At 36.8% G+C, this 144,179-nt stretch overlaps 6 protein-coding genes and 1 long non-coding RNA gene across 7 annotated transcripts; 4 read left to right on the forward strand and 3 right to left on the reverse strand.

The window, feature by feature from the left end:
* The first annotated feature begins 820 nt into the window (after positions 1–820).
* On the forward strand, positions 821–30,244 carry LOC140164694 (uncharacterized). The gene is made up of 5 exons (XM_072188048.1): positions 821–959; positions 7,437–7,596; positions 10,341–10,481; positions 27,703–27,746; positions 28,857–30,244. Exons 1-5 carry the CDS (start codon positions 845–847, stop codon positions 29,369–29,371), a joined length of 975 nt encoding a protein of 324 aa, XP_072044149.1. The 5' UTR covers positions 821–844; the 3' UTR covers positions 29,372–30,244.
* On the reverse strand, positions 18,086–21,236 carry LOC140164127 (uncharacterized). Its single transcript, XM_072187371.1, has 2 exons — positions 19,943–21,236; positions 18,086–19,410 (listed from the first exon to the last, which is right to left on the reverse strand). The coding sequence occupies exons 1-2, from the start codon at positions 21,234–21,236 to the stop codon at positions 18,086–18,088; spliced, it is 2,619 nt and encodes an 872-aa protein (XP_072043472.1).
* Positions 30,245–45,065: 14,821 nt separating the features above from the next.
* LOC140164695 (uncharacterized) lies at positions 45,066–88,756 on the forward strand. The gene is made up of 6 exons (XM_072188050.1): positions 45,066–45,366; positions 73,573–73,715; positions 80,820–80,936; positions 85,473–85,742; positions 86,680–86,894; positions 88,257–88,756. The coding sequence occupies exons 1-6, from the start codon at positions 45,224–45,226 to the stop codon at positions 88,680–88,682; spliced, it is 1,314 nt and encodes a 437-aa protein (XP_072044151.1). The 5' UTR covers positions 45,066–45,223; the 3' UTR covers positions 88,683–88,756.
* Positions 88,757–91,342: 2,586 nt separating this feature from the next.
* On the reverse strand, positions 91,343–95,061 carry LOC140164696 (uncharacterized). The gene is made up of 2 exons (XR_011860561.1): positions 93,647–95,061; positions 91,343–92,564 (listed from the first exon to the last, which is right to left on the reverse strand). It is a non-coding gene; the product is annotated as an uncharacterized lncRNA (long non-coding RNA).
* A 1,227-nt stretch (positions 95,062–96,288) lies between these two features.
* LOC140164697 (beta-1,3-N-acetylglucosaminyltransferase radical fringe-like) lies at positions 96,289–106,451 on the reverse strand. Its single transcript, XM_072188051.1, has 10 exons — positions 105,824–106,451; positions 105,025–105,076; positions 103,500–103,542; positions 102,558–102,617; positions 101,378–101,528; positions 100,390–100,475; positions 99,110–99,180; positions 98,440–98,534; positions 97,512–97,600; positions 96,289–96,604 (listed from the first exon to the last, which is right to left on the reverse strand). Exons 1-10 carry the CDS (start codon positions 106,403–106,405, stop codon positions 96,547–96,549), a joined length of 1,287 nt encoding a protein of 428 aa, XP_072044152.1. The 5' UTR covers positions 106,406–106,451; the 3' UTR covers positions 96,289–96,546.
* A 7,250-nt stretch (positions 106,452–113,701) lies between these two features.
* On the forward strand, positions 113,702–114,046 carry LOC140163619 (uncharacterized). The gene has a single exon (XM_072186934.1). The coding sequence runs from the start codon at positions 113,702–113,704 to the stop codon at positions 114,044–114,046; it is 345 nt and encodes a 114-aa protein (XP_072043035.1).
* A 7,185-nt stretch (positions 114,047–121,231) lies between these two features.
* LOC140164698 (transmembrane protein 11, mitochondrial-like) lies at positions 121,232–126,733 on the forward strand. Its single transcript, XM_072188052.1, has 2 exons — positions 121,232–121,265; positions 125,079–126,733. The coding sequence occupies exons 1-2, from the start codon at positions 121,249–121,251 to the stop codon at positions 125,584–125,586; spliced, it is 525 nt and encodes a 174-aa protein (XP_072044153.1). The 5' UTR covers positions 121,232–121,248; the 3' UTR covers positions 125,587–126,733.
* Positions 126,734–144,179: the final 17,446 nt, after the last annotated feature.

A 144,179-nucleotide genomic window follows, 5' to 3' on the forward strand; every position in this document is an offset into this window, starting at 1 on the left:
TGTTTGCTTTGTAATGGTGCATAAAACTGAAATTATAATACCTTAAGTTATATCTTCACAACCCATTGCAATATCGCACAGGTATAAAACATGGTAAATGAGAAACTTGGTTTGGAAATAAGCTCTTCAAATAACGTCCTCATTGTTCAAGTGTGTCAGTGTTAACTAAAATGAAATTGTCGGTGTAAATGGGATATTGGTCTTATAAATATTGCCTTTTTAAATATTCTGTTATGGCATTTACAAAGGTTAACTACGGCACACAACTATAGAATTTGAAAATGTTCTTACAAACCAAAACACATACACATCGGTTTGTTTTGTGTTTTCAAGTAATGCATTACTTTATAATTAAATTAATACTAGTGTAATGTTCAAAATAAGACACCTTCAAAAGTACTTTCGTTACAAAAATATTATCTTAATATCAAAGATTGCGGAAAAAAAAAGATTGTTACATTTTGGTCGAATTTATTTGTTTGAAAACATTTTACAAAACAACATTAATTAGAATTAGACCCCCTCGTCTCACTCACTTCTCAAGTATCATACATTTGGTTAGATCTTTAATTTGTAGAAAGGATATCATTTAACTCTTGTTTTTTTTGTTTTTTGTTTTCGTTTTTTTTCCTAGCTGTATACGAGACTGTAGACCTGGCGATATGGAACCAGAATCCATGTGTTTTTCCGCCTGTGACTGCTCAGCGCCTCCTGACATTTTGCTCAGCGTATCATACATTTGGTTAGATCTTTAATTTGTAGAAAGGATATCATTTAACTCTTGTTTTTTTGTTTTTGTTTTCGTTTTTTTCCTAGCTGTATACGAGACTGTAGACCTGGCGATATGGAACCAGAATCCATGTGTTTTTCCGCCTGTGACTGCTCAGCGCCTCCTGACAAAAAGAGAATGGCCATAGCCAAATGCACAACAGAAGATTGCACGTGTAAAAGCTCTCGTGGTAAGTGAACACACCCCTTCACATCACCCCACACACCCCACCCCTTCACAACACACCCGTCCACCCCACACCTGGACCCCGGGACTCGGACCCTAACACCTCTCAGACACAAACGACAAACGACCGTATGCACTAAAAACTTGTGGGATATATTGATAGAGGAAAAAGTTCCCCACAAATGTTGTATTAGGAATCCTAATTGGTGGGGTGGGTGGGGCATACACACCCACGAGGCGATCGAACCCAAACCCCACATCACCCACACACACCCCACCCCTACCTGCACCCCATCCCGCACATACACACACAACCCAAAATACTAGTAAGAGATAATTATGATTAAGGAAACAAAAAAATCATCAAAAAAATAGATTGCATTATTAACAGGTCAGTATTTCGAATGGTCATTAGTCCGAAAACAAAATAAGAGTCGTTATGAACCATGTTTACCCTTACCCAACCCCTTAACCTATAAACCTAATCCTTAATCGTGACCTTAGCCCTACCTATAATCCTTAACCTAACCTAATTCTAATTATAATCCTAACACTAACCCTAACACCAACCTATTAATCGCTATTCCTATAACACTAAACCCAACCCTGATCGTAACCTTAACCCTAATCCTAACCTAAAATATCATAAACCCTAACTTGAACCCTTTTAGCAAATGACCCATCTGGCCATGCTGACAAACCGGCTGTTCCCGTGCTAATTACCTTGCAAGCGATACAACCCAGCTGACAGTCTAAATCTATTTTAATATAAAGGATAGCATGTTGGAAGTCTGTAGTACTGACATTTACAGCATCTACGTTTGATTGGAAATATTTTTAATACATTTGGAGCATTTTGAAAAAAAAATGTACATTGTTATTAATATCATTTGAACTATTTTGTTCTATCCTCATTAATTAGGCATCCTGGATATACACGACCTTGACTTTTTTTATTCCTTGGAATTAGAGGAACAAAGAGGAACAACATGAGATATTAATAACTTAGAAAAAGCATTTTCAAAAATTTGATCCCCTTGTGTGACTTGACTTTTGACCTCAATAATTCTATTTGCTCAAGGGTGCTCGTGGCTCCCGGTGGAATTGAAAACTATAGGCTACATATCCTCTTCTACTACTTGAAGCTAAAAAATTGCACAGTACGCAACATCAAGATTACACTTAACGGTCATACTGTGTCGTCAATGATCTCGATCCTCGACTATAATGATATCATGTAACCATAGTGGCTGTGCAATATGTGTACCACCAGAGGAGCTCAGAGGGGTCAAAGTTACATTTTGATACTTCAGTTTCCTTTATGAATAAGGGGCTGTGCAATAATTATGTGTACCCCGGGGTGAATTTTCAAAATGGTCTGCCAAAATCGCTTGCCCCCCCTTTGGCCGTGCCAAAAAATCTTTGCCCCCCTTTGACGTGCCAAAAACCTTTTCCCCCCTTTTGATGTGCCAACAATTATTCCCCCCCTTACACATGCAAGATTTTGGGGAACCCAAATTTAAAACCTTAAATTGTCTTATCATATGTGATGCGATCAAGCAAAATCAGTCGGAACTCGGAAATATTGATTTTGAGATATAGCCAAACAAAGGAAACATTTCCTTTTGTTTCCTGTTGTTTCAATTTCATTGGGATTTTCTTCAAAATGCAGCTTTGTATATATTTTGAACTATCCTATAAGAAACTGAAAATTTAATATTTCCGAGTTCCGACTGATTTTGCTTGATCGCATCACATATATTGCGAGCGCAGCGAGTAGTAAATTTTGTATATTTGAATATGTTCCTGACGTTTTCCTACACCTTTTTAGGGCGTAATATAGAAATGGTGCCCAAAATATCTGTGCCCCTTTCGACCTGCCAAAATCGCTTGTCCCCCCCTTTCGACCTGCCAAAAATGCTTGCCCCCCTTTTTTTTGGCCCTTTTGAATCTTTGCCCCGCCCCCCTATAATTCACCAGACCAGGGGTACACATAATTATTGCACCACCCCTAACCAGCAAAGCTTGTTACCCATGCTATACCAGGCAATGTCAGACATGCACTAAACTTGAGATTGAGAAAAGGCCATTGGCAATTTATGGAATACCACAATTTCGATATGTGAAGTCTTCATCTAAGAGTAAATGATTTATTTTTCATACATTTGTTTATTTAAGGTTGAAATAATACAAAAACACGATGAAAATGAAAAAAAAAAAAAGTTCAAGAAAAGAAAAAAAAATTAGGCAGCTGATTTTCACATTTTTTGGGTAGGGTAAGTGGGCTCCTTTTTGCGGCCTGAGTAGGCTTACCTTGAATTATTTGAACCCCATTATACTCAGTGCTTTCAACGCATGGTTTCAGCTGGATGATCTAATTTTTTACAGATACTTTGAAATGATTAGGAAAGCTTTTATTATTATCTTAATTAGTTCCTGTATGAGATCAATCAATAAAGGTGATAATTCCGTATATTCCTGAATGGCTAAACCAAAATAAGACCAAGGATGATTACATTTATAAAATTTATTATAAACGTCCAGGAAATTAATAGAGTTAAACAAATCTAACCCAGCTAACGGGGTTATTAATTCCTAAAATATTTCCTGAATTAGTCAATCCATTATCTTTCATTTGCACATTGTTGTTAATAATTATTTATTTATTTATTTATTTATTTATTTATTTATTTATTTATTTATTTATTTATTTATTTATTTATTTATTTATTTATTTATTTATTTATTTATTTATTTATTTATTTATTTATTTATTTATTTATTTATTTATTTATTTATTTATTTATTAAATAAGTAGGTTTATCAACGGGAATTCATAATAACCCAGCAAACATAGAACGTTTTTCACATTATTCGCAAAAGGTTAGAAAAGGTTGACAGAAAACCTGTAAATGTCAGGTTATAACATTCCAAAACTTTTTTGAAAACTTGCTGCCAAATACTCTGTCATAATGTTATTTAAATGTTGACAGGATATTTGGCAAAATATTTTGCAAAAGTGTTTGCAAAAGTATTTTAAAATAGCATTTTTTTTCATACAAAACGTTTTAAAACGTTTTCATTAACCGACATTTTAATGTTTTTAACAATTTTAACCAAAAATGAAACCTTGTGTTTGCTGGAAATTTGTATCACGAGTAGTTTAAAAGCGCGTTGTACCGTAAAACCTCCGCTACAAGCATAAATAGTGTTTTGATGAAAGTTTAATTAATACGAAACAAGCGTAAACATACCAATACAATAGATTGGTCTTACAATAATACTTGTTTGTATATTCTTGGATCTATAATTTATTTGCTCAAACTTCATAATGGCGCCTGGAATAATTTAGCTTTCATCAGAAGCACTCTATATGCTTGTAGACGAGGTTTTACGGTATATTATGTGCCCTCCTTTCTGTTTAAGGTCTTGCTTTCCCACTTCTCCTTATCACCATGGCTTCTCGAAATTCTCTAGACCTTTTGTTATGCTCCCGCCCAAGGATCCTTCAATCATCCCAATGCATTACATGGTTGGCCGGGGTGACATTATCAGAAATTGCTGATATGGTCTGTTCTTGTTCTGATAACTTGCGTTCAGAGCGAGTGTACTTTTTGTTGACAGTTTTATTGACTTCAGCTTTGTGTTCTGCCATTATAGTCCCGAAAATACACAATGAAGATACAGCCACGGCCATGAAGCCCCACTAAATCATCAGACGGATTTTAGTCCACCCAAAAGACAAACGTGAGAAAAAAAACGGCCATTGCATCTACGAAATCGGATGCCAAAACTGTGATCTGACTTACGTTGGCGAAACAACTTCACGCATGTTCTGGACTACAATAGCAGAACACAAAGTGAATAGGCTACCAAAAAAAAAAAAAAAAAAAAAACTCGTTCTGAACGTAAGTTATTCAAATATATTAGGGGGGATTCCGAATTTCACCCGAATGAGTGCAGACTCCCCCCCCCTTACGGATCTCTGTCGATGACCTCTACCTCAGAACCAAAAGAATATTACACCGGAAACGGTAAAAAATGTTATAACATTACATTAAGGGCTGGGGTATGAACGTTTGGACAGTATTTATTGTGGGACATTAGAGCACATCAGACATATCGAATTGCATTCTGAATACGAAGAATGTCATTCTGATATCAATAATTTTGATTTTTGAAATTGCAATTTAATACACATTTTATGGCAAATCATTAAAATTGATATTTTTGATATTTAACAGTACTTGAAGTTAACTTTATAAATCTGATGATTTATACTTAAAGTGTATGTAGTGGGATGAAAAGCCGACGATCAATTGAAAATTTTGACCTTTCGTATTGAAGATATGGATTTTTTTCCCAAAACACCCAAAAAAATTAGGTCTTTTTGGGAAAAAATCCATATCTTCAATATGAAAGGTCAAAATTTTCAATTGACCGTCGGCTTTTCCTCCCTGCTACATACACTTTAAGAATATGTCATTAGATTTATATAATTTACTTCGAGGACTGTTATATATCAAAATTTTTATAATTTGTCATAAAATTTGTATTATATTGTGATTTTCAAAAATGAAAATTATTTGATATCAGAAAGACATGCTTCGTATTCAGAATGCAATTGATAGGTCTGAGGTGCTCTCGTGTCCCACAAAAAATACTGTCGAAACGCAATAAACGCTCATTTTAGATCCCTTATGAATATCCTTTCTCTTGACCCAAAAGCTGCCAGTAAAATTGTTCCTGATTGTTGGGAGTGGCCTTATTTTCCTTATTATTTATTTTCAAATCTGTTTCTCACTTTTCTTCCCATATAGCCCAGCATGCTTATGAGCATTTTAGTCTGTCTTGGGCATTTTGTATGAGCCTGTTCACGCCAGGGCCCAAGCGTATTGAAACAAGAAGTTCACCCGTTAAACTTGAATGCAATCAGACCATAATAGCCGGCCGACGGAGCTCAAAGTTTCACGGGGAATGAATATGTAAAGAGTAATAGACAGATAACAAGATATATCTTCGCTATAATATTTAATTTCACATATCAAATATAAACAAAGTCTCACAACCTAAATTATGATTTCCCGTACGCTTGCGATGTTTCCCCTTCGATAGCTGGCTGTCGACTACAAAGAATCGTAGGCAAGCGTGGTCAATGAGAGAAAGAATGTGGAGCGATATTTTTAAATAATTGATAAATTGATAGAAAATAGTGCCATAACACAAGCAATAACTGTATTCCCTCTTTAGTTCTATTATAAGTGATTTATTATGATAATTAGCAATACTTCTTGGCATAATTAGCAATACGTCTTAGCGTATATAGAAGCGATGCGTCGGTTGTGCGTCCTTGTAATTGGTTATAGCTTAGTGTTTCATTGAGCTACAAGAAGATCAGGTGTGGGTTCAGTAGATAAATAGGTCAATCAAAAACTAATAACAAGACTACTTAAAAATTAGTAAGTAGATCTAAAATATTGTCCCTGATTTGTTTTCCCATAATCCGGTAAATCCTTACTATCATTATTATAACAGTATAAGCCGTAAGGAAAGGAGACGCCTTGTACTTTAAATAGTTAAGAAATCCACGTGCATTATATCAATTAATTGAGTCACACGATCCATAAGCGAATAACGTCCTTGCCATTGCATACATAACATGGAATTGATTAAAACGGGAACAAATTATACCCGGAAAATATACCGACAGCAAAGGAATTAACGTACCAGGTATAACCCGTGTATCCTAAACAAGGATAAATAATGTTAAAATTGATTGAAACCAAAACAATTCTGTACCCTTTAGCTCTGATTTAAGACCTCATTTATTGAAATCGGTTGAGAATTAATGAAACGATGATCGAAAACCCATGGAAGGCACGAAATCAAAAGTTCCATTTTAATGTTAAAGCACTAGATTGGCGACTAGTAGCCACAGGTCTTTCGCTGGCCAGGCCAACGAAAACGTTGCATGCGCAGTGCATATGTCATGTAGTACTGGGAGTAAACAGTTGTCATGGTGGAAACATTCTTTGGACATATATATAATTGTTGTTATACCTCGTGTTTAGCTAAACGTTGGTAAAACTGTATTGCATTTTGATGTGACAGTCATAGTCATAACCACTGCGTGTAAATTGGCGGGAACCAATCACGCAGGGGCATTCCAAATCGTCCCTCTGAGCCACAACTAAAATGATTTTATTGTCAAATGCGCGCGAAAATTTGATTCAAAATTAGGACAATTGTGGCCCAAAACCATGAAAACCGGACCAAAGGAAGATGCACATTACAAATGTTGGTCAATTTTATTCCCCTATTTCCCCCTTCCCCGATCGGCACGCCTCTGCAATCATGTACATCAAGCCAGTATTAAATGATGATACTATTATGCATGATAAAAAACATCACTCACATGGTCCCAGCCATTTTGATTGAAAATATCATGATTTTTTTATTTGTATTTTGTCGTTTTTGTCAGACAAATTGTGCCCGATGAATGCAAGACAGATCTGCACTTTTGAAGATGGAGTTTTCTGTGAATACGGGCAGAAGTACTGTGTTAACCAGAAAGATATGCGTGTCGATCAATGCGAGTGTAAACCTGGATGGACAGGACCAGGTTGTGACATCTGTGATGGGTAAGTTGCTGAAAGACTAATGTTCAGAGTCCATATATCCCTCGAATATCCGTGGTAACGTTATGGGATATCTGTTTACAGATTACTTCACGCATATTACAAACAAGCACGAACTGTGGATCAAAATTTGTCCGGCACATGGTGAAATTATTCGGATCTCTGTTTCCCCATTCATGTGTGGCACGCAAACATAGCAGAGTTTGGACCATTGAGCTCAGTCTGAAAACATTGAAACAAACTCGAGAAGGTCGATAACCATTGTTATTAAGGGCTGGGGTATGAACGTTTGGACAGTATTTATTGTGGGACATTAGAGCACATCAGACATATCGAATTGCATTCTGAATACGAAGAATGTCATTCTGATATCAAATAATTTTGATTTTTGAAATTCGCAATTTAATACACATTTTATGGTAAATCATTAAAAATTGATATTTTTGATATTTAATAGTACTTGAAGTAAACTTTATAAATCTGATGATTTATACTTAAAGTGTATGTAGGTGGGATGAAAAGCCGACGATCAATTGAAAATTTTGACCTTTCGTATTACAGATATGGATTTTTTTTTCCCAAAACACCAAAAAAAATTAGGTCTTTTTGGGAAAAAAATCCATATCTTCAATATGAAATGTCAACATTTTCAATTGACTGTCGGCTTTTCCTCCCTGCTACATACACTTTAAGAATATGTCATTAGATTTATATAATTTACTTCGAGGACTGTTATATATCAAAAATTTGAAAAATATCAAATTTTTATAATTTGTCATAAAATTTGTATTATATTGTGATTTTCAAAAAATGAAAATTATTTGATATCAGAAAGACATGCTTCGTATTCAGAATGCAATTCGATAGGTCTGAGGTGCTCTCATGTCCCACAAAAAATACTGTCGAAACGCAATAAACGCTCATTTTAGAGCCCTTAACGTAGCATATCTTAAATGGGTCATATAGGCCATACCGGCTGTTCCACAAGCCTTTTATTGTAAATGAGTATATGTAAGTGTTTAATGTTGAAATATGTTGCTCTTCAAAATAGATTTACAGTGTTGCATTAGCACAGAAAACACTAATGAACAATGATTAGTACAAACACTGGCTAATTAAGTATTGTAACATCGTTGAACATTCAGCTATTTCACATTACGCACTAGATAGCAATTGCATGAAATAAGTAAGATCAGGCTAACCAATGGAATAGATGATGTCAAATGTGCCTATTCCATCCAGTCCTTACAGTTGCGGAATAATGGAAATCTGTTTGAACGCAGAGACGACGAAACATAGGCCTAATGGTCGTCATATGGTTAAATTAGTTTTAGGCTGACGTCTTGCAAGGTTGGTGGAGGAATTTCAGATACAACAATAAGGTCACGTGGTTACTTCTCCATAAAGGATATAATGACAATTAAATACAAAATGAACCCACAATGCAATGTTTCGGTGTGATTCAAGGCCAGCTGGTATCATATAGGGAAGCCAGGTGACCATTCATTGTTCTGAGTCCCTTTGTATTCCAGGCTGGTAGTTACTAACACCTGGTAGAATCTGTCTCCACCACCATTTTCCTGAGATCTTGCACATGTTCTAGAAACCAGTTAACATCTGGACATTTTCTGCGTTCAAACGGATTTACGTCTTTCCGCCATTGTAAGCGATGGAATAAACACATGATATCACAGCAGATGACGCCTTCCATCCTATTGGCCAGCTGTATCTTATCTATTTAAGGGTATACGAGGTATTGTTGGTCGAAGCAGCCAAAAAAAAAACCGATTTTCATTATCTGAATTAATATATTATTGAAAAATAACACTTTGGTGTTTTGCAAAAGTTCATTCTACAAATCATATACTTTTGAAAACTTGCTTAATTTATTGTTGTTAAGGGGGTACTACACCCCTGCCCAATTTTGTGCCTGTTTTTGCATTTTTCTCCAAAATTATAGCGCATTGGGGACAAGTAAGATATGTATATTATAGGGGCAAGGACTACAACTACTGCACTGGAAATATTATTTCAGCACAGACAACAGTTGTGGAGTTACAGTCAAAAATGAGGGGAAACCAATATTTGATCAATAAATCAATAACTACTTGCTTTGAGTTGCTGAATTGTCAGTACAGTAGTTGTAGTCCTTGCCCCTATAATATACATATCTTACTTGTCACCAATGTGCTTTAATTTTTGAGAAAAATGCAAAAATAGGCACAAAATTGGTCAGGGGTGTAGTACCCCCTTAATGAGTTATGTACGTTTTACAAAAGTGTTGTTGTTTCAGCCCTCTTAACAACATAACTCAAGAACCACAGGACCTACAAAAGTATATCTGTGATATTTGAATTCTTCTACACGCTCGCTATGAATTGAGCAATGCAATTTTGCTAAAGCTCACTACCATTCGCAAGATGCTGTGAACTACTTTTCTTCTGCTGCTTCGACCAACAATACATCGTATACCCTTCTTTTTTCAGCGATTTTGCTATACTTTTGGCCACTTTAGCCATGATGAGGATGATGATGATGAGGAGGATAAAGATGAAGATGAAGAAGATGAGAGTGATGATGGTGGTGGTATTGATGATGATTGTATTATTGTCTACATTATGTGTCGCATATTGATCCCATTTTGTGGCTAGTCCATGTTGCGTATGTCATGATCATTCTGAAATGATAATTCTGATTTATTGATAATTCTGATTTATTATTTATTTGTTTATTCTCCGTACACTCAGTTGCCACGATGGTGGTTCTCCGTCTAATAATAGAACAGCAATGGTCCTAGGATCTCTCCTGGTCATCGTCGTCTTAGTACTGATATTACTGATTATAATATACTGGCGGCTTGGAAGACTACCATGCCATAAAGAAAAACCGTAAGTAGTATACCTCATTTTCCCATTTCCAATTATATAGGCTACTAGTATCTACTCCAACTGCAGTGACACCTCATTTTGTGGCCGTACACTACAAATGAGCCGTAAAGTCGGCAAATTGTATTCGGAGTTACAGTGTAAAATGTGCGTGAAGGTCGTATTCATAGGTGCCTCAATTTGGCGCGACAAGTTTCTCATTTGATAGGGTTTAAACCAATCAATAATCCGATTGCTGATAATCGGAAGAGGATAATAATCTTCTACCTATTTCTATAGAATCCTTAAATATATTCTAGTCTTTGTTTGCTTTGGTTAAATTCTGTTCAAGTGGTGGGTTACAAAGCATTGTATTTTGTCTAGGTATGTATAACCAACAATTAACAATGAGAGGACATTCCTGAACCTCACTGACTTGGGGATGATTTGAAATGACCGCAAATTATGACTGTATGATATTTATTACCAGCAATGGAGGAAAAGAGACACGTGTAGAACCGAAAAGGTACCATTTTGTTGAAGGAGCAGAATTCAATAAACCATAACCCCACCCCGCTTCTGGATATCGTTTGAAGTCAAATGATATACCATTTTAAAGCTTATGATATCTATGTTCTAAACAAAATTACGGCTGATTCGTAGTGTCCGATCACATTTAAATTTTCCTTCGTAAAGCCTATTTTCTGTTCTACTAGAAGGCATGAACACCAGTCCCATAGTTATATGTGACACGATTAAGGGAAATGAGTCGGATGTCGCTAATATTGATTTTGGGATATTGGCAAAGAAAGTGTTAAAATTCAATCAGCGATTGATAAATTGACGTAACTTCACAACATGGGGTTTTCAGTTTCTGAAAGCTCTAAATGTCCTCTTTAGAAACATGTGTAAAACTTATTTTCGACCATGTGACTCATTCGCCTTGATCTATATTCTAAGTAAAAGGATAATACCTATACATCCAAAGGTCCATAGAAATCCATGAGGGGTCACTGAAGCTGGAATAGAAAATAGAGGTGCATTTTCATCCCAGCACACGAGTTTCAAAGCGACGCGATAAAACCCGACAGCATGGACATAAGAATATCGCCCGAGGAAGTGCTTCCTGCAGTAATGCATTGTGGGATATATGGAAAACAAAGTAACTCCCGAAAGCCTTTACGACTACTTTGCAAAGGGTTGTGGGAATTACCCAAAGGCGGTGAACACACAAAGAATAATTTGTCCTTTGCGCGTAATACATTTTGACATTATTATGTCACATGATGATACTTTTGCATGTGGTATGTCTTGTGTAAGAGATTGATGTTTACCTTGTCAATTTATCAGAATTTGTGCGCCAAAAATTACCCCGGGAAAATGACGAATATTTGCAAATAACATCCCATTTATACTGTCATATTGACAAATACTAAATAAAGGTGTTTGTTTATAGACAAACATATTTATTGATGTTGTTGATGACCCCATGTTGACATTAGCCAAATAAGATGTAGTTCAGCCCGTAAGAGTATTTAAAATTAGTTGCATTTCATGTCCGCTATCTTTATATGCGCGACATATTTAGAATTTAAAATCAATATACATTTTGGGCAAATGGTCTATTAATATCACAAACCTACTACAAATCTGAGTAAAAATACATATAATACTAGTATAGCTATTCCCAAAGGTCTGAAAGCATTACTTCTAACAAACTATTTTTAAATTTAGTAACATACTACCATACTACTATATACCTTTTCAATCCTTAACAGTATTACTAATCGTATTAACTCAATTTTAACTTCCGCCAAGGCAATTTATTGTATCAAAATCACAAGATAAAACGTATTACTTCATATTTCAATAGAACTCAAAGTTCAAAAGCAACTCTCTTCATGCGGGTGTCGACTGCAGACGACATGTTTAAATTTTTTTTTTTCTAAATTCAATAATTTCAGAAATGTAAATTTTCATGACCATATTTGGAATCAGCATGAAAAATGCATTTAAATGAGTACAAATAAGCCTAGTATTGGTTCAGTAGCTCTTAAGATAGTTCTTGATATTTTGAGTATTTCAAAACTTTTTCCGTTGAAGCGCATGGCTAGCACGCAGAGCATTCAATTAATTAAGAGGAAGCAATTAATGAACAAGGGATTAATCATAAAAGAAACAATGCGGTGATGTCCAAGTTTATGAATAACTCTCCTAAAATAGTTGCTAAGTTACAATAATATTGTTTGATATGTTTTGCATTGTTACTATAATTCCAATTGATTGATTGATGATAAAACAATTCATTATGCGGGCTTTATCCGCACAATATTGCCAAATTGGATCTTAATTTTGAGTCATGTTTAAACATCTTTGATATTCGTATCCATAACTGTACTGATTATTGCTAATTAAGTATTCTATATTATGAAGGAAGGCCATAAGCGTGACACCGACATTGTTTCTGTAACCTTATTAATACTGATTAATTAATTTTTAGTTAATTTAATCTGAACGTGGCGTACTAGCCAAAGTTGGGGGTGGGTGGGGGCAGGACAGGGTCCCCGGTTCCAGCGACCCGTCGGTACATTTTCCACATATTGTCACATGCTCTAGTCCGTACGCATTCCTAAAGGCAATAAAGTAAATTCAAATTTGTGATTTTCTCAACAACTGCTCATTTTTGCAGGACTCTGTTATTGTAGTTTGGATTCCTTGCGTCATTTCCTTTCTGAAAATGTATACTTTTATATACTTATCATCTTTACATTTATAGATACAATCTTATCTAAGTTACAGCCCCGAGGAAGCCGTACGCCGTGGATTATAAGTAAAATAACTTGATGCACAGGCTTTGATATTTGGTGTTCCAAAAATATTATGATGTCTAAGGCTATATTTAGATATGGAATACTTTTGTATTACTGCCATAAAGCTAATTATGGAATTAAGAGTAGGATGAAAATGTGTTCTTATACTATACCAAATCCTATTGAATGTAAATGTATCAGCCCTGTCACGTATATAACTCCCGAGTCATATTATTTACGATGTATACATAATTATCATTATGCGATTGTCCCTAACCACTGACGTTGTTTAGTAGACCTTGGCAACATGATGTAATTTAATAATGTTATTAGATGAATTTTGAAACATGCTAAACACGATCTGGTCGATGAGGGCAATTTTGAAACATACCTTTGGTGTTTTCGGTATATGATAGCATAATGTATGTATAAGGTAATAATAATATAGTAACTCATTTTTCACAAATGCCCCCTTTTGCTCCCATGGAGCAGATCGTCCCATCATATAATATGACATGTATGAGACGCCAAATTGTGCAAAACATTATTGGTCTGTTTCTGTATCGTCACTAAGCAGGTTAAATTCCTTTTTATATGTCAACTTGAAGAAAATGCCCTGACACATCTTCTTATACTTGTTCATACATTACATAAAGGTCTTCCCGCCCAACGACTTATTTTTAAAAGTTAGACAAATTTGACGCAGGCGTTATGGGATCTTATGTTCAAAGAAGGTCATGTTTATTGACTGACTCCACATCGCATTGTCCGCATTAATCCGCGTTCCAATGTGATCTCATCTTGTGTGAGCAGGTGGCATCGTGTCATGAGCGCCCTACACGCATACTACGCACTGTAACCCACTTCCCGGATGTGGATTCGAGTGCCGTGCAGTGCAGACACTTTCTACTACGGATGATCATCCCAGAAGACCGGATTGAAACGTTTAAATGCGGCCCCTCTAAAACCATTGAAATATTTAGGCTAAATATAGCAGAGGATAATGGTATGTGAACTATCGACTAGGCTAGTACGTACTTGCGCTAAATGCACACGTTTACTACGGCCATAAACTAATCACGGAATTAGGACTTGGCCAAAAGTGTGCTTTTATACCAAATCCTATTGAATGTAAATTTATCAGTCAGAATTGCCAAGTACAAGTCCTCGTATTATATAAGATTTCCTGACACTGACCTGGTTGTTTAACCTTAGGTTTTGTCAGTTTCTTACGAAAGAAGAACTTGTGAAGATTGAATAAGTTGCATCCGTCATCAAATAGGAATATTAGCCGACTAACAGCGAATTTTAGAAAGAAACCAAATATGATCCCGCCATCTATAGGCCGGTTAAACTAAAATCGGTTACAAGAAAACTTTTCAAGCACATAAGTGACGTGTCATGTCAAAAGGAGACACTTTTGGGAAGGTTATCAATTTTAAGGTTTTTACATATCTTAAATAAAGAGATATTTTGCTCCACAACGCCGTTTTCACCAATGAAATCGGAAATCCCTATAAGCGAAGATATTGAGTTCGTAAGTTATGGTATTATAAAATTGGAAATTGAGATATCGGCCTATTATTGACAATGTTGAGAGTACGAATTACCTCAAAAAATGTCTTCAAAATACAAGATGCCAATTTATTCCGGTCTGAAACTATAATCTCGTCTGTGCCATTAATAACATCACAAATTCGCAACTAACCTAAATTGTGACAAAATCACCCCCGGGCAGATGTTTAGCTATTTCTCCATTTACGATCCTGCCCAAACATGCCAAAAGTGTCTCCTTTTGATGACATGACACGTATTATTCCGCTACACAATGGACCATCTTTAAAATCACACCATCTTATCAAATATTTAGATAGCTTTTGCTCCCAAAATTCCTGCGAAGTTACAATAGAATATCTGGCAAGACATTACACCGGAACTATATACTCATACTTGACTTTTAGAAAGCATTTGATACTGTTCTGTTCCCCGCCAATGACTTATCCGGAAATTAAAACTGTACGGTATAAAAGGACCCACCTTGAATTGAATAAGTTTTTAGCTAACATCAAGACCACAAACGGTCATCGTTGATGAGAAAATATCTAACCAATTCATTTAAGTATGGAGTACCCCTGGACAAGAATCGGGACCACTAATATTTTGATTGTTGACAATATTCACCGTGAAACAAAAATAAGACTTTTTTGCTGGTGATTGTCCTCTCTTACTGAGTTATAAAATTATTAATGGATATTGATACTATTCAATTCGACTTAAATACCTTCGTAGAGTGGTCAAACATGTGGCAAATATCATTCAACACAAATAAATGCAAAACGTTAAAAGCAGTTACCAAGAAAAAGTCGAGTAGGCATATTGCATACCTACAATATATGGTATCTCATCAACTGGAATCCATTTAAACAATATCTATCTTGGAGCTGAATTAAGCATTGCGGTTCCTCCGCAGAAATCTATGAAAATGCATTTTCTTCAGTTAAGACCCTTAATTGCATGTGTACCCGAGATACAAAAATTTACCAGGTACAACGACAAACACATATAACAAAAGCTTCAAAAGACCCACCCTTGTGAGTAGTATAAGAGGTCCCTTTACGGTAGGTTTCAGGAGCGATTTTTCAGGAGCAACTCCTGTGACCTCAGAGGTCATCTATTGATCTATTTTTAGAAGTATGGTTCACCCGTGATTTCCCTTATGACGTAATCTATTTATAGCCCTATGACGCACTCTGGGAGGGTGGTATAATGGGTTACTTTGCGAGGTTTTATGGTATATATTTACGGTATTTTATACACGTATTTGATAGTATTTTATTCGGTTTCTTACGTAAGTTTTATTCTAAGAGTATAACAACCGCGAAATAAAGACAAATGGAAGCTTATATTTGCGTATATACATATTTTATTTATACATTTATTTATACACGTATTTACATATAGATACACATACAATAATCGTTACATAGTTGATATCGTATAATACAATGTACTCAATGCTTGTTAAAGTATAGAAGTTAGATTATTTAAAACATATTATACGCATAGCTAAATATTTGTTGATAATCCACGTAAAAGTACCTCGTTTACATTATACATAGTATGCGACTTAAATTTACGACAATTTGTTTGATACATTATTAGGTAAAGACCATTAAAAGACTGGTCAACAAAGGAATATCAAGAGTATCGATTTCGATATTTTAACAAAATTAATGGATAAACAGTATACAACATTATCATCTTTATAATGCTGCCCAATCGAGAGAAATAACAATATGGCAATCTATTCTAGATGTCTAAGTAAGTTGTGGTGAAACCATCTTCGGCCACCTTTCGTTTGGGATAGAAGTAAGTAAATGCGGAGCGTTCTTGTTGATAAGTGAGAACCCGATTGTTTTTGACGCGAAAGCCGCGGTTGATCGCAGAGTCGGCATTTTGTTCCAGAAGCACGCGCTTGTATTTCTCGGCGGTAATTTCGTTATTTCTCTTATTCACCCCTTTGCAACTAAATTTATCCTTGGAGCCAAACCCATACCAGGTCTTGCTACAAAGTGCTATGATACCATCGCCTTCCCATTCCAACTTGAATAAGCCAGGGGTTCGCTTGTCAAATCGTCTATTCTCTTCCGTATCAGTACGCGGTAGCCAGCTGTACTTTTCTCTTTCGAAGCTTGGACGAAGTTCAGGTGTGACAAGACTTTCAATACTGGAGCCAGAAAGGGCGAAATAGGCCGAATCGTATCCATTTGCACGTACTCAAAGTCTGATCTGTCCATGAATACATCGAGGAAGTCGAAATAGAACTGTAACATTTTGAGTTTGGCGTACTGATAGACGAAAAACCCGACTTGTACAGGCAAATCATGTTTAATTTTGGCTTTGGCCATCTCAACTTCATAGCATTCGTCAGTTATGGGGTTGAGATCACGAAATAGGAGTTCATTGACGAGTTGGTTCGCTTTTGGGGTGTTTGCAATTTTGACATTCTTGTGTTTTGACTTGTTAGTGATGGTTTTACCGTACGATGAATTTCCCATCAATTTCATCGTGTCAGCTATGATGGACTTAGAAGGGTCGATATCCCCAGCTCTGCGTGCATTGGAGACAGCATTGGCAAATTCTGAAAAACAGGCGATCGGTGTATATTGTACCACTTGATACACCCGAGTAATTTCCAAGCCATGGTTGAGATACCATTTCGCGAGAGGCGTGGCAAGAAAAATTCTCTTCCCGAACATACTTCCGATCAAACTTCTCCTTGGGGTATTCATGATATCATGTTCTTCTCCGTATGTTTTCATAAAAGGTCCTATATCATCGCGGGAAATGAGAGTATTTTTGAATATAGGGGTCATTTCGGCAAAGTATGGTTTCAATTCGTCAGGGACATGAATGTCGCATTCTATACATCCAAAGAGAAGGCCCGATTTGATTTCTTGTATGATTTCATTTAATGATAAGTTAAATTTGTGATCTAGGGGTTTCTTACGGGCATTGATGAATTGTTTTAGTTTTGGATCAGTCTTTTTCATAGAGTCAAAATTGCACTCCCACATTTCGACAAGTTCATAGCCTAGTTTTTCCAAATAAGCGCGCTTCTCTAAGGTTTTAGCGTACCGATCGCGCATTTCTTGTTCGCAGTGACGGGGATTCTTTTGGCAGGGATGGCCGTGGAAATAACAACCCTGAAACTCAAATACTTGTTTTGTTTCTGAGCACCAACCATCAACGGGCAACATGCGGGGACCTACACGCTTTTCGGTGTTATTACCCTCGTGTCTAATTTTAATTTCGCGGTCATGAGCCTCCCAATCTAACCATTCCTGCGCAACTATCGAAAATGGTTTCCTTTCTTTTTGAATCCGTTTCCTCGCGTCTGCGCGTTGGGTAGCCGGTGGGCATTTCTTGTTTCATCGCCCAGAGATACAAGGCATTGGCGTCATATCCTTGTATCTTTTCGCACAATTTGCCACCGCGTATTTTAGTTTTACCGGATTCGTGATATCTATTGAAAACTATGGAAGGACCACCGACCAGATTCTCTCGGAAAGTTTGGTAAAGATCGCTATCTTGATTTCCAAAAAGTGAGAAATTGGCAGAGGAGCTGACTTTAAAGAGATACTTCAATGTCAAGCCAGGGACGGATATTCCGTCTTTGAGAAGATCGATTCCCATGTCGCGGTAGGTATTTGCCATTTCCCCAATGACTTCTACAAATGGTTCTACATCTAAATTGTTATACCATATTAAGTAATCTCTCATGGTTTTCATGCCTTCTTGCATCCAAACATCTTGACAGTAGGCGTATTCTTCATCCGTTATCGAGGTGCCTTTGAGAGTACTGTCAAAAGCTTCTTTAGGCGGGAGTGATGTTTGGTCTAGTTCGTTTAGATGGATCCACTCATAAGGAAATATTCCTTTTTGCATAGAGCAGTCATACGCGCGAAGCAATTGATCATAACTAAATCCTGGGGCGAGAAAATTGGTAATATCTAGAAAGCGCAAGTGCTCAGTGTCAATCGACATATAATTGTTATTTCTCTTGATCAAGTTTTTGATAGGTTCGTTTTTAACGAGGAAGGGAAGTAAATATGTCTTAATCAAATTGATATCGTAATTGCCGCTATTAAAGCCGAATACCGGGAGCGTCTTCAAATGACTAAGGAGTTTAGACAGCAAGGTTTCCAAGTGTTTCATTTGTTTCGTGCTTTCATCAGCATCACCACCACTTAGTCTTTGAATCTTCCCCATCAATTCGGCTATGATAGCGTGAAAAGTTTCTCTTAAAATACTATCACTACGAGAACTGATCTCGATGAGATATCTAACCATATCTCCTACTATTTGATTTGGGTCACCTTCGCTGATGAAACAAGTAGGGCTGTGATATCCTGGAACATTACTACTGATACTAACACTGAGGGGAATGTGTTCATTCATCCAGCATAACTTATCTCCCCCAGATTCTACCGATGTCTTCTCTGTATACGACTCAAAATCAAAGGTAGCCCAATGAGGGAAAAAATCCAATTCTTTAGGAATGTCGATGTCCTCTTCTCGAATCTCATCGAAGATAGACGGTGAATTTACATACACGCCACGCGGATATACATCGGTAGTTCCTGTTATAAAAAAGAAAGAAGAAAGAACAAAAATAAAAATATTAATAATGTAATTATAATTGTGTTATACGAGTATGTTATACCGCATGCCTATGTGTGTAATCAATGTTACATCCCAATAAGGCCCATTCAGTGATTTGCTCATCCGGACGATCGTAAACATCATCAAATTCAGATTTTGGTACCTTTGTCATTGTCATGTAGATGTGCGAACATAGCATGCGAGTGGTTCAGCCGAAAGCCGCGTATTTAAGACAAAATAAGATATTTTACACGAATCTGTTATTAAGGTACTGACATGACATAGTATCTAAATTAGCTACATGTATTTGAATGGGGCTTCAACTTCGTTTTCTTCGTTTTGTGCTTAATTTGTCATTTCAAAAATACCAATTTGAATGACTTATCCTTCACTTTTAAGCAATTTATAAACATTTTTGTTAAACTTGCGCTGGGATCACTGAACATGCTGAATGGGTCTTTAACATAGTTAGTTTTACATAATATAATAATAAGATTATAACATTCTTACCTTGGTCCTCACAAGTAGCTTCATGGCGGTGTAGCTGCTTGCCAGTCTTCCATAACTTGTGACACTTGCGGCATGCGTAGGACTGGGTATACTTGTCTATGTTGCTGATGTAGCTGAAGTGTTCGTTATGAAGGTTGATATACATGGTAGATGAATGCTTCTCCAAACTTCGCCGAACAAGTCTAGCTACAACCATTCCATTCATATTCTTCTCTGTCTCTTCTGTATTATGATCATCAATGACATCTGCTCCGAGATCTACTAATTCATACACCATAATGTTTACACCAAAGACGTCTTCTACCTCGTGCAATTGATCTACCTTGATCCCTTTAAAATCTTGACTGGATTGATTTGAATATTCTTTAAACAAGGCTTTGGTTTGCTTTTCCAAACCGCACTTATGATGTCCTTTATGAAGCGCCATGCAGCGAAACATGCATAGGTTATCCTTGTAAGGTTTCTTAGTGTTATTGTTGATCATGAGAGAGACAACAGCTCTATTCTGCAAGATGTAATCGGGTAAATAAGAGCAAGCTCCAATGGGATGATCGCGTATTCGATACACGTAAAATGTCACGTTTGTGACGATCTCTACTATCCACTTTGAATCGGGCCGTTGCATCCGTGCATATTCCAAAGAGTCAATATCTTTAAGTGTGTTGTAAAACGTGTCAAATGTAGCCCGGTCTTTCACCAAGAATGGTTTTTCAAAGAGTTTTGTGTTCTTCGAAGAATAATAAAATCTGCGCTCATTCGTCTCATTATTCCTGAGAATGAAGCCAAAAGAAGCGTTGACTTTGAAGGCGGTCGTCTGCTGCGAAAATACCTCCTCGGCACAGTTTGCTAAGTTAACAGGATCCAACGTCGGAAGGTGACAGTTGTATTTTGATTGGATCTTGCCCTTCTTGACGGAAGATCTTATCCACCTCCAATGCTGGCGATAGTATTGAAGTAAATCAGGATCATCCGCTAATTCCTCAACCATCTCATTTGGAAGTTCAAAAGTTGTTCCTAGCATCTTCCGAGGACGCTCACATTCAAGATCATCATCTCGCTTGCGTTTTCTGTCATTGTTCACCCGGGATGAGTCGAGTTGATTCTCCTTATCACAATCATGATCCACATTAGAGTCATTTGGTTTGTCATGAATTTTACGATGCTGTCTCATGTTATCTAGCCGAGAAAATATTTTACCACAAACGTCGCATACAGCAATCACTCGCTCATTTTGCCAATGTTGAGTACGTCGATGCCTTCCAAGATTATACTTGCTTGGGAACTCCGTCCGCATGTTTCACACTCGTGCGTTTTAGCCATGATTAAAACTACACAGCAAATCAGTATCAGATGAGAGATCTCACTTCAGATGTTACTTCCACCACGATCAGAACTATTAAGACATGCACTTCGTTCAGTAACTCGTCGTAAAGTAGACAAAACAAGGAGTGATCTAAAAATAGATCATGGGTTTTCCCACCTGACATGTCAAGACATGTCCATTATTGCACAACCAATTGCAATAATATGGGATGTAAACAAACAAGTGGTCAGATGACTATACCTCATTAAATAGTCATTATTGACAAAACCTATTGTAGGTAGTTATATACAAGGATTCATTAATTGCACTTACTGGTTATTTGATCAATTATTAGTAGGCCTATTATTGGGGGGCTACTTGACAACAAGTTAGGACTTGTCTGTAATTGCACAATGCGATGTAATGTGTGATGATAGAGAAAACATGTGAGATAGGCCCATGAGGCGCATAGGTAAGAACCACTCTTAATCCACTTGTAGGTTAATTAAACTTTAGTCAACAGGAACCAGTTATAAAGTAGGCGTTGGCTGTCAGTGTTGAACAACTACTGTCATTCAAAAATGTTATGAAAGTTTACTAATATAATTATTCAAATATTACGTGAACATACGAGATGCTCTATTACGCTTATACATTATTTATTTCGATGCAAAGAATTTCATAATGTAATGGTGTAAGTAGAACAAGATAAAGAAAAGATATTAAAACAACCATTCTGAGAAGGAGAAAAAAAAAATCCACACCAACGCAGAATGTAATGTTGGAAATCAGATAGATATAATATTTGGTCTTAACAGAGAGGTTACATGGTCATGCACACCTTCTGTCATAGCTAAAGATATCATCAATAATCAATGTCAAGTATATCTCCTTTTCCATTAATGAATAGTACACCATCTAATGTCAAGATATCAATCAATAATCAATATAAAGTATTCCAGTAATGATGACAAGATAGTGATTCCACTGATGATTGACAGGAGATCGGCCTATTTGTTTGTAAACAGATCGGTCGACCATAAACAACATGTCCAGACTCGTTTGGAGGTCAGGCATACATCATGTACATGGTATGGTTTATTTGGGTCAATTAGGTTATTATTATTATAGATGTCCAATAACAAATGTTAAGTAAACTAGAGAAAACCACCTAAATTTAAAATGGCCTATATATTTAACATACTTTTATGATATCAGTTACGCAATCTTACGCATTTTGACGCATTCTTACGCATTTTGACGCATTTACTTACGCATTTTAACGCATTCTTACGCATTTAGACGCATTCTTACGCATTTTGACGCATTCTTACGCATTTTGATGCATTCTTACGCATTTTGACGCATTTGCTTACGCATTTTGACGCATTCTTACGCATTTTGACGCATTCTTACACATTTGCTTACGCATTTTGACGCATTCTTACGCATTTTGACGCATTTGCTTACGCATTCTTACGCATTTTGACGCATTCTTACGCATTTTGACGCATTCTTACGCATTTTGACGCATTCTTACACATTTGCTTACGCATTTTGACGCATTCCTGCGCATTTTGACGCATTCTTGCGCATTTGCTTACGCATTTTGACGCATTCTTGCGCATTTTGACGCATTCTTACGCATCAGCTCCTATTGGAGCTATGAAGTATTTAAACCCGGTTGACTCCGTTCTTGTTTCATTTCGTTGTAAACCAGCAAACGGTCAACATGTACTCCGCTCCGTTTCCCGTCCTCATACCTGTATCATTTGCAATAAAAGCTTCAGTAGAAATTACGATCTCGAAAGACACCTAAACACGATTCACTCCGAAGATACGGAAGACACTCGGCTGAAAGAAAGTTCAGATTCAGAAATGGATGACACCGAGCATTCGGATGAGAATTTGGCTCATTCTGAGCCGGAATCCTCAGATATGGAAGCGGAAGAGGAGGATGAGGAGGACGAGGGGGATTCGGACGATGCATCTAGTTCCGAGCTTGAAGATAATACCGCATTTCAAGAATGGTATCAGCAAGCATTGGATGAAACGAAAGAAACGAGGGATGAAAAATACCAGAAATATATCGACCGAGGCATGGATGGAGAACAAGCTCGTGATAAAGCCTACACGAAAACATTATGGGCTCTTCAACGGATCTTTTTTGATCAATACAGAACGCATCTGTGGAGTGGTGTTCATCTACAAGACGACGAAACACATCGGGAGATCATGGAGGATCTTGAACAGAGAATAGATGATGGAAAGGATGTAGACAAGGCTATAAAGAGGGTGCTAACGAAACATCGATATAAATTCGACGGTCTTTTCCTATACGAGGAGAGTGATGAAGACACGGACAATGAGAACAATGGTTGAACGATTCAAGACAATTAACAAAATAAAATTTTCGTAATGATCGAAGATTGAAGAGAAGCGAGAACTTTAACAAGCATTGAGTACATTGTATTATACGATATCAACTATGTAACGATTATTGTATGTGTATCTATATGTAAATACGTGTATAAATAAATGTATAAATAAAATATGTATATATACGCAAATATAAGCTTCCATTTGTCTTTATTTCGCGGTTGTTATACTCTTAGAATAAAACTTACGTAAGAAACCGAATAAAATACTATCAAATACGTGTATAAAATACCGTAAATATATACCATAAAACCTCGCAAAGTAACCCATTATACCACCCTCCCAGAGTGCGTCATAGGGCTATAAATAGATTACGTCATAAGGGAAATCACGGGTGAACCATACTTCTAAAAATAGATCAATAGATGACCTCTGAGGTCACAGGAGTTGCTCCTGAAAAATCGCTCCTGAAACCTACCGTAAAGGGACCTCTTATACTACTCTTGTGTAAATAAGATTGAATCACGTTTACCGTTATTGTCAAAACCAATATATGATTTCATTGCCATTGCCATACCCGTACCGGATTATGTTCAGAAACAGACAGTATCACACATCCGACAAAATATTCGAAGCAAGTTCAGAGTCATGGGTACAATAGTCAAAAAAAAAAAAGTCGTTCAAATGTTGTTTTATTCGCGCGCAATTCTGGACTGGGATTCATCGCCAACTTCAATAGACAATGTTCAAAATATCGATGGTTTCAAAAATGCAAGCGTATGAAGAGTATAAAAGACGATGTAACGTAACATTGTACTCTAGAGCACAGAAGGTAAACCTATAATAGGCTAAGAATGTAGATTTGAGTGTAGTAATACACAACACAAAAGGAAGTTCCCACTTACGTATGTAACCCGTCATATTTCTAAACTTGCGCATGTTATGACAATTTGATTGACATGGTTATGTGCATAATCCTGTTAGCTGCAATGTGATATCACATATTGATATTAAAAGCTTTAAGTTGACAAATTATTAAACAGTGTACTTCGGTTATGTATATAAATGCGCTTTTATAAATGCGCACGTGACCACCTCCGCGCTGCCATAACAGCTTATAGACAGCAAGTCTCGAAGTGACCTTCTGCATAGCGAGTGGTCTTTCTATACATTTGAATGCAAATGCGGAACAACATGAAACTGCTGTGCAGCAATGTCTATTTTGTTCAACATTGTGATGATATTTTTAACGTTTCCGTCGTCAAATACTTTTAAAATGTTGTTTTTGATAACATATTACAAATTCGGAATTGCAAAATGTGTAATAATTTAGCAATTCAGTTAATATTTAAATTTGATGATATTTATCTTCAGAGTTCCTATCCCTTTCTGTATAGTGGTCAATGCATGAGGATTTGGCCACGCTTGCTGGTCTTGGTATGTCGTGCCAATGGGTCACGTGCGTATTTATAAAAGCACATTTATAGATATATAAATGCAACTTATAAGGAGCACAGCTGCAGAAGTAAACTGCAGAACATGACCATCGCATAGTCCGGTCCGAAACGACCGCTAGGAAATGTCGATCGCACCATATCCGCGTGTACAGCAGTAAATTATTGCACATTTCCAGGATCTGTAATTATTGTAACAATTCATGCGTTTTAAATTTGCACCAAATTTTAAGCACCGGTATCAACCTTTGTCAATTTAAAGCTTTTGTTAGCAAATGCAGTATCATATCAAATTAGAGCAAACAAGATGCTGCACACGAATGTGTCAATTAAATTGTAATGACATGAGCAGATTTATATTGATATGATTCTAAGACAATATAACCAAATCGATGATCGATCTTTCGATCGACCATCGGTGCTTGGTCTATCCTTGTTATTTGTGTAATCAATTATTTGACTATTGTAAATTATGATACATAAATTTATGTATGTAATGATATTGACTAATGCAAATTTATCATTAATTGTGATTATTTAGTTAATAATTCAGTTAAAGCAGGAATCGAAGCAGCGTCGACTATCGATCGACAGATCGAACAAATTTGGTTTTGGTGCTATATTAGAGAGGACTTTTTATTTTGTTTTGTATAGAGGTTATCCACTTCACTCATGTGTGACTTCTAACAAAAGGCGCTGGTTCCCGTAGTATTCCTCATTCAAACCAATTTAATGCACGACCTCGGAGTTACCTGCATGACTTTGGCGGGCTATTTGGAAGCAGTTGCACATGCAGGTACTTCTTTTGAAAGTCCTAAACAAGGTATAGCAGTCGCTGATAGGATATACAACTTATAGAACACGGATAACCTCTATTCATATATTATCATTAATCCGTTTATCTAGTGGCATGTTATTTCTCACCGTACTATTGCTTATGCAACATTGCTGAGTAAGGTTGTAGAAATAGAAATAGGAGAAACAGATTGGACTGATCTTTATTATGTTTATAAGGTCAGGTAAAAATCATTTAACATGACATTACTCTGAAGGCAACCAATCTGTTGTTAATTGATGCGGCAGTGATGGACGAGGCTGATTAAGCGATAATAAACTGAAGGTTTTGTATTTAAAGGTTAATCCTCGAATTCCGGATGATTGGTATATTTTACATGTAATAAAACATCATTAATCAGCCTTAAAATATTAAATTACAGGATTCTTTTTTTTTTTCTTCAAATAAATGTTATTTCGACGTATTGTATGTCCTTTCTGTGTTTTTATACAGGGTGTTCTTGACAAAACTATGCCGTCAGAAACTTTAATGGGCCAATCCAGTTGAAATTCATACACCCCCTATGGAAGACATGATCTTAATCTGCAACACAGGGAGTGTGAATTTCAAATGGAGTCACTCATTCAATGTCGTCTGCTCCAAAATGGGCTATTCCAGTTGAAATCCATACACCCCCTATGGAAGACATGATCTTAATCTGCAACACAGGGAGTGTGAATTTCAAATGGAGTCACTCATTCAATGTCGTCTGCTCCAAAATGGGCTATTCCAGTTGAAATCCATACACCCCCTATGGAAGACATGATCTTAATCTGCAACACAGGGAGTGTGAATTTCAAATGGAGTCACTCATTCAATGTCGTCTGCTCCAAAATGGGCTATTCCAGTTGAAATCCATACACCCTCTATGGAAGATATGACCTCTCACATTTGGATTTCAAATGGGGTTACCAGAATGGGTGACTCCATATGAAATCTATGCCCCCTTTGTCAGTGTACTTCGGTTATATTTATAAATGTGCTTTTATAAATACGTACGTGACCACCTCCGCGCTGCCATAACAGCTTGTAGTAAGTCTCGAAGTAACCTTCTTCAAAGCTGGTGGTCTTCCTATTCATTTGAATATAAATGCGGAACATGAGACTACTGTGCAGCAAAATTGTTTATTTTGTTAAACTTTGTGATATGATATTGTAAACGTTCCCGTCGTTGAATATTTTTTCCGTCGCCAAATACTTTCAAAATGTTGTTTTTGATAACATAATTTTCCTATTCAATCAATACTTAAATTTGATGATATTTCTCTACAGACTTCCTATCATTTTCTGTATAGTGGTCAATGCATTAGGATTTGATCACGCTTGCTGGTCTTGGTATATCGTGCCCATGGGTCACGTGCGTATTTATAAAAGCGCATTTATAAATACAACCGAAGTACACTGTTTGTGGAAGGTTTAGGTCGTGTCTTCCATATATGGTGAATGGATTTCGACTGGAATAGCCCACTTTACGGGTATTTTAATGCCATTTTGTTCTTGAAATATAACACATTTTGCGAAAACTTCTCATTTTCAATGGAACGGATTGAAAATGAGGTGTAATTTTCAAGAACGAATCTGTGTATGATAACTGGCTTATTCGTCATCCAACAGTAACTATTTAGTTTGTTTGGTTCGGGGGGAATATGTATATCCAAAGCAGGTTTCCTACAGTGCTGTGGAATCAGTGACACCCTGTAGTCATGGTAGTACTGTGTGACATTGTATTTAATAAATCTTTCTACCATTAATGTTGTACTTTTTGCATATTTTACCTTTTTAATTGCAGACAATTAAAAACAAACAAAACAGGAAAGCCCCTTATTGGAAATGGTAAGATAAAAATGCAATAGGCTATTACGGTTAAAATCCGTACACCACCTGTGCAAGATGTGACTTTAATTTTGCATGTGTGTGTGTGTGTGGATTAAGATTATGTCTTCCAGGTGTATGTGGATTTCAACTGAAATAAGCCGATGTAATTAAAGAATAATTGGTAACCATGCTAACAAAAAGTTGGGAATGATGTTTTTTTTTTCTTTTTCCTGAGTTGTGTATCCATACAATAAATGCAACAAAAATGTTCACTAGCAAGTGGATATAAAAAATAATATTAATTGTACATTGTTGATAGATCATTTCTACATGTCTATTGTTTCTTAGAAACAATTATTTTGAAAGAAGTTTAAGAAAAATAGCAGCTTTGGGTACTCTGTAAATTACGTGCCTTGAATTCTTTCGATTCACAATACGATACGCCGCCAACGGTTTACCCCCGGAGAGGTGATGTGATCGCGATGCCTCATGGGAATAAGTCGACATCCAAAGCCCGCGTAATGCGAATAATTATTACACAGGATCATAGGCCACTGTTTGTGTAATTTGTCAGTATAGCCGTGTTGTTACGCGAGAAAGCAATACAAAATTATACTAAATTCTCCTGGGTGGGGGTACTTGCATAAAAATTATATAAGGTATACGGGAATGTGCTGCTTTGATGGGTTGCTTTTTTGCAAGAAAACCCTAAACATGAGTCCCGATCTGAGAAAAAACAAATTTGTCAAAAACTGTCAAATCAAGGAAACGTTCCAGCGGTACACCCCTGACAAAATCTAATCAGATTCTGGGTAAATTATATTTCTTTCTATCCTTGGTTGAGCTGTTAGCCCAATGGTATAGAGCATCGATGTCGACTCCGGAAGTTAACAAATGTCAAATGGACTGGCAAGAGCATCCGCTGCGGCGCATCGTATTGTGAATTGCGAGAAATATCTACTGCAACGGTTCCATAAATTTATAGCTATGCTTTATAACTTTCCGTAAGAATGGAAATTATTACGGTAATTTCAAGCAATTTTACTGCCAGTTTTGCGTGTTTATCTATTTGCTTGTTTACTTGTTAAAGTGAAGTTTAACCATTGTACATTTCCCCTTCATCCATAGCTTATTCCGTGTCTGCTCCAATGCCTATTACAAGACAAGACATGCCGCCTGGAAAATCTCCTGGAATCTCTCCACAAGACCGTGATACAGGTGAGATTGAGAATGAATATGCATATGCTGCAATCAATGAATATGCTACCGTAGGATCGCGAGACAACAACGGTAGACCAGCAGTGCCAACAGCACCAGTACCTTCCGTTTCAGCGGCGAAAGCAGCAGAAACCCCGCCTTATTATTTCAGACTAGCAGAAAATAGCACAGAACAAACATCGAATGAAATGGCCGCATCAACTACTTCCTCAGCAACTACCACAACGACCACCACTGCCGATTGCTACACAAAAGTAATTAAAAAACCAAAGGAGGAAAACCCTAAGCCGCCCATTTCACAATATGATCGCTTGGATCGTATAAACTTTAGACCACCACCAAGTGTTGATAATGCATCTCCAAGTGACAACAACTATGGCACTCTGTCGTCGTCATTGGCATCTGATGGATCACCGCCAGTCTGAGACTACAGTGCCTATCAGAATACCAAAATTCATGGGATATTTTGTATGAAGCCTTTTGGTGGTTATTGCAGATTCATACGTAGTGGTAACAAAATGAGAACAACGTAGAAATAAGACTTGCCGATGTTGTTAGCTCTGATGTTTCTTGGAAACGGTCAACCTGATCAGGTGACGTCACCGAAGTTGAAAAGCAAACCTGGCCCTGGTATTGCTGGGACTCTAATGTTGAAGTCTAATTTCTAAATTATTCTGTTTTGGAGATAGAGAAGATTTGTGATTAAGCGATTTATATGAATTCATTGTCTTTCTGATGTTTTACAATATTGAAGAGTGGCTTAATTTTAAAACTCACTAGGTCCACTTTGACCTGTTATGAGAAAATTACATTTTGAACGGAGTGAGTTTTGCATTACCAATGTAAGTCAATACCAGGGCATGACTGAGTGAGTTTTGGAAAATGAAGCAGATTTACACAGCTCGCGACAGATCAGAACTGAGTAGGTTTGGGTAAAATAGGATGGTATACCGTAAACGTTCGCCTAATGGCGCACCTGGGCTCCTTTGCTTTGGAGTAGATTCCGTGTACGAATAGAGAGCTCCCTTTATCCTTTAAAAATCCCAACAAAAATTAAGGGTATGTGCCCTTATTTGCTGGTGGAATGTTTATGGGAGGGCACTTCTAGTTTGTGTCTAAAATGTCAAGGGAGCCCATAGCGCCATTAGACGAACGTTTCCGGTATTTTCAAAACCTGTACTTGTGGCTCTTGAACATGTTTAAAACAAAACTGTCAAGCGGTTACCATGGTTGCATGGGTGGGTTTGATTTAAACATGTTCAGGGGCTAATGACACATTGTTTTTTCCTGCCTTTGATGTTGACCCGTTTCATTGAAAAATAATGTATCTTTATTTAAATATTTATGTAGAACTATGATTATTTGTAATAGTATAATGGGTTTTTTCGAGTTTACATCATCATTCTACAAGAATCTGAGATTCGTTTATATATTTAAGGAAAGATGTCAATTCTTAAATCATGTTTATTGGTTTATACAATCACGTATTACCTTAAAAGATTATGATGATTGCCAAATTGGTGTATTCAATTCGATCTATTATTGACGAAGATAAAGAAAGTCGATAAATGTACATTGTATTATAGATACAGCACCTGGGTTTTACACGGGTTCCTTTGTATAATTCATTTCTCAAATAGTTTAAAATATCACAATTTTTACTTTGGATTTCAAAATCTTTACTTATAAAATGCAGTTAAAGATATCCACAGCAAACAGCAAGGCCCCGCTAATTAGTGTATTGCTTTTCGAGTTAGTGTACTGGAAACAAAACCTGCGTTTTACCTGAAAACAAATCGAATTTTCTATAATAGTAACACCATATGTGGTACTGATCATGCGCAAATCGTAGAATAGAAACTAAGCGGCAGGCTCTATGGCATGGCTATGGTATCTCATATCATGTAAATGGTATGCTTAGCCTGAGTCGCTCGGCCTATCTCGAACAAAATCGCCATGCGTAGCTTTTGAAAAATGAGAGGATTCATGGTACTATCACGGCCATTTTTGACACGAGGATATAGGGATGATGACGCAGTGCGCCACGTGTCTTACGGCGGGACTCTCACCAAGGAGTATACATATATTGTCGTTGGGCAGGAAAAACTTTCTATATACTTGAGGCCCTTGAACATGTTTAAAAATGTCAATAGGTTACACAAGAAGGTTTTGCTTTAAACTTGTTCAGGGGCCAAAGACAAATAGGAAGCTTTTCCGTCAGAGTCGCGATGTTTGATGCATTGTGTTAAAGAAACATGATGATCACAAATTCTATAGTGAGTTGCATTCACTGTTATGTTTGTACGCAACGCAAAATTATACTACAAAGTAGTTGTAAACTTTGATATAATGGTGTGATCAAGCAAAATCAGTCTGAAGTTTGACATATACAATTTTCAGTTTCTTATAGGATTGTAAACAGCATTTTCAAAGCTATATTTTGCAGAAACCCCCATTGAATTTGGACAACCATTTCAAAAGATATGAGCAGTTAAATAGTTTCCAAAACAATTGAAAACAAAATGAAATACTTCCTTTGTTTGGCTATATCTCAAAATTAATATTTCCGACTTCCGACTGATTTTGCTTGATCACATCACATATTTGACCTGCTTCCACCAAATGAGCGTAAGGTCGCAGGTTGGAAATTTATACTAAGTTGGTATTCCTTGTTTCCACACGCACCTGTTCAAGCCAGATCAGATGTACGTCTGTATGTCCTTTGTGAATGTGGACACAATGGCCCATTCATGAAGGACGATCTACTGGCTTGTACAGGTGCGCGCCAAACAAAGAACATCAACTCAGTCAGCAGGATGTCTCGAAACTACCAACTTGCGAATTTATACTCATTTCGTTGCAGCAGATCACATATATTTCGATATAATCTATAAGCTACTTTTAACACATCCTGTTCGCCGATCGCACGGTCATCTCAAAACGAGGTTCTACCCGCAAAGTGCGTGCTGTGTGTGCGTACGCCTGTCAAACGCATGCTTATGCTTTATTACCGCGTACACTTTGCAAAAGCCTTCTGGCTCGTCGCTAGAAAACACAAGACACGAAAATGCACATTTTGCGCATGTGCTTGCAATTGCAGGAATTCCTCGTTAGCCGTGATAATGCAAAATGAAAAAATGATAATATGGAAGGGATTATTTTGAAGAAAGGAAATGATGCAAGGAATCCAACAAACATACAGATTCCTGCCAAAATTAATTGTTTTTCCTTTACTGACTCCAGGAAGGTATATACAGGGTGAGTCAAAAAAACTGCAATAGAGCAAAGAATCGATATTTATGTAAGAACCAAGTCGAACGTTCCCAAAAATATTCTATAAATGCCACACTCAATGGCCACCTTCTGTGAAAATATGAAGTGAATCGCGACTACCGTTTAATTTTTATGAGTCCTTTTGCTGCGATACCCAATTTCATTATTTGTCCACGAGGCACCATATATTTTGAATGAGAGCACACAGTGAGTGGTATAAAAGGCACCAGATCTGAAACTGACTTTAACTTAAATAAGGTTGATTGTGGGTTATTTTAATTTCTGTTCAAACAAACTTTCTAACATTACTTTAAGTCCTTAATACCTCACTCGACTCAACTTTTTTAATCCCAATATGTCCAACTTACTGGATATTTTGTAATTCACTCCACTTCAATTTGCGCGCTTACAAATTTGTATGTTTTTGATAGAGAATAAACATCTTTAAAGTAATGGTAAAATAACAAAAACAACAAATAATGTTTCTTCTCCTTAAAGGGGGGTAACCCTATTGGTTTTGGATATGGATTGTCTTTAAAATTACATAATAATATCAAATATCGCCCCCTTTATGCTGCTTTGTGAAAAAACGAGAGCATTTTCGGCGTAAATGTGAATAAATAGCCAAATTTGCAATCCAATACCTTGGTATACGTGAATTGCATTCTGGGTAGGCAAGCAACAACAACCATTTCCGTTCGTATGACGAATTTAATGCTGACATGCTGTACAATCAATGCCCGGCCCGTATTGAACGAAAAATATTTGTTTTTTTCGTACCGTTTCAGAAAAAAAGGAAACAAAATATATTTCCCTTGCAATATGTACATTTCAAATGAATATAAAAAAAGTTTGGGTTAAAAATGGAGAGGGAAAAAAAACATTCCGACACCGGATTTTGAACCGATTACCTCTCGGGTAGAAACATGAAGCGCGCGCTAACCGACTGAGCTAATCGGCCCGCTGCCTCCATCGTGGAAATTTTATAATTAAATACGGCACACAGTCTCCTCAGCAGTTAGTGTGGTTCGCTTTTTTCACAGAATGTGTATGACGCGAAACCAAAGTAGCTGTTGAGGCGACTGATATTACGAGCTATTTCGTTCATAATTCCCGGCCCAGAAATCAAAGTATTTACCATTGTTTACAAACTGGTATACCTGTAAAAGCCGCTGTGTTTCATGATTTCTCCGGAAATACATCGACTTGGAGCGTCAAATTTCAGGATAGTAATGAGAAAAATAGTATCTATTATGTGATACTAAAACCTCATCAACAATGAAAAAAATCGGGGGATGATGCTGTCGATCGGGTTACGGACCTTTAAACAAGACCAAGGGCAATAACACTTTGGGTGCTCCATGTTATTTCATTGCCAATGAGGTTAATAAAATGGCAGTTGTTCCAAATCTACCTTACACAGAGTGGGCTGACATTCAAATTTTAGATGTCTCTTGGACAAACATTAAAATTGGGTAGCGCTATCAAATGTGTCATAAAAACAAAACGGTAAATGCTAATTCCTTAATTTTTTCACACAAGGTCACTGATGGATATACCATATATAAAATGTTTTAAAACCTAAAAGGTTCAACTCGGTTCTTAAATAAAAATGGATTCCTTTCTCCATTGCACTTTTTTTACTCACCCTGTACGGACTATAGTGTAGTTGTGTGGTTTGAAACTGTTTGATATAATGTTTGAATTATTGTTTATTTTCTAAATGTCTATAATAAAGGCTTATGCCGGACAAGCTACTTGTAAAAAAAAGATGACCAATAATTAAGCGTATTCTATAAAAAAAAATCATGTTAACAATCCAGTTTATTGGTCAGACCTCGGTCGCTTTTTTCTAGCGACAGAAGTATTAATTCAGCTGTATACATGTAAATTAAATTGTACATTATCATTATTGTATGTAATATCATTGTATAATATCGTAAAATTTATAATTCAAAGTATATTTTACAATATGTTGTAAATAATAACATTATGTTTTTTTCTTCGATTTATTGTAAATATTAAATGTATTTGATTACGTCATTAAAATTGTTTTTGAATTGTGTGCATTAAAGTATGCAAACACAGATGGCAATGAATGAGTTTTATGTTTATAATTTTTTTGATCTTGAGCTAAATGAATGGATTGTATTCTGTGACTGACATCATCGTCGGAAAAGCATTACTGGACATAATAATTTTACCAAACTGTTATTTTGGTGGTAATTCAAGAGTACTTATGATTGTTTTGGACATTGCTTTATGTAGACATCCATTGCACTTCATAAGTGCCATGTTTCCGCTTCAAATAGACAATCTAAGATAAACAAGCTTGTATAACTGTTCCACTAATTGAATTTAATCTGTATTTATTAGAACAGCTTAGCAGTGATGTCAGTTTTCAGGCAATTGCCTGATTTCAGGCCTTTTGCTACTCAAAATTTCCGTACTTTTATTAATTTTCGGCCCGTTTTTAGGCTTTATAGCTCAAATTGGTGTGCCTTTTAAAGCTTTTCCAGCAAAGTCACTTCAGGCCACTGGCATCCATGCGCTGAGATATATTACGTCTCATTATCGTGATTTTTGAGACAACGAGCACACTTAATGCAACTTCTATCTTCACGATCTTGGCAATCAGTATTGGTTTGGATTCACAGGAACTGTTTAGAAAATACGTCCCATTGTTGTGCAAACACACCGGACACATGCCATTTTGATTTAGACAGGTATCTTCTATATTGACAATCTATACTGCGCCAATAAAGTATCCTTACACTTGGAAAAATAATCACAATTTCAAAACTGAACAATATTGGGGTAAATTTGTTTTGTTAATAGATGCATTATCTAATCCTGCACATGATGACACCACATTGAATCCAATGTGACCTCAAGAAGTAAAGTTACAAGCAATTGAATAGACGAAGGTCCAGTTTTAAAAGTGACAAACTGGCCTATACAAGGCGCAAAAGATTCCAACAAACGAAACAAAGAGACAACACAGTTTCTTCAATGAAGCGTTTAATATTTAAAGCAGTTTTTATTTCAGTTTTTGCTTCTCTGTCCTTTTCATAACTTTCATTTTATTTGTCAGTTCTTTTGTTTCAGTTTTCTTTTGTTCCTTTTGTTTTAAATTAAAGCCAAACGCATAAATTAGCCATTCACCACTCTCAAACCAGATGTCTTTTTAAAACTGGACCTTCGTCTAATCAAATGCTTGTAACTTTGCTTCTTGAAGTCACATTGGATTCATTGTGGTGTCATAATGTGCCGGATTACATAGTGCATCTATTAAAATAACAAATGTACCCCAATATTGTTCAGTTTGGAAATAATGATTATTTTTCCAAGTGTAAGGATACTTTATTGGCGCAGTATATGTTGATCGATTCATCAGAACCATTAAGAAAATACGTCCCATTAAGGCAATCAGATGGACACTTGACCATCTAGGCAATCTAAATTGGTCTGAATTTAGATGCCCCATTTAGATAATATCCTACGTCCTATTATCATTGTCATTATCGTGAGAAAACAAGGACACGTGGCAGGTATATTAGCGCAATGTCAGCATCGTAGACAAAAGGTGCTAGAAAGTGCCAATGGGTATGGTTAATAAGAGTGTCACGTCTTGGAAATATGTAAAGCAAGCAGGTCATCAAAACAAATGACATGTCTTCATCCACCATAAAGAAGACATTTGAAGTTGGTTATTAGGATTTCAGCATACTTTAATACAGTCAAAGTCATCCATGATATAAATGCATTTCTTGAAAGCCCTCATCATAATTTTTTTATCAGAAACAATTTAGCTGCCTGACTGAATACAACCATATCAATACTCGATCAATGGCTATTGCATTGCGAGGGAATTTGACCATCAAGCCCATCAAGGAGATTGGGCTGTTCCATTTACAATCTATGCTCCCCCTGTGGAAGATTTTGGAAATACATTCCACAGGGGGAATATAAATTTCAAACGGAATTAGCATTATAAACCAACTCTATATGAAACTCACCCACCCTCCCGGGCCCACCCTCTGTGGTAGATTCAGGTTGAATCTTTCTCAGACGGCGTATGACATTCAAATGTTCATTCAATTTGAATTCATGGTCCCCCTGTGGAAGATATTTTTAAAATCATTTTTAAAATCTTCCACAGGGGGAGTGTGGATTATAAATGGATTAAGCTATTCTGAGGGTGTATTGGACTATATCATCTTCGTTTTATCTCTTTCAATTACCCATCATAGCCTTAGCACATCACATTTTTCAAATGTACGCGAAGAAGAGTTCAAGGTCATTTAATGATTCCATCAATACTACCATAGTAGCTACAAGGTAAATGCGATAACTATACCACGATATACTATAATGTGAATAAACTGAAGATGAAATGAAATTAGGTGTCTGCGACAAATCCCTGCCAAATATGCAAATACACAAAACTTATAACACAACAAATATCGAAGCAAACATTTGTTGAACAAAGCATGGTTAGAAATATCTACTTTAAAAAATATTTTATGCACAATATCCAAATAAAAGCACTGAAGGGGCTGGAGTATTTGTATTGAGAATTTAAGATTTTACACGATTTCTTAATTGAAAGTTATTCATTGACAGTTTATGCGGTCTGTTGACCTTCCATCACGCTACTTTTGGACATAGATATTTATAAGAGACCGAGCTGAATCGGTTAATAAAGATTGGGTTATAAAATCTTCACTCATTCATGTAAGGTGGCACAAGTGTTGGGCTTTACCTTCACCACTCGCTAAGCCAATTGTATTTGGACATGCACTTGATCGTTTATTGTTACTTTGAAAAAATGAGCCAGGTCATTTGGCAATCTCTCCTCAGCAAACACAAAACGTTTTTAAAACGTTTTAAAGGGGCGGGTAAAGGGGTTATATCTTGGTTTGTTAAAAACGTTTTAATAACATTAAATCCCCGGGTTTTAAAACGTTTTATATAAAAACACACTCCAACCACATTTGTAAAATGTTATTGTAAAAATATGTTTTGAAAACATTTCTGCCAAATATTTCGTCAGCACCTAAATGTCATTATGTTAGAATATTTTGCAGTTTTCAAAAAATATTTTGGAATGTTATAAAAATGTTTTTTACCCTTTATATAACCAGACATTTAAACGTTTTCTAGCAACCTTTTCTAACCTTTTGCGAATAATGTCGAAAAAGTTTTGTGTTTGCTGGGTCATTTACTAGTGAGTAGAATATAGTTTACGCAAAAATTAATCTTGTTCATGTCTCAAAATCCCATCTGATTGATTAGCAGTTCAATATGACCTTGTATCTCACCGACTCATTTAATGTTAGTAAATACATCATTTCATACCCTGACCTTAACCATGTTTGTAATTACATACCTTTAATGAATTGATGAATTGGGAACATTGTGTACTTTATGAAGAGGTAATGTCATTAATATGAGCAGACCGTAAATGTTCAATATAACATTTTTATTAGACTTGATTCAAGTCCTTGGGCGTCCTTAGTGAACAAAAACCCGGATAAAACTAATGGAAGCTTTGCCAGAATTTTGAAGTTATTCTTTACCATCATAACTAAGACACACATATTTAAAATATCTAAATCATATAGTGGACTCTCTTATCATAAGCTATCATACTTAGTACCGCTACGCATACTGTGCACTGCAGGGATAGTCTAGTGTTTGAGCAAAATGTCCACTATGCTCACAGCCTACCTAGCTCATGGGCTAGCCAGAGCCCAGGCCACACAACAAATCTGACGTAATTAGGATTTACTATCAATAATACCAAGGAAATACAAGACAGGTATAACATATGAAATACAGGTGAGTATTTTGAAGTCACAAAAATATTTGACACCTCACGTGACATTTCATCATGGTTCTGTGTTTGCATACGTGTGTTCGTATTCGTGTCCTCGTGTGAAAAATATCAATTTACACTTATCTACAGAACAGAGACATCTATAAGTTCTGTGAAAGTAGCAATTATTTAATTATTTAAAATCTATTGTTTAGCGTGTAGGTTTCAGATAATGTATTGTTTAGCGTTCAGATTTCAGATAATATGGCTATGAAGGGTAGTCAGTGGTAGTTCGTAAAATATAAAATGCACAGGAGAAGAATACATAACAGTGAATAGAAATGGGCACTAATAGTATATATGAATGATGAAGTGTATTTACTATTGTACTGGGTACCTTGAACAATCAACAAAGACTAGAAGCAACAAAAAACGCTATTACTGTAACCAAAAATGAAAAAATAAAATGTAGATATTTTATAGTGCTTTAATACCGTAAACAGCCTCAAAGCCGTCATTAGAATATAATATATGTCGGAACCACGTTTGCAGCCTACAGATGGCGCAGGGTTCATCAGTACAACGACTGTGACTACCCCTAACAGCTTCCCATTGTACCTGGGTGGGGTGAGGCAAGCGAGGCAAACACGGTGGTGGGACAGGGACAGGGACAGATGGTGGGACAGGGACCCGAACCCACGCACGTCGAGCAAGCTCTCAGATTATGAGTCCAAGGCCGTAACCAGTGAGCCGCCGCGTCTTCCACATCGTTTATAATGAAATAAACTGGAGATTGGATAAAACTAGGTAATCAAACTAGGCAAAATCGATGTATTATCTGAATCTTTATACTACCTAATTTTATAACGTAGAAATACATATTACTAATGGTCGTTGAACACCAAAGACTGAGTAATCTGTGGAATTGAATACAAGTAAGGTATACACTTTTTCCATTAATTCCTTTTACGTTCAAATCGATTCAAACAAACGAACTGTCTCTGTTACTACATATAAATACACACATAAAACAGAAGCTTGGACAAGCTTACGATTTAAGAAAGTGTCAAATATCCCAAAGTGAATCACATTACCCGTGCCTATGAATTTCATCCCTGCTGTACAACCTCCAGTATTATATTTATTGAATAAAGCGAAGGATAAAATTTCATCAAACATGTCAGGACACAGGAGAAAATCTCCAATTATCGACTATATTAAAATCCCGAGATTTGAAACCGAAACTAAACCGGAAAACACAAACTTCATTGGAAATGAAAACGTGATAGTTTGAACAATTGTAAGCTGGAAAAAATTGAAAAGTATGAACGTTTTCGTTTTGTTTTAACGGGATTGTGAAATAACTTTAACTAGGATTGATTCCCGGGATTTATTTTAATAATAAAGTGGAAAGTGTGAAGCTTTCAACTATTTTTCGGAGCGTTTGTTTATAACATTTTGCTCGTATGTTGGTCCATTATTGTGGTCCATAAATTGTTGTGAAAAAGTGAGTTACCCCACTTTAGATATATGAAGAGCTTATTTTCAAACCGTGTTAAGTCCACAAACCTTTGTTTCTGATTTGCCTGTGCGATATTTCAATGGGTTGTGATGCTATAGGTATTATGATTTCAGTTGGATGCACTATTACAAAGCAAACAGTGGATGGATGCACAGTAACAATACTGTGTCAGGCCTTTGTTTCCCAAATGAGAACAATAGTCTGCATATTGTTATGCAGCATTGTTGCGGCAAATAATGGCTTGTTGAAGGTACAACTCGTTGTTGCTAATGTCACACTTGTCAAAGTAATTGTGATTGTATCACACAAGTAAATGAGACACATGTGGTTATGGACTTAACACGGTTTTGAAATAAGCTCTCCATGTTTTGGCTTATTTAATCCAAACAAAACTATGGGCCAGTGAGGAAAATATGAACTTTCCACTGATATCAAAATTACTATTACTTATAACTACATGAATTTGATTTAATGGTGGCTCATTATTGACACTGCTGTTTTCTTACTTTTTGCAAAGCTTTTTCATAACAAAATAGTTGTCTGACCTTCAAAAATACCTTATGAGAATTGTATTGACTAGTATTAGTGTATTTAATCGTGAATACTGAGTCAAACTGGCGGAATGTGTTTTGGTGCGTGTTATCTTGTCCTGTGTTAAATGATCAGATTCATTCGGTGGAACACGACTAGCTTTGTTTAATGAATCTTTATTAAATCAATTCTTTTCACTGTCAGTTTCTCTTATGATATTGGCGCATCGGATAGACATGAATACAAACACAGTTATTATTTCTGTCTCCAATGACACAGACTAAACACGTTACGCGTGTTTCTATATGTATCAAATAGCATGGCATAAGGACATACCAAAAATACCATGCTCTCTTATTTACCTTACACATTATAGGTGTTATTATAGAGATAACAATATTCAACACGAGACGTTTTAATCTGAATTAATGTGAATTACTGATCAATGCAAATTAACATCCTTATTTAGTAAACAGACAACGTTGGAAGTGTCGCACAATCACTACTTCCTCCGTTTAAAATCGGATCGGGATAGAAAAACGTGTGAGCTTTTAAGGTTGGTTGTTTTGGGGTTCCTGTTTTAGGCGTCCGCCCCCCTTGTTTCTTTTACCATACAGGTTTACGCAGAAAAGGACCCTAACGGGAATTCCGCTTGGACGTATTATTGACTATGGGCAATGATTTTGGGGTTCCCATTTTCTACATGCCTTTTTTCCCAGAATTATCATCTATGCACAAATATAAACTTTAAGGTAATTCCATCAAATAGTTTCTGACCACACAGAAACCTTAACCCAGTGTATATATGTGAAGTGAACATACATTACAAGGGAATGGTTAAGGGGTATATTTACGATAGCCACATTTGTGTGCTTTCATTGTAGATGCTGTGTTGAGTGCTAAGAGGGGATTTCTGAAAGTAATTAATCCATGAAAGGCGATTTACAATGGTATTTCTTTAATAATGATCTAATATTAAACTATAGTCACAAACAAATAATAATCATCGCGTTCAAAGTGACCTGCCGAATATCTCACAATTTTGGATGAAACTAATTTTACTTCTTCTTTTAAAACCAATTGGGAAACAATCGTGGTAATTAGCCCTTTCTATTTCTCTGATTAGCATTTTAAAAACAAGAAAAAGATAAACTGGATGCTTAAAGGGTACTTCACCCCTTGATAAATGTGTGACTATGTTTGCATTTTGTTCAAAAAATAATAACACGCTGGTAACAAAAGTAATGTGTATTATAGGGGCAAGGAATCCAGTTATTACACTGGAATATCAGTGACTCAAGACAAGTGGTACGTTATTTATGATACGAAAAGAGGTACCGCTAGAATGTACCTCATTTCTTAACATGTTATAATGAACCACTTGTCTTGAATCACTGAAATTTAAGTGAAGTAATTGAATTCCTTGCCCCTATAATATACATAACTTTTGTTACCAGTGTGTAGTAAATTTTTGAGAAAAATGCAAAAATTAGTCACACAATTTATCAGGGGGTGTAGTACCACCTTAATTTAACCATCTCCCGATAAATTATTAAATTATATAGAAATCAAAAAATAATCTATGAACATATTCTGACACACGATGGATGGATAGAAAGTCGCCTTCATTCTCCCAAACTTCAGTGTCCTCTAGGATGAAAAATACGCAAAACAAAAATACCACAAACGTTACCTGTGACCTTCATCCACCTACAAGGCATCCTCCAGGCCTTAAATCTAAGTATCTCAACATTATCATTAATTTATTTACTTTCCAAACACTGAAACCCTGGCTCCATTTGGCTGTGACCGGAAGAAGCATTTAAAAGACACTAAAAAGACCTAAATCGAATTGTCCTCACCTGAGGCGTCAAGGCCCGTTAAAATGACGTGCACAATTCGGATTTTAACAGGCAACCACGTGCTGCTGGGGGCTACGACAAGAAACCTATAGCCACTTTACGATTTGAATGCAAACCGTTACAGTTAGAACTAAATTAAATATCACAAATATGATTCAACCCCCTCCTTACATGAGTGGAGACACAATGATAATGTCACTACGGCTAATTCCAATCGCGTACAGGCTGTATCAAAATGTTTGCTACCCATCAGATCTTGGTGTTTATTGACAAGCCCGCTTCTTCAGTATGCAACATTGGATCCTCTTGAAATGCCCAGAACTTATAGTTTTATGACATTGTATAACATTTATCTATAAATAATTAAGGGCTGGGGTATGAGCGACCTTGAAGTTCCGGTATCTGGAGAGGGGAAGCAATGAGTTACCCCAAATCACAGCGGCAGGTAGTGACTGGGCCGCCGAGTGCTAATATATATTTATTTTGGAAGGTTCGTGTTTGTTTTAAATTTTGGGGCGTTTTTCCAAAATTTGATATTTTTGGTCATATTTCAAAAAAGCGACATGCCAAAGACAACTCTTTGGGCACATAGTTTGTTATTGTTATTGCAGTTATTTTCCACATACCTACGTTAACATTCGATTGGGTGAATTACTAATATTATATATTTTATGACTGCAATTTGGCGTTTTCAATGCGTTTTACACGTATCATGAAATTAACGCAAATATCTAGTCACGCTGCTTTTAGAATTTTTACCTGATCGTCGGCAACAGAATGCAGATTGGCTCACGATAGATGTCGTATTCCTCTATGTGGTTCACTCATTGATAAAATGAGTTTGCATTCCTTGTAACAACACACACATTGCCGTCTGGAAACCGGGTCTGGTACTGATTTTGGGACAGCCAATAGACTTCAGCGCCGTATCAAATCTCATAAAAACCACACGACTGACGACTATGTTTCCCGCACGAAAGCTTGTGTCTACATCTATTACTATACTTCTTTGGAAACGTTGACCTTTGACCATTCTTTGTATAACGCCCTGATATGACCTTGATATGTTCGCTTGATTGGGTACGTTATAGCATCCATTTCATTGAGGTGTTAGGACTTGGTCAGTAGATAATACTTGCAGGGATACAATAGTTTAACATGGTGTGTGAGCATGGTGAAAGACTCATTATTGATTAGGCGCGGACATATTAAAGGCACAGGTCCTTTGCGTGTATAGCAGAAAATTATAATAGAATGTGTGAATAGAATGTTTGAATTTTGCAACTAAAATACTAACTGCATTCTGCATTATGTATTTATTTATTTATTTAGGCCTATGCCTATTTATTTATTTACTGACTTATTTATTTATTTTATTTATTTGGTATATTAGTTAGTAGGCCTAGTTAGTAATATTCCATGATAGGCCTACGTCGGTTTATTATTGATTGTTGATAACTTGACAACTTGATTGATTGATCGATTGATAGTCATTTCACATTATATTCCTAGTTTATAGACCAATTTGAATAACATCGTACATTAGATAAATAGACCTACACTGAAAACAAAAGCTTGTTTTTCGTTGTGTTCTACTAATTTAAATTAGTAAATATAAACTGCTTGAGCGCATTCTACCAATTTTACGATGTCTTACGATATATGTAACTAAGCGGACGTATGCAAGACTCGTAAATGAAGGAATAATAGTTGTTGAGTGGGTCCTACCAATTGGATTTGGAAGTTCTACGACAATGCAACATTTAGTACAGCATCGATAATTCGTAAACCCTGTCATCGCAGCATTTACGAACTCGTTGTACCATTTGGTTTTACAAAGCTCTGGTGGTTTTACGATGTTTTAAACATTCCCGCTGTTTCGATCATGTGTTCTGCACTCGACCACGCTTGCAGACGACTGACCGAGTAGCGGTTGTGCAGCGACAAACTTGAAGGTGAAAAACTATGCTAACAGGTAATATTTCAAGGTATTTCTTTCAAAATGAGCACTAGATATTGTATTGATGGTGTAAGCTTCTTTTCTGTATGATCAGAAATGCTGTACATGTACATTGTGGTCGTAAAGACTAAAAGTCACGATGCTGTGTCACATCGCATGTAAGCTTAAAGCTACATGTATAAGCTTACATGCGATGTGACGCAGTTATGACTTTTAGTCTCTACGACCACAATGTACATGTGCACAGCATTTTGATCATACAGAAAAGAAGCTTACACCATCAATACAATATCTAGTGCTCATTTTGAGAGAAATAACTTGAAATATTACCTGTATGCATACTTTTCCACCTTCACAACCATCGTACATCACATTTGTACAACTGATTCGTTCCGCCAGTCAAACGAGTTCTAATCTTTGTTGAGCCTGTCCAACTAACCAATATTAGTTAGTTGAGCCTGTCCAACTAACCAATATTAGTAGGATGAGACATCGTTTTTACGATCCTATAGGTTAGTACGGCAGGTTTGAAATTCGTAAAACCCATGCCGTACTAATCATTTCGTTGGTAAGGCACGTTAGTTAAGCATGCCTAACCAATATATAGCATCGCTTGTCATGCCGTACAAATCATTGATTAGTAGAACGAGACATCGTTTTTACTAACTTTTACTTAGTAGAACTTACGACATTATGTTTTCAGTGTATCAGTATTGATTTATTCTATTCAGCAATATCAAGGATTACTATCAAACTTCTCATAGCTGATTGTCAGTTGGCTCAGTGGTAACGCAGTAGGTTTTACAACACCGAGCTCCCGGGTTCGATTCCCACCTCTGCCTATTTTTTGCAAGGCTGAGAAAAAATGAAATTTCTGGACTGCAAACTTATTTGGCGCGCGATCTGAGCTGGTCCTTTTCTGGTGGCTGTGTCTGTTACAGGCACACTCCCTCTGCATCCAAACCAGGTTCACGCTCATTACACCTCCCTTAAGGTAGCTCCTACAATATATGTTGCATGGTAGTCTTGTCCATAATCACTGAAAACTGATAGGTATCAATCATTTTGATACAGCCTGTATGAGATATTGTAAGATTGAGTGGTCAAACGAGCCAAGCGTAGATAACGTTATTCCATATTCGTTGCAAGCATGAGTCGGGAGTATTTTCACATAGCTGCAGGGACGTAGTAACGTTGCAGCCAATTACTGCTCTTATTCTCCTGATCCCCTGTGAAAAAGTTTAACTGACGCTAGATAAGACGCAATACTTCCGTAAGCACTTGATCAACATCAGTGATTGCACAAAGATGTCTTCGTCTCCGAACTCTGATTATCATTCGTTTGGACGTGTGATACTTCGTAAAGCATTTTGTTTGGATGAGGATAGTGCACATTGCAATCATGGTGGAATAGGTACTGTACCAAGGAGTATATTGACGGAGCAATTTAGGTAAGTAATGTATATTTAAATCTGTAAGGTAAAACAGTGTTTTCTTATGAATTTGGGAACTTTCACATAGCGACGTTTTCACAGTATTTTTGTGTGACCTTAGAGGTACATCCGGGGAGCACATCAGACATACCACATTTTTGTATTTTGGGGGAATGGATATCTTCAATGCGAAAGGTCCAAATTTTCAAATGGTGGTTGGCTATCCTTCCAGCTACATACACTTTAAGTACATATCATTAGATTTATAAAGTTTACTTTAATGACTGTTAAATTTCAAAAATATCAATTTTTATAATAAAATTTATATTAGACCACGAATTTCAAACAAATCTAAATGACGTGTCTGATGTACTCTCAAGTCCAACAACAAATATTGTGCAAATGTCACTATCCGATCCCTTTAATAATTTAAAAGTCAATGTGCTTCTTTTCCTGTCAGTATATCACAATAAAGGCTATAATTATATGAGGTGGGAAATTGAATACTAAATATTATCAAACATTGAACTCGATTCAATACTGATATTACGTAGCTCAATACTGATTTTACCACGCATTGTACCGTAGGGATGAAATCAAAACTCGACCGGCGGCTGACCAGCGATCCCGTCCGGTTTCGTCCGGTTGCTATTGTTCTAACCAATGGCAACCGGACGGAACCGCCGGTCAACCGCCGGTCGAGTTTTGATTTCATCCATTAGTAGCCTCTGGTCGGTTCGTGAAATCATTATATTCCACACCGATGTCCTTGTCAATAATTAGCTCTAAATCATTCAAAAGACCTAAAAATACAAGTTGTATACCTTGCCTTCTTGAGCAATACACTTTACGTTTCCCAATTTTTTTTTTTCTGATTTATTTTTTACCCAACTTTATTTTCTGGAGAGCATGTGTTTCATTTCTTTTATGAAGAAGGTCAAATTGGGTAATGCTGATGGCGAACCTGTTTCATTAGTTGCCAGTGGCTAATGAGACTTCCTTAAGTAACTTATAGCCCTTACATATAGCATTTGGAGGATCGCGTATGTATATAGTCCCCTGATGCAAACAAGCTTTATTTATATAAGCCATCGACAGTATAAGACCCAGTATACCTCCCATTGTTCAATTACTCTTAACCGAGCTAATCAATTCCCTTCCAGCTCTTTCCAAAACAAATTATGTTACGTTGATTCGTTGTAATGTTAAAACAAGTATATATGATGGCCTTGGAATATGTAGGCCAGACTGCCTGTAAGGTAAAAGAAAAGTAGCTTTTAAAACCCAAGCCTTTGTTTGGGAGCTCTAGTTTCATTGGTAGCGATTTTTAAAATAATGTCACGGCCAATTAGCATTAAGTATTATTGTACGAATACTTTGCTTAACCAGAAATCCATTTGGAGCTTCACACATACAACATACACAGGTCTCACCTTACTAGTCCCTTAAGAGATGTGTACAGAACTTGCCTTAGGGAAACGTAATTTTTTGCCTTCACTGAAGTACAGAAGCGACTGATCAGTTCTTACTCTTAGCGACAATATTCCCAGCAAACACAAAAACGTTTTTAAAACGTTTGAAATAAGTTATATTTTGGGTTTTGGTTTAGGTAAAAACGTTTTGATAACATTAAAATGTCGGTTTATATAAAGGTCATGAAATCGTTTTGAAACGTTTTGTATGAAAACACACTACAACAATATTTTTAAAATGTTTTATAAATGTCATTGTAAACTATTTTTGCAAACATTTTTGGCCAAATATTTTGTCAACACTTAAATTACATTATGTTAAAATATTTGCACCCAGCAAACACAGAAATGTTCTTAAAATGTTTTTTTACAAAACGTTTTAATAACATTTAAATGGCGGGTTATGTAAAGGACGTGAAAACATTTTAAAAACGTTGTTGTAAATATTTTGGGCAAACATTTTTTGCAAAATATTTTTTCAACCCCAAAATAACATTATGTTTAGAATGATTTATACCAAGTTTTCAAAAATGTTATTAAAACGTTTTTATACCCTTTATATAACCCGACATTTAAATGTTTTCTGTAAAACATTTGTATTTGATGTGCAGTAAATTACCAACAAATGTTATTTAATGTTATGAAAACGTTTTATACCATTAATGTAACCTTTATATAACCCGACATTTAAACGTTTTCTGACAACCTTTTTATAACCTTTTATGTTTGCTGGGTTGATTGTTGAAATCAGCCCTTACCTAATATTTTTGACTTATATAGTAGGAAAGATTTTACCATCACCATCTTTTACGACTGGCCCTCGAGGCCAATAATGTCCAGTGCTCACATAATCACATATACTCTTTATACAAAATCATGTTAAAGTTTCTTGACAAAACAGAAGGGAAACAGAGTGCTTAAAATCAAGAAAAATTACTTGATCTATCACATCTGTTATAGTCTTTAATCTTTCATTGAAAAACCTTTCTCTCAAATATTCAGTCATGCAATCAATATCATAGTAAACAACGCATACAAACATGTTGTTTATTTGTTTGTCAGTTAATCAGTCGGCTCGGACAGACACATCCTTGGATCCTGATGTGATCAGGTTCCAACACTTGCTTGAGCTACAAAACTGAAGTGTATTATAAGTATGATGGCCTATAATGAAAGAAAAAGAATTGAAGAACAAGGGAAAGAAAGGCCACTCCCAACGACATGTTCTGTGTTTAGAATCATTTGAGAATAATCCTTCTGTGTTAGAGAAAAACCCAACAATGATAACACTCAGCGAGATGCTGTACTACTAGTGGACGGAATAACCAACCTACCGTCTTTAATACTATGTACTATTACCTGCATTGAATTGTAGGTCAGGATTAATAATGGTTTATGAGGTTTCATATCCGCTAATCACCTTTACATTACAATACGGTCGGATGTAATTATGCGGCAGATACATCGCCGAGTGCTCGCTGATGTTTGTGATTTGTACTTCCGTAGCAATAAAAGTTTCATTAAAATAGAATATCGTATGAATGCCAATATTTATTGATGGTCTTCGTGTATCCCGTATATTACATCCTCACACTAACCCTAAACTAACTCCGTAACCCAAACCCTAAAATTAAACACATCCAAATAATATCCCTAAATCCTAACCTTAACTCTATAACCATTAACACTAAACCACAAGGTATGGTATAATTTAATGCCCGAACGAAATTAAAAATATTTTTGGCTTACCTATAAGCAATTTTTCAAATCTTTATTCGAAAACTGTGCCTGCCTAATTTTCCAAGGATTTCTTGTTCTGATTTCGAATCAAAACTAAAAAAACCGTGTAACTTGGTAACAATTCTTGGTGCAACAACTTGCTAATATGAAAATTATTTTAGAGAAGAGTCAAATTTCACTCTTCGTGTCCTTGTGATTAATCACTTCACTCAAATCACATACAAACTAAATTCATTGTCTTTCTTATTTATGCTTGAATCAAATAAATCAAAATTTGATATTAAAGTAATTCGATATTCTTTATTATGAAAACGCTCAACAACTGACTATTGTAGAATAACTGTCGGGCACCCCTTTTCATTAAGAAAACTCAGACACGTTCTTCTTTTGATCGCTACATTGTTCTTTCAAAAGTCAAAATATTATTTCATCTACCATGTTTGCATCTATTATTGCAATTTATATGTTTTAACAAACCATGATCACAAAGCTGTATAGATGAGATCCGCCAAAAACACCGACAGTTCGTGCTGTATTAACCAACTAACAGCTGTATCGATATAGCGCAGACGACGAAATACAATTTGAATTTCCGTATTTGCGCCAAAATTGAATAATGATGATTTTTTTTTTTTTAATGGCTATGAACATATTTATAATTTACGCAACGAATCAATTTAAAATGAGTACACACAGGCCTAGCATTGCTTCGGTGTTTCTTGAAGAGAGATTCTTGAGATGGTTTAATCTATATTCAAAGAAGTTAGGCTAAAACTGTCGTGTTCTAAGTTATAAGGCTAGCCGCTTCTATATAAAGTACAATATAAAATGTAACCACACGTTTTCTGTCACGTCCCTACAACAATAATCCTGCATTAAATGACGGTGACCACTTCAATCTGTTTATATTGAACATGATATGTATGTTCATTTTAATTGACAATGTTTAAAGGAACTTGCCACAATTGAGAAGGAACTACTCCCGATTCTAGATAAATACAGCACTAATTGTTAGTCGAATTTAAATATTTGGCCAATTTTCGGAAATTTGTAGAGCCAAAAACGTGCATTTTAAGGGTTTTTTCTAAATAGTTTGACAATTAAGACTATATGTACAAAGTATAGTATCAGATGCACTCTATTTTTAGCACACGCATTTTCTGTTTGTTTGATAATCAGTTATTAAACACTAGCATAAAATAGCGAAATTAATGATAATATCTTGAGCTTCTACACATTACACAATATTCTGAATGCTTAGTCATGTATCACATATCAAGTCGTTGAATTTTGTGACTGCAACTTGTAAGAAATCATGCAAATATTGCATGTTTTGATCCATATTTCCACAAAATGGCCGAATATAAAAAATGACTTTTATTGCCAGTTAGTTCCAACTTAATGATTAGGGTTGGGCTATGTTTCATTTGGCAAAACAAAATTAATATTTCTATAATCTCAAACAATTAGTACATTTTCCTGGATTTGGTGGGGGGAGGGATGCTCAGACCGATGACACTTACATGATCATGATAGTGTTAATAGCTTGCTCCTCAGACAGACGTAAGCAATACCGGGAAGCAATCATATCACCTCTGTTAATAAATTGGACTGGAATCCAACTATCCATCTTTAATTTAATCTAGATGAAGGCTTTGCTTAATCTGACAGATTATATACATAATTCGGTCACAAAACAACCCCAAATACGGAAGGTACGACCTTTGACCTTGGTTGTACAGCTGCACGTTGTGATCAAATGTACAAAACTGAACATGTTAAAAAAATACATTTCTATCAGATTTGCAACGGCCAATATAATATGGATCCCCATAAATAACTAGAATTGGTTCTCCTCTTGGATTTGCATAAAACGTTAGAATTTTGACGTATCCATTTGAAATTAAACCATAAAGCTATCTCCCTCAGTATAGGATAAGGCACACATACTGGGGATACATGTGCATACCGTAGCTGACCTTGTGGATGTCCTGATCCAGTGCAACTGTCTACATTATTATGTTTTGTTGAATCCAAGTGTGTAAAAATATTGGATCCAAAACATAATAATGATAAAATTGGATGCTTTACGCCCAATATTTATTGGTCTCGCTATGAGTTTTAAAATATATTTTAAAACTCATAGTTCGACCAATAAATATGAGCTCAATCGATCCAATTTTATATCATTGGGGAGCTACTCAGGCATAGTCCGAAGGTATAATTATGCAATACTCATGTTCCAAATTTGGCCATCTTTTGAACCGAATTACTGAATGGAAACAAAACCATGATATTCAATTTGGTGATAAAACATGGTGATTTCTGGTGCTATATATTTTATAAATTTAAATAATTGATTTCAATTGATATGAATACCAGTAACTACACTTTTTACACCTGCTTTGTGCACTTTACAAACTAAATGAATTGCAAAGTTTATGACGTGAGTATAACACGATGAGTTCGTGTGATGTTACTTGCTTATGCACAGTTTCCACCTCTATACACCTGAGCACACAATTTCGTCCAAGCAGCAGGATCTTGTTGAGAACACAGTCTGTGTTTACTCTACACGGTTGAGTGCCTAGCATCATAAGAGCTGCGTGAGTTTCTAACTGGAAAATAGGCATCTGTGACTGGTTTTTGTCAAACCTCAAGTGTTCCCTTCAGAATCAGAATTTTTTTTATACCGAACGAAAGCTAACACTTCCCGCTAAGGCGACGAAAAAAAGAAATCCTGTTCTACGGACCTGTCAAGTAGGGTCGATCGGTCGGTTTTTTTTTTTAATTACCAAAAAAATCACTAAAATCTGTAAATAATTTGCAATTTTAGAAAACACGTACACAAAAAAAAAATTGGGTCGGCATTCATTATTTTGTACAGGTACATGTTGTCCCCAATTTGTTCAAAATCTAGGTTGGTCGGGCAAACTTTTTTTTCATTAGGTCAACAGATGACGCAATTTAATGTTTATAGCAAGGCGATGTGGTAAATCTGTTGAAATCAACCTATTCACGTACAATATTTGACAAAAATGTAGGTTTTAAAAGTCAAAACCTCAAGTGATACTCACAATATTTTTAATAAATCTTATGTTATTAAACGAAAGAGCCGATATTGTCCGTATACTAGCTTCATTTTAATGAGCAATGGCCAATTCTCTTTAAATTGCAAATCTTGTGCAAAAAGTTACCATTTTCGCCTGTATTGTCATACGGTTGTAAATTCAATGAACTATAATTTTGCTAATGAACGCTTAAAAATTGATTTGAAAAGACAATCGTGTTCAAAGCCATGACCATCCAATCAAGTGGGCATTTTCTTTTTTTGAAGTGTCTTATAAACAGTAAGATTTCAAATAACTGGTCTTGTCGCGCATATAAGACTATTGATTGGGGCTAAATTGTATTGGGTTTAACTCAAGTCTGAATAATAATCGTACATAGAGCGTAATACTTATTAAATCAATTCCGCTCCCTAAAATTAGATTACTTTATTAATTATTGGTTATCAAATAAAGGAGGCCGGTCAGCATTTTGATATTTACGGTACATTGATTGAAAAGTGCATTCCAATATATACCTTCAGAATTTTGTTATATGGTGCGTCAAATTTATTGGCAAGTGCATTTCCATGCCAAAACAATTAACTAATAATGTATTAAAGCCATAATGTACGATCTTATAATATTAAATTGATAAAATAAATTTCAAACCTGATTTTTTTGTTGCAAATGTGTAATGTTTACACACGTCCCAACTTGCACCTAAATGGAATCGGCCAAATTTGTTGTCTTTGTACTTGTAGGTCAAGTCTTTGTACTTGTAGGTCAACAGAGCAAAGTCCGACATAAAGTCATAATTTTAAAAAAATTATGAATTTATCTCCCATAGAACTGCATGTTAAATGACCAAAATAACCAGTGTGGTTTCTGTCACTTTACCTTGTTATATCAACTTTAAATGGACAGCAACCCTTCCCGGCAGTTATTACTAATATTATATTAACATTTTGAATAAAGAATAACAAAATTAAAATTTGACTGAAATCGTACATTAAGGCTTTAATTAAAATCCTGATTGTGACATGTAATCGAACAATGAGAGCCGAAATGTTTTACAAATTGAATGGAATGCTCGCCTGTGTTAAAGTAAAATTCGTTTAAAGGGATTTACAGTCATTTTGAAAGAAAAACTGGTTATTTTGACATCCTTAAGGGGTGGGATATCAACATGTTTTAGGTGAGCCACAATTGAAATGTAGACAGGAACTACAGCAACTGACTTGAGTGATTATGCCACAGGTCATTACATGTCAAAATATGTACGTTTCATACGAACTTTTATATCTGGTTAGAATTATGGGGCAAATATCACTATTTTGCTCATTTTATAGTTATGTTAAATGTCACAAACAAACCCTGTTGGACGGGCGTTGTACAATACGTAGATAATCGTTTTACATATGCTTTTAGTACGATTTATTGTTAAAGTGTAATTTGTGTCCAGGTTTATACGTTGTCAGCAATTTTACACATGCCCTTATGCAAAATATGATCCTCTTTTCCCGATGCTGTTCTTCAAATTATTTATAAACATCTGACAATTGCGTAAAATTATTGTATACCTGGATTAAAAACGGCGGTGTGTGAGGGGGGAGTGCGTTTGTTAATATAACTTAAACGATTAAAGATTTTTTAAAAGTAAACTGGCGACTATAACGACTTCGAAACATTGAATTAAAACGAAAAACTGTATAGCTTAGAGGCGCATCTTTATAATAGTGGTCAGTCGCCACCCTGTAAACTAAAATTCATATAAAGGTATAATCATATTTAGTATTGGTCCAACGTTCCTGAAACACCATTGTATTAAAAATCTTAATATTGCTATATAATATTTTTTAATCATACGGTAATATTGCCGCGTTTGTAAGACCATTGAACCCGAGGGGTGTAGTGCCTGACATTTAATTCACACCGTCACATGTCTATTATCCTCATGAATGGGCATAAACGGCTAGGAAGCTTATACCTGCAGGAATCACTTCCCGTTTGCATTCACCATGTGCAGTATCTACGCCCAGGGGTAAACTACTTCACTAAGTTAATGTTCGGATAAAGTAAAGGTCATAACTCGTCAAGTCATCGACCAAAGAACACTTAATCAAAGTGAACATAAAGTGATTTGATCAGATATAACTGTCAGTTATATCTGATGATTAGCAGCACTTTAACACCGTGAAATAATACAATGCCTTTTACTTTCACAGATTTAAAATTACCCACAAATAAATGTCATTTTGTAGACATATTGTGAAATCGCATCCTCTAGAGGAAGACAACGGATTGAATTTGTAGCAATTTCACTCAAAGTTTAATGTATTTTCGTTCACTAATGCTGATTAGGAATATGTTGCTAAGCAATGGTGGTCGTATATTCATTGCACACTAACCTATGTACTCTCATTTTCATACCAATATTTCATACTTTAACATTTGTGTCTATACAGGGTGTCCCTAGAAAAAATTACCGAGTGAATAAAATTAACCGTAAGTCGAGAAACAGACATCGAGAATTGTGGGGCAAATTAGCGAATTTTATCCATTTTAAGGGTAGACGAGGTATTGTTGGTCGAAGCAACCTAAAAATCGATTTTCATTATCTAGATCAATATATTATTGAAAATTAACACCTTGATGTTTTGAAAAAGTCCATTCTCAAAATCGTATACTTTGCAAACTTGCTTAATTTATTGTTGTTAATGAGTTATGTACGTTTTACAAAAGTGTTGTTGTTTCAGCCCTCTTTACAACGTAACTCAAGAACCGCAGCACTTATAAAAGTATATCTGTGATATTTTAATTCTTCTACACGCTCGCTATGAATTGAGCAATGCAGTTTTTGCCAAAGCTCACTACCATTCGTAAGATGCTGTGAACTACCAAATCACAACAGTTTAAAATAATTACTAACCTTAATAGTTATGTTAAATTCCACAAACAAACCCTGTTGGATGGATGTTGTACAGTACGTATATAATCGTTTCTCCTATGCTTTTAGTACGATTTATTGTTAAAGTGTAATTTGTCTCTAAGCTTATACGTTGTCAGCAATTTTACACATGCCCTTATGCAAAATATGATCCTTTTTCCCGATATACACTTCAAAATAATGAATTAGACATTTATAAGCGTCTGACAATTGCGTAACATTATTGTATTATACCTGGATTAAAAACGGCGGTGTGTGAGTTAATGTTAATGCGTTTGTTAATATAACTTAAACGATTAAACGAAAAAAGTAAACTGGCGACTATAACGACTTCGAAACATATAATTAAAACGGAATACTGTATAGCTTAGAGGCGCAACTTTATAACAGTGTAGTGGTCAGTCGCCACCCGGCCCCGTAAACTAAAATTCAAATAAAGGTATAATCATATTTAGTATTGGTCCAACGTTCCCGAAACACCATTGTATTAATAATCTTAATATTGCTATACAATATTTTTTTAATCATACGGTAATATTGCCGCGTTTGTAAAACCATTGAACCCGAGGGGTGTAGTGGCTGATATTTAATTCACACCGTCACATGTCTATTATCCTCATGAATTGGCATAAACGGCTAGGAAGCTTATACCTGCAGGAATCACTTCCCGTTTGCATTCACCATGTGCAGTATCTACGCCCGGAGGTAAACTACTTCACTAAGTTAATGTTCGGATAAAGTAAAGGTCATAACTCGTCAAGTCATCGACCAAAGAACACTTAATCAAAGTGAACATAAAGTGATTTGATCAGATATATCTGTCAGTTATAGCTGATGATTAGCAGCACTAAAAGACAGTGAGACACTTTTTTGTTTTTGCTTTTAAGATTATATGTTTATGTAAATATTTATTTTCTTTTAACATGTAAAACTTTGTTTTATACGTTAAGCAGGGCCCTGCTGAAAATCAATTTTATTGAGCAGGTTACCCTGTTGAAATATTGTGAAATAAATAAATAAATAATAAATTATAGCAGCCAACATAGCCCAAGGAACATATTACTATGGTTGCAAATTAGTGAAAAAGGAACAATAACAAAATCAAAACAAAGTTTATAAACAAACAGATGAATGAATAAATAAATAAACAAATAACTTACAAACAGGAACTTCAAATAAGGTGTAGGAAAATCTTAATAAAATATTGTGTACAAAATAAATTATGATCATGCTTATTCAAGACATTTTTAACTATATGCTCACTACATCACCTGAGGTGTTAGTATTAGGTAAACATGGTTTCAATGAGACAATAAGGTCCCCTATAGCAAAAACATAATTTGCATAATAATTAATGGAGAAACACGAAAACAACAAATATAAGATGGCCTTTGGTGTTATAGCTGAAAATGAGCTATATTCAATCGTATGGTTTCTGCTACCGAATGTCACAACCATAAAAATACGCTCTTCCAATGTGAATTGGGGTTGAAGTTGTTGAGCTGCAGCCACGATTTGCTTAGTTGTGACTTTCAAAAACTCAAGGTGATATTCTATTATGTAATCATTTCTACCACTTCGAATACCCCATTGTTTAAAACTACCTATCACAAGAGCGCCGTCCATCTGGTCCATGGTACAACTCTATTCAGTCACTTTTGTAACACTTAGACAAAAGTGGCCCAAGCGGTTTTAAGACTAGGTTGCATAATTGGCCATATCTTTACTTGTATACCATCGATTTTATTGGAACAAAGCTTATCTGGTGGCTAAAGAAATTATCTTGATAGACATATAAATAAAACATAAGACATATAAACCAAAACATAAGCGGCATACCTGTGTCATTCTATTTTCAAAATTGTACAAATTTTATTGTTACACCCTGTATTAGGTAAACATGGTTTCAATGAGACAATAAGGTCCCCTATAGCAAAAACATAATTTGCATAATAATTAATGGAGAAACACGAAAACAAAAAATATAAGATAAGTTCAATGATCGTATAAGTTTAAAAGCGTCATGGACCGAGAGGAGCTGTTGTGTGCGAAGGAGACTCGACTATGAAGCCTTAATGCATGGTTTAGTACCTACCGCAGGGTTTCTGGTTTAACACTCCGATTTTGCTCACTTCCATTATCAAACATTACGTTACACTTAACACTGTATTTCGTTCCAGTAAAATGACACATTTAGGTTATCAACCTCATTTCAAGCATTGGTTTTCCAGATATATACGGATTATAAGGAATAATGCACGAAGTATGAAGATAAATCCAACAATGATGATTCAAAAGCAGATTAACTTCTTTGTGGTTCATGAAATAGCAAATTATCTTGGGACGGGAAGAACCACATTGATGATCTTCAGTTACGAGCCATAGTTACATGCATGCGGGTATGTGATGCGATCAAGCCAAATCAGTCGGAACTCGGAAATATTGATTTTGAGATACAGCCAAACAAAGGCAATATTTCCTGTTGTTTCCTTTTGTTTTGGAAACTCTTGAATTGCTCATATCTTTGGAACTGGTTGTTCAATTTTAATGAGGTTTTCTGCAAAATTCATCTTTGCAAATGCTTTTTACTATCCTATAAGAAACTGAAAATTTAATATTTCCGAGTTCCGACTGATTTTGTTTGATCGCATCACATATATCAATGTTTGAGCTTTTCTTATTTCTAGTAGTAGGCGTCTATGCTGTAGAATTAATGAGATAGTATTATCACAAACCCGCATTCTTCGATGATTCTGTTATTACAATATGAGACGCAAATTTGACAAATCACATGAAAAAAAATTTATTCTGTCATAATTAGAGGATAATGACGGAATATTATTTTGTTGTAGTGCAAATGTCAAAAAGCAATGCACGTGGCCTTTAATTTTTTTCCACCAGAAGAATGCATTGAGATGTGGAAGTATTGAAGTGCAAGTGTATTGATTTTCATCATTTGCACATCAACAAAACCATATCCGTGTATTAACCTCGTTCATGCATAAACATTATAAATGCACCTTTGTGATAGAGATACTTGGTTATTAAAGTATTAAACAATTGTCAAAAGTAAAATAAAAATCCATCATTGGCATGTCATAAATATTGATCACCCGTTATTAAGCTGACCAAGCTAGCGCTTCGTAGATGCGGGCGGGTTACGCAGGAATACGCGAATGCGAATTGACAAAAATACGGAACATAGTGTCGACAGTCTCTAAATAAATATTTTTCCCTGCAATGAATCACGTCCTAATACTCCGTTGGTGAGCGACGGGCGATTGGTATTTCACCAAAGATACCTCGCCTTTCCGAACGCAAGAACAGGAGTCCTCTCTGATTGGCTAGAAATCGATCGCTAGATCGCTCAGTGATATAGTACAAACTCAGATGTAGAGATGTATTCGATTCCATTTAAATCAATATTCTATTATTGACGCAGATAAAGAAAGTTGCATAGTGTCTCACCATGGTGCATTGTATTATAGACTTGTGATTTAATATTCTATAGCCATACTGACAGCGGCGTGGTCTGAATGAGCTATGCTGCTCTTTTCATAATGATAATATTCTCAAACAGTTGAATATATCACATTATTAATGTACGATTTAAAAACGTTACGGTGAAAATGCAGTGTTTAAAGAAAACAGCAATCGCAGCTGAGTGTATTTAATTTCCAGTTAGTGTATTGAAAACAAAACCTACGTTTTACCTGACAACAAATCGAATTTTCTTGTAATGGCAACGCCATATGGGGTACTGAGCATGCGCAGATCGTATAAACGTGTATGAATGGAAACGCTGCGGTATATCATATCGTGTAAGTGATATGCTTAGCCTGAGTCGCTCGGCCTATCTCGAACAAAATCGCCATGCGTAGCTTTTGAAGAACGATTGGATTCGCCGTACTATCACGGCAATTTTTGACACGAAGATAGGGATGATGACGCTGTGCGGAACACACTTATCAATGATCCACACATTCCACTGCCATTGGTTCATTACCTCATGAATATTAATACCATTTATGAACCTCTAATCACAGTACTGTCAAAGGTTTCCATACTCGTGAAGTGTGAAAAGTCCGTTATAAGCCCCGTGCAACAACAACTAAAACGTAACGGCGTGAGTATATAATGAGAATTACTCCAAACTCCATTTGAGCTTATTTTTACTGTATGTGGGGGAGGGGGGTAGGGGGGGGTGATGGGGGGGGTAGGGGTGGATGGGGTGGATGGGGGTGGATGTGGGTGTTATTGACTGAGATTTACAGTTAACAAAATGAATTAGCAGTGTACATCCATTGTTATTATATCTTTATACATTGTTTCTGCAAGGAAGTCCGAATCAAGGAAAGTCAACTTTAGCCTTGAGATTGCACAGCAGCAGTCAATGATGTATCAGTGTTTTTCGTACATGGTTACCTCAAAATGCTCGGGGTGTGTGTGTTTATGTGTAAGGAGTGTGGGGTGTAGGTGTTTGTGTGAATATCTGTATATTCGTATTATCGGGCATGTCAGCTAAGTGATCTGTCTCAACCATATTTATTTGAAACAGATAATTAATCAGTGTCTATGAAAGTGATAGCAATTGATATTAATAGCCTTTATTCTCGAGCCTTGGGAATACGGTCTAATACAAGGTAAATTGAAAATATACTGATAACATATTAAAATGTCAAACTACCCACAAATAAATGTCATTTTGTAGACATAATTATTGTGAAATCGCATCCTCTAGAGGAAGACAACGGATTGAATTTGTAGCAATTTCACTCAAAGTTTAATGTATTTTCATTCACTAATGCTGTTTAGGAATATGTTGCTAAGCAACGATATCGTATATTCATTGCACACTAACCTATGTACTCTCATTTTCATACCAATATTTCATACTTTAACATTTGTGTGTACATACGATTAATGCATGTTGATGAATGGTACTTACACTAGATTAGGTTAAAGTCACTTAACTTGGTCAGTAGTATAGAGTAAAATTCAGGTTTTATAACGATGTAACTGTTGTCCTTAATAATAAATTTAATATATGAGCAACGCAGCCTAGTAACTTTTTAAGGAATTGCTTCAAATTAAAACATGTATAATTGCATGGTTCAACACGGTTTAACCGATATTAAATTTATTATTCATCGACAAAATGTAATGCCATCCAGGATTCATGTGACAGGGTAATGTTAACAGTATTTTCTTCAGTTAAGAAAAACGATCGATATCACAATACGATGCGCCGCCAGCGGTTGCCCTTTGCCAGTCCAATATTTGACCTCCAGGGTCGATATCGCCTTTCAAGCAACCATTTGGGTTTTCAAGCGAGTGTGATAATAATGATGTTGAAAACATCTCCATGAAGGATTCCGTGTGATTAATAGAAAAAATGGATCTACTATAATTGTAAGTTGCTGTTTTAGTGTGCATTCGCGTGTAACATCATTATAATTTTATATTGATATTTAAACACATAATGACATAATATTCCTATCTTGTATTCGTATTACGCGGAATTTAGATGTCGACATTGTGCCATAATGCATTGCATATTCTAGCCTCTCCCTAGTAACCGCTGGAGGCGCTTTGTAATGTGAATTGACCTAAGAAGGAAAATGCAGACAATTTTAAAAATTTCTTCTTCTGGCCTACTTAACCACTTATGGTTGATCGATTCTTATCCTCTAAAATATTTTACCCAAAATACATACAAAGTACTCAAACAGGCGCTCTGGGTACGCTAGACAAAATCTCCGAGGGAAACATGTTCGTAATCTGTTTTCGACCAAGCGTAAAATGAATCAAGTGTCTGTAAAGAAAAGGCAAACTTTCTGAACAAATCAATGTTGATTACATTAATAAAAGGCCACCCGCTAAATGTTCATTCAATTTTACGGATTTAACGAAGTCACAAGGTAATGGTGTAAAGAAGTAAAGAACTTGAAAATCGATATCAATGCCCCAAGTGCGCCATTGTGCTTTACCCCTGAAGGCAGAATATTACCACACATTGTTTTAGTTAAGAAATATTAAACAGTGATGTTTTACAAAATGATTCTTGAAAATGTCACAGCGCCTAGCTGTACGTTCGTATATTGTCAGGTGCGTATGAAGGTTAGAAGCACTGTTTTGAGTGTATTTATGTCTCAAAAATCTATCACCGAATCAGATTTCGATTACAATTCTTGCCTCGCATAACTTTCATGGACCGAGTGAAGGTGTTGTACAGCAAGGAAACTGTAAAAGTATCAAATACCGCAGGGTTTCCAGTTTGCACGCTGGTTTTGCCCACTTCCATTGTCACACATTTCTTTTCACTTTATACTGTATCTCTTTCCAGCAAAATGAAACATTCAGTGTATCAACCTCATTTTAAACATAGATTTTTATTTCAATATCAGAATGGTTATGCTCTCCGTTTTCTGATATAGGATAGGAAATAATGCACAAAGTATGAATATAAATTGGACAATAGTAACAACATTAAAAGCTGATTGGCTTCTTATTGTTGTCCATGGAATTTTAAAGTATCCTGGGACACGAAAATCCACATTGATTTGTAAAATGATGGTGATCTTTATTGTTGCCGTAAATACCGGTATATCAATGTTTTTCCTATTTCTGATAGGCATTTATGATGCTAAGTTGATGAGACAGAGTTCAGAAAAACGCGTTTCTTCATTGATTCTATCTATATTTATAAGAATACAAATTGACAGATTACATAAAAACATCGAGTCATTGACATACTATCAACATTTTAACTACAAATGATGTTCCGCTTGCTTGAAATATGGACGTCATCCTCTATAAGACTAGTCTTTGATAAAGCTAAAACAAAACTACCTATTTCAAGACAAACCCTTAATCCCTTTTGCAAAAAATAAAACAAAGAGATTATATTGGAGCTTTCCAATGGATATTTAGTTTTTAAAGTGACATTACCACATCGACACAAATTATTACATAAAACAATTGTCCCCAGTAGTTTTGAATAGATGATCTCTGGATATTACAGTGCTGCCTATTATAGGCCTACTCACAATGTTTGAAAAGTCCGTTATAAAACGAAACACCGTGCTATGTAATGAGAATTACTCAATCCCTGTATTTGAGCTTATTTTGCCTGGTTCATCAGAAAGGCGAGATGTATCTGTAATTAAACAACAAGTAGAAAAGCAATTTTAATTGATTGGCCTGACCCGGTATCGCCATGAAATAATTATCACTTCATGTATGGGTGAGGTGCGTGGGTGTGTATAGGGGTGTGGGGGTGTATATGGTGGTACGGTGTGTGGGGATGTGGTGGTGTGGGTGTCATTAACCGAGATTTTCAGTAATTAATTAGCAGTGTACATTGTCATATCTCTTCACATTGTTTCTGCAAGGAAGGCCGAATGAAGGAAAGTCAACATTAGCCTTGAGTTTGCATAGCAGCAGGCGGTGGTGTATAATCAGTGTTTTTACATGGTTACCTCAAAATGTTGGAAGGAGTGTATATTTGGTATATTTGTGTGTAGGGAGTGGGGCAGATCGGAAGGTGTACGTAGTTGTTTGTGTAAATAACTAAAGACTGCGCAAAAAGTATCGCAGCTGTTGTAAATACGAATACAGCGTCAGAACCAACGCTCTGCAGGGTCTATTGTTCTATTGTTTCCGATTAGAGCGCTGACATATTGGAAAATGTTGCCAATCAATATTCATGAGAGTGTACATTCAACGTCCAGTTTGCGAAATTGGGTGAGTTGTGTTTGGTAGGTGTGAAATGGGACTGGGCGTTTTAATTACGTAACGAATAAAGGCATTGACATCGTCGAATGGCTGCCCAGTGCTGTTATGTGTTTAGTTATTATATAGGCCTAATAATTATTATTAAATGTATTTATCATTCCTTTCTTTTCCCTTCTCTGTACTTATTCTTTCCTAGGCCTACATTTTATCACTCCCTCGCTCTCATTGTCCCCTCTCACCCTCCCTCTCTCATTCCCATAATTTTCCTTATATTTCTATTTATCTACTTGTCTTTATTATCCCTTCCTCCAGCCCTCATTCTCATTCTCCATATCCACTCCTCCCCTTCTCCCTCCCCCCCCCCTCCCAAGACTTCTCACAGAGGTGAATCTGTCCCTCCCCAACCCCCTCCCCTCTTTGGGTACGCCACTATTTCTATACCAATCTCCTTCTTAAAATAAAATTAAATGGAAATTTCTTAAAAACAACCTTTATATGCCTATACTTATACTTACATGTAGGCCCTATACGTATAGCGATTACCATTATAGTGTAATATAGATATATGGACTGGAAATGGCAGCCTTCATACATTCTAATGTGTAATCGATCACCAAGAGCATTCAATTTATTTAAATGAAACACCTATCGTCAGGTGGGTGGTAAAGATGATTGCATCGACAGCTAAAGCCTCCTTATAGTCTTCAGACCCACACAAGCACACATAATTTTGGGATACATTGAGTACAATGGTACCACTTTACAAATGACTGCCCTTACACATGACTGTAGTGTGGTCACTTATTGATACTCGCCTGTTGTGTAGAGCGTTAATATGATGCCGGGTCAGTGACCAATTTAATGGCGGAACCCCTTTATTCGAAACAATGGTACCACTTTTATGAATAGCCTGTCGCAACTTCTAATCGGCATCAAACGAACAAAAGATTATATAATCTATTGCGACTCTATTTCTATTTAAAACCTCTTTGGTCAGAACTGACATTTGTGTTCACAATATTTCAACATAGAAATAAAGGATGATTTATTTACGCGCATTTTGTTACCCCATTGTCCAATTTCGTTCAATATTAACAACACAGCAGCAGTGTTTGTAAAGAGAAATACCCGAATTTTAAAGTTGCAGCTTTTTGTATTGATTTGAAGTCAGCGCGAAGATAATGGGTTTTTTTTCGTGCCACAATGCTTGCGTAATAACCATTGATCGCTGTAAACTACAACTTTTAAATTCTGGGATTTTTTGTCAAAGGCACTACTGTGTTATTAATATTGAACAACATTTGACAAATGGGGTATCAAAATTCGCATAAATAAATCATCCATCTTTCTATGCAGAAATATAGTGGAAATAATTATTAGTTCTAAAGGTATACGCGTATTTATAACAGCTGTGTTACTTTTTGTGTAGACTTTACATCTTTGCTATTATCGGACGAACTAGACGAACCCATATCTATTTGAAACAGATAATTAATCACTGTCTATGAAAGTGATAGCAATTGATATTAATAGCCTTATATTGCCGAGTCTTGGGGATACGGTGTAATGCAAGATACTAAATTGAAAATGTACTGGCTAATGTATTGTATGTCAAACTACCCACAAATAAATGTCATTTTGTAGACATATTGTGGAATCGCATCCTCTAGAGTAAGACAATGGATTTACTCAATTTCACTCAAAGTTTAATTTATTTTCGTTCACTAAAGCTGGTAGGAATATGTTGCCAAGCAACGATATTCTATAACCATTACACTCTAGCGTGCTATCATTTTCATACCAATACTTATATTTATAGGGGTATGTGGTGGGGTGTGTGGGGGTGTCTGCCCCAGCAAACACAAAAGCGTTTTTAAAACGTTTTAAATAAGTTATATTTTGGAATTTGGTTTAGGTAAAAACGTTTTAATAGCATTAAAATGTCGGGTTATATAAAGGTCATGAAATCGTTTAAACCTTTTGTATGAAAACACACTACAACAATATTTGTAAAATGTTTTCGAAATGTCATTGTAAACTATTTTTGCAAACATTTTTGGCCAAATATTTTGTCAACACTTAAATAACATTATGTTAAAATATTTGCACCCAGTAAACACAGAAATGTTCTTAAAATGTTTTTTACAAAACGTTTTAATAACATTTAAATGTCGGGTTATATAAAGGTCGTGAAAACATTTTAAAAACGTTATTGTAAATATTTTGGGCAAACATTTTTGCAAAATATTTTTCAACCCCAAAATAACATTTTGTTTAGAATGATTTGTACCAAGTTTTCAAAATGTTTTTGGAATGTTATTAAAACGTTTTTATACCCTTTATATAACCCGACATTTAAATGTTTTCTGTAAAACATTTGTGTTTGCTGTGCAGTAAATTACCAACAAATGTTATTTAATGTTATGTAAACGTTTTATACCATTAATGTACCCTTTATATAACCCGACATTTAAACGTTTTCTGACAACCTTTTATAACCTTTTGCGAATGATGTCGAAAACGTTTTGTGTTTGCTGGGTGTGTATTAACGGTTCACGGTATATCAGACTGGTGTATTTTGATGAATGGTACTAACACTGGATTTGGTTAAAGCCCCTTGTGCGACTCGGTAGTACATAGTTCAATTCAGGTTTTAAAACGGTGCAAATGTTATCCTCAATAATAGATTTAATGTAGCAACGTAATGAGTAACGTAGTCTAACGTTTTAACGGGTTATGCCATTTTAAATCGACTTTCGAAAAGTTTTTTGATACATTCATTGATTTCTCAAAAAGTAAAAATCGCAGTTTAACAAATAACGGTTCAAATGAAAGCCATTATTGGGGGTTAATTGTTGTATCACTATGATAGGCCTGACACCAATATAAACACTTGTTTCGGTGACCCAAGTTCATGGTCGTTTCTGCTCACGCACTTTTTTACAGATGGCCTGGAATTTCATATTTCGGTTTCAGCGATTGCCCGAAAAAGGTGGTATGTTTTTGAAAAGCGTTTCCGCTTGGAATGTAGATAGTTATTGTTGCTATTACTCTTCGCGATTTTAATTTATGCCCTCTTTAGCCGACAATTTTCAATGCATTTTACACAATAGATACGTCGCTTGCATAAATACCGCTATTTTTAACAGTATCGTTTTTGTTAACCAACATAACATCCAAAAGAGTTCTCAAGACTTTGATGAGACCATAGATACCAAATCGGACTACATGTGATGAACAGATTTTACACTAGAATCAAAAGAACCAGCGTAGGCCCTCTCAAAATGTACTTTTTTAAAATATCGCGGCGGGATAAAAATGACTGCCTTTTCCTAGTTTTTTATAACAAGGAAAAGCTTTACTTACCTCAAACTTCAAACGTAGTGCTGTCTCAGTGTCCGTTACTGGTTAGTATTATTCCGATTAAGCGATTTTCATGATTTAGGCCTACTTAGCCTACATTTGAGCAACTATTTGCCCACACCGTGTACGAATATATTCCAAATATGGCGCTGCATTCAGTATCACACTAACGACAAGGTTATACTAAGATGTGTAAGACTTTCTGACACTATATTCACGGTTGTTCTAATGGCTATTCAAACTTATGACAAATTTGGCTGGTTTGCGTTGTTCAATACCATTTCACCTAGTCTTGGTACTAGCCGGTTTGTGCTCCTCCGTCACTAACGGTGACGGAGGAGCACAAACCGGCTGGTACCGAGACTACATTTCACCCTGATGTGACAGTGACGTCACATCCGGGGTCACGTCAGTATAAAGCTGGTTTCCACAGAGGAGTAAGATATCTTACTCCTCTGTGCTGGTTTCATACTACCATGCCGGTTGCAATGAGCGGCGTGGCGCACGCGCATTGCAGACAAACGGACACAATCAAGACCTGTCATTGGTTGAAACGCTCTGCCGCTTGCCGGGTGTTCGTGATCGCGCGCCATTATCGTGATGATCGGGGATTCCTTTTTTGTGATGAAGGCACCAGCCGAAATGTCCGTTTTCCAGAATGCAATGAACATAACTCTGTACTCCCCCGGGGAGATGATGTATTTTGCGACACTCATGGCGGGAAAGAGATATGAAACGAATTTTATTAGGCGCAGCATCACTCGCTGAAGTTCGATAGCGCTGGTGTACATACGCACGTGCTTAAAGACACCGCATAGATGCGCGAGCGAAACAGCTGTTCACAACGCGTTGACATCACAATCGGGGTGAAAATGGTATAGGTAATAGATGACTATGAAACCTCAAACTCGCCCCTCGATAAAGGTTGGCAATTGAAGCAGGCCTCAGTTTAGCGAACTTTGTCTAGTTTAATGCGATGCGAGTGCAAGCGCCGCTCAGACTGTGAAGGTTTCTGGATACCGAATATGGGATAAGATTAGACCTATATCATGTCCTCTAGGCCATATAATTTATTTTTGGAAAGGAAAGTCTAATCTCGGAACCTATTCAATTGAGAAGGGACTGGATTTTGTCATAATAATATAAAAATTAATACTTAATGCCTCGCGATTTTTTTGATATCCAGCCATAGTATTTTAATTGATTAAACTGAACATAAACAGTCCCAGAACAACGCCAAATATGGATTAAAAGACCTTTGACCTTGGATGTACAACAGCATGTTATGATCTAATGGGAAACTGTGCACATCAACAAACACCATTTCTATCAAAACGGCAACGTCTGATATAATTTGAAACCACATAAATTACTAGAGTTGGTTCTTCTCTTGGATTTGGACCAAGCTTTAGAATATCGAATGTTGCGTTTTGAAATAAAACAAACCAGAAATTTATCACCCATTGTAAAAGATATGGTACATGTACCGAATACATGTACATACATTGGCTGACCTTGTGGATTTCCTGGCCCAGCCATGCTAACCACATAAGGAGATTATACGATTAACCTAGTGCAGCTATTGTCATAGCAGGGTATTATTATGTAATACTCCTGATCCATATTTGGCGTTCTCTTGGACTGATAAAGCTATATCTTTACTAGCTTCATGCACTAATTTGCAGACCCGCCCGGCCTTCTATATACATGTAGTGAGTACCACATTAGATTGTGTTTACAAGAAATAATAAGCGCTGCCTCCTCGAAATTTCTTATGCCATCAGCTTTGATGATTAAATATTATCTACAACTCGGCACCTGTGTTCAAGGCTTTCTTTTATCTATTGACCTCAAAAGAAAGGATTAGAATGATCAGAATGCCGTCCCTGACCCCTTTCCACACATTAATAATGAGTCGGTAAGGGAACGTGCTACCGTTATACTTCAATGAGTACGTATGGCTACTACGCAGTTCAATGGCCTTATTGTGATCTGGCGGGAGTTTTAAAAGCACGGTCCCTGACTGCGTGGGCATATTTCCGGACAAGGAACAATAGAGACCAATTGCCTGGCAATGACGTCACATGTAAGCTCCCAGTCTATAGTGTGATTAGAACATTATAGGCTGGTGGTCACTTATAGTACGATCAGTACGAAAAGTCCAATGCGATTATTAATGTATTTTCTAAAATTAAAAGAACCACTTTTTAGCGGGAATTTTTTTATTTTTTTCAGCTGAAGTTGTGAAAGGGTTGAAAGACTACAATATTACGGCTTAAACAAGAATTTCTTTGTTTGGTCGTTATTCCTATAGACTCATCCCTTAAGGCATTGCTTTACATTTAAATCGGTATAATTGCGTATAGTTCCACACAGTTTAACCTATATTAAATCTGTTTTTCATCGACTATTAAAATGTACAATAATGCGGTTCAGGTTTCATGACGTTTAAAAATCTGAGACTGACATTTCTGCACAATGTTAACATTATTTTATTAATGCAATTTACAGTGGAATACTGATTTTGAAGATTCATAGTTTTTCACAGGGTGTTGACCGACAAAATTTCTTTTAAGATAGTGTCTAGTGGATGTAAAACAGTAACGTACCTGATCATACTGGAGGAAAGCGATCGATATTGTAATTGTATAGCATAAAACTGACTCAAGTTTCAAATTATCTGCTTCAAAATAGCCGAATTGCCTAGGAATTAATTAGTATATAGAGCCTAACGTCAAAATATGTATGCTATGTTTTATTTGGGTGGGACGGTAATACATCCAGAGCATTGTTTTGAAGGTCACACACAAGAATTTTTTTTAAAGTAATCCTTATACCTCGCAAGCTGCGCCCATGACGTCTTGATATTCATAACTGCCTCCTGTTTCAAAATTTTGATTAGTTGTGAATCGTTATTCGAGCCATTCCTATTTATAGTGTTAGTAGACTTTCTACTAAAGAATGTCACATCAGATCTCGACTAGGGAGTTGAAACACATCCTCGCCATGTCTCATACACTACCATAATGTCATTACCAACAGAGCCTCTTTTCAACTATGTAATGTATCGCCAGAAGACACGCTTTGGGTACTCTTTCGTCTGCCTGAAGAAGAACCTGCTGGAAGGCATGCTCTTTAGGTACCACCTCATGATAAAGGGAGGCCTTGACGCCCATGCACCTCTATTTAACTTACACCCGACGTGTGCTATAGGGTACGATGAAGGCATGATTCTTGCAGAACAGATTGGATAGCCGTACTTACCAAAGATCGCTGTATACTGAGATATCAGGGGTCGCCTGCTACGCAGCCGAAGGATGATGATGATTCGAGCCGTTTGACTCGGAATATTTACCTCAATTCTAGAGTTGTCGCATACTTGTGATGAAAGCATTCCAATTTTGTTTTGGACGAGAGACACCGAACAAGAGAAAAAACTGAGAAGCTAACTTTACATCTCAACCATTTATAAAAATGATTTTTTCCTGTAAACTTGCGTTTTGAATACATTTGCGTTTTGAATACATTTACGTTTTGAATACATTTGCGTTTTGACATTTGAATACATGTAATTTTTATGACACGTATCGAACATTCTAAAACAAAACACGTCATGTTGCAAGGAAGCACTCTTATTAAGCTAATGTACACTCAGTCGTCGAGTGATGAGCGATTGATATTGACCAATAAGGCAGAGAGTTTTCAAAGAGAAAAGCGCTATGACTTCGCCGCTCAGTGACGAGTGTAAATACAGGAAAAGATTAAATTTCTCACTTATTCTCTGGCGGGTGTTCTCACGTGTTTTACTGCCTTTAAAATTGAGATTGGAGGCATTCTTTACTTAACGAATGTCAAATGAAAAGGAAAACGTAGAACATTTTTAAAGTTTCCTTATCTGGATTACTTTTAAGTAGAGTAGTTTGGGAATTTAAGAGTTCCCAAACTACTCATGGTTGATCAATTCTTTTCCTCTTTTTATTTTACGCAAAACACATTATAAAGTACTCCAACAGACGCTCCGGGTACGCTAGACAAAATCTCCGAGGGAAACATGTTCGTAATCTGTTTTCTACCAAGCGTAAAATGAATCAAGTGACTGTAAAGAAAAGGCAAACTTTCCTAACGAATCAATTTTGATTACATTAATGAAAGGCCACCCGCTAAATGTTCATTCAATTTTACGGGTTTTACGAGTTGCAAGGTAATGGTGTAAAGAAGTGAAAAACTTGAAAATCGAGATCAAGAACACGCGTGCGACATAGTGATTTATTCTTGAAAGCAAAATGTTACCACACATTGCTTAAGTTAAACAAATTTATTATATTATTTTTACTTATAAAATCTTTGACCGTGATTCATGAAAATATCGCATAATAGAGGTGTGTAACAGTGTAATGTCAGAAAAATATTGACTCTTATTGAATATAAACTTCTAGTAACAGTGTTTGAGTGTATTTATTTCTCAATAATCTATCACCGAATTGGAGGAGCGGTTACAATACTTACCTTGCAAATAATGTACAAGGATATGTAATCAACAATGAACCTTAAGGTGGTACTACATCCCCTGATAAATTTTGTGACTAATTTTGCATTTTTCTCAAAAAATAACTACACACTGGTAATAAAAGTTATGAATATTATAGGGTAAGGAATCCAATTACTTCACTGACATTTCAGTGATTCAAGACAAGTGGTTCATTATGTATGTTAAGAAATGAGGTACATTCTAGCGGTATCCCTTTTCTTATCATAAATAACGTACCGCTTGTCTTGAGTCACTGAAATTCCATTGGATTCCTTGGCCCTATAATATATGTATGATCAGATATGTTACCGTTTTACATCCACTAAACACTATCTTATAAGAAATTTTGTCGGTCAACACCCTGTGAAAAACTATGAATCCTCAAAATGAGTGTTAAACTGTAATTTGTCTTACGAAAATAATGCTAAAATTGTGCAGTAACGTTGATCTCATAACTTTTGTTACCAGTGTTTTTTTATTTTTTGAGAAAATGCAAAAATAGTCACAAATTCATCAAGGGGTGTAGTATCACCTTCAATGCAAAATAAACGTAAAGGACAGACTAAATGGAATGAACAATATTATCTATCAATTCTGTGTCATACAAAGAATAAAAAGTTCATCATTTGAAATTGGGGTTGGAAGATACCTTCCCCTAAATAACAGCTAATAACAGTATTGCGAACCTTCAGCATCCATGGTTCGATGTAGAGAGTCTTTCCTATTTAGAGGAAATATTGCAATTACACACCTTATTGCCTTTTAACAATAACCAATGACACTAGCACGTAATTCCAGTCAAGCACCAATCTTTAATCCTATTGTTGAAGAGGATAATAAGCTTATACTTATGTATAGCATTAGTAAAAAGCTTAAGTCTTTGTTTGCTTTGGCTAAATCCTGTTCAAGTGGTGGGCTAACCAACAATTGACAATGAGAGGACTTTCCTGAACCTCGTTCAGTTGGGGATGATTTGAAGTGACCGCCAATTATGACCATTTGATATTTAAGGGTAGACGAGGAGTTGTTGGTCGAAGCAACCAAAAAAAATCGATTTTCATTCTCTAGATCAATAAATTATTGACAAATAACACCTTGATGTTTTGCAAAGGTTCATTCTACAAATTATATATTTTGAAAACTTGCTTAATTTATTGTTGTTAATGAGTTATGTACAATTTACAAAAGTGTTGTTGTTTCAGCCCTCTTTACAACATAACTCAAGAACCACAGGACCTACAAAATTATTTCTGTGATATTTGAATTCTTCTATGCGCTCGCAAGGAAATGAGCAATGCAATTTTTGCCAAAGCTCATTACCATTCGCAAGATGTTGTGAACTACCAAATCGCAACACTTTAAAATAGTGTATTACCTTAATACCAGCAATGTGGAAAAAAAAAAGAAAAAGTGCCAAAATAATGTACCCTTTTACGGAAGGAGCAAATTTTAAAAAGTTATAACTCCGCTTCTGCAGTACGAATGTCAGCGGCGAATGTCAGGTTATTATTTCAGAGTCTTTAAAAAAATTGCAGGCAGAGGTGGGAATCGATCTCGGTACCTCCCGGTTAAAAAGCACTGTGCAAAACCACTAAGCCAACTAAATATCTGTTGTGAGATGCTTGACATTAATCTTTGATATTGCTTATTGGAACAAATCGCGGAATTAAATTAGTAATAAAAGAAGTATATAGATTCTTATTTAGCGGTCAAATTGGATAAAAGGGGAAATATTTGTCCCTGCTCTAAAGAAAATATAGGTTAGAAAATTATCAAATAAATTTAAATTAAAAATTGAGATTTTGTATTTCTTTCTTTCACGAGGCGGCATTATCACAGACAAACACTGTATAAGCTAAAAACTCGACCATAATCACTACATGCTGTCATAGCTCAATGGTAGAGCAACATACTGCTAATGTCAATATCGGTGGTTCGAGTCCTCCTGCCAGCAATGGTTATATGTATTATTTTAATGCTACGCTACAATTTGTTCAATTTCTTTCGTTTATTTATTTATTTATTTATTTATTTATTTATTTATTTATTTATTTATTTATTTATTTTTGTTTATTTATGTAAATAATTTGATATATTTGAAAGAGGTATTTGAGCAATTGAATACATGAATATAAAAGCCACCTAAGTCCGTGCGAAGTTATTTTGAGAGAAAAACCTGTGTATCATTTTAATTCCTTCAGTTAGATTTACCTGGTCAATATGGTAAGTTTTACTTGCAAATGAGTGGATTAACCTGTATTAGGTATGACGATTAGCATTTCAGGGACTTCGTGGGGTTCATTTTAAATTTTGGACTTAGGTGGTTTTTTGAATCATATACAAAGACAACAATGTTAGAATGAGATTACCACTAGTAAGATAATACAAAATAAAGCACACAGGTATGTATAATGTTGATAAGCATTCTGCCATGTAATATAAACCACACACTTTCCTTTATTAAACCCATTTTTGTTCAAAAGTCATTCTCTAGCAATGAATGTGTTACAAGTGGACTTTTATACATACTGGATTTCAATCAATGTGTTACAAGACTCAAATCATGGAATTGGGTGATTCTTTCATACATGCTATTTTTCACATGCCCAATAGACACCGAGGATGAATTTGAGTTGTTCTTTCATGCATATGACAGGCCTATGTATAGCAACAATTTCCCATGCTTAACTCAATTTGGCCAACGTATGGACTTAGGTGGTTTTTGTATTCATATATTCAATTGAAATTTTGATTTTATAATCCTATGGGGTCATTTTGAACCCCCACCCCTCCCAAATTGCCAAACGCACAACACCTAGGATTTTGCATCATACATGTCATCATCATAAAAAAACCATTCTATAATACCTGACGCCGGCAACTAGACTACTATACAAAAAAATAGTATCACATCTTTCCTGCTCAATCAATATATTATAATACTTGCAAATAGATCATAGTTTACTAATCTAATCCTGTAATATAGACCTGTTATATCACCTGTAATATAGGTGATCATTGTTTATGGTTTGTTATTGTAGAGATTAGTGTCTGATCTCTGTAATGTAATGTAAATGAAGCATATTGATATGCAGGAAGAATCGACCATGGCGCTATCTATTAGGGAAAGATAAACACTATTCAAAATATCAATAGACAAGAAGAAAGGGATGTAGAGATTTGTAATTGAGTCATGCATGATTTAACAGAAGGTTCTTTCCAAAACCCAAACGTAATGATGTAGATATCGCATCCAAGTCATGAGATCACCATCTTTATACAATCAATATGGTTTTTTACGTTCAATATACTCCTCCTTTCCATAGATGACCAAAAGATATGTTTTTAATTTCTTTCAAGTATCATTACATCTTTTTGCCATTGCAGATTAATGGAGAGGCGTGAAAGAAATCCCGAGCTGTGGGTCCGATGTCGATATGAAGATCTCTACATGAAAGCTGTTAATTGTGTTGCAGAATTCGTCGGTTCTCGTCCAGAAAATCTGGTGTTACTTGAAAATGCCTCGACTGGTAAGACGAAAATGGAATTAAATAATGAAACAAACACATCTAATAATACTCAGATTCTCTTTTAAAAGTGTAGCTTTAGGGTCACAAGTAGCGGTGTCATACTTAATGCTCTTCGTGCTAGCCATGCGCTTCAACGGAAAAAGTTGAAGTTTTGAAATATTTTCTCAAAATATCAAGAGCTATCTTAAGAACTACTGAACCAATACTAGGCTTGTTTGTACTCATTTTAATGCATTTTTCATGCTGATTCCAAATATGGTCATGACAATTTACATTTCTGAAAACCCGCGTAAAGAGAGTTAAAAGAGGATGGGTGTTACAGTAAAGCACTTACACTTATGTAGCCTTGCAGATATCAAGGGGCTAGAGCAAGAAGACCGGTTCTGCAATAGCTGCCTGATAGACATTCGTCAATTTCTGCATTCTACATTGTACACATCTAAACAATATGACCCCTGGCAGCTATTACAGATAGGGCTTTCTTACACTAACCCCTCATTATTTATTTATACGCCACAATCGATCAAGTTGGATGGCGTTGCCTTTCTGCATACGTCGACGCTCTTTAAAAAGAGTTAGATAATCATTAGGGAACCCAGTGTACAGTGTGGGCCAAAAACAACTTTACCCAATTTAAAAGGTTCATATCTCAAAATTAAAAAGTCTGCTGCAAATTGTTTTTACATATTCGTAAAGAACATCTTCTGTAAAGTATTTGGTGAAAAAACTATCCCAAAATGTATTAAATTAAAAACGTGACGCTAGTTTTAAATCAAAGAGTCAAAATGAACTTTGTCCACGCGAAGGCCTACTAGCTGTCGCGTAGCATCACTTGCAATGGCGAGTTCGATTAAAGAATATGAGAACTACTCAATATACGCACAAATTTGTTCAGCAATTTTATATAATAGTATCAAATAAATCAAACATGAACAATTTAAATGTCAAGCTATGATATTTCGTCATGATACGCAGCTTTCACGTTGCAAAGATAAACGTAATTCTCTTCAAATAATTATGCGCAAAGCAATTGTAACCTCAGACCTGATTTTTTTTTGTCATTACGAAATGTTATCTACAAGAAAGTTAGAAGTTATTGAACTTATTGCGTTCGTGGTATGTTCGGCAAATTGGGGTAGCTGCAAGTTCCGTTTGAACCGCTGCAATATTTGCAGCTGAACGACCAGTTCTTGGACGTCCGCTCCGTGCTTTGCATCTATTCATCACACTTCCGAGGTTGTGAAAGTTGTTCGTATGGTAGGTTTCGGTGGGATCTTACGTTCGGGAAACGAATCCGAATTGACGCTGCACTACCAATGAGCTTTCTGTTCTTAATTAAGTATACCTCTGCCATAAAGACATCTCTTGTGTTGTGAATTGCCTTATCTTGACCATGTTGACAACCTGCAAACCTGTTTAGAAATAAGCCACGCAGTCACGAAGGCCTATTTAAAATTCAAAAATTGCGCCAGATAAAACCTTCGCAATTGTGTAATTGTTATGCTAATTGTTGGTCAAATTATGACAGGAGTGAAGTTCGAGTACATGACAAGTAATTTGGGGTTAAAATCGATTGTATTTCTTTCATACATGTAAACAATCATCACTTTTCAAAGACAAACCAAACGTGTTTACCAATTACATGTATATATATGCCTAACGCATAATGTATGCCGTACTCTTAGCAATCGGACACATACCATTGAATTACGTGTGGACAAAGTGATTTTTGACCCTCGAACGTAAAACTAGCACCATTTTGTTAATTTAGCTTCTTTTGCTTTCATTTCTTCATCACATACTTTTAGAAATATATACATCTAGAATATGTAACAATATTATGAATAGCTCTTCTACAATTTGAGCAACCACCCTCTGAAATTGGGTAAAGTTGTTTTTGGCCCACACTGTATACACGAATAAACAAACAACAAGCAAGCAAGCAAGCTATAACAACACAAAGTTAAACCAATGTCATTTTGTGATTTTACAAATGAATGCAATTTCGATGAACTGAATTCTTTCATGATCTCCCGAAGTCAAATAAACAAACACAAAATAAAGAAAAACAAATTCAAAAACGAATATAAAAAACATGAAAATCAGCAAACAAAGCAAGTTCAACACTCGTAGAAAAAAGTAGGCCTAAAAGGGTTCTAAAGCGGACACCGTATGTAGAACCAAAACTGGTTCTTGAAAGGCCAAGAAGAACCACTTTAGTAAAAGGCTATATAGAGTCATAACGAGCCCTGTTGTGTTCTTCCAATTTTCAAGAACTTTTTTCTTCAGGTTTATATATATGGGACAGCCTCGAGTGATTGAATAATTTATTGAAGTTTAAAAAAGAAGATTGAATTTACCATATCCATACTTAAATATAATGCTAAAAAGTAATCGCCAAACATAGTGGTATTAAACATTTATTTATATTTCTAAATTTTTAGGGCCGTTATTTTGAAATCTACAAAATAAAAAAAGGACGAATAGTGACGGATTTTGCATAAAATGGATTTATCTTTGACTTATAAAAAAGAAGCACTTTTAAAAATGAAAACAGACCCGTCATTAAGTGCGTATGTTGCTGTCAATTCAACGGTTGTTTCGAATTACATATTAATTGTGGTTGATTGCACATGAAACTTATATACGCTACATTTGAGCTAAAATCGAGTGGGAAAGATGATTAAATGTCATCCGTATCTTTTTCGTTACATTAAAGAGTTGTATTTTAGAGCAAATAGCTCTTAAGAAAGCACGAATACTCTTTCCTACGAACAAATGCAACGGCTTCTCCTTTTCCGTCCATTAGCTTCAACATCAATGGCAAGCACTTTGAAATGTATGTGATAAATCGTAATGTTTTTAAACAGCGAAAAGAAGTGACTGTATAATTATTTAGAGTGGAATGGGCAACCTTGGTAAACCCTAATGCGTGTGATGTGATGTGCAGACTACATTGCATTTGGTTTGCTTGTTTTAAAGCGGTTAATGTTAGCATAACATTATGTTTTGTTTTGTTTGTTTCACAGTGGTTAATGCCGGCATAGCAGTATGTTTTATTTTTAATCTGTTTTGCTTTTAACGACCAAACAAAGAAATTCTTGTTTATGCCGTAATATTGTAGTCTTTCAACCCTTTGATAACTTCAGCTGTGTAACTTACAAAAATTCCCGCTAAAAAGTGGTTCTTTTAATTTTAGAAAAAACATTAATAATCGCATTGGACTTTTCGTACTGATCGTACTATAAGTGACCACCAGCCTATAATGTTCTAATCACACTATAGACTGGGATTACATGTGACGTCATTGCCAGGCAATTGGTCTCTATTGTTCCTTGTCCGGAAATATGCCCACGCAGTCAGGGACCGTGCTTTTAAAACGCCCGCCAGGTCACAATAAGGCCATTGAACTGCGTAGTAGCCATACGTACTCACTGAAGTATAACGGTAGCACGTTCCCTTACCGACTCATTATTAATGTGTGGAAAGGGGTCAGGGCCGGCATTCTGATCATTCTAATCCTTTCTTTTGAGGTCAATAGATAAAAGAAAGGCCTTGAACACAGGTGCCGAGTTGTAGATAATATTTAATCATCAAAGCTGATGGCATAAGAAATTTCGAGGAGGCAGCGCTTATTATTTCTTGTAAACACAATCTAATGTGGTACTCACTACATGTAGAAGGCCGGGCGGGTCTGCAAATTAGTGCATGAAGCTAGTAAAGATATAGCTTCATGTTCAGTTTAATCAATTAAAATACTATGGCTGGATATCCAAAAAATCGCGAGGCATTATTTCTTGTTATGGACGACAAGTATTAATTTTATATTATTATGACAAAATCCAGTCCCTTCTCAATTGAATAGGCTCCGAGATTAGACTTTCCTTTCCAAAAATAAATTATATGGCCTAGAGGACATGATATAGGCCTAATCTAAACCCATATTCGGTATCCAGAAACCTTCACAGTCCGGGCGGCGCTTGCACTCGCATCGCATTAAACTAGACAAAGTTCGCTAAACTGAGGCCTGCTTCAATTGCCAACCTTTATCGAGGGGCGAGTTTGAGGTTTCATAGTCATCTATTACCTATACCATTTTTCACCCCGGTGGCAGTGATGTCAACGAGTTGTGAACAGCTGTTTCGCTCGCGCATCTATGCGGTGTCTTTAAGCGCCATCGAACTCCAGCGAGTGATGCTGCGCCAAATAAAATTCGTATAGACCTTTTTCCCTCTTTCCCACCATGCACTATTCCAGGGGGGAGTGTCGCAAAATACATCATCTCCCCGGGGGAGTACAGAGTTATGTTCATTGCATTCTGGAAAACGGACATTTCGGCTGGTGCCTTCATCACAAAAAAGGAATCCCCGATGACGATAATGGCGCGCGATCACGAACACCCGGCAAGCGGCAGAGCGTTTCAACCAATGACCAGCCTTGATTGTGTCCGTTTGTCTGCAATGCGCGTGCGCCACGCCGCTCATTGCAACCAGCAGGGTAGTATGAAACCAGCTTTATACTGACATGACCCCGGATGTGACGTCACTGTCACATCAGGGTGAAATGGTATTGAACAACGCAAACCAGCCAAATTTGTCATAAGTTTGAATAGCCATTAGAACAACCGTGAATATAGTGTCAGAAAGTCTTACACATCTTAGTATAACCTTGTCGTTAGTGTGATACTGAATGCAGCGCCATATTTGGAATATATTCGTACACGGTGTGGGCAAATAGTTGGTCAAATGTAGGCTAAGTAGGCCTAAATCATGAAAATCGCTTAATCTGAATAATACCAACCAGTAACGGACACTGAGACAGCACTACGTTTGATGTTTGAGGTAAGTAAAGCTTTTCCTTGTTATAAAAAACAAGGAAAAGGCAGTCATTTTTATCACAACGCGATATTAAAAAAAAGTACATTTTGAGAGGGCCTACGCTGGTTCTTTTGATTCTAGTGTAAAATCTGTTCATCACATGCAGTCCGATTTGGTATCTATGGTTTCATCAAAGTCTTGAGAACTCTTTTGGATGGTATGTTGGTTAACAAAAACGATACTGTTAAAAATAGCGGTATTTATGCAAGCGACGTATCTATTGAGTAAAATGCATTGAAAATTGCCGGCTAAAGAGGGCATAAATTAAAATCGCGAAGAGTAATAGCAACAATAACTATCTACATTCCAAGCGGAAACGCTTTTCAAAAAAACATACCACCTTTTTCGGGCAATCGCTGAAACCGAAATATGAAATTCCAGGCCATCTGTAAAAAAGTGCGTGAGCAGAAATGACCATGAACTTGGGTCACCGAAACAAGTGTTTATATTGGTGTCAGGCCTATCATAGTGATACAACAATTAGCCCCCAATAATGGCTTTCATTTGAACCGTTATTTGTTAAACTGCGATTTTTACTTTTTGAGAAATCAATGAATGTATCAAAAAACTTTTCGAAAGTCGATTTAAAATGGCCTAATCCGTTAATTAAAGCGAGTAATGTTAGCCTATCATAATTGTTTTTGTTTTGTTTTGTTTGTTTCAAGTGATTATGTTAGCATAACCTGATAACAGTTGTTTTTTTCATTTTAAGTTATGGTTTTGTTTTAAAGCGGTTAATATTAGCAAAACATTATGTTTTTTTGTTTTGTTTCATAGTAGTTAATGTTAGCGGACCATGATGTTATGTTGTTTGTTTCAACACGGTTAATATTAGCATAACATTGTGTTCTGTTTTGCTTGTTTTAAAGTAGTTAAAGTTACCATAACAGCATTACATTTTCTTTTGTTTGTTTTAAAGCGGTTAAAGACAGTGCTAATATAACATATTTTGTTCTGTTTGTTTTAAAGCGGTTAATGTTAACATAACAATATGTTTGGTTTGGTTTGTTTCATGGCGGTTGATGTTAGCATAACATTATGTTTCGTTATGTTTAAGAGTACAGAAATAAATCAAATACTGGAACTTACGTTTCGTTAACACGACGTTTCGTCCGAAACCATCGGACATCATCAGGTGACTGAATTAGGTCGATAGGTCACGTGAGAGACGGCGATCAATTCCTTTCAGTGCCTGGTCCCACGCGTGCGGGAGTTGAAAGCGTAGTCCTCCTGTTCTGTTCAGCGACGGGCTTTCGACCCAGACGGCTTTGCGCACACCCCTTTCAAACCAGCGTTCCTCCTTGTCCAGAATGATGACGTCTTCCGGATTAAAGGTATGTCCCGTGACTTTGTTGTGGGTGAAAACAGCCGAGTTCTGTGCTTCGTTAGAGCTAGGCCTGCGATGTTGGCCAATCCTAGCTCTAAGGGATTGTTTTGTTTCTCCAATATAAGAGTCCTTACAGTCCTTTTCCGCACATGAGATACCGTAAACGATGTTGCTACGTTTATCCTTTGGAGGTATGTCTTCGGCCTTCACTAATTTGCCGCGGAGGGTGTTAGTGGGCTTAAAAAGATGTGTTGATGCCAAAGGTCTTTAAGGTCTTCTTTAACCTCTTTGAAAGGCCAGCGACGTAAGATATGGTAACGTGCATTGAGTTGGTGATTTGGTTCATGTTCTGCGCACTTGCCAAGGTCTGATCTTTCTTTGTCTTAGCTTTCTGGAAAGCCCAGTTTGGGTAGCCGCAGGTGCTAAGAGATTTCTAGATGTGATTGAGTTCCTTAGCTTTGGACTCCTCTTCGCTAATGAGGGTGTCTGAGCGGTACGGCAAGGTTCTTATAACCCCAAGTTTGTGAATGAGGGGGGTGGTTGGAGCCAAATCGAAGGTAATGGTCCGTGTGAGTAGGCTTTCTGTATACTGTGGAGGACTACGCTTTCAACTCTCGCACGCATGGGACCAGGTACTGATCGTAGTCTCTCACGTCACCAATCGACCTAATTCAGTCACCTGATGATGTCCGATGGTTTCGGACGAAACGTCGTGTTAACGAAACGTAAGTTCCAGTATTTGATTTATTTCTGTACTGGATGATATGAATAATCTACACCAAGGTATTTCGTTATGTTTGTTTCATAGTGGTAAATGACAAAAAGTTAACATAACATTGTTGTTGTTATCTTTGTTTCAAAGTGGATAAATGTTAACATTTTGTTTTATTTGTTTCACAGCGGTTAACTCTGTGTTGAAGTCTTTACACTGGAAGAACGGAGATAAAATTCTCGTCAACAATCACTCGTATGGTGCTGTACAAAAACTAGCTAAATTTATAGCTGACGAAGTGCCAGGTAATTACAGCGCCATGACGGTGCCCTGTAAGAGTAATTATTTCGTTAGCATTTCTGACAAAACTCACACTGGTAGGGTTTCGTTTTCGTATGAGTGTTAACATGTTAAGGTGCCTTCTAAGAGTCCTTTTCTGATTTCTGAAAAGTATTTCTGAACAAACTGATGTATTCTATATCAGATAAGGTCATTTTGGGGCTATTGGTGACTAAAAGTGGCAAAAAGCCATATTTTAGTCTTATTTTGGTCAATAATTAAAAAAATAATGCTATCCGAAACACTAAAAAACTTTCCTATATAGAATGGAGTGTCTAGATTACAATAAACAAATAAAAGCTTTTCGGTTTTTTTCCTTTTCTCCCAGCAAACACAAAAACGTTTTAAAACGTTTTAAATAAGTTATATTTTGGCGTTTGGTTTAGGTAAAAACGTTTTAATAACATTAAAATGTCGGGTTATATAAAGGTCATGAAATCGTTTTGCTGGGATAGTGTGTTCTACAACAATATTTTAAAAATGTTTTCGAAATGTCATTGTAAACTATTTTTGCAAGCATTTTTGGCCAAATATTTTGTCAACACTTAAATAACATTATGTTAAAATATTTGCACCCAGCAAACACAGAAATGTTCTTAAAATGTTTTTACAAAACGTTTTAATAGCATATAAATGTCGGGTTATATAAAGGTCGTGAAAACATTTTAAAGACGTTATTGTAAATATTTTGGGCACACATTTTTTGCAAAATATTTTTTCAACCCCAAAATAACATTATGTTTAGAATGGTTTGTACCAAGTTTTCAAAAATGTTTTTGGAATGTTATTAAAACATTTTTATACCCTTTATATAACCCGACATTTAAATATTTTCTGTAAAACATTTGTGTTTGCTGTGAAGTAAATTACCAACAAATGTTTTTTAATGTCATGAAAACGTTTTATACCATTAATGTACCCTTATATAACCCGACATTTAAACGTTTTCTGACAACCTTTTATAACCTTTTGCGAATGATGTCGAAAACGTTTACCGGAATGTCACGTTTTGAACATATTCAAATTAAGAAAATAATTATATTTCAATGGCTAGCAGTATGAGATATTTACAAAGTAGTTTATTACACTCACTACTTTGAATGTCAAGATATTCTGAACATTAAAAAATTGTAATAAGAATAATACAAATACATGCATTACAAAAGCAGAAGAAGATGTGTTTTAACAAACACAGATATTGTTTTACTACATCTTTAATTATGTAATTATATATAATTCTTTTTGTTCAATTATAACCCGTCATTTAGCTATTCCAGTTCAAATCCATACACCCTATGACCCCCATAATCTTTCACACAGAGAGTGTGAATGGGTGACTCCATTTAAAATTTACACCCCCGATGTCATGTATGTGGGAGATTAAAGGTTATATCTTCCATAGAGGGTGTATGGATTTCAACTGGAATAGCCCATTTTGTCTGTAAAATAATTCAAAACATCGACAGTAATTAAGCGTAACATTTTCGAAAATAATTTGATAGATGACCGTCAAAGGCGTTATATTTAATCAGAATAAAAATCAAGTACTATTCGTTTCATCGCGTCAAATTTGGAATTAATCAACGTCGACAGGTTGATAAGCCTGGCCCTTGTCACCTTCTAGCGCTTTTTTAACCAGCAATTATCATCAAAGGACAACTTTTGATCGTTATCTTCAAAGAAACTGTTTCTTTTGGTTCTCATTTTAGAGTCACTTAATTGAAACTGACCCCAATATAGTGGTTGAGTGTGATTTAACCAGTGACGTAGATTTCTTTTCGAAATTGGAGGGGTTGGGTTTGTGAACAATTCTGAATTAGAGAGAATCTAGTCCCTTGGTACAAATGCGCGCGAAGCTCGCAAAACGCGATTTTGAAAGATTAATTACATCGCTGAGCTATTAGCGATTAGTTTTTAGCCAATGATTGGTTTTTAACCAATCGCTCACCGAGCGCGGAGTAAAGTATATAAGCTTATTTTTAATAGAAGCTTCTCTCAGTAGCCGGCGGGGAGTTTAAAAGACACGTGCTTTGATGTCTATACAAAATATATAATAATTCTTTTAACTGGAGTGGACAATGTGCTCTGAAGGTTAAGGTTAGTAGTATTATAGACTCTCACGACGTTAATCTCCCACGACGTTATTCTCCCTCGACGTTATTCTCCCTCGACGTTAATCTGCCGCGACGTTATTCTCCCTCGACGTGATTCTCCCTCGACGTGAATCTGCCACGACGTTATTCTCCCTCGACGTTATTCTCCCTCGATGTGATTCTCCCTCGACGTGAATCTCCCACGACGTGAATCTCCCAAGACGTTATTCTCCCGCGACGCTAATTGCCCCGTCGATCGAGAATATAAACCATCGCAGCGTAGGTTACTTTTTTATTAAGAAAAAAATGTTTCGAAACGAGGAAGACGTCTATGCGTACATCGAGGTTCATCTTTCGAAAGAACGACGCGAAATTGCTCGTTTTGAAGCTGATGGCAAATTAGACCAGATAGAGAGTTTAATTCGGGCCATCAGGGAACACGACATTTACTTCCTGTCAATTAGGACAATACCCTATTGTCCTGTGGTGGTGTCTCTTTACATATTGTTTCCCAGTCTAACTTTGTAGTGAATTTGCTCTCAATGAGAGAAGACACAACTTATTTTGCTCTGAGTTTGCTGTCTTTGTTTGCTACTTATTTCAATTTGAACTTGCCTTCAATTTTTGACTTGAATTTGTTTTTAAACTACAGCATGTAGTTCTTGTTGTTTGCTTTATATTTTGTTGTCTGTCCCTGAAGAAGAGCAGTTTATCTGCTCGAAACGTCGGTTGTTTTTTGTCTGTTTAATGTTTGACTGCTATGTACACAGTGATTTTCATCACTTCCAGTGTACTGTTTTCCTGACACTTTTGTGGGCTCTGGAATTGGCAATTTTTGGCCATCGAACTTTGCCTGTTTTGTGCCTACTCTGGATGTTTGGTTTAGCGTGTCTGTTTATATGCACAGTGATTTTCATCACTTGTTCTAGTGCAGTTTTGTATTACCATTGATCCTTGTTGTTTTTGCAGGTTCAGCACTCACCTTGGAAATGGTAATTTTTGGCTATCGAACTTTGCCTACTTCTTCTGCCTACGTTTGCTGTTTTTGTCCCCCTGCATACTGTCTAGTCTGCATTTTACTTGTTTCCCCACATCAAGTTGGTGTACCTTGCTTTTTTTCTTTCCTGTTGTTATTATTCAAGGTATCCTCTTGTATCATTTATTGATCCTTGATGTGTTTTGTGTCCTCATCCGTTGGATTCACCATTACCCATTTTTTCAATAATTTTGCCAAAATGGTCCACCAGGATGGTTCTTAGGGGGACACCTGAGCGCAACGCGATCGGTTATATTTTAAATATCCTATTTTTTCTCAAATTGCCCCCCCCCCCCCGATAGATCCGCCACTGTTTGATCAATTGTAGGCCTACTAGTGCGCTACGGTAACGGTGAACTGATTCAAATCTCTTTCACTTGCTTGGTTGTTCGGACCGGATCAGTTCCAGCGATTATCATGTTTATTTAAAATAGAATTACTGATCATAGCGAATCTTATAGCGAATTAGAGATAACGGGCCCTATTTTAAATTAGATAGGCCTTATTGCGGGCCTTATTTTAAATTAGAGATAGCGGGCCTTATTTTTAATTAGAGATAGCGGGCTTTATTTTAAATTAGAGATAGCGAACCTTATTTAAAATTAGAGATAGCGAACCTTATTTAAAATTAGAGATAGCGAACCTTATTTGAAATTAGTGATAGCGAACCTTATTTGAAATTAGAGATTGCGAATCTTATTTAAAATTAGAGATAGCGAACCTTATTTAAAATTAGAGATAGTGAACCTTATTTGAAATTAGTGATAGCGAACCTTAGATAGCGAACCTTAGAGATAGCGAACATTAGAGATAGCGGACCTTATTTAAAATTAGAGATAGCGAACCTTAGGGATACCGGGATTGTTAAAATTAGAAATAGCGGACCTTTTTTAAATTAGTGATAGCGAACCTTAGAGATAGCGAACCTTCAATAAATTAGTGATAGCGGACCTTATTTAAAATTAGAGATAGCGAACCTTATTTAAAATTAGTGATATCGAACCTTAGAAATACCGAACCTTATTCAAAATTAGTGATATCGAACCTTAGGTATAGTGGACCTTTTTCGTAATTAGTGATAACGAACCTTAGGGATAGCGAACCTTAGAGATAGCGGTCCTTAGAGATAGCGAACCGTCGCCAATCTCCCACACAGGGAGTGTAAATTTTTTACTGAGTTCCTTGAATGAGTTACTCCATTTGAAATTCACACTCCCTAGTGTGGGAGATTAAGGTCACGTTTTCCATAGGGGTGTATGGATTTCGACTGGAATGGCCCATTTCCTGCAGTTGGATGTATAAAAGGTATACAGAAAATTATTACTCCAAATTATTAACACTTTATATAAATATTTTCCACTTATTAAACTCAGGTGTAGAGAAGGTTGTATTTAGCATTCCTGTGCCACTCAAGGATGAATGTGAAGTAGTAAATTCCTTAGAGAAAGCCATCGAATTAAACCCAGGCATACGTATTGCAATATTGGACCATATTACCAGCTCAACAGCTATTGTGATGCCAATACAGCGGATGATTGAAGTCTGCCATCGCCAGGGAATACTGGTGTTTGTTGATGGCGCACACGCGCCTGGACAGGTGAATTTGGAGTTGGAGTCGCTAGTTGGCGTTGATTACTATGCAGGTTAGTGTGGCAGATATTGGGTGAACCAGGGCCAGAATAAACCTAACAGTCTCATATTCTTTTCGAGTAAATTATATAGAAGGAAAAGTTTCCTCGGCGTACCCTTTTAAAGATTATGGCAAGAAGAAAATAGCATTTTAAAGACTAAAACTGTAAGGATGTGCCTATGTAGCTTAATAGTATGGTGATTGAAGACATGAGGGTATTCTAAATCAAAAGAATCGTCATCAGTAAGGCACAACATCTATAGCGCTATCCTATAGCGCTATTCAGAGGATGATTTAAGGAAGCCCCATCATGCACTGTAAAAGTATTATCACTAGAGTTTCAACTGCCACTTTACTTTTCAAATCCCATTGAATTCTGTGCAAAAGATGTTGTTTTAGAATTGTGTGTGTCATTATTACTTGTTCGATTTCAGAACAAAAGTGATGTATGCACAAAGGATAATTCACACCTTCTGTAGATAACATAAAATGTGAAATCGACCAACATTTTGAATGTGTTTTTATTGTAAATATATCAGTCCAAATTCAAATTTAACCATGCACGTCTATGCTGTGTGTAAGCAGTGGTGTCATGTTCACTCACACAGCTATGCTAACCGCAAGTTGACCCCAGTGGAGTGTTGGGTAGTACTTAAATCATCCTCTGAGCGCTATTGGTGCCCCGATAGGTACAGATGACTCTTTCTATCATACCCAGGACATTTGTATAGCGCTTTCGTATAATTTAAATGAAAAACGATAACTCTATGCAAATGTCAATTATTATGCTTGATCCAATTTATTACATCACCGGGGTATGGTAGAAAGAGTCATCGGTACCTAACTAGGCACTGCTAGCGCTATAGGGCCACATTCGATGTGGTGCCTAACATAATCATAATTAACTTTCATATCATCACATGATTTGTTTATTCTATAAAATATATTAGGCAATCTACACAAATGGCTCTTCACACCACGTGGTTGCGCCTTCTTATGGATGCATCCTAAGCACCACAAAACCACGCATCCATTAGTGACATCACACTACCAATTCTACCCGAGACTTCAGGACCGTTATTGTTTGCAGGCAACCAGAGATGACATCCCCTATCTTTTGGCTCCTACTGCAATTCAGTTTTATCGTAGTCAACTTGGAGGACTGGTAAGTTGCTTTATGTTTCTCAAAGTATTTCATGTTATATCCGCTCCAACATATTTATTCCTTTAGTGAGACAAAACTGGTAGTAAAGTGCTCTTACCCATTACCCGGAATACCATAAAGGGCTATTGATTTTGTAATTTCAAAGCATGTTTCAACCTCGTACTTTCACACGCATGTTTCAGGGTATCTAACGTTTTTGTGTAAAGTGTAGAGGGCGAGAAGATCCACTTTAGCATAAAAAAGTATTCAAAGAAATAGAGGACGGTTTGGTGTAAACAGTTTAGAGTACTGAATGACTGACATAATTGCAAACAATGGAAAAAAATTGTGATACATCAAAAAAAAACAAAAAAAAAACAAACATCAAAAATGGTTCAAAACCGCACACCATGGTGTTCTTTTCAAACGTGTGCCCCTTAAAAAACTACGCCGAGTGATTGCTCTCTCTATTTTGTATTGTGCTATAAATGCAGTACATTTAAATTTTAGAAGCCCGTTTTGAGTGAACATTTTGGCGAATCTTACATGACAAAACACTATTTTGTTATATTACCAATATCTTGGTTCACGTGATAGTATGTAAAACTACGTCATTTTTAAGAAAAGGTGAACACTGATGGCGCTATCTATCTTAAATCTTTACAAGGAGTAGACACTGGCTTAATAGCATTCAAGCATCAGTAAAAGAGTACCAAATAGCAACGAAATTTTCAAAAAACTTTTTATCGTGGAAATGTTAGGAATAATTTTAGCCAAATAATTATTTGGCTAAATCAAATTTAACAGGTGGTGGCTGATGCGATATCGCCATTTTGACGTCGCCATTGGATTAACACATAGTCATGAAATCTTCACAAACAATTCTAAATTTGTTATGTGGTGTCAAAGCATAATTATCTTACTCTAAAACCGTAGGGATACGACAATGTATCCCACAGTAAGTATGTTATTAACTGCTAACCGTCTATTTTGAATGGGGGCTGTCAGCCTTGTATTTTCGCCAGCCTCGACCGTCACATGTCGCGTGTCCTGTGAAATTTAACATATATGTAAATAGCGCCCTCAATTTCCACACAAATAAATGAGGATCAAGAAAACGTTGTTATTGCATGTTTTTATCCTTGTCTAAGAAATTATTCCATCGTTGACGGCAAGGGCTTCCAATTAATTGCCCATGAAAAATGTATAAGTAAAAGTTACCAGGGTTGGAAGATCTGTTGAAATAGTTGTAAATATTATGAAAAATAAATAAATAAATAAACAGATGTTCTTTATGAACTACATGTTTACCAACACTTAAAATTATCGAGGGTACTTTGTAAATGACAAAATATGTACAATGGTCTTTTGTTTTCATTCCAGGAGAATATAATGGACTACACATCACGGTTGATTGAATGGGCCGCTGAAATGCTGAGTGAAGCCTGGGGTACACCAAACCTTGCAATCCCATCACACATGAGGGCGCCCTGTATGGCACTTATTGGATTACCACCGTGTGATAGATATGTTGTCCCCCCTGTGGGTGAATGGAATCGTCAACTTATGAATGATCTACGAGAAAAATACAATGTGTATATTTTTACGCCAAGTTTTGGCGGGAAAATTTGGTGCCGAATCTCGTGTCAGGTGTATAATTCAGAGGAAGATTATTATAAGTTACGGGATGCTGTGAAGGAACTTATGGGTGTTAATCCAGCGACACCAGCTAAGAGGGTGAAAAACAGTTTGGATAATGATAGAAAAATAGAACTTATTGAGGTGAAGGTACATGTAGAAGAAGTATGAAACGCTTATTTGAGGGGCCTCGGCTTAGGCCAACAGATTAGTTTTTTAATACATTCATAATTATTTTATGAAGTCATTAGTTTGAATATACAGTGCTCATCCACAGAAAAGACAATATGCATCATTATGTAACGGTTGTGTTACCGGAGTTGAGTCTACTTCGGTGCCATAGTACTATACTGCCATCTTTAAGATAACAAAAGAAACTCAAACTGAAAATCATTTTGTAAACAAGTTACCCACTTTGTTGTAAGGAATCAAAATTATTATGTTATAGTTTACATAATATTCCTTTTTCAACGTTATGATGGTATCATGTTAGTATTTCAAGTTTGATTCATTGCTATTATCGTTATACATGACGGAGAACCGGAGGGGTACTAATCAGATAGCTGCAACGCTAAACCCCGATCTATTCATCTCCTTATTCTATTGGTCAGTGAAAGAAAGGTTAGCCACTGATACAAATTGTGTTTCATCTGGATCTGGAGATGAATAAAATTAAATTCACCAATTAGGACAATAGGATATCGAATTCAGCTGAAGTGCATTCATTTCTTCAAAAGGGTGCACATTCTGCACAATACTATGTGTTTTGAACGCGTTTGGCCCAGCAATGGGCATGAGCAGATCGCCCGATTTGATTGTTTGACGAAGTATTCATTCACCATTGTATAATCGGATTACTCGTTAGAAGCCATATAAGGCAACTGGAATGACTGTTGTAACGTGTCTTGATGGCCACATGAAATTTTGGTTTATTATAAGAATGTGATGCACGATTGCATAATGTTCTATAAAACCAAACATAATCACGATGACAAGCAAACAACTTTAAATTAAGCTTTCTTTTAGTGAGATGTTTATTTCAGTCAATAAAAAAGTACATTGTCTGAATCATTTTACTTAATTAATGGCAAAACAAAATCCATGATAATAAAAGTGTCCAATTCTGCAAGTGTAAAAGAACATTGTGATATCTAAGGACAAGGTTACCTGCCCAAATCCTAGTATAGGCCTAAACATTTAGTATGGCTGGTATTTAGGTACTGCACAAATCTGGCCAGTTGGCCTGGCCAACGATGTTAGACCTTTAACAAATCAGAAAGCCCTATGTTTTGGCACATCTCAACAAACACAAACGTTAGAAGCATGTTATAAACACGTTTTGGTTTTGGTCAAAACGTTTTTAATTAAATATCGGATTAGATAAAGTTTTATACAAATAAACACTAGATTTTAAAAATGTCAAAATGTTACTATATATATTTCAAAATATTTTTGGCAAAAAGTTTTGCAAACTATTTGTATCAGGCTATCATATCCAATCACCATACCAAGGTTGAAGTTGATCGGTTATTGCCTTGGAGCTGCACAGTGGATTAATGAATTTGCCCACCAGGCAAGCAAGCAGGCAGCCAGCCAACCATCTGGATGATAACATAAGCCCCACATGTGTGCATGGGGGCCAAAAATGGGATAGTACTTTGAAACTTGGGTGGCACAACCCATTAAAAATAATGAAAAGTATCCCCCAGGGTGGAAGCATTCTATGTCTTACAATGTTTATTTGTTTTATTCAAGAAAAGAAGATGGAATACACATATATTGCTTAAAATAAATTCTCACATTTTATGTGTAGAGAAAAGTAGTACTTACTGCTTGACTTAATTATTTCTTGCATACGGTGCAAAAATAATGGTAACATGTTTCACCATGATTAAGCCCATGAAAGCTATCTGCCGATTTGCCAAAAAGAAATTTGCATTATCAATTGGACCAATCGCCAACATTGTTAGAATAATTTCACCACGCAAAAATTGGGGTGAATTATTTTCAAAGCTCCATTCTGATTGGTGATTAAAGTAAAGATATCATGTAATTGACCAATCATAGGCGATGTTAGATCGGCAGGTAGTGCTCAGGGGGTTAAAAATAACTACACATATGTACATCCTACACAACCAGTTACTTCTTATATTTCAACTTTCTGCATAAAAGATATTCTTTGAGATGAAAAGGTGCACTTTTTGGAAATTTACATTTCATCAAAATAATCATGTACACAGGCCTGACAGTTGTGCATCCATCATCCCCCATGATACATGCATTTTGCATTGGTAATATACCATTATTATTTTGTGTAGAATAGCTTGGGTTTTGGTCTAGTAAATAGTACTGTGCCTATGTTATGAGACATATATATACATAAAGAGATTAATAACTGATTTTACAATGAATTCACATACTTATATTTTCTATACCAATAAAAAACTGGCTTAGTAGCAGAATCTTAGTATTGTATACAATATGGTATCAGAAAATACAGAACTTTAATTAATTAAAAAAAACATAAAACACATAGATATATAAAAGAGGTTAGCAAATGATTTTATACAAATGAATTCATGTATAGTTGAGTTGCTCTATGAAAAAGGACATAAAATCTAAGCCACTAATCTATCACAATTACTGGTAATTACTAGCAATTACCCCCCTTTATGCTTGCTCTGTTCCTGGTCTGTTCAGTTAATTGCTCATTGCCTCAAGGATGATAATTGTTGAATTAGTGGTCACACTTCTTAGCTCTTTGTTGACAGCTTATCAGTAAGGACCAGTCGGAGTACAATTTTATGTCGTTTTTCATAGAGCAACTCAACTATACCAATAAAAACTGGCCTAGTAGTATAATCTTACTATTGCATACAAAAGGGTATAAAAAATACAGAACTTTAATTAAAACATAAAATACATAGATACATAAAAGAGGTTAGCAAATGATTTTACAACAAATTCACATATTTATATTTATCTCTACCAATAAAACTGGCCTAGTAGTAGACTCCTACTACATGTATTGCATACAATAGGGTATCAGAAAATACAGAACTTCAATTAATTAAAACATATATACAGTTCAACCAGCTGCTAAGTTATACATAAACAATATTAAATTATAATATAATTTAATTTAATATTCTGTCCTTTATATACAAAAGATTATTAATATACAAAATTTCATGATTAAAATACATCATTTTGGAATGGTATTTAAAACTAGCACAATACCCAGCAAACACAAAAATATTTTTAAAATGCTATACAAATGCTATGGTTTTGGTCAACACTATTAATAATATTTAAATGTCAGGTTAAAAACATTTTTTAAATGTTCTATGAAAACACACTACAACAATATTTTTAAAATGTAAAAATATTATTGTAAAATTGTGTCAACATTTAAAAATAACATTCTATTAGAATGTTTTGCAACAAGTTTCAAAAATATTTTTGAATGTTATGTTATCAAAACTTTTTATACCCTTTTATAATAATCTTTAGAAACCGACATTAAAATGTTTTAGGTAAAACACATGATGTTTGCTGGGTAGAAGCACACACACTGCAGACTACAAAAAAATAAGGTACCAGTTATAGCCTAAACAAAGACAGATATGTTATAAACAGAACCAGCAGCCAATAGCTGCAGTTTTTAGCTCAGACTTAAGACCTCAGTTGTTGAAACTGGTCAAGAAATAAGGAAACAAAATCCAAATGAAGATTCAAAGTTGCAGTTTGCTCCGTTGCATGCTCTATTGATTTGTATTTAAATCAATCTCGAACAAGAGAACTATTGTAGTACCATGCTTAAGTTTCCATTGATTAATTAAAATGCAATGTTTGTTTTGTTCCTTCATTGGGTTTACAATCACCATTTCTTTAATACTCAACTGATTTCACCTAATAAGGTCTTAACTCAGAACTAAAGGGTACAGGTACTGGCTGCTAGTATTAATTTTGATATCTGTCTTTGTTTAGGATATACAGGGGTGAGCATAACTGGCACCTTAATTATTTTGCTGTCTGTATAATATTTTCTAACTTAAGGCCAGTGTAATGGGAGAGAACATGGACCTTTTCGAGCTTCATTATTTCTGAATTGTATGTCCAAAGTATATAAAACTATACATTTTTGGAAAGGAAATGAGTCAAGGAATCCCATGGTGATGTCAGATTTGTTCAAAATTCTCAAGTTTTTGAAAAAATCACAAAAATTCACTTTTTTACCCCAATTTTTTTTGTGACAACTTAGAAAAAAATCCGTTCGGAGTAAAAAAAATTCAGTTAGCTTTTGATGAAGAAGAGACATGAACTTAGGGAAGGTTTTTTTATTTTTTTTAAATTCGTCTTTTTTTTCGAAATATTGAAAAAAACATGTGAAAAAAGCCATTTTGTCACTCTATTAAGCTAAAAATTGCACATAATGGTGTATATTTTTGTTTAAAACAAATATTTTAAAAAATGAAAAACCTTCCCTAGACTTTGATGTACTCTAAAGGATAGTGCAAAAAGTTTACCCTTTGCTTGCATATTTTTCGAGTTATCTTGGCACAAAAATCGTGCAATATTGTCAAAAGCTTAACTCTGAGAAATCGACGTTTTAGTAAAAAATGTCAAAATTATGCACGCCCTTAAATTTTAAAACGGTAAGACTTTCACACTTGTAAATGCTGTATCTGGTGCATGGTCTAAATATGCATCTTTTTGCACCAATGAATCTATAATCTCTGCTTTCAGTGCGCCAAAATTCAAAATAATTAAAAAATCTAAGTGGCATTTTGACAGCAAATTTTTGTTTTGTTTACACCACATTTGCTGGCGTTAACAACATACCGAATGCGCCTTGACTGCGTTGGACATACGCGCAGAGTAATCGCGCGTGTAATCACAATATTTTGCATTCGCGCATTTCTGACTCATCATTTCCCGCCAATTTACTAAGCTGTCTTGAGCCATGTGACTCTTTAGAGCTGAAAAGAGCGAAATAAATCAAGCAAAAATACGAATAAATATTAGCAAGTTGTATTTTGTCAGTTTCAAGTGAAAGAATACATGTTAGTGTTGATAAATATCAAAAAATCTCAAATTCGGTCGTGGACGAATGTGTCTTTCATTACTCTGGCCTTAAATCAGGTTATTTTAGATTCATTTTAGTGCTGCTTGGTTTAAGTAAATAAAACATAAATTTGTTACTGGCAGCTATTAATGTATTATAATATTGACAATAAGTTGAAAATCACTCAACTAAAAGGTTTAACCAGAGTTCAGGTGCAAATCATGAAATATATGCCTGGCGCGTGCTGCCTTGTGACATTTTACAGAGTATATTAAAGATTTTATTATATATTTTTGCATAGATGGACATCAGTTTTAAAGGGGCATTTTGTGATACACAATCATGCAGCCTCATCCCCCTGACTTTTCTTTCAAAAGTTGCGATTCTAACACCACTGGAAACCTCTGTAATCTGCAAGAATTGTGTGTTTTCGTTTAGCAAAAATGTCAAATTTGTATTTAGGTTCTGTTAACAGAGCGGTCTATGGAGCAGTGTAATACACATAATCATGCATATACCCCGCAAACGCAAAATCGGAATCAACTGACATTTTTGGAGTAAGCCTTTTTTGTGGATATCTACTGATAAATAAGAGGATGCTAGAATCACCATTACGTTTCACCACCTGAAGAGAATTGATCAAAAATTGAATTCCCTCCTGAGGTTAGTATCTGTCAATGAATTGACCAGATCACCAGGCTGTCATTATAGCTAGAGGCAGTATATGACACAGATGGTCAATGAGTTACATAAAAATGACCTTGTGTGGTATTGCGTTCCCAGGAAGTGAGTTTTGCCTCAGGCAATTAGTGGTTAAATGTTGATCCCACACTATAAAGAGTTATTACCATCGATTTGGTTGAAAAGGAGGCGAGACATGATCAATTCTGTTCAGGCAGTGAAACCTAATGACAAAATACACCCTTTTGTGTGCATCTCAAGGAAATAAAATTTAACTAATACCTTGTGTACTTTCCCCTAATGCATGAAATTTGCAGTAACAGACCCGGGTCCACCACGATTGTCCATTAACTCCATAACACACTATTAATGAAACTGACCATAACATATATATGCATATAATTATGCAGCACCATATTAAATATTAATTATTGCTTCAAAGAAAGATACATGGGTGTCACAACATGCACTCACCAATATTCTGTGTCAAGCTACTTTCTGTAAGTATGCAATTGACCGATTTCCATTAGGGAGCAAAAGGTTTGATTGTTCTCTATCACTTTTAGTTTGTCTGAATTTGTTTTTTCTTTTCTTTTAAAAATCAAAGTAAAAAGCCGTAAAATAATCTAAAGCTGTCAAATGGAATATTTCACTTTTGTTTAACTTCATTTATGTTTTGAACAGTTTAGAAAGGTGAAGAAAATGTTTAACAGCTTTATATGTGACATGAGTCACATATCGTTTAACCCTGGTCGAAAATGAGTTTCACATAAGTTTCTAAAGAGGACATTTAGAGCTTTCAAAAACTGAAAACCCCATGTTGATATGACTTCTCTTTGCGAAGTTACATCAATTTATCAATCATTGAAAACAATATAAAACAAAAGAATTTTAACACTTTCTGTGCCAATATCTCAAAATCAATATTAGTGACATCCGACTCATTTCCCTTGATCGTGTCACATATGATAATTCAGACAGCAAAAATCCTAAAAAAAACAATAAAAAAACAACCTGACATAGAATTTCTATAATTAAAGTTGGCATTCTTTATGAATAATTTTTGCCCTCAATATTTTGTTTGGTCGGTTGAGGACAACCCGACTTGTTTTTTGCTTTATGGAAGTAACATTACATTATTACTTACATTAACCAACACTTATAAAGTGCCTTTTTACCGCTGGATTCAAAAACAAAGAAGCAAAAGGAAGAGAAATTAAACATAGGAAATCTGAAACAGATGAGTTTTGGGATCAAATTTGAAGGTTTCAACTGTTGGAGAAATACAGATGTAACCACCTGTTTAAGTTGGTTTAACTGTTCAACTGATTTTCAACTGGGTCTAGCATATACTGTCACTTAAAAAAATCTGAAGGAGGAACCAACACACCTGTAAATGTAACATGTTTATGTCCATTTAATCCAGTAGCATTACTTTTATAAGGAAAGATTATACTGTGTCTTATCTCAAGTTGAGAGTAATTAACGCCATATTGGATTTTGTAGTGGCAGACTTGAATCAGTGTGTTCATGCGGTTGCGTCGCCAGCATATGGACAAATTGCCCCTCAATGTGTGTGTATACGCCCCGCGGGATTACGTTAGCACGCGTGATTTGAAATTGCCACAACAAAATCCAACATGGCGTTACTCTCAGCTTGAGATGAGACAGACTATAGTGACATTCACCAGGATACATTCACCAGCTATTTTATTGCACCATATCCCACAATGCAAATTGATTCATAGCTTCTGCGCATTTGAAAGCTGTGAAGTGCATTGTAACGATGTGCTATATATCGGCGTGATGATGACATCATAGGTCTACCCACAAAGGCTTATGGGATTTACTGAAAAGGTGATTCTGAGTGCATGAGTTAACACAGGCAATCATACAGAGCTTGTGGAGATACATTTCTCTGCCTCTGAACCATTGAAAACTAACTACAAAAGAAAGTGAAATGTACCAAGGCACTAAGGTTAGGTACAACATCTTTTTGGTCCTATAGCGCTATCGGTGTTCAAGAGGTACCGATGGCACTTTTTATCGTACCCTGAACATTTGAACAGTGTATTCGCTTTATATTTAAATGAAAAACAATAACACTATGCAAATGTTAATTATTATGCTTGATACAATGTATTACATCTCCAATGAGTGATGTTAAGAGACATTGGTACCTAACCGGGCACTGAGAGGTCTATAGGACCAAATTGGATGTGGTGCCTTACTTGCGACACTCTATGAATCACAGTATTGCTGCCTGCTTGCACCACGGTTCAAAGGTCATACTTTGGGACATCCATCAGAGTCTGGATACAGCATACAGTGTAGAGACCTAAACCTGCAAAATGGAGTACAAATAGTATAAATATAAACATCACATCAATTATTTATGTTTAGTTTATTGTTGGTTTAGTATTTAGTATGTCTGATTAGTTGCATATGCGTCAGTTGATATTGACATATTTTTTGTAAGTTTTACACCATTGTGGGCTTTGGAATAAGCAAATGTTGGCCATCATACTTTACCTACCTGCTGATATTATTTTGTTTTTTCTTGTTCCCCTGCATACTGTCTGTATTTGATGTATTTGTTTTGTCACACCAAGTTGGTATACCTTGCCCTTTCTTTTCAGTTAAAATATAGCCTGAATGCTTAAAACTGAACGTAGGTTCAAGAATATAGTTATTACATATATAATTTACAATTACACCCACTTGGCTGTAAAGGAAGAAGGAAAGTTATGTATATCTTTCAAATTCCTAAACTCTTGCTAAGAATATATGCGACACGATCTGGTCCACGGAGGCCATAGGAGGCATTTTTGCAAATTGAGTTACTATTATTATTACCTTATACAAACATTAGGCTATCATACTGAAAACACCAAAGGTCTAGCATACTTAGTTCTAAGGTTACGAAGTTTTGTGATGTCTATTTTCTTATGTATTTCATTGTTTTTTACTCCATATTTTTGGCTAGCCCTACTATAGGGCCTTTTAAACACACTATATCCGAGAACCGCTAAAACCCACTAACCGCTCCAATTTCTGGGGAATTAGCAGTCACTGGGTTTAGCAGTTCTCTAGATATATCCAGGTTTTATGATATAGCATGGTTTTGGATCACCACAGTCAAAAGGCCCTATACTAGTAGGGATACATTTGGCCTCCATGGACCAGATCATGTCACATATGTATCACTCAAATACAATTTGATGACACCAATAATTACAGTGTACTCTTACCTTGTTGGGTCCACAGTTGTATTGAATGCACCTTTTGGGATATGTATGGTCTTGGTGAACGTCTTATCAATTTTATAACTCAATGTTATCTGTGAAGAAAGACAGGAATAAATAATAATAAATAAATAAGATATATTTAGCTCATGTTTCCAGATGATTCAATTCAATTTCTCTACCACTGATGAATCATCAGAATCAGATTGTATCAATTGCAATGCAACAAGGCTAATTGCAGCCGAACCCTGCACAAACCTATACAAACATCATATGGCGGAGTACAGACTGTCTAATATAGCATGTTTTGTCCAAGTAGAGAGCAATACCATGTTGGATTACACAGTAAGTAGCAGATTTGAATCACAGGTTAAAATGACTTTGCATTAGTTGTTTTGTGGGTGTTGTGAAATATCTAAACATTGTGCTTTGGACCCAAGGAATATTCCGAGATCCAAAGCACAATGTTTAGATATTTCACAATACCCGAAAAATAACTGATGCAAAGTCATTAACCTCATTCATAACCATCACTTTTCACTTTTTTTATTTAATTTTCGCCACATTTCCTTCTTTAAATTTGAAAACACAACACAATTTTAACTGCATCTTTCGTTTTCCCTGTCAAAAATCGAATAGCCTATGAAGGAAATACCGCTAGCAACCAATCACACTAGCGCGCAATCATGCGATGGCCAAATATGGTGACCAGCGTCCGCGTACATTTATCGAATGCATAACACGTCACACAGCGCGGTCATTGTAAAGCGTACTTTTAGCGATGTCACGAGGCGTGGTCATTATACTTTTTCAATAACCTGCATTTGCATCTGCGTATTTAAAAGTCATTATCTGTGATTGGATTAAACACATCTTGTATATTAATGAGGTTATGAATCATGCATGATACTCTAATCCCACAACACTGACTTACCTGACTTGTAAGTAGATCTAGCCTTATGTTACCAAGTGCTTCAATGTGAGAATTGAATCTGGGTTCTATGATCAGGGAATTATTGGTTAAAACCTCTGTCAAAATAAATAAATAAACTGAATAAGTATAAAAATAAAAATAAATGAATGAACGAACGAATGAATGAATGAATGAATGAATGAATGAATGAATGAATGAATGAATGAATGAATGAATGAATGAATGTGAATAAATAAATAAACAAACAAACAAACAAACAAACAAACACATAAATTAAATAAATCAATAAAATGAGTGCTAATATGGTTTAATATATCATATAATTCAAAGAACAAGCACTGATTAATGAACTATTGAATGAGATACCTGTATGTTTGAATAAATATCATGCAAAATTTTATTAAATTATTATTAAGTGCATTTTTTTTTATTTGTGACCATTTTGCAATTTTTAATCAGTTTACAGCATATTCATATTGAATATGAATAAAAGGTGCATTATATGATTCACAGAAAGAGCACTGATTAATGAACTATGAGATACCTGTATGTTTGAACAATTATCAAATGTCCGCTCACGGCGCTCAGTAACTAAGGTACTGATATTTTATACATGTAGCTTGTTTTGAGTTTTCCATTTTGGAAAGTTTACACATTATGATAAACTCACCTACAACAAAGCCAACTGCCATATCATCTGGCCATCGAATTCTCTCGCACACTTTGACAAAATTACCATTGCTGATAAATGATAAGAAAAATATGAATAACCATGAAATAATACATAACATTTTTATCTACATTGCACAGGTAGTTCGGACCTGACATATGTGATGCGATCAAGAGGGGAGCGTGGCGAGCGGTTTTAGGTGTTGGAATGTGAATCCAAGGGTCACAGGTTTGAATCCGAGGTCCGCCTGAGCTCGGCTGGCTCTTTGTGTCCTTGAGCAAGGCACTTCACTCTACTTGCTTAGTGCTTCGGACGAGGGCACTTTAAGCCGTCGGTCCCATGTACATGTATTTCTCACATTAATGCAGTGTGCACATTAAAGAACGTCACATGCTATTCGAAAAGAGCAGGGGATCATCCCGGTACTGTTGACTGTACTTCAAAAATACACTCATCTACTCTAGGTTCCAGAGTAAAAATAAGTACAGCTTGTCTGTACGCAGTGCGTATTACTCATACATATGAGGCCAGCTAATAAGGAAGAAGAAGAAGAAGCTATATGAGTCTGATGTTAATCAAAATCAATATTCGGTTTTAATTCCATTACAAAAGCCATTCTCGGAGCTTTATTTTGCTGAAAACCCCATCATAATAAAACTTTAAAAATTATGATGCTAGAGAAATGTCCATCTTAGTGTTACTCAGAGCAATAAAATACAAAGGAAGTTGAATACAATTATTGGCTATATCTCAAAATCAATATTCCCAACATCCGACTCATTTTGCTTGATCACATCAGATATATGTGATACTTCTTGTTCATTTGTTCAGTTTCCTAAATGCAAAAGCGATCGAGTATAAATTCAGCTTTAGTTAACTATAAAAGTACATTACAAACATGTAAAAAATAAAATTAAAAAAAATATCCAGGACGTCCTCTTAAGCAAATGTTACAACATGGCATCAATCCCATATCCTGGTACACTTATCAAATGATCATTGAATGCATTTAGCACAAACATACATCAATCTATTCTATTTAAAATATATACATACACCCTGTGAAAGTTTTCCACAGAAGGAGTATTACTTTAAAATAGAAATGGTTGTATTTTGAAATACTCACTCCCGTTATGGAAGATAATAGGTCAAGCTATAATGTGCTTTAGAATGTTTAACCCTATATAGCCAATTCCATTTCAGAAACATCTGTCTAAGACTTTCTGTAAGTCTTCCTCAAGGGTATGGCAGATTCAATGGAATAGCTTATTAATACTTACCATACATGAGGTGCCATTTTGAGTATCAGTGCTTTGCTGATGCAAAATCCTGCTCCACTTGTACCAAAATAAAACTTGAAGGTTTCCTGCAGAGGAGAAAAGAGTATGAGAAATAACAGAGAAATAGTATGAGAAATACCTATAAAATATTGCACATCAATATTCCAAGTGTATGAAAACTAAAACACTGGTACATGTATTTGAAAATAACACCAAAAATTAAAATTATTATAGCAGTGAAATGATACTGACATGAGATCTTTTATTATTCAGAAATGTGAATAAGTATTCAGATCAGATCAGAAGGGGCAAGGAGATATATAAACAAACAGAGACGAGGGCATCTACAATCTAAGTCATATTTATGATCCACTGTTGGAGACTGATACCGCTACTGTAATGCTGGTTTCATACTTTCTGCCACTTGCAACTTGACGCTTTATCATGCCGCTTGTACTTTCCTGCAAACGGAGCAGCACACTGCTGAGTGGGAGCGGCATGACTATAAAAGCATTGCAAAAAATCGTATCATGTTCTCACAGTACATCAGAATGGCATCACTCCAAGGTTGACTTGAATTGAACTCTGAGCGATGCTGCCGCTTGGGCAAAGTGGTGGAGTGATCGATATATCGGTTTACCGCTGGTCACTGCAAGGGTTTCTGGTGCAACTGTGCAGTGAAGCAAAATCGTCCTCAGAGCGGCAGGGAAGTATGAAACCAGCATTAGTGACATAACTTCTCGCTGCTGGATCATCACAACAACAGCAAGCTTAAAAAAGTTAGTTGTTCACTGCCGAAACTGACTCTCAGAAAGAAAATAGTAAGTTTCTTCAATTGGTTGATGGCAAATCAAAAACTTTTTATGTAAATAAGTAATTCAAACAAGCGCACAAAACAGCTGCCTCACCACGTTGATGTCACTGGCTTGCCAAGATGAAAAATAGCATAATGTGCAGAAATAACTTTAAAAGTTCAAGTTATACCTACCCCAGGCTTTGCCTTGTCACTGGTTTTAATAGGTCCTCTTAACTGGGTAAAGCCTGTGTAGATCTCCTCTTTGTCTGGATTGTATTTCTGAAGATATGCCACAAGGTTCTTGACATTCAAGTAGTTATCATCATCAAGATGACAAAACCATCTGAAGGATAAATGAAATCAATTAGCCAATATCAATCAATCAATCATCAATCAATCAAGAGAAAGAAAGAATATTGTCTTCATTAAATAAATATATATTTCTCCGTTATCATCAAATCTTGTTCAGAGGGCTGCCTGATAAAAGATGCCACACAGTGTCGGGGGGGGGGGGGGGGCACTCCATATATTGACATACGTCATGTGCCCATGAAAAGCCCCCGGTATTTTTGGCAAATCCTACACCCAATGACCTCGTTTTTTCAGCAGCCTACACTTAATGACCCCCTTTTTTTAACAATTAGTCCTCCAAATTAAAATTTCAAAGCGCTATGCGCGCATTTTCAGCAAAATGAATGCGTTTTATCTATTTTGTACTGTAAAGTTGGGTAAAAAGCTATAATTTTTGATTGTCAATGATGTGAAATTTTGGGCACTCACATAAAAAAATCACCCCATTTTTGACGTTGCCAACACCGAATGATCCCCTTTTTTCTGAAAATTTCTACACCGATAGACCCCTAGTTTCATACGCTGGTGGGCACAGGTACGTCACTTTAATATTCGAGTGCCCCCCCCCCCCCCCAGGGTCTTAGCTAGGATTTGACAAGCGCCACAGGAACAACAACAACAACAATAACAGCAACAACAACAACAATTTATATAGCACATATAAGTAAGCAAAGTTTCACAGTGCTTTTTTGAGAGAAAAGGAAAAACATAGTAAAGATAGTTCCCTCTACATGTACCTACCAACATTATTGTACACAATGAAAAAATTCCAGTTGTGGACGATAAAAAAGTAAAGCCAATATATAGGGGTGTATGGGTTTTTAAATAATTAACCCTAGCTAATTCCATTTGAAATACATACTCCCTCTGTGGAAGACTTTCCTTAAATATTCCATGGGGATATATGATAGATTTCAAATTGAATAGCCCAATTGAATTGCAACAGAGGAATACTATCAATTAATTTGAGTCATTTGGGTGTTTTACACTATCAGATTTGTACTCACTCATTTATTCTTACCGTTTATCCTGCTTCATGAATACATCAAACATGAGACCCGTTTTGCAACACAGGGATTCTCTGTAATATATATAGAAAATATAGTATAACTCATGCTAGATTATGCACATTATTTAGCAATATGTGGCAATGCCAGAGGGAGGTAAAGAGGGAATTCCCCCAGTCTTAGGTTTTGTTCTCTCATATCAAAATTTTACATCATAACTGTAAGATATTGCTTTTTCAGCATTTTGATGCTATTTGTGATTTATTGACAGTCTAGCAAGTGTGTATTTTGCAAGTGTTTAGCAAGTGTGTACATTAGGTTTCACTGCCTGAACAGAATTGATGTGTCACCTCCTTTTTCAACCAAATTGACGGTAATAACTCTTAGAGTGAGGGATCAACATTTAACCACAAATTGCCTCAGGCAAAACTCACTTTCTGGGAACTGAAAACCACACAAGGTCATTTTTTATGTAACTCATTGACCCATTTGTGTTATATACTGCCTCTAGCTATAATGACAGCCTGGTGATCTGGTTAACTATTGACAGGTACCAATCTCAGAAGAGAATTCAATTTTTGATCAATTCTCTTCAGGGAGTGAAACCTAATGTAGTGTGTACAGGTTTTCTGCATTAACCTGGTTACAAGGGGTGGATTCATGAGGTGGAGTGCCAGCCAGAGCCCAGGTGCCCCTCTAAAAAAAATTCTTGCAATCTGACCTCAATTTTTTCAAAATATTTTGACTCCGAGGCAGGATCGCCCCGCCTCCCCAAGGATTGACGTACTATTTGAGAGCTACAAGTTGAGCTAGACCGCCACCCAAAAACCTGGGTCTGCACCTGCCAGTTAGTGTTTAATGATGTCAATGTGTATGTGTTACAACTGATGGTGTTCACAAACACACAACCCTACAAATTTTGGCTGCTGTACACACCACATATAAATGTTACATACCTGGAATGGTCTTTACCGCAGTGTGTATTGATAAGATGACCATCTGAAAGAGGGTAAACACAAGTCATATTATTTCAGTCACACAGCCTACAGAACATTTACAAAAATGTGAATCAGACAAAATGTCACAAGTTTCTATAATGAGGCAAAATGGATGTCTCCATGACTAACCCCTCTGAATCCCACAAAGCCCTATACAGGCTGGGTTCTAAAGTTAGACCTAGTCTATGTGGAATTTAGTCCCAGGAGAAAGGACATTTTCCTTTACATTTCCTTCAGTTATTATTTTGTATTATTTTTGAACTATGCATTTAAATCTTTAGAATTTGCTAGCTACTCTAGGAAGGAAATAAGGGTAAAGGACCATTCCTGATGGAACTAAATTCCACTTAGACCCGGTCTAACTTTAGATGCGGTGTAACTCTTTTGTGCATACGGACCTACTATAATAGCCGGTCCAACGTTCAGACCTGGCGACATCACTCACTCTATTTTTGAGTTTGCTCACGCACCCCTGTTTAGTGTCAATCCCCATAGGCAACATGCCCACATTCAATGGTATGGCCTTGCCCCATTAAGTTTATTTGAGCTCCAAAGTTCACTCCATTGATACCCAGAAGAACAATAACCTTTGATGTCAGCTACATTCACTTCCTACCTTTTTGTTTTAAAACGCAACTTGTGTGAGTGGGCGTGGTCATTGGTGTGTGGGTGGATGTTTGTGTGGGGTGCACACGTGTGGGGAATGTGTGTGGGTGTGGTGTGTTTGTATAGACCTGCAAATGAGGATGCAGAGCATGCAACTGAGGACTCCCTGCAACTGAGGATGTACACAGCTACAAACATATTGTAAACAATGTAAAAATACCTACAATGTCGATATATAAGACCATGTATTGTTTGCCGGTGTCAAGTCAGGCAATAGTTGGATTGTTAAACATCAGTGAGTCCACATTTTGGAGCCTAGCTTCAGGTGTTAAAAGTCCTCAGTTAGAGTTGCTGGTCCTCGTTTGCAGGTCTTTAAGAGTAGGGGTTTGTAGGGTGTGTGTGCGGCGGGGTGTCTTGGGGGGGTGAGGTTACCAAATTAAGGTACACACATTGTGAAGATATTTAGTACTCACATGGAGATCATCACAGCTGTTCAAATGACAATAGCATAATAACCAATGTTAGATTTTGTCTTATAGGTGATTTTTAAATAATTACCCAAAATGAATGTTCTGTTTTTGACCCCAAACTGTAATTAAAGTCTGACTGTCTTTGGGCATCTCCACAACATATACCTCTCATTTGTGTGTCTGTTTGTGTGTCTATTTATCACATGAAAAAAAAACCAGGTTATACCAGGGTCACACCAATGAGGTGTTTCATGACGATGATAACGTTATTCGATCATCCAATCGGAACCTCACTTTATACACACACTACATCTGCAGCAAAATGCCAAACTCTTTGCTATAGACAGTGCAGGGTTTCAATGATTTGATACACTTCCTTATTACCCTGATGACTGAAATTTACTTACCAATAACTTTTTTTTCGTACTCTTCATCATCTTCATCAGTAAAAATAAATGTCTGAAAAAGAAAAGTGAACATCTTAAAATAAAAATCAAAGAAGCCACATGACTTCAAATTAACATATGATTTACAGAGAATTACAAAAAAGGCAACAAAATATAGCACTTTCGCAGACTGCATGCATCATCAGCATTCTAGTCAGATGTTGAACAGAGACAAAATATTGGCTCCTGTATTGGCCATCCTTATCGAGCCCAGTACACGTAAGACCAGGTAAAAGAATATACCAACTTCTATTATGTCAAAAAAACAACTTCTATGATGTCAAAAAGTAGCTAAAAGTATCTAGGTTTTCTTGACATGAATTTATAGTAATTTATAGTATTTATATGAGTATACTCTCTGTTATCACAATAACGGAGCAGCTGGTCCATACAAGTGGTCAAGCTTTCATCAGATGTGTCTCCGACTTCATCTATGATGTCATTCGATGTGACATCATCTGATTAATTTTTTAATTAGTTTGCTCTCTGGCCATTTCCACAAAATTGAACAACAAGTTTCAAAGTGCTTTTAGAGAGAAAATGAAGAACAAATAACAATTAAAGGAAAGTGATTCAATTATACAAAGTAAATGTTGTAGATAAGTCTTAAAACAACAATGTTCACAGCATTCTGAATTTCACTTGGAAGGGAGTAAAACAGATTTGAACTATTTCTTTACCCGTTCAAGAATATTAAACAGTTTTATTATAAAAAATAGGGTTTAGATAGCTAGAATACTTATGTGACATAAAGTCTTACCTGATTTTGAGCTTTGCTCATCCAAGTTTCCAGCAATAAATCAAGCCTCGTCTTATGATAAACACCACCAGTTTTTACTCCAATAAAAATATCTTCTAGATGCGTCTGTCGTTGCCATATTGTTGCATTGCTAATTATCGATGATGTCACATGAGAGATCTGATTTTGTTTTGGTACTAATTTGCCTGATGAATTATTACTTTTGTTGTTCACATCTTTATGTGGTAAAAGTTTTACGCTATTAAATTTTACAGGTGGATTATTTTTAATTTTCGCCTGAAGTCGTTTGTTTTGCTTTGGTGGAACTATCAAATTTGAAGCATTCTTGAACAACTTGGGCACACGTTTCACATCTTCAATTGCACTATTCCCTTTCTGCTGCCTCCTACCATCCGACTGATCTAACAATGCAGTGTCTTTATAAGCTTGTAAATGTCCAAAGTCTTCTTTATTCTTTGAATCAAGATTGAATCTTATTGACAGACAGGGCCCTATAAAAGCCAAAATAACACACGCAGCTATACCAAGTAGTAGTACTTTGCCTATCAATTTGAAACATGTCTTTTTTGCCTTCCTCTGCATGATTTATGATAGGGTGACCATGTGATGCCCATTTCCTTCGGGTTTGGTATCCTTTTCTGTTGTGATTTATTTCGAAGACTTCCTGAAAAGAAGCACACAAACAAACATGTGACGTCTCAATCTGAAAAGTCCATCAGAATTTGACAAAGAAAGATAGGCACATCGATATACTAAGTACTTGAATTGACCAAAGGCACTCAAGGCAATTTGCTGCGGGCAGACCCATATCCAGGATTTATTCTGAAGGGTGCTGGGAGCTAAGAAGAGGGGTTTTTGTGATTTTTTCATCAAACAAGGGCTGATTTTTCCATTTTTTTTTACAGAAAAAGCTGGGCCTTTTTACAATTTGGTATTTTTCAGACGGTTTCCGCCCATTGGAATGCACTTTCTCTGCATGTCCTTTGATTTCGATTAGATGAGGCTTTCAAATTCTGAATTCGTTCACTGCTATAAAATGATCTCGATTTTCGGACTTGGAAATCATTTCTTTTCAAAATGAAGATCTTTGCTGAAAATTATGTGGGCCTATGGAAAAGAAAAACTATACCCATGAGAAATTGTTAAAAAAATTACCAGTAAGAAATATTGTTAAAAAATTGTCATTCACCGTAACCTTTCAAATTATGTACATGTATGGGTAGAAGGATGTGGGGGACCAGTATTTGGTAACTGAACCACCAAGGTTGATTGTGATGTTGAAATTGGATGACAATGACAACATCATTACAGGCCTACCAGCAACATTGCATACGTCATCGATAAGTATTCCAAGATTTCAAAACGTGCAAGTACACCCACATCCCCCAAAATGGTCCACACTTTGGGTAAACTCTAAAACATTTTTTTATCAGTTGGTGTTTTCTTCTAGCTGCCATAGTTTCCTTACGTCACTTGAGCCTTGCGTTTGTGTCACACTATAAAAGTGTAAGGTTCACATGTATAGTTTAAACATTTAGAAAAATCGCAAAACACATAACCATAGAAGAACTAGAGCGATAACCGCACCATAGCTGAACCATGTGGCTTCGGCAGTATATTGTGGAGGCCTATACCACTGTCACCCGGAGTCTGTAATGGACATAATCTCGAAATGCTACGAAGGTATGACCGCCCGAGTGGTGTTTAATGAAAGAGGAAAAGTAAAGAATATAAAATAAACTAGAGCAACTGTGCCCTTTGCAAGGGCACAAGGTAAGTTAGGCGGATGACTGTGACGATCTGATCTTTAAAATGTTTAGAATGTCATAAGGATCATATTGCATATAAATTTCAGCTCAATTGGAACATTTTGAAAAACTGGACCTTTGACCCCTTTATGACCCCTTAATGACCTGAAATGAATTTTAAAATATTTTTTAAATGTTGAGAATGTCACAAGGATCATTGCATTTAAATTTCAGCTCAATTGGAGCATTTTGAAAACCTTGACCTTTGGCCCCTTTATGACCCCTTAATGACCTTAAATAAATTTTGAATGTTTTAAACATGTTGAGAATGTCCTAAGGATCATTGCATTTAAATTTAAGCTCCATCGGAGCATTTTTGGTTAAAATGACCTTTTTTGACCCCTGTGACCCCTGCATGACCTCTGACGTTTGGAAATATTTTTATTATATTCTTTATGTTTTCCTCTTTCATATGGCACCACTCATGGGGTCATACCTTCGTGGCATTTGGAGATATGTCCATTTCAGACCAAATGGTTAGTGAGTTAGTAAGCTAGTAACTGTAAGCTAGTAAGCTACTAATGTAGTAACTAGTGAAGTATGTTAGTTACTTTTATCGTAGTATGTAGTTACTGTAGTTATAGTCTCCTATATCCTTATATCTTCCAATTTGTAGACAGAAAGTTGACGAAACACACATACTTTGACTGGATCTCTAAAGATGCACTCCCGTGAAATATATAACATAAAATAAAACAAACGAAGACGGGAAACAGTTGTACAGCAAATTTTCGGTACTGGGCGTACCTTCTTCAGGCTTTATTACATATGAAATGACACAAGAAAACAATCTAAAAAACAAGCAAGAAAATTAATGCGTAACGCGAAAAAAAACAAGCATAAAAAGATCGCGACTTAAAAAAGCGCAGTGTGAAGGCGCATCTATAAACGCAGCGTGAAAAAGAGGGGGGACCTATTCAATAAGATTAAGGCCTTCGGGTTGAAGGGAATGAAGTTTGTTGATCCAGAATTTCTCGCGCTGCTGACGTCTAAATTTGGATTGGCGACCAAGTGATTCAATGACCGTGACTTTAACATCATCGATGCTATGAACTTGTTGGTTTCTTTATCAGCCTAAAGGACTGTTTTTAAGCTTTAAAATGACACCTCTTCCATTGATGAAGCAATTACAATGGTGATTTTATGTGACAAATAGAATTCAAATTCCTTATTATTTTTTCTTTATTTTTCGGGGCTCATTTTCTTCATTATCTTTAAATGTGGGTTTCCGACAACTGCCGTGTTTCGATGTGATGGGTCACATATGGTATTGATGCAGCTGGCAAGCGCGTAATCACCCTTGACCACCATGTATACAACGCGCTGTGCGATACTTGGGAACACAGGGCCTCTGATCCTCTACCTTCCCTTGATGTCTCCATTAGCGCACTCCCTTCAGACTACAGCGCCCTTGGCCTTGCCGCAACCAAATCTCCCAAGACCATCCGACACCGTGCCATTGCAGACACCGGTTGTCAGTCATGCCTTGCTGGCGTCAAACTCCTTCACCACTTAGGGTTACAGGTGCACCACTTCATACCTGTCACGGTGAAGATGACAGCTGCCAATGAAAACCGCATACGGATCCTCAGGGCCCTAATCCTGCGCATATCAGGCCACGCTACTAATGATACCACCCTGCAGACACGTCAGATAGTATACTTTACTGATAGCAGCGATAAGCTTTACTTAAGTAGACAGGCTTGTGTCTCCCTTGGCATGATTACTGATAAGTTCCCTACCATAGGCGAAGTACATAACACATGTTTAACTAATGATGATGTGACCATAGAGGAGACTGCCCCTATCACCAACCCACGGTCACCCCTCACTGCCCCCTGCAGCTGTCCACGGCGCCAGCCACCTCCACCCCCACCTACATCACTCCCATACCCAGCAACCGCTGAAAACCGTGAGAAGCTTGAAAAGTTCCTTCTTGACCATTACGCCCCATCCACGTTCAACACATGTGAACATCAACCCCTACCCATGATGAGTGGCCCCCACTGCGCCTACTGGTCGATCCTCAGCCCAGCCTGTGGCCTACCATACCCCAATCCCTGTCCCGCTGCATTGGATGGAAGATGTTAAGGCTGGTTTGGATCAAGATGTCCGACTTGGTGTTACTGAGCCTGTACCAATTGGAGAACCTGTCACATGGTGCCACAGGATGGTGATATGTCCAAAACGAAGCGGCAAACCCCGCCGCACAGTTGATTTTCAAGCCCTGAACAGACATGCCAGCCGTGAAACCCACCACACACAGTCCCCCTTTATCCAAGCTAGATCTGTTCCCCATCACACAAAGAAAACAGTGTTCGATGCGTGGAATGGCTATCACAGTGTACCCCTCCACAAGGATGACAAACACCTGACCACTTTCATCACCCCATGGGGGCGCTACAGATACTGTGTTGCACCACAGGGATATGTTGCCTCTGGCGACGGATACACTCGCCGTTATGACGAAATTGTGAGTGATGTCCACAACAACACCAAGTGTGTGGACGACACCCTGTTATGGTCATCCACCATTGAAGAATCCTTCTTCCAGGCGGTGCACTGGCTTGACTTATGCGGTCGCAATGGCATAACCTTAAATCCAGACAAGTTCACCTTTGCAGGAGACACCGTAGAATTTGCAGGATTTGAAATATCCCCCTCCTCAGTCAGGCCTTGCCCCCGCCTCTTTGAGGCTATCGAGAAATTCCCAACACCATGCAATATCACAGACATACGCTCATGGTTCAGCCTTGTAAACCAGGTAGCCTATGCATTCGCCTCAGCGGAAAAAATTCTACCATTCCGGTCCCTGCTCAAACCAAGCATGTCATTCAAGTGGACAGAGGACCTTAATGCCCTTTTTGAGGAATCCAAGCAAGTGATAATCAATGAAATAGCCAAGGGTGTTGAAATATTTGATAAATCTCGCCCCACATGCCTTGCTACAGATTGGAGCATGTCTGGAATTGGTTTCTGGCTACTACAAAAACATTGTGACTGCGCCACCACCATCCCTTTCTGCTGCAAGACCGGTTGGAAAATTACTCTTGTTGGTAGTAGATTTACAACACCAGCAGAGTCCCGCTACCAACCTGTGGAAGGAGAGGCCTTAGCTGTTGTTGATGCATTGGACAAGGCACGCCACTTTGTCCTTGGCTGTGAAGACCTCATTATTGCAGTCGACCATAAACCTCTCCTTAAAATTCTAGGAAACAGGTGCCTGGAGGACATCCCCAACCCCCGACTCCGCAACTTGAAGGAAAAGTCCCACCGCTACCAATTTCGGATAGTCCACATTCCAGGAGTCCGTCACCGAGCTGCAGATGGTGTTTCTCGCCACCCAGTTGGAAATCCAATAGGCATCCCATTGCCAGATGACGTGGCTACCCTCACTCATGAGGTTCCATGCCCCCTTGGTCACCTACTGGATATCATTAGGACCAACGTTCCCCCAAACAACCCGTGCCCCTTCAATCATGACGAATCTGATGCAGCAGAGGCCATGACAGCTGCCTTGGCTACACTGCACTCCATCACCTGGGATGCTGTCCGCCTGGCAACGGCCAGTGACGAAACCATGTCTAAACTGTTGTCCCTCATAGAAGATGGCTTGCCAGATACATGCCTTGAGATGCCGCCTGATCTACAGGAGTATTTCAGCCTGAGAGATAGCCTTTATACATTAGATGGAGTAGTCTTATACAATGACCGCATTGTCATCCCTCCATCTCTTCGTGACGAAGTACTTCAGTCCCTCCACTCCGCTCACCAGGGTGTCACATCTAGGACATCACGAGCTGAAGCCTCTGTTTTCTGGCCGGGGATAACATCTGCCATTGGTGAGATGCGTGCTCGATGTTCCCATTGCAATCGCATGGCTCCGTCACAACCCAACCCACCTCCTACCCCACCAGCTATGCCAGTGTACCCGTTCCAGTCCATATGTGCAGATTTCTTCCACTATGCTGGTCATAACTACCTGGTCATTGTTGACCGTTACAGTAACTGGCCAATCGTTGAAAGAGCAATGGACGGCGCCAAGGGCCTCATAGCCAGCCTTAGACGAACCTTTGTCACATTTGGTATTAGTGATGAATTGACCTCAGATGGGGGTCCTGAATTCTCAGCTTCAGCAACCCAAACTTTCCTTAAGAATTGGGGTGTACGACACCGCATAACATCAGTAGCTTACCCACACGGTAATTGCAGAGCAGAGGTTGGAGTCAAAACAGTGAAGCGCTTGATAACAGCCAATACTAATGCCAACGGTGACTTGAACACAGATGCTTTCCAACGGGCCATGCTTCAATACCGCAACACACCTGATAAGGAAACCAAACTGTCACCTGCCCAGTGCCTCTTCGGACGTCCCATATGAGATTTTATCCCTATCCATCCTGGTCGGTATGTACCCCACCCTACATGGAAGGAAACACTACTTGCCAGAGAGGAAGCTTTGCGTAACAGGCACATGAAAACAGCAGAGCGACTCTCTGAACACACAAAACACCTTCCCCCCTTGTCATTGGCGACCATGTGAGAATCCAAAATCAAGCAGGGCCCCACCCTACCAAATGGGATAAGACAGGCATCGTAGTAGAGGTTAGACAATTTGACCAATATGTGGTAGATGGCTCCGGTCGAGTCACGCTCGTAACCGGAAATTCCTGAGAAAGTATGTGCCAGCTACACCCTGCAACCATCCTAACCATGTGATAATGGACAATGCATATAAACCCCCACCACTGTCTCCGCCCTGCACCAATATGCACCCTAACGGTAACCCACCCAGAAACCACCGTGTCCCAGCAACCCCAGCACCTGACATAGGCTCCAATCAGCTGACACCACCGACTATCACCCCAGTGTCACCTTCACCAGAAAGGCCCATACCTGTTCCAGTGGCCACATTGCAGCCACTGAATACCCCTGATCTGACTATAGCCACAGAGCGTGCACCTCGTGCCCTAACACGCTTGCTCTCTCACAATGCCCCCGGTCAGAAAGAAAATGGGTTCATCCCTCAAGCAGATAATCCGTCTTCCCCCGCCGCTCTGCCCGGCTGCGGTCTACCCACATAACTAACTTTGTTTTCAGTCCTTACGGACTTGGGAGGGCGTAGTGAAGTATGTTAGTTACTTTTATCGTAGTATGTAGTTACTGTAGTTATACATGTAGTCTCCTATATCCTTATATCTTCCAGATATACAGAACATTAAAGACTTGCTAAGCATTGTCAGACAGACAAAGACTTACAGAGTTATCTAGTAACCTAGTAGCATTCACTCATATAGGCTGATACCATTTCATGGTTCATCAAAAATGATACACTGATGTTATGATATCTATGATAAATTTGACAATGGCGTGCAAATTATGTGCATAAATCAGATATAAATAACTAGTAGAATTACACGATTGGAAGAAAGCAAAACATAATGGTTCAGAATAGAACTGGAAGGACTTCAGAGAAATACGCAAAGTTATTAAGAGTAGCATGAAGAGGGATATTATATATTCGAAGTACCGTATACTTAATGATAATGATAACACCATGATTGAGTCCAAGAAGAAGTTTTGGAAGTTCATAAACAGCCAAAAGAAGGATAGTGGAGGAATACCAACTCTGAAAACTGAAGGGGGACTAGCTAATGTACTACCAGTGCCTCCAAAGCTGATACATCCTGAATAGACAGTATCAGTCTGTGTTGATACAGCATCATTCCCTGATAAGGGGCCCAGCTTGTACCCTGCCATGCCGAACATTATCTTCACCACAGAAGGCATAGAGAAATTGCTTGGCAATTTGAACCCACAGAAAGCTTGTGGCCCTGACCTCATCCCGATTTGTGTGATTAGAGAGACGGCAAAACAAATTGCACAAATTTTGCAAATAATATTCACGCAATCATATGACACTATGAGCACCTTACCCAACGACTGGTTATCGGCCAACATTGTAGCCATCTTCAAAAAAGGAAATAAAAGCCTTCCAGCAAATTACCGCCCAGTGTCACTCACATGCGTAACCACCAAGATCATGGAACATATTATTTTTCATTCCATCATGGAACACCTTGACAAGAACCGCATTCTGGCCTGGTATCAACATGGATTTCGTCAAAAGCATTCCACAGAACGCCAGCTGATAAGCACCTTGGAAGAGATTGCCAGATTGCTCGACAACCACCACCAAACAGATGTCTTGATATTGGATTTCTCCAAGGCGTTTGATACGGTAGCCCACCAACGTCTCCTAAAGGAGCTTGTCTTCTACGGTATCAACAACAAAACCAACGACTGGATCCAAAACTGGCATACAAACAGGACGCAGAGAGTGGTTGTAGATGGAGAAGCCTCACCAACAGTTCATACTCTGGAGTGCCTCAGGGCACAGTACTGGGGCCTTTAATGTTCTTACTCTTTATAAATTTTTTTGACATTGGTGACAACATAAGTTCTACCATCAAGTTGTTTGCTGACGACTGCCTGTTGTTTCGCACCATTACATCTCCCAGTGACACCTCCAAACTTCAAAAAGATCTAGACAACCTGAAGGAATGGTCTGACCTATGGCAAATGAGCTTTTTAGCTAAAAAATGCTACACCATGAGAATACATCGCAAGAAAACGCCAATTACCCACACTTACATGGTATGTACCCTGTGTGGGCAAGTCATACTTCAGTATGACTTGCCCTGAACGTCCATATATGGCCATGCGTTTTCAACTCAACACCCAAAAAGGGTGGTGGCGTCACACTTTTCACTGTGATCATTTTGTTTTTTGAGTGTATCTTTGGAAGAAATATAGGTATGACAGTAAATTTGGTATCAAATGAAGGCTAAGATATTGATTAGTAACTATGGATAGTTTCATTAAGATATCTTGAATATTGGCAGAATGGCACCCAATCCAATTGACCAAGTCAGGGGTGGTGGTGGCAGCGGTGCATGTGGCAGCGGTGCACTCATGTACAAACTCTATGGGTAGTTTGTATTTTAAGTGCACACAATTGTAAAATTGTTCATTATGTACTTCAAATGTGTCCTTATTACTATAAATTTGGTATCAAAAGATAGCTTAGTTGTCCATGTAAACATTTAAATACCTTAACTTTCTTAAAAGAAAATGAGAGGACTGGTAGTCACAGGTAAGTCACATGACATACAAATTCGTCCCTATTCTCTACACAGTAAACCCAAATTTTCAAGCGCAATATACTGCTAGAGATTACCATCGCTGTATTTTTAAAAGTATACCCCTAGGATAGCAAAAGTATACATTTTTGGAAAGCTCTTGGCTCAAGGAATCCAAAAATGCACTTGAAATTAGTGTAGGGTGTTACCCTAAGAAAATATTTTTCAAAATGTACTAGACTGATGGGTTGAATCGGTATAAAATTCCACCAGCCATTTTCTGAAATACACATTGGTTTACTATCATAAAGCCTTATATCATCAGAAAGATAATGGTCTGAACTTTTCAAAACTGCATTAAGAATTGATGGAGGGGTACGGTACACATGAATGAAAACCAGTACCCCAAGTAAGCTTCGTCAAAAATATAAAACAGGCTTGCATTTTTTACATTATTTCTTTTCACATATACCCTACACTAATTCTGATTCCATTTGTAGATTCCTTGGACCAATAGCTCTCCAAAAATGTATACTTTTACTATCATAGGGTGTATAGATTTTCAGATATGACAATTTATACAAAAAAAGGTGCATCGTGACAGAAAAATCAAGGTGTGACGCAAAGTCGGCGAGTTCACGACGCATGGCCCTATGTTCGGAAGAGACGGATACATTGCATCAGAGCCTGCCAATTTAAGCTTCCTATAATATCAATTGCACGTAAGATACGAAGTCACAAACTTACAAACTTCAATATGCACTTCAAATACAGCAGACCAGCTGTTAATTATTACCGATCCTGTAGAATAACTTACATAATCGTCCATTTCATAGAATCCCGTTGCTCAGAATTGCCAATTTCATTTTTATCTGTCAAATGCGCTGTGGATGTGCTCCATAAATCACAGGTGTGAAACTGACTTTATACCACTCGCTCGCGCTTTCGTAGAAAAGCCAGCCTTGTGGCACTAGGGCATGACGTCATCGTGGACGTATGCAAAATTTCCGACGGGCGTCATACATGTATAACCCGTATTGTGATTGGTTGCAAAAGCCATTCTGTGAAATCGTAAGCCAATCAATGAACGCGACGGCCTTTTACGCCAGTCAGCGTGCTCGATACAACAACCTCGTAGAGGTTTTCGAGAGGCGAATTCACGTGGTAATCCAGCGATCGAGTATAAATTCAGGTTGACAACTGCTCTCGCGCGAGATCGCAGGTACACTAACAATACATGGACACAATCAGTGACATTTACACAATGTAATAATGAATTATTTATGACATGCATCGGCTGGATTTTACGATCGAGGTAAGGTTTTTGGCCTGTTCCTGCGTGAATATCCTTAGTTTTCAGCATCAAAGATACTTGCAATGACCAGTTTTTTGCGGACACTTTGATAACAGGTAACTTTTATAGGTCATAGGGTAGAAACTATAGTTGTACAATTTGTACGAAATATACATTTTGTTATAGGCCTAAAATGTTTACAAAAATATATTGGTCCATACGTTGTGCTTGTATTCAGTTGTTCGACGTATAACATCATGGGAGGAGAGGAGCTGTGCACTGCATCTAGTCAAGCATACCTCGGCGTTGAACTCCATGAGCGGCTCAGCTGGAAAACACATATTGAGTCAGTAGCATCCAAGGCAGGCAGAACCCACGGCTTTCTAAGGAGGAACCTGGGAAAGTGCTCAACAGAAATAAAAAAAAAGCAAGCCTATAGGCCTACTATACCTCACTTGTGCGTTCACAACTGGGAGATCCCCATAAACAAAACCAAATAGACCAGCTTGAGAAGATCCAAAAGGGCTACCCGATTCATATCCGCAACTATCAAAGGGAGGCTAAGCGTTACTGCAATGCAACAAGAACTTGGCATACCTACACTTGAAGAAAGAAGGAGGAACGCTCGCCTCACCATGTTCTACAAAGTCACAAATAAACTCATACATTGTAGCCATACCCATGCCAAACTATTTAACACCAAGAACCAGAACTACTTGTAACAGTCAGCATCATCGCTTTACACGACTCGGCTCATCATCAGACACATACAACTACAAGCACAGTTTTTTCCCGAGGACACTACGGGATTGGGATGCGCTTCCGCAAATCACCATTAAACTGCCCACTGTGGAGCAGTTCATGGAAGCCATGAACTTGCACCTGTAAATAGAAGAGGCTGAGCACAGAGCACATTCGTCCACTGCTAGAAGCACCGCACCGCAGTCCCTCATCCAGTTGCTGAACAGGCTTTTAATGAGAATATGTATAGAAGTAGAAGTGGTTCGTAATTAAGGTGGCCCCACACAGGCATGGCCATGGCAATCATGCATGACCAGATTTTCACTGAAAGGCAAGGCAGCACGGCAGTTTGTGTAAATATTTCAAGAGGGCATCATGGCAACTGTTGAAAATTTGAGAAGGGCACCAAGGCAATTTCTCAAAAGTGAAGAAAACACACATAAACATAAGATAGATGATTTTATAATGAAGGGGCAGGGCTAGGCTGGGGCACCGATGGCAACTTCATTAGAGGGCACGGCAAGTGACTGCCTTGGGTACAGGACATATTTTGAGGGCATTATGGCAGTGGGGATGGGCACCCACGGCAAAATGCCATGGGTGCCGTGGGTTAATTCGAGGTGCCGTTCACGGAAGAACGGCGGTATACAAGTATAGGCCCTACCTAAATTCGAGGGCTGTGCATGACAGCTGTATAAATAACAAAGAAAGTAATATTCAGAAATACACAAAACTATGCAGAACAATTCAGGGCACAGTATATTAGGCCAAATAAAATAAAAAACATGTTTCACGTCCGGGTTTTTGAAAAAAAGGAGGAAGAGGGGGCTTTTTATTTTTTATCGCAAAATTGGTGTAAATACCCATAATTAGAGCTATTTTAGCGTAGACAATAATGCCTGGAAAGAGGAGGAGGCGTCTTTTTATTTGTTGTTCTGAGAGACAGTCCCCCTCTAACTATCACAAAACCTTATAAAAGTGTTCCTTGTATATTAGCAAGGCTATAGAAAGCACCTCTACTTCCTAGACATATTTTTTTGAAAAGTTATTAACTGAATTTCAAGAAATAAAAATAAAGAAACCTCAAAAAAGGAAGCGGGAGGGGACGTGAAACATGTTTTAATTTTTATTTGGCCTTATTACAATACCAAGTTATAAAAAGCATGGAGGTATAGTCAAATGCAGCAAACTTTTGACGAGCGCGACTACCGTGATGTTCCAAATTCGACGCTAACAACGCATGATACGGTGCACAGTTCATTCATAAATTTGCACTCGGCAACAACAGATCGCCTCAGCAGCCAATCAGAGACAAGTGCGGGCAACGCAGTAAATACGCGATGTATCCTTACAATACGCGCTCGTCAAAGGTTTACTGCATTTTAGTATAGGTACCTCCTCCATTTAAAATCATGTAAGCTTACACCAGCACTCCAGCAGTACCAATTCGGACTTCAAATCATGCATGAATAACAATGTATAAAATGTATACGGTTCGGTTGCGCATTTACATGTTGTACTACATGCAGAATTAATGATTTAAAATATGAATTAAATGAAAGTTTATTTTGAATTTTCAATTATGATATTTCCCTCTCACATTTTCACTTCCTCTTGGTTCGGAAATCGGAATTTGCTATGGCCCTATAGACAGCTTGTAATACTAACAAAGTATATTAATCAAAGCTCGTATGATGAAACCTGGATTTTCAATCAATCAATCAATCAATCAATCAATCAATCAATCAATCAATCAATCAATAAATCAATAAATAAATAAATAAATAAATCAATCAATCAATCAATCAATCAATCAATAAATAAATAAATAAATAAATAAATAAATAAATAAATAAATAAATAAATAAATAAATAAATAAATAAATAAATAAATAAATAAATAAATAAATAAATAAATAAATAAATAAATAGATAAATAGATAAATAAATAAATAATTCAAAAATCAATCAATCAATCAATCAATCATTTGTTGCTAAGTAGGCCTCAGGTCTATCAAAAATATTATTAGGGGATGTGCAATTATTAATTATGAGCCCCCCGGGGATACAATTTCCAAACGGGCCAAAAAATCCATCTGGGCCCGCCAAAAAATCTTTGAGCCCCCACCCCCCTTTGCCCTTGCACATGCCAACATTTTTGGATCCCAATTTGCAAACCTTAAGTGTTGCGGCGTGCAGTTCGAATAGGGCCTATAACATTTCTATCGCAGGCAAAAAAATTTTACGACCCCCCTATCGCGGGTCGAAAAATTTTATGACCCCCCTTCCAACTACACAGACTCAAGAAAAATTATTCATTGCGGAACTAGCATGAGAGCGTCAAAACTTAAAAGTGAAGAAAGTGTGTGGAGCGCGGTAAAATTTTTATGGTAAGTGTAAAGAAGGCGCGCAGAGCGTATAAAAATTGTGCATAGATTGTACGCACATTTCGACTGCGAAGTTAAAGAATGCGCGCGAAAATTTAAGTCACCAGCCCTTAATAATTCTATAACCCCCCTATTTGGGGGTTAAAAAATTATAACCCCCCTATTGGTCTGAAAATTCTATGACCCCCCCCCCCAGTATTTTTGGGACCCCCCCCCCCCTTCCGAAGAAAATGCCAGCCCCCTTAGAGCTTTTTAGAGCGTTTTATGTAAAAGGCACCCCCTGAGAACGGGCCCAAGAATGTGTGCCAAAATCACTTCCCCCCCTCTCGGCTTGCCAAAATTACTTGCCCATCCCCTTTCGGCTCGCCCCCAATTTTACCCTCCCCTCGCCCCCCCCCCCAACTCAACAACAAAGTTGGCAACCTGAGTTACCGGTACCAAATCTTTCAAAGACCCCCTTTGCAATGATTTTTCATAAAATTTACCCCCCCTTTTTCATACAAAATCGAGGACAAAATTTGGCCCAAAACAACCCCTTTTTTGTGTTTTTCAATGACTTGAATTTCAAACACCCATGACTACAATTTCAAACACCCATTTTTCAATGACACAAAATACGTATTGCCATAAAATTATCAGATTTTCTCAAGTAGGCCTACCCCTTTTATCCAAATTTTGCGGACAGTGCAAATTAAATACCCCCTATTTTGCTGATTTCACATAGTCAAATTTGAGTGTTGCCACTGTTGAATTTCGCGGTCCTTTTGAGCTTTTTGCTACTGGTAAAAAAATTACCCCTTTTCCGCGCTATTTGGTAACTCTAATGGTTGCCAATTTTGGGTTGAGTTGGGGGCTGGGCCCTCCCCCCGGGTTCAAAAATTATTGCACAGCCCGTTCTCCAGTAGGCCTACCTGGATGTCTAAATTTTTAGGTGCTGTGCAATAATTATAAGCCCCCAGGTAAAATTTCCAAAAGGCTCGCTGAATGATCGCTTGCCCCCCCCCCCCCCCCTCTCGGCCTGCCGAAAATCGCTCGCTCCTCCCCCAACCTCGGCCGGCCAAAAATTCTTTGCCCCCCACATGCGAAATTTTTGGGATCCCAATTTTGCTACGGGGACAAGAAGGGCAATATTTTTCTTGCCCTCAGTCCCCCCATGCACTTTTGAGGCAAAACCCCCAAATTGCGTAAATTTCCGCTTTTGCGTCAATTTTGCCCCCCCAGAAATTCACTTTGCCCCCCGGAAAAAAAAATTCCTGGTGCCGCCACTGCCTAGCTACTACGGTAGGCCTACCTATAGGCCGGCGGGGGGCACGTTGGAAATGACGTTGATCATGATGTGCGGATAGCAGTTTGAAATTGAGCTTAGACACCAAAAAAAAGGGGGCATTTCTTCATTATTTTTCATCAAATTTTGATGACTTTTTGAAACTGTGTCAACTTTTATATTTTGACCCAAATTTTTCCCAGTCTCACGGAAAGACGGCCCCGTTTTTTGGTAGTAAGAAAGGGAGTCATTGGGTGAAAAGGGAGTTGCAAAATGGGGGTGAATGTCACCCATTTCCGGTGAGTTGCCCCACATTTAGGCCTATAATGGAATAAATAAGATACAGCGACTCAATCATTTAATCAACATAATAAATTAAAATATTATTCAAACAACATCAATATAGGCCTATCAAGTTGATAGGTATCAACAGATCAACAGATCAATCAATCAATCAATCCATCCATCCATCCATCCATCCATCCATCCATCCATCCATCCATCCATCCATCCATCCATCCATGATCCATCCATCCATCCATCAATCAATCAATCAATCAAGCAAGCAGTCGATCAATCAATTGATCAATTAATCAATCAACATGTTAATCAATCAATGGGGATATCATTATTATACAGTATAAAATAAAAAGTATAAAACTAGGCCTAATAGATTTTTTTATATAGATTTCTCACACCCTGTCACCGTCTGACCGTCTGAAAAGCTGTACACGCGCCCTCTCTAACCTGTGACCTTTTTTGTAAATTGTACCCAGAGACGGTGTCAAAATGGCGCAAGGAGACAGGTAATTTGCCATAATAAAAGAGTCATTTTTGTAGCTGTAAAGGACAACAATCTAACTTTAAATATCTTAAGACAAATATGTCGAAATCAGTCTCATGTACGCCAAATTTTAGGTCATTTGTATTTTTATCTTATGAGAAATCGGGGATTACATTTGGCGACCCGTGACCAGATCACGATTGACATACGTGATTGGTATTGTGATTGCATGCATTGATTGCAATGTACAAAAAAAACCACAAAAAAAAACCAATGATTGCATTTTTATTGCCCAATACCCATACTAATTACTATCATGCAAGCTATAGCATTAAGGGCTGTGCAATAATTATGCCATAGTTATTATAATTTATGAACCCTGCTTGCTGGTGAGGGTATTAAAATTTGAGGGGGGGGGGGAGTAACTAGTCTAGTCATGCTCATGTGCTACTTAGTAGTAGGTATGACAGGGAAACCCCCTGTCATACAGGAGGCGAGCCATTTTTGGGAGGCTCATAATTATTGCACAGCCCCTAACTTGAGAGGACTAAATACTAAGGCTGGCATTTTCGGGCGGGCTAGCGGGTACCTGCCCGAGATTACATTAGGAAATACCCTCCCCGGGTACCCGAAATTCAAAAAAAAAAAAAAAAAATTAATTAATGATTTCAAAATGCATTGAATTTGAATGCATTTTGAAATCATATAATAGAGCATTCTTATGACATGAATACAAAGTATCAATTTTCATATTAAAAATACAAAATATCTTGAAATTTTTATATTTTTTTTTAGGTCAACCGTGAATGATCCTAGCATTTAGGTCTACTCCCCATTCCAGAAAAATACAGCACTAATTTTTTGGGATAAAAAAAATATTATCCTGTTTTGCCAAATGAAACATAGCTAAATCCTAATCCTTTAGTTAGTCCTAACTCATAACTGGCAATAAAAGTAAAAATTTTAATATTTGGCTAATTTTTGGAAATAAGGGTCAAAAACATGCGTTTTTATGGTGTTTTTCGTATGCTGTGACAATCAAGCTCAAAGACTTGTACTAAGACTAATTTCAGTTTAAGTATTCTAGTTTTTGGAAAAGACATGTTTAATTTTTATAACCCATTATTTAATTATAGTAACACAAAAAAGTAGGAATTAGAGCAAAATTGCGGCATCTACTCCAGATTTTGAATGCTTAGACTTGTTCCAAGTCTTTGATTTTTGTGACTCGATTGTCAGAAAACATGACAAAAATGCATGTTTTTGGCTCTTTTTTCAAGAAATTGACCAAATACTAAAATTTTACTTTTATTGCCAGTTAGGCCTAACTAAAGGATTAGGATTTAGCTATGTTTTATTTTGCAGAACGTGATCATATATTTTTAATCCCAAAAAATTAGTGCTGTATTTATCTGGAATGGGGAGTAGGTCCAGGGACACTACAAAACCGAAAAAATAAAAAACTTATAAAAAATTTTTATTTTTTTTTTTGAATTTTAGTGGTACCGGTTACCCGCCTGAAAAAATGCGCCTGGTACCTGGTACAAAATTACCGAAAATGCCAGGCCTACTAAATACTAATAGTATTAGAGTTAGGGTTAGGATTTAGGGTAGGATTAGGGTTAGGATTAGAGTCGGGATTTGTTTGGTTACATTCTCTTACACAAAGTCAAAGGATACACCAAATTTTCCTGCTCTGCGCTCGCTGCCTCGCAACATGTATCTAGACCATAATGTCATTTGAGATTTGCAAAATGGGATCCAAAACATTTGGATATGTGCATACATGGTATGGGGGGCAAAGATTTTTTGGCAGGCCCGAGGGGGGGGCAAGTGATATTTGGAAAGCCGTTCAAAATAGGCAACCTCAAAAGATAAGTTACGGTAATTTATTAAAATGGCCTTTGTGTCTTGAACTCATCACCCAAATATGTAAGATGGAGGAGTTGCGCTAAACTCTGTATATCTCTTTTGTAAGGAATTTACAGGCTGTCACTGAATATACAGAGTAATGAGCATAAGGTGTGACAACATTGAAATCATCATACATGTATGTGACATGATCTGGTCCATGGGGGCCAAAGGCGGCAAATTTGAAATTGAGATAATTGCAAAAATATGGAGTAAAAAACAATAAAATACGTAAGAAAATACACATCACAAAACCTCATAACTTCAGAACCAAGTATGCTAGACCTTAGTGTTTTCAGTATATACATATGATATCTAGCCTAATGATACTACAAGGTGATAATTATAGTAACTCAATTTTCAAAAATGCCTATGCCACTCTTACACACTCTCCCTCTCCCCCTCTTCGTTCTCCCTTCTCCCTCTCTCTTCTTTTTTTTTTAAAGATCCGAGGGGGGCTGCAAAAAAGCCCCCCGCCCCCGGGCATGCGCCTGATACTCCCCATCTGTTTGTTGTCATCCAATCTAGCCACAAACACCAAGATTGCAAGTACGTTGGGTACTTTCATGCACCGTGTGAGAATTTAACTTTCCCGCCTACACAAAGCGCTGCAGATAGTTGTGTACGCTGTAGTTAATGGAAATAGCATATATGGTCATGCGCCATGAATTGGGGTATAGGAAAAGGTGGCGGTGTTACATTTTTTTATTTTTTCCCAAATATTTTGTCACAGATCTCAAGAATGGATAGGGGTACTGAACTGGTTTTGGTCTTATTTTCTTGCTAATTTATCTGGCTAAAATTGTGGAAGGTAAAACTTTCATACTATTTGTACTTTGTGAGATATTGCCAATCAAAGGATGTTAAGTCAGGGGTGGTGGAGCCTACGGATGAGGAGCCTACGGATGAGGCATGTGTTAAAGTATAGGGAATATTGTTTTTTGGTGACTCTCAAATATATTTTTTACTGTAACTTCATAACCCAGCAAGGTATTGAGATGGATTATGTATCATTGTTTTGGTATTTCTGTTTAGTTTGAAGTGTGACTAGTTTTACTCCAAGTAAAATTAATTTGTTGCAAGTGTGCTGCATTCTGTGTCATGGTTTATAGACATTTCCTATACGTTACTGTACTAGGTATTTGTTTATGCTCAGAAATGTTCTGACTATCAAATTTCTTGAAGGAGTTACCCTACTGCTGTGAAAGTTAGCATTTTCTTGATGGAAATTTGATGAGGAATTCAAATATGCCACTGGTTTTTGTGTAGGGCCTGGAGAAAAAAAGTTTTGATTGATAATGTTATAAAAATCATAAAAATTATGTCCGACTTTTGAACACCCTGTATCTCAGTAAGTCAACATAACTCATCATTACATGTTTGCTTTTTTTGGAAGCCTACAATGTTATTAGCACATCTGAAAAGGTTTTAGCAGAAAAAGTTTTTACGTTAGTAAATAAGAGAGGAACAAAATTTTATACTTTTTGAACCAAAATTTAACTTTTCCACCCTATATGACATTTGTGGCACCCTGTATATTGACCAATTGTTTGTATGTGTGTATTCCTGGTACTCTAAGCTTGACAGTGATATATAATTTTATAGGGTTTTGATGAACAGTTATGAATTAGATCAGTTTAAGTACAAACCCATGTAAATTGTTCAATTTTTTAGTATGTAACGCATTTGGCCCCCAATTCATGGCGCACGACCATATGCCCAGAGGATTTTTAAAAACCATCACAAGATCTGGGCGACCAACCATAAGCCAGATCCATTACAGCATGGCTTATTTTAGTAGCCCAGAAATATTTTGAGTTCGCAACCCCCGTGTGTCACCACTTGTGGTTTTTAGAAGAACCACTTTGATTAAATATGAGACATGCAAGTATAAAAAGAGATTTTCTCTTTTGTCATTTTACAGAGATCTCGACTGTGCTATAATTTACGAAGTATATGACAATGGGAATGCTCAAGAGAGATTTGAATATGAACTGGAACAGCACCTAGAGGCAAAAAGAAGCCACATCATCATAGAACCGTCTCGACTGGGCGACGAGACGGCTCGTTGGATTACGGTGGGAAACTCTCTACACAAGACCTCTGTTATAACAGGATTTGTGTCGCTACTAGCGCTTCCAGCTGCCACACGATGGAAACCGGCGAACTATATCGGCTACCCAATGGGAGCAGTTAGTGTCATTTGCGCAGCCTTGTATGACGTATCGTGGCAGTTTGATCCGTGTTGCAAATATCAAGTAGAATATGACGCTGCTAATTTATCACGATTACCACTGCACAAGCTGACGTCTTCGACGCCAGTGGTGTTGGTTCGCAAGGACGATAAATATCGCAAGGCATTTCATAACTTATTTGCTGGAATAGCATTAATGTATTTAGCATACAGGTTTTATAACTGGTGCGGTCAATGACGGACAATGATTGAATTCCTATAGCACTGTGTGTTGACTGATGATGTATTTGATTTCGAAAAGACTTGGTTACCCGGGAGATCTGGTGTGTGTTTGTGCGTTACTACCTGGCTGCCGATGTTGGTATTAACCCTGAGCATTACCTGCCGATCTAACATTGCCTCTGATTGGTCAATTACATGATATTTTCACTTTAATCACCAATCAGAATGGAGCTTTGCAAATAATTCACCCCAATATTTTGGGTGGTAAAATTATTCTAACAATGTTGCTGATTGGTCCAATTGATAATGAAAACTTCTTTTTGACCAATAGGCAGGTAGTTCTCATATGTACTGTTGATCGACCTTCAGGATGGACCAAAATAATTTGACTCGAATAGAGCTTAAAATTCCATGGTAAATATGTGTTTTTTTAAACAAAGCACTCGGGCCTGGAAAAAAGTGTAATTTTGAAGCTATACTTCTGAAGAAGTTTTGCTCCTGTTATAAAAATAAATCAATACAGTTCAGAAAATCAATGAAAAATAGTGGGAATTGTGATATGTTTGAAATAAATGAAATTCCAGTTGAAATCTATACACCATCTATTCTCTTGGTCAGCATTATTCCATCTATTGCACTTACTCACTTCTCATGTCTGTCAGAGGGGACGTAATCCCTATTGGTTTGAACAGGGCCTTTCAGTTCAAGTCAACTTTCTCAGCATAGAAAATAGCAATTTGCCTTGTCTTTTGTAATTATTTACAATTTTATTATTAAAGTTAAAAATTATTTAAAGTTGATTTTCCTGATAAGAAGTCAAATTTTTGGAATTGTTTCGTCAAGAGGTATTTAGTAACATGTTTTGTGATTTCCCCCATTGAGTGCAATGGTAAGTGACTCCGATCCTTTGTCCGAAGGGGCGAGATGGAACAGCCAAATCTCAGCAAAAGCAACCAATGGGAAGAAGCAATCTATCGCAAGTGACGTCATGCCGACCATCAGAATGGAAGACATGACCTTAATCTTTCAGATAGGGAGTGTGAATCCAAATGGAGTTACCTGAATGGGTGACTCCATTTGAAATTTACACTCCCTGTGTGGAAAACTAAGGTCATGTCTTCCATAGTGTATGGATTTCAACTGGAAAAGCCCAATAGATTGCATACAAAGAAATTGTTATTGGGCAGGAAAAACCTCCTATGTGTTTGTGGCCTCTGAACATGTTTAAAACATAACTGCCAACCAGTTACATAGGAGATTTTGCTTTAAACATGTTCAGGGGCCAATGACACATCTAGGAGGTTTTTTCCTGCCCAACGAAGAAATGAAGAAAGCCAAAAACAGCGCTTTCCAAGCCCGACTATTTAGGACTTGATGACAATCAAAATGTGCACATTGTCCAACAGGCACCTTGAAAGCAGTACAAGTCTTTGAAACCATTGCTGAGTGATATTTTATTACATCTTGTAAGGATGTGCATTGGATTCTTATCACAAAATTTTGTAATGATTCTCGCTGAAATTGCATCCATGAGACTTTTGTGGCATAAGCCACAAAATGTAACATTTGGCAAATCTCCTTTCCATGTACATTTATAATATCCAATGAACAATGTATCTGTAAAAAAACTGTCACTGCCAACATAATTTTGGAAAGTTAACTTTCCAAAGAAGTAGCAACAACAGCTCAGCAATTTCAGACTTCTGCAGAGTAAAAAGGTTAGGCGACAGAAATAACAACCTGTTATTTAGGCAAACCGAACCAGATTGTTAGTTTTGGGGATTTTTGTTTTCAATATTTTGCCTGACATTTTCCTAAAAGCGGAATTGAATTTTAGTAAACAAATGATGTGAGCAAAGTAAATGAAATGAAAAAAAAAATGATGAGAATTTGGTAAAGATTTCCAGTCTTACAGCACCATGTTCTGAGCTTACAACCGCAATGAGATTTGGAAGGTTTTGGAAACCCTTGAACTGATCTATTAAATGATCTTCATGGCAGTACTCCCTATTCAGAAAAATACCGCACTAATTTGTTGGAATTAAAAAAAATATCCTGTTTTACCAAATAAAACATAGCTAAATCGTAATCCTTTAGTTCTAACTGGCAATACAATTCAAATTTTAACAGTTTTGCAATTTCAGGAGGAATGGGCTGAAAACATGCAATTTGCATGATTTTTCCGGAATGGCGAGTAGTAACTACATGTATCATGCCAGGCTGGTAAATCCTCAAGAGCTAAAGTACAGGTACCATATTCGTCATAATTAGAGGTCCTTCAAAAAGTACTCCCACATAATTTTTTGTTTTGAGTGAAACCTGTTTTAAAATATGCCCCTTTAACTGTACAACTCAGTGCCATTAAATATCTAAATCAACTTACCTTCAAGCCTTCAAGTTCAGCACTTTGGGATTATGATGATCACTAGTTTAACTTCAGATACCGGTACACTGTATTTTGAATGGTGATACATGTAAATTCCCATTGAAAACTTTCATTTCATTGTTTTATATACATGTAAGTGACCCTGGAAAATGACTGATTTACAAAACTGTTAACTTCTGAGTTGGGGGTGCTAAATTAGTTAGAATATGCTACATGCTGTATAATTATTAATTACTCTATAGTAGGGCTGGTGTCGACAAGGTTATTGTCGACAATATTGTTGACAAAGCAATTTTCCCGATTGTCAAAAAGCATGGACTGATTGTCGACAAAGACTAATCATAACGTGGTCCCAAGCTCTGAAGTTAATACATGTATTTGGACTTCATTGATGTATTGCTTTGTCAACAACTTGCCGACGTTAGATCTTGGGATTGTCGACAACAAAACTTTACTCTACAACAGCCCTACTCTATAAAATTTCAGTTTTAGCATGTAGTTTTTATGCCGTGTCCATCATATGTGATGTGATCAAGCAAAATCAGTCAGAAATTGGATATTGATTTTCAGATATAGCCAAACAAAAACAATAATTTCTTTTGTTACATTTTATTTTGGAAAATACTTCGTATCTTGGAACCTAGTGTTGCAAATGCTTAATATAATTATAATCATGTAAAAATTGAAAATTGAATATGCCCAACTTCAGGCTGATTTTGCTTTCACACCACATTATATTGACAATAATACATTCGTACAATGTCAATATTCAGACCTGTGTCCCATGTGTTACATGAAATGTAATTTGCCTTGGAAACATTGATTGAATTGGCATTATGTAATATAAAATATAAACATTGTGAATGTTTGAGGAGTTGTCTTCAAATTGCAAGTATTGCAAAGGGACCAGCACCACTATGATCTGCCAATGTAATGGGCTAATCCATTTAAAATATACACTCCCCTATAGAAGATTTTGGACATATCTGCCACAGGGGGAGTATGAATTTCAGATGGAATTAGCACATTAGGCTGCACCATTTGAATTTCATACACACTCTGAGAAAGATTCAACCAGAATCTTCCCCTGTAGTGAGTTTCATTCTATTTGAAATTCATATTCCCCTGTGGAAGATATTTCCAAAATCTTTCACAGGGGGAGTGTGTATTTTAAAATGGAATAGCCTAATATCTACACATATTCACTATCAGATTGTCACATTCTTGTGTGGTATATGAATGAAGATGTTCTGAAGTATATATCGGGTAGTTCATTTGGTAACCTCGAGCTAGTAGCGTGTGAATGTAAAACATGTGATCAAAGGCAGTGTATTTGTAGGGTTTTGCATGCAGTCATTTTGTGCCATATCAAGTGCTACAGATCACAGCCTTTTCTCATGTTTGTGTATGACATGTAGACCGACAGTTTGAATAATTGAAATTTGCAAACATGTGGTTTACTTCAAGGGAATGTTGGCAGCTAGAGTGTCCTTTCCAGTTCCATTGCACACATGCATTATAATATAGTCATACATAAAGGCCTTTAAGGGGGTGTTTAATAGTAAAATAAAACATGTATGGTACACCAAGTTTTTTATACATTGTATTTCCTTGAATATATTAAAATTAAATTGCCATCTTAAGGTCCCAGTGAAGCGTTACTACTAGTGGTAGAAATACATGAATAAGGTGGGGCCTCAGGCGAAAAGCCCATGAACATTGATGAGGTCCCACAGATTTTCAGACCTACATGAATGTAGAAGATATGCTGAATTCTTCATGAACTGTGTTGAAAATATGAGTTTGGGCCTGTAAAGAATGACCCTTGACAATTAATAATTCATTTATCAGTATTTTTTGTTGTTGAAATGAATAATTCTGTGTCATTCTGGAATTAAAGTAACCAACTTTGTTTTCACTGTCAAATGTATCAAACTTCCTATCATTTCTTCTAGAAATCTTGAACAATTTGATTTCTGTAAAAAGTATGCAAAATTATCATAAATGTGTTTCTCTGAAAGTTGGAATTGAATTTGATTGGGGTCAAAGGTCAATAACTAATAACTACTGTACATGAACGATTATATTTTCATAACAAAAGTTGGTAATTGTTTTTAAAGGTGTCATATTTTCAAAATTGACCTTTGACCCCTTAGAGTCTGTTCCAATTTCTTGCAACAGAACACATCACCAAAGTAAGTCAATTTAGCACAATTACCAAGCAATATTATACAAATGTTAGCCCGAGTTAAACATAATAAATTACAATGTTACTATGGAATCTTTATTTAAAGTTTTCAATTTGATGTTTTGTTCTGTGATCTCTAAGGAGTTAAGGGGATGGCCTGATTTTCATCACAGGTTATTTCTGGGGTTAGGGGCATTCAAGTTTCATACTGTGCACATGTGAGACCAAAAAACATGAAAAAGGGTCTTTTTCAGAGAAGGAACGCAAATCGCAGGAATCCCAGTTAAGGGGTAAAATAACACCTGTTTCTGGAAAAGGGGTTTGTTTTACAAATTTAGGGGTCATTTTAGTGTACTTATTAAAGTTTGTGCTTTCTAATTTGCATCAAGAGTCAGGACCATAACCATCACCAAATCAAAACAAATGTTTGAAATGATAAAAAAACAAACATTTTATCAAAAACTTATGAGGGGTGTTTTTTGCTCGAAATGGCAATTCCAGTTTCGATCATGTTTTGAGGTCAAGCATGTGTAGAATATGAAACTTGAGTGCCTCCCCCCTGGGTTATTTCCACCTTCCCTACATGGAGAGCTTCAGTATTCAATCCCTTTTGATATGAGAGCCAAAAATGTACCTTTGATGCCTCGTACAATTTTAATACCCTGGTCATCGGGGTTCAGATTTGCTATCAAGTGGCAAAAACACCCTCAGGCCTGGGCCAGGGGTGATATTGCTGCTTGTGTTTTTAGTGTTGATTTGTCCAAAGATATGGGGTGGCCATTTTGAGTTTTAATTCAGCAGTAGGGTCAGGGTTTTTCAATCACATCTTAACATATTCTATCAAAGTTACATTCTGGGGTCAAAATTAATTCACTGTATGTTCTTGGTTTGGATTAGCCCTACTACAAATGTGACTGAAAATCATAAACCCTGGCTACCAGAGAACTGCTAAACCCAGCGACTGCTCACTCAGAAAAAACTTTTCGGGTGGAGCTCTTGCTGGATTTGAGCAGTTTTGGGGGTATAGGGTGTTTAAAAGGCCATATAGTAAGGCACTACTGCGTTTCTTGCAGCGTTTTTGGTTTTCTGTTCCAACTCCAGTGACATCGTGCATAATTCACTGGGCTGGATGGGCATGAACACTAGTACTACTAACAGCCCCGTTATCCATTTCAATACATCCATTGGTCCAGGGAAATTAACGAGGTGTCACTGGAGCTGGAATATAAAATTACTTGATGTACTGATACTTGATATCTGAGGAACCATTATTTACAGCTTCTAAACCTGGGGGTGGGGGCCTCAAGGTTGGTTTGGGTAGGGGTGCGTTGCTGAGAATTTGAAAGTGAACCGATCAATATACCAATTTTTGGAACCATCAATAAACCAAAAGATTTTAAGCCGAATTTAACACTTTTCCCCAAAATTTGGACTACAATGAGGCAAAACGACTATTTTCCAAAAAAAGTAATAAATTTTGAAGAACCTATCCAAAAACAAAAAATTGGCCTAGAAAAGGGGTTCATTGATATACCAAAAGGCCGAAAATGCTACCCCCATGTTTGCGGCACATCCCCATATGGTCATGAGAACCTCCCCCCCCCCCCACCCCAGCTTCTAATTATGCTGAATCCTTTTCGACTCGCCGCCATGTTACTGATTGGCTGATAGTATTCTTAATCAAGCAGCAGGTATCATGGGGTAATACAGTAAGCCAAAAAATTAAGGTACCAGTTATGTCTACCCCCTGTATCCTAAACAAAGACGGATATGTCATAATAGCTGCATCTTTTAGCTCGAATAGACCTCATTCGTTGAAATTATTCAAGAAATAAAGACAATGATCCAAAACCCCAAGGAAGGTGCCAATTTAAAAGTTGCAGTTTCCTCCATTGCATGCGCTATTGATCTGTACACAAAGCATTCGCGAACAAGGGAACTATCGCTGTGCTTCCATTGGTTAGCATGTTAAAACTAGCGTCATGCTTTCATTGATTAGAACACCAAATGTGCAACTTTTTATTTCATCTCTTCAGTACATGTAGGTTTTAGATCACCGTTTCTTTAATTTGCAACCAATTTCAACAAATAAGGTCTTGAATCAGAGCTAAAGAATTCAAGTATTAGCTGCTTGTTTTAATTTTGACATATTTGTCTGTATTTAGGACATACAGGGGTGAACACAACTGGTACCTTAATTTTTTGGCTTACTGTAAGCCTGGGTCTCTTTCCCTCATGAAAGAAACTGGACACAAGAAGTGACTACACAATTGAAACTAGATAAGATAATTATTCTATTATTTATTATTGCACATTCATCTTTCATTTACAAAAGTAACAGATAATATTCCTTATGTGATGCAGCACATCAAAAAGGGGAACAGTGGTTTTTAAAATATGAATGCCTTGTGACTCAAATTACCTGCAAAGTCCTTCCGTTTGATGTGCTGCATAGTGAATGGACCCAAAGGATCAATGATGTCCAATAACCAAAACTGTTGTCTTATTAGCTAGGGGAGAGTAGGAGGACTACAATGATTGAATTTGTAAAACAGTCAGTAAAATATTGATGCAGAAAAAGGTGAATTTTAACTTTCATGATTGCATTTTAGGGAGAGCCGTGTAATTGACTTCATTTTTGGTATGTTCCCCAACATTAGCCAAATCATTGATAACTATCAAGACATGATATGTACAAATTGCATACATGCCAAGTTATGCTATATGGGTAACATAATTTGGTAAATGGAATCCAGGTATAGGGAACAAAACTGAAGATTGATGGAGTCCTAAAAACGTAACTAGTTTTGTTAGGAGGGAAGGGGTTATAATACAAATCGTTGTTGGGCAGGAACAACCTCATGATGTGTCATTGGCTCCTGAACATCCTATATGCAACTGGTTGGCAGTTTTGTTTTAAACATGTTCAGGGGCCACAAACACATAGGTTTTCCCTGCCCAACAACGAAATGTTGATTAAATTTCTGGTATCCTCTTAAAATAGCAATGTTATTTCGACCCGCTTCTAGTTTTGTTATAGATCGGGACCAAGGGTCGATCAGCTTTGTAATGAAACTAGTTTGTTTATAGGGCTTTATTGATCTTTTAGTTTAATGGGCAAATCATTGGAAATCTCAATTTTGACAGTGTTTTAAATTACAGGGGACATAAAATGCATCACTAACAATTTATTTTTATTTTTTTAACAGTTCTAAGTTTTTGATACCCCAGCAAATTGACAATATTATTACATTTAACTATCTGTCATTGTTACCTATTTGCTAAATGGGCTCTTCCAGAAGATAGATGAACACTCCCTGTCGAGGATTTTGGATTTCCAGACTTTTTGTCCAGTCATGATTGTTGGAAATCCAAAAGGTGGAAAAATCCAGCAGAAAAATAGTTCGAAATCAAAAATCCTCAATTTGAGAGGTCCATTTTTGACAATTCTGTGATTTTTCATTAATTCCATTCGCAAGCTTTTCCAGTAACATTGTCAACTGGAATTCCAGAAAGTGAACTTGGAAATCTGTACATTTCTTTTATTGAAAACTTACTCCTCAATAGGGGGGAGGGCACTTATTTTCTGGAATAGCCAAATAGTAACACAATGAAAATGCACACACGGTTTTTCCTGCCCAAAGACGATATGTTAATAGCAAATAATTATTGCATCCCATTTGGAAATGCCAAATTATATTGGCAAATCAATATGTTATCCCACTTATAAATGCCAAGATACTTTTGGCAAATTATTATCCCATTTTACAAATGGCAAAATTTATTGCATCCTGTACGAATGTACAAATCACACATGAATTCGCATCTACATTGTACAAATTGACCTGTTACACTGGCAACTCTCAGTTGGTATTCAATTTGCCAGATTGACAAATTTAAGTTACATTGACAAATGAAATTCCATTTACAAAGTTACATTGACAATAGCATTTTATTAAGAAAGTTATATTGATAAATAGCATTCCATTTACAAAGTTTCATTGCCAAATGGTATTCCAGTTACAAAGTTACATTGACAAATTTAAGTTTACACTTTTAAATGTTATTTCATTCCATTTTCCATTATCCAGTTACATTGTAAATGGAATACCATTTGCCGAAGTTACATTGACAAATGGAATTCCATTTACAAAGTTACATTGACAAATTTAAGTTACATTGACAAATTTAAGTTACATTGACAAATTTAAGTTACATTGACAAATGGAATTCCATTTACAAAGTTACATTGACAAATGGTGTTTCATGTACAAAGTTACACTGGCAAATGGCATTTCATTGACAAATAGCGTTTTATTAACAAAGTTATATTAACAAATATCGTTCCATTTACAAAGTTACATTGCCAAATGGTATTCCATTTACAAAGTTACATTGACAAATGGAATTCCATTTACAAAGTTACATTGACAGATAGCGTTCCATTTACAAAATTACATTGACAAATAGCGTTCCATTTACAAAATTACATTGACAAATGGCGTTTCATTTACCAGTTACATTATTTATTTATACATTTATTTCTTATAACCTGGGGTGACCAATCAATGCACTGGCACTGTTCTCCCTTGGCTCCTAGGTTACATTGACAAATGGAATTCCATTTCATTTGTAAAGTTACATTGACATGCGTTTACAATCCTATAAGAAACTGAAAATTTAATATAATCTGACATCAGGCTGATTATGCTTGATCACAACAAATGAATAATTTTTAAGGTGGTATTCTATGCATGTTTTAAACAGATTAATTTGAGTAAGGCAAGGAACAAAATCGGACATACAGTTTTCAAAATATATCAATATTTTCTTTTTAGTCTAGACGCCCTCTACTTTGCATAATTTGCAAATAAATTGCATAATTTTAATGCAAAGTGTAAATGCATGCATAGCGTGCACTAAAAATTGAATAGTCACAAGCCCTAATAATATTTTTACAACCCCTGTATTTTTGATGTAAAAAATTATGACCCCCTAATTTTGGTATACAAATTTTATGACCCCAGTATATTCATGACCCCCCCTTATCAATTTGTGGAACAGTTATGATATCAGAGTCAAGGTCAGTGTGCATATAGACCACTTGAGATGTGACGTCATTTCCCGAAAATATGTGCATGAATTATGGCAATTTCCATGTTGTTCTTTGCTCTGTGCATACGCATCGTAGTTTGCTCAGGGCATGTTTTCTGAAACTTAACAACTTGTTTAGGGTACCTTTTCAAATTTTTGGTCGGGGCGAAATAGTCGTCTTCAATGAATTATTCAGTTATTTTGCAGGAGCTTTATACCTTTTCATTTGCTAAAAACAAAATGGAGTGTATGCAAGATGCTTTTAAACCTTCCCATGAATAAGGTCAGAGATCTGCGACGTGATTAATATCAATTTAATGGCATCGGAAAGAATCCTCTACAAAGAGAGTTGTTGAAGAATTTAACTATGTGTAAAACCATTCCTTTGTTGAATATTGTTACTGTTTTTACGTGTCTAGTATATGACAAATGTTTTTTCTCATTTCAGTCAGGGACAAGATGTCAGAGGACAAAATTGAAGTTGGTGTTACCTTGCTCCAAAAAATATCAACTTCACAAAACACACCAACAGCATTTTGTAGAGTATAACAAGATACATGTAAGAGACCAGAAATGGGCCGACTATTAATTGGTATCATATGATTCCATTGTCTTAGGAATCATGATACTAATTACCAATGAAGACCCAAATCACAAACAGATTAAGAGTCATGAATAATTAATAAGCTTGCTAGGTAGCACCAACATTCTGGGTGGACAAACTAAGAAGGCTAGTAGTGCTAACTACTTCATTATCATATGAATGATCACTTAAGATCAATCTAAATAACCAGTGATCCCTCATGATAAGAGCAAAGAGGTAGTCCAGACCTCCCAAAACACCCATAGAAATGGGTTCAGTGATCATGATAATGTGTTTAATCATCTTGTGGCCTCTTAATTATCATATTAATGAGAGAATAATAATTATTCTTTAGAAACATACTTTGGAAACACCCAGAAAGTTGGGGCTGCCTAGAAGATCTAGTGGGCAGTCGATCTCTGATCTCAGGACTGAACCCAGACATACCAATGAACCTCTCTACTAACAAGAATGGTTTCTTCATTAAAAGAGGAATAATATATAATTATCTTGTGTCGGCTTTCATCATTGCCTGAATATTATATTATCTGAACCCCCACCCTTCAACATATATTTGTCTAAAAAAGTGCATCTCCGTTGAAGAGTTCTGACCACGGGTTGCAAGGCACTAGAGAACTCTAAAATTTGAATGGTTTATCATTAATTACTATTCAACAAATAACATGATCACAACCCAAGGACTGAAAATTGTCTCTGCAGCCCCAACTCCTAACTAGGGAACATCAAATAAATACGCAAAAAGCATATAACTTAGTACTGGTACACTGTATTTGACACGAAAGTTTCATGTTAGCAAAAATTCTCATCATTTTGACCAATTGGAACAGCAGGCATACTGTTGCATAACTCAATCAAGATCTGATTGACCTCCTAGCACATGGTAATGCTCATGTGACTGGGACTGATCACAACTCAAACAGTAAGAAGCCTGTTCTTCCTCTAAAGACTAATTTAGATCACTTGATTCCACCTTGCCTACACATTCATTGAGGGTGAAGAGGAATGTAGGTTGCAAAAAGGACTTTGGAACTTTGGAAGATAGACATGTAGAGTTGTACAATAAGTGGCAAGATGCTTCTGTTTCAGTGAAAGAAGCCAAAATAGAATTAGAGGAGGCAGAAGGTGTACTAACACAGGAAAAAAAGTCAAGAGAAGGGAGGAATGGGGAGGGTTTGGAAGATGAGCCATGTTCACTACCATTATGTATGTGCCTTACAAGTTACTGCACCATCATCTGTTAATCCAGGTATGTTAAGTGGCTGCGACGCACCCAATATGGGGAGGGACAAGAAAAGGGATGGTTTCATAGGTAGGGGCCTACTGTTTAGGTATCACGTTGGAAGAATATAATGACTTTTAATGATTGGTAAATAAGTTTCAGACAAAATTTGAATATATCATTCAACACACTTATTTACCAAACTTAATTGCAATACAACCGAGGTATGGAATTGCGTCATTGCGGACTTGTATTATGTAAATTTAAGGTTTGTACTCTATAATGTTATTTATTTAAGGTTTTGCTTGTGTACCTTAAGATGATTTTATTTTTACTTTGTAAGCACTACTGAGCTTGTCATAAGGAACAGCGCATCAAAAGTTTTCTGTTATGTTATGTTATGTCATTGCGGACTTGTATTATGTAAATTTAAGGTTTGTACTCTATAATGTTATTTATTTAAGGTTTTGCTTGTGTACCTTAAGATGATTTTATTTTTACTTTGTAAGCACTACGAGCTTGTCATAAGGAACAGCGCACCAAAAGTTTTCTGTTATGTTATGTTATGTTACAGATCTTGAAGACCCCAATCCACAGTTTTGCAGCAAGCCACTCATCGGCCATCTTGTTTTCTGAAATGCATTTTTGCTCAACACAACGACCAATCACAGTTCGCAAAGGAACACCATGTGACCATGGTTGGGCAAAACCATACTTTGCCCAACTTTATTGGCGGAAAAGGATGTTCTTTACCAAGGTTGGTTACAGATCTTGAGACCCCAATCCACAGCTTTGCAGCAAGCCACTCATCGGCCATCTTGTTTTCTGAAATGCATTTTTGCTCGACACAACGACCAATCACAGTTCGCAAAGGAACACCATGTGACCATGGTTGGGCAAAACCATACTTTGCCCAACTTTATTGGTGGGAAAAGGATGTTCTTTACCAAGGTTGGTTACAGATCTTGAAGACCCCAATCCACAGCTTTGCAGCAAGCCACTCATCGGCCATCTTGTTTTCTGAAATGCATTTTTGCTCAACACAACGACCAATCACAGTTCGCAAAGGAACACCATGTGACCATGGTTGGGCAAAACCATACTTTGCCCAACTTTATTGGCGGGAAAAGGATGTTCTTTACCAAGGTTGGTTACAGATCTTGAAGACCCCAATCCACAGCTTTGCAGCAAGCCACTCATCGGCCATCTTGTTTTCTGAAATGCATTTTGATCAACACAACGACCAATCACAGTTCGCAAAGGAACACCATGTGACCATGGTTGGGCAAAACCATACTTTGCCCAACTTTATTGGCGGAAAAGGATGTTCTTTACCAAGGTTGGTTAACTTTTAACCAACATTGGTAATTTTGAACTCTGAATTCACCCAACCTGTGTAAATACCATATTGACAGGTTTGACCATCCATGTATATAAATTGTATTTTGCCCAACTTCAAGAATCTTAACCATTGTTGGGCATTTTTTAACCAACTGTTTTCTGCCCATTAATTTTTTATCCAATGTTCTGAGAGCGTATATAACATAGGCCAAGTAAAATAAAAAACACATGAATTCTCGTAATGAGCATGTGCAGCGCAGTATCACAATGAATACTGATCCAATAATGAAGCATCTGGTTGATCGCATGGATGAAGGTGTTTGTATCAGGTATCAGTGTCTTCACCGTTACGAAATTATTATGTACACTGCAGAATGTTTTAATTTTGTTCATAGGTGCATAAAAGCCATGGGTGTTGGAGATAACCTATATAGACACTATAAAGAAGCTCAGCCTTAAAGCAAGCTTCAATTAGAGTGATACAAGGGCAAAATACCTTTGAGATACAGAGGAGATGGGTGCCTCATAAGTCAAATGGTATTGTCAATTCGATGATGGGGACAATCAAGATATTAAGCCCCAGTCTGGGATGGATGTGATCTTCCAGTCCATCAAATAAAATGACCATGCACCCTGGTGAACCTTACCATCTTGGTGCAGGTGCAGGAACTGCACCTGCAGGAATGGACAACCCGGCATTTGTACAACTGCACAATTCCATCACCTTTGTCTTGACTACATGGTCTTGGAAATCACAATGTGTGTCAATGACGATCTGTTGGTCGTAAATCCAGTCCACAACAATTAAAGCTACCACCATGCAGTATACAGGACTTATGTCTATTGGCAACATGGTTGGTTAGGGGTAGGGAATTGAGGGTCATTTCTTCATGCTGTGTTTGGGCAATTCAAAATACTTGGCCAGACCCACCTTGGCAAGTCTTTTTTTTATTGTCTTTCATACTGGAGCATGAGCATGTAATTAATGCAAAATGTGAAAAAGGGACACAGACCAGAGACACAACCAGTATCCCACCACCACCACCACCACAACCATCTGATGAAAACAAGGTACAAGTAAATCAATCACAAAAAAATTATGATAAACAAGACTGTTGTTAAGACAATCCAAGTAAACCCCTAATTCTCTTTGGACGTTAGGAGCTACACCGAACATGCATTTACATTTCTTTCTTTTTATCTTTTTACCTTTCTTTCTTTCAGGAGTCAAAGGGAGATTATGATATTGAACAGGACGCCGCTCAGCCCTTGCTCTTTAGTCCAGTCGCCAGAACAGCTATTCAACATTCCACTGGAACATGTTGGCTTGGATCCAATTCATTGCATCTCTCGGGTTATGGAGAAGATGGTGAAACTTCTTGTTGTTCGTGGTTTCCACCAAATACCATCATGGGTTCTAAATCAACGAAGAGGGTCCTACTCACAAAGAGCAGCTCTTGGTCATCTATTGTCTACAACATATCAGCACGAGATGTTCATAGAGGCAAAGATGGTCTTTTCACTCTTCAGTTTGAGAAGGACCAACTAAAAGATTTCACGCTGAATACTAACACCGCAGAATTAATTCTTGCTCCCAAGGTAGGATTTTAGAGGAGCAGAAAGAATTGGGGACATTCTCCAAAATGTTCTCCCTGCATGAGATCCCATACAATGCTATCAAGAAAATATCCCATGACCTACAACGCTTGCTGGAGATTGATACAACCATCTCCCACAGTCCAGAAATTGTGGGAATACCTGTCGGAGAACTTCATATCAGCACGAGATGTTCATAGAGGCAAAGATGGTCTTTTCACTCTTCAGTACCTTCATCAAAGTATGCAGGTATCAGCTCCATGGTTGGCAGTGATCAGCTGTTCAAGCTTGCTAAAGAGCGAAGTGAAAATGTGGAAGTCTTGAAGAATGAAATCAAGGAATATGAAGATAGCAACCCAGATGATTTCAACCAAGCTAAATCTGCCACCTACAAAGCTGTAATCAAGTGCAGTCAACAGGATGACTACATCATAGGCTTCACCAACAAGGAAATAGATCATTACATTGACAGGGCAGACAAATTCCACAGGCCTTTCATCTTTCTCTACAGGGCAAATGACCTTCACCATAAAAACGATTGATGTGGCACCCAGGTTTATGGCGATGCTCCCATTCCATAATCTTATGCGACTCTGTACCGAGTCTGGAGAACATAAGCATTACGAGAATGGGGATGTATTCTACCATCATACTCCAAGGGTGGAGGAAGAAATAAAGCATGATTTTGGAAAGGCAATGGAGACTACTCCAGTAACTTAACAAAGAAGAGTGGAAATGAGGCAAAAAAAAATATTGTTGTGTTGCCCTGAAGTGGGAAAATGGGAAATTTGGGTGGACGGTCGGATTTTTTTTTTTTAAACCTTCAGTTTTAAAAATCCCTCAAATATTAAATAATGCTTCTTCAATTAGGGACATTTGTCAATTTTGACTTCTGGGTACCTGTTAGACATAAATTAAAGACTAGTCTTTCAATAAAATATTAATTTTAAGTGAAAAACATTTGAGTTTTTGAACAAATCTGTAAAAATCATCATTCCAAAAAAAAAAAAAATTGCACCCCTGATTTTTCAGGATTTAGGGTCGGACGGTTGAGGGCAACACAACATTTTTTTTTTTTTGCCTGATGATGATCAGGAAGACAATGGTTATAGGGCAACTGATGAATTTGAATCCGTACTGCTGTTGCTGTTCACCATATATCTGTAAGAGGTACAAACCTACCAAAATAGTATTATTAGCTAATCCCATAACGAGTGACTGTCCAAATATTATTAATATGTTAACATGTTTTATGTCAACAATACCTACCAACACCCATCACTTAACAGACATTAGGCACGTTCAGACGGTCGATGATTAGTCGTTGATTAGCTTGTAGTTATAAACTTCGATGATTAGCTTGTAGTTAGTGACCGTGTGGACGCAATCGTGGTTTAGTAATCAATGACTAGACTTCAAGTTTATAACCATAAGAAATCTTATGGTTTAGACCTAAACCTCGATGATCGTTGATAGCGCCCGTGTGAACAAGCTAATCATCGATGTCGAAGTTTAGTGTGACCTCAAGTTGACCCAATCGTATCCACTTCCGGGTCACATTACAGCGTCGCGTCACGTCCACTTGACATTTGATTGTTGCTGTTTCAACTGCACATGTATGAAAATCGTTCTACAGCACTTCCATGCTTCAAAGAATTGACGAAAATACCAGAATATGGCCCCAAAACAACTCCAAAAGAAGCAGACAAGAAAATCATGGACACGTCCTGAGGTTGATGCTCTAATTGCAATGTGGAGCGAACCGATCGTTCAAGAAGACATTGAAAGAAAAACAACTCGGAGGAAAAAAATCTGGGACAAACTGAGTGTGAGATTCCACGATTTAGGCTTTGAAACCAAGCCGGCTTCCGCCATAAAAAAACAAGATAAATACAATTAAAAAAGACTACAAACGAATCGCGGCTGTTGTTGGGCCATCTGGAGCTGGAGCAGACATTCTGCGGGATTTCCCATGGTACTGAAAAATTACCTGAAGTTTGCGAGCCATTCCTCATCACCCCACTCTCACAAAACAATCATGTCCCACCAATGGCGACTTTTTGGGAACACCCACCACCTTCTTGGCAATCGTTGGCGTGCAATCATCATATTCACCATACCCTCGAATGTGATCACCATGTCCATCCTCTGCCGAAAGTACCGTTGAAAGCGAGCTCTTTGAGCTGCTTCCTCTGCAAGATATCTTCTTTGCAACAGCGCCCGGATCATCATCGGCATGAAAGCAAAAGATACATCGTGTAAAGATGCATCTGATGTGTAATAATTAAGACAGGACAAAAGCGAGTAGAATTGCTCTACAGCGAGCATTTCGAAGATCAACCACCATGTTTATTGCATTGTTTACACTTTTATATTCCCGCGGTATACGGTACAGATCATTTGGAACTTCCGGTTTCTAATCAACGAGCTAGCTGCTTGGCTTGTTGATAAATATTTAATTGTCGAAGTTTAGCCGTCGTGTGGACGCTCGTCGTTGATTAGGGGATTAAAAGTTACCATCGATGGTTAGTAATCATCGATGGTAAGCCACCGTCTGAACACAACTAATAAGTCTCAATCGGCAGGATCTTTAAGTGCTAAAGTAAACATATTTTCTCTTATCCTGCCCAAGTTACCCCATTTAAGTACTCTCTTTAATTTACTCAAGGTTGTGTTTGTATAAACGAATTCAGTTATACAAACACAGCCTCGTGACTTAGCTCATCCCCTTTGTACTTATTGCGATCATGTTTGGACAAAAACATGATCCTCATTTCTATTGTATTTTCCCTTAAAAATACTAAAAATACCAAAAGCGACATTTCACACCCGCATCCTGACCAGAACAATAGGTTCTGGAAAGGAATGCGGGCAAAAACTATATAAGGGGAGTTTTCTCCCCAGATCTTGGTCAGTATACTTGTACAGAACAACATTTGTCAACCAGTGTAGAACCACCATATAAATGGCTTGCTAGAAAAATAAACGACGGCCGTTTGGCCGTCCGAGGATTGGAAACTGTATTAAATGTCTGTGTAAATTCGTCTGTGTCTATTATTATCTACTAACCAGGTTAATCTAACTCGTCAATGTGAATCAACCTACAGGGAACACAACTGGTTCCCACACCAATCGCACCCGTAGCCCTAGCTACTAGCATCTACTAGCATATGTTTTGGACCCGATGTCATATCAATACCACCTAGCCACCGATGCAGCCCTGGTTATGCTAGCACTTATGGTCATTATTTCCTTCGCTTTCCTCAGCAGATGTATTACTGAGTCAGAAATTCGTTATAGACAAGCCCATTTTATGCAACTCATTGCACAAGTTTTAATTGATACCAACGGAGGAGAGCAAGAAACGGAAGTATAAACAGTTGAGTCAGCTTTTACCCTGCCTTGGACATTTTCACCCCTGCAATTCTTCATTTTTCATCATTTGATTTAACTTTTGACTTATCGGCACACCATCACCATCAGCTTCATCACCATAACTTTACCCCGTATTGGAAGTCTTCATTTTCTTGAACTTTTGGTTCCCCGACGCATCGACGCCTATAATTTCGTACAACTTTTGGACGTGTTTAGACTTCACCTGTGGATTATCACCGGAGCAATATAATTTCATCACCATTTTGGATAACTTTTAGTTCCAGTTCACCCCCGGATCGCTATATTTTTTAAAAATTCAACATCATTTCATCGCATACTCAATTTAACTTTCGGATCACTGTCGCATCCTACCCGCGTATTCTTCAGAACTTTGGACGAATTTTCTACTTTTGGACTGTGTCTGCAACTACGTGTGTCACATCAAATTCTTCACTAATTCATTGGAATCCTACCCGGAGATATTGCCAAGAACGAATGGACCAGTGGTCATAATTGATGTGTAACGTGATATGTACAGGTTGACCAATGGAAGCCAATATATTTCAGGATAATTATCAGTGGGGTCCTTAATAAGAATAAATAAGTAAACAGGCAAAAATAGGAAGAAACATTTGTTACACTCAAATTAATGGCCCCACCCCTCCGTCCACTGGTGCGACAGCTGCAATTAAAAGATAGTAATATGCAGTGGTGTAGCCACCAAAAAGGTCTAAACATGACATTTCTAAACTAGCTTTGTTGGGCTCATACAGCATTGGGAATTGTAGGAAAGAGCCATTGTGGGA

The sequence above is a fragment of the Amphiura filiformis genome, chromosome 11, assembly GCF_039555335.1.
Source record: "Amphiura filiformis chromosome 11, Afil_fr2py, whole genome shotgun sequence".
Lineage (NCBI taxonomy): Eukaryota > Metazoa > Echinodermata > Ophiuroidea > Amphilepidida > Amphiuridae > Amphiura > Amphiura filiformis.

Excerpts from the sequence above, each read along its gene's own strand:
- LOC140164695 (XM_072188050.1), top strand. The coding sequence starts at position 45,224 with ATGTCTTCGTCTCCGAACTCTGATTATCATTCGTTTGGACGTGTGATA. Across the intron at positions 85,743-86,679 it reads TGGCGTTGATTACTATGCAG|GCAATCTACACAAATGGCTC; the intron begins GTTAGTGTGGCA and ends AAAATATATTAG. Across the intron at positions 86,895-88,256 it reads GTAGTCAACTTGGAGGACTG|GAGAATATAATGGACTACAC; the intron begins GTAAGTTGCTTT and ends TTTTCATTCCAG.
- LOC140164127 (XM_072187371.1), bottom strand. The coding sequence starts at position 21,236 with ATGCGGACGGAGTTCCCAAGCAAGTATAATCTTGGAAGGCATCGACGT. Across the intron at positions 19,411-19,942 it reads AGCTACTTGTGAGGACCAAG|GAACTACCGATGTATATCCG; the intron begins GTAAGAATGTTA and ends TTTTTATAACAG.
- LOC140163619 (XM_072186934.1), top strand. The coding sequence starts at position 113,702 with ATGGAACACCTTGACAAGAACCGCATTCTGGCCTGGTATCAACATGGA.
- LOC140164697 (XM_072188051.1), bottom strand. The coding sequence starts at position 106,405 with ATGCAGAGGAAGGCAAAAAAGACATGTTTCAAATTGATAGGCAAAGTA. Across the intron at positions 103,543-105,024 it reads GTACGAAAAAAAAGTTATTG|ATGGTCATCTTATCAATACA; the intron begins GTAAGTAAATTT and ends ACCCTCTTTCAG. Across the intron at positions 98,535-99,109 it reads GGCAGTTGGCTTTGTTGTAG|AGGTTTTAACCAATAATTCC; the intron begins GTGAGTTTATCA and ends TTATTTTGACAG.
- LOC140164694 (XM_072188048.1), top strand. The coding sequence starts at position 845 with ATGGAACCAGAATCCATGTGTTTTTCCGCCTGTGACTGCTCAGCGCCT. Across the intron at positions 960-7,436 it reads CACGTGTAAAAGCTCTCGTG|ACAAATTGTGCCCGATGAAT; the intron begins GTAAGTGAACAC and ends CGTTTTTGTCAG. Across the intron at positions 10,482-27,702 it reads CCATGCCATAAAGAAAAACC|ACAATTAAAAACAAACAAAA; the intron begins GTAAGTAGTATA and ends TTTTAATTGCAG.